At 39.2% G+C, this 117,467-nt stretch overlaps 3 protein-coding genes across 3 annotated transcripts; 2 read left to right on the plus strand and 1 right to left on the minus strand.

Annotated features, from left to right (window-relative positions):
- The first annotated feature begins 8,299 nt into the window (after nucleotides 1-8,299).
- Nucleotides 8,300-26,326, plus strand: LRRC72 (leucine rich repeat containing 72). Its single transcript, XM_030943191.1, has 9 exons — nucleotides 8,300-8,379; nucleotides 9,957-10,030; nucleotides 13,407-13,476; nucleotides 15,501-15,582; nucleotides 16,816-16,929; nucleotides 21,107-21,196; nucleotides 23,079-23,243; nucleotides 24,434-24,461; nucleotides 25,945-26,326. Exons 1-9 carry the CDS (start codon nucleotides 8,350-8,352, stop codon nucleotides 26,108-26,110), a joined length of 819 nt encoding a protein of 272 aa, XP_030799051.1. The 5' UTR covers nucleotides 8,300-8,349; the 3' UTR covers nucleotides 26,111-26,326.
- A 696-nt stretch (nucleotides 26,327-27,022) lies between these two features.
- On the minus strand, nucleotides 27,023-51,039 carry ANKMY2 (ankyrin repeat and MYND domain containing 2). Its single transcript, XM_030943939.1, is given in 11 exon segments — nucleotides 27,023-28,532; nucleotides 30,666-30,807; nucleotides 31,212-31,340; nucleotides 33,084-33,219; nucleotides 34,349-34,563; nucleotides 35,697-35,857; nucleotides 37,921-38,019; nucleotides 39,840-39,978; nucleotides 47,580-47,644; nucleotides 50,830-50,901; nucleotides 50,904-51,039. Coding segments are annotated over 11 exon segments (1,518 nt in total). The 3' UTR covers nucleotides 27,023-28,308.
- Nucleotides 51,040-51,219: 180 nt separating this feature from the next.
- BZW2 (basic leucine zipper and W2 domains 2) lies at nucleotides 51,220-107,638 on the plus strand. Its single transcript, XM_030943940.1, has 12 exons — nucleotides 51,220-51,368; nucleotides 71,410-71,474; nucleotides 77,587-77,763; nucleotides 78,856-78,959; nucleotides 82,043-82,108; nucleotides 87,994-88,129; nucleotides 92,118-92,227; nucleotides 94,004-94,174; nucleotides 94,571-94,717; nucleotides 98,873-99,011; nucleotides 105,430-105,552; nucleotides 107,181-107,638. Exons 2-12 carry the CDS (start codon nucleotides 71,417-71,419, stop codon nucleotides 107,207-107,209), a joined length of 1,260 nt encoding a protein of 419 aa, XP_030799800.1. The 5' UTR covers nucleotides 51,220-51,368; nucleotides 71,410-71,416; the 3' UTR covers nucleotides 107,210-107,638.
- Nucleotides 107,639-117,467: the final 9,829 nt, after the last annotated feature.

A 117,467-nucleotide genomic window follows, 5' to 3' on the forward strand; every position in this document is an offset into this window, starting at 1 on the left:
ATGAGGTGAGACTGCCTTGATGAGGGGGATGAGGATGCTTTGAGGTTACAGAACACTCATTTATTTTACCATGGCAAGTCTCAGGTGCCAGTTCCATAAATTAATTTGAATCACTTTTGAAATTCTGTGAGAATTATGTAGAATTGATTTCTACCTTTGTTGACACTGTTTCCAAAATATTAATTGGGACTTTGGTTCTTTTAGGCAGTATGGGAAAACATCACACAAAATTGTTCAGGACGTACTGTTTAATTTTAGCACACACATTGTATGCCAGAGTTGTTTATATATGTGGTTAGCATAGCAATAGAGAGGGGGGAAAAACCCAAAAACCCCAACAAAAACCCCAAACCAGAAAGTCAGTTGCAATGAATGGCAGTTCAGCTTGTTCTTATTTGTGGCGAATTTTTTTGCTGGTAATTATTTTGGAAAAAACCTAGTCTTCAACTACAATCCCATCTACTCTGGAATTAAATATTCAGCACTGCTTACTAGTGACCTAGCATTAGCACTAAAAAGCGTAAATATTACTGGCTGTTAAAAATGTTCTAATAGTATATGGTTTAGCCTGTTCTGAGAGCTAAGATGATATTGTGTAAAAAGCTTGCAGATTTATATCCAACTCACGCAAATTCCCAGCAACACACTGACAGACACTGGAAATCTTGTAGAAAACTATCAGAGTACAGACTAGGCAGAATTTTATTCTTGCCCTTGTTGAACAAAGTATTTTAAACATGTGAAATGCTTTTTTTTCAAAGGAGTGTTTTTGAAATCTGAAAGTTCTACTATTACAACTCTCCTTTTCATTCTGAAGTTACATGTTTCCTGGATCTCTAGGACTTTCTAAAAATGTTCAGTTTTCACAAAAAATATATTTGGGTAGCATTTTTTTAGGTAAAAATCATATCACCTTGAATGAGCTAAAATAACAAAAGTCAATGCTCTGTGTGTGTGTGTGTGTGACTAGAATTCTTTTTATTGCATGAGACATATATTTTTAATGGAAAAATATTTCAAATCCTCAATCCACACAAAATAAGGAGCTCCCTTGTATCAATAACCTTTAACTAACAGCAAATCTTCTATTCCCTCAGGGTAAACAATCAGGTAGCTCTGACACCTGCAGCTACTGTAAACAATCACCTAAGAAGGAATCAAACTAGTGGGAGCCTGGGGAAATATAAATACAGTAAATGCATCAAAAATACTTCAGCTGGTGCTTAGAGATTGTGCAATCATGAAGTACTACTTTTTTCCAATAAAACAAACCCCTATACCTCAGGGGTTTAAGAGTCAGCCTACTGTGGGGTTGGAGCAATTATCAGATACACTGAGGAGAGGAGGTGTAGTATGGATTGAAGCCATGTTCACACACCAGACTATTTGAAGGTAGAACAAATGTCTAGGATGACAATTCTTTTTAAGATCTGCTGGCATACTTACAGAACACATCTAGCACATTTTTTTTAAAAACATAGACTTTTCTGTAAAGGAGGAAATGAGATCTATTGATACGTGATTTTATAATTTGTGCTGGTCTTTTTAAAAAGAAATCACAAATTCATGCTGACAGACAAAAAGTAAAATTCTCAAACACACCAGTGTACCTAGAATTCCAATTGTCTAAATGTTCTTTATAATTGATGTTTTTTAAGAAATTCCTCTATGTTTGGCAGATTTCTAAAGGGTCCATATAGGATTCAAATTGTGTTCTGCTACACAGGCTATTACTTACTCAAGTAACAGAATTACTCTCAGTATTTTTTCTTCCCAGTGCAGTTTTGTGAACTTGAACATGTATCTTTGTTAGTCATGGGCTTAAATAATGCCAATACGTATCAATATACACACCATACCCCTACACATCATTGCACAAAATCACTGTGAAAAATGAGAATATGGGCAAAAGAAAATTTTAATCTGAATTTATTAAACTGTTCCTCCGTGACAGGGAAATCATCATGCCTACCATCTGTAGAAAAACCTCCAAAATCAGTAACAATTATATAGTTTGTGAAAATCTTGAAGTCCATGAAGCTGCTCTTCAAGCATCTCCTCCAGCTTTTCACCATTCAATGTTACCTGCTCCCTTCTTTTCCAACATGAATGCAAGAAAAAAGAAACAAAATCAGAAACATAATTATGGTACTTTCATACTGCTGCTAATTGACAAAAATATGACAAATTTATGAATGTAATTACATGAATCTAAGAGGAAAATAGTGGACTTGATCCTGAAGATCCGGTCCAAGTCTAGATCCTATTTTCTGCGCAGGACAGTGCTGCAATGATGGCTTTTTCCATGTACAAAAATTTAAGAGACAACGGAATATTGATCCATTACTTGCCTTTAATGCACTGCTATGGTGTCCATAAGTCACTTGACCCTAACTTTTTTCTTAGGTTTAGCCTAGGTACAGTACTGAGTATATGGCAAGAATTGTAGAACAGTAGTAGTAACATAGCGTGTAAGTAATTCATTCACACAGTTCAGGTCAGTAGAGCTTTGACAGACTAAACAACAGTAACAGGATAACAAAATCTCAAATCAGTGAGACAGATGAGCTTCTCCCAAGGCAGAATGCAGGAAGAACCAATTTCAGTGCCAGTAGCCAAGAGACAAAATGTATCCCACATTTAGATTAGGATGTATAATCAGTATTATATAAATATTTTTTTTTATAATTCAGATAATAATTTTAAGAGTCCTGGTACTAAGATTGCACTCCTTTTCCCTTGAATGAATGTATATGCAAGTTCTTACATGTATAAATTCAAACTCTTCTTCAGACTTTAGTTTTATTTTGTATTGCATATAATCATTTTTATCTATTTAATATTACAGTATGAATTCAGCACAGGACATGTATTATCTTCATGGCATTAAGTGACCAATTAAGTTATTACACTTGTTATTGGGAATGCTTATGGTCTCTGAGCACTTTCTCTAAACCCACCTGGCTCCACAGAGAGTGTTTAGGGGTCAGCAATGGATATGGACCCTCCAACACCCTAGGAAATTGATTCAAAACTGCTTTTGTCCATCTCTCTGTGTTCCAGTCTTGCACCATATAAGCACAGTCTCATTGTCAACATATTAAAAAGACAGAATAATGGAAGTTTACATCTGATAATTACATTGGCAGATATCACTATTAAATATTATTTGAAAATGAAAAGTTAAGGGCTTTTTTCAGTATCTGGAGGTTACAAAACAGTTCACTGACAGAGAATTCTCTGAATTAACAGAGACACTGGATCAGTCATCAGTAAGAACAGTATTGACTTCAACTTGTAGAGAGCTCTGCAGATATTCTTCTAGAAAACAGTTATTACTTAGAGGTTAAGGTAGTCAACTTCATTAGGAACCAATATGAAAAGTTTTAAACATGCATAAATGTGTTTTTATGAAAAATACCATCAATATTAGTATCTATATATTTATATTTTTATTTATATAAATATTAAAATTATAAAGTTATAAACCATAACCATTGTGGAAGTTCACATAAAACATTTTGAAAGATTAGGATGCAAATTTCTGAGACTAGAGTAACAGGATCATTTGCCACAAGGATGTTGTTTGCAGAATGTTGTTTACATACCCATAAAATAGCTGCAGCAGACAATAATTTCTTTTCTAGCTGTTGATCAGACTTGGAAGCCAAACTGCAGGAACACTCCAGCATGCAGAATGGCCAGGGAACAAAGGCAAGAGTTGGCTATATTGAAATGAAAGATATATCCAAATTGTGCTGACAGAACAATAAGAGAGTGTATTTATAAAGCTGTTGGACCTCCTCTCCAGAAGGCTTGTCCACATTAGTAGTGGTGGTCTTTATTCTCCAGGGTAGTATTCAGTTGTCAAGTCAGAGTGAAGCTGGATTCAAACAAGGTGGCTCATCCATATGATGTGGTCTACTGCGACAATTTTGTCATAGGTTGCATCTGGACTGTTTTATCTTCTTTCTGTACACCCACCATTGTGTATCATATATTAATTTATATCACACAAAATACTAGAAAAATTTAATAATGTTTCCAGGCAGCAGCCTAACCATTGCAGTTAACCATTACCTTCAAACTGAAAATAGTCTGAACTGTTTAGATATAGGATCAACTTGTATTACTTATTGGGAAAAAAAACACCTCCCAAAATTTTGCTCCTGAACCTGTTAAAGGGTCACTGGGATGCTATCAGTGCCATCAGCAAGATTAATAGCATGAGTGAGAGAAGTGATTCAAATTCCTGAATGCTTTAGACAGTGCTGAGTATTTGAAACATCTGCACAGGGCTTGCAGCTACTGGACCTACGGGGTTACTGCACTCTTCTGGAGCAATAGCTGGAATGCAGGTGGGATATCCTACTGATCTTTCCTCAGGTTTCTGGCTTTCACCTGATAAACACTGATAACATATTTCCGGTTACAAGAAGAAAAAAAAGAAAACACCATTTATCTGCAATATTTTGCATTTCACTTTCCAGGTGAAATGTATTTAATAACCTCAAAAACAAGTTAATCATACTAATTTCTGTGTATCATTAGTATAACACAGGCAATTTTAAATTCTCCCTGATAGTGTTTTTATTCTTTGATGGATGTTCTGTAAGTAGCAGAACTGCACAAACATGTGAGATGGAAAGTAATTCTCTAGTTGAATCTACTTTCTTTGGGAGGCTGGACTAGATGACCTCCAGAAATCCCTTCCAATGTAAATTGAGTCTATAACATGTAGATGCAGTTTTTTAAAACACCCTTGTGGAAAAGCCATACAGCACAGTACCTTTTCTAATATCATTGGCAAAGAATAACTGAATTCTGACAATTATGAACTTTGGTGATTAAAAATATCACATATTAGGCATTGGTTTTAGTATATTTCATCTTTCACAGCCATTGAACAACAGGTTAAATTACAAAGAGCTATTGTGCTATTGGTTTTTCAGTAAAGTACTGTCAAAATCATTGAGAAGTAAAAAATGGAAGAATGATTTAGCACATCAAATCATATGGTCCAAGCGTCAGTTGCTAGACAGTGATAAAATTCTTCCACAGAAGAGTTTACCTCAGAGATGGTGAAGCATGTGGGCCGAACATGACAGCATCTAACAGAGACATATTACATTTTAAATCAGGTTTAACCTGAATGTTATTGTCCCTGGCAAATCTGTGTTTCTGTAACGTGGTTTTTAAAGCAATACAATTACAATCTCCTATATCTGTGGTGTTTGGCCAAAGCATGGACATACCAGGAGGCCTCTGAAGTAGAGAACAAAGGGTGTCATTTCCCAAGGCACCTGTAGCCTGATGATTTACAAAACCAGTAACCTCCTGTTCTGCCCTATCCCCTCTGTCAGTAAAAGTAGATCTGTCTGTGCTTTCCCCTATTTCTATGTTCTGTTACTACATACTATAAAGTCATGTTGTCTTGTTGCAACTGCTTTTCCATGCATAAGCACCTAAAATATTTTTACTACATAAATATGAAAAAATATGTATAACAAATCAGCCATCATTCTGAGTAACCCAAAGGAAAAATGATTGTTCACTTTTGGACAGCAATTCAATTCAGGAATAGTAATAAATAGGCGATAGGCTACATATTTTGGGAAAAAAAACAAAAAACAAAAAAACCCAATACCAAGCCACTGTAAAATATGGGTCACAGTTCAATCTGAATTAAAAAAATATTTATTTTCTGCCCAGATTCCTTTAAACTCATTGGCAATTTTAAGAGTCGATTTGCAAATGCAGGAAGAAATAGATATTAACTTTACTGAATTTGAGACAGTCTCTTTGTAATCATCTAGATCAAGTCTGTAGCTACCAGTTGCTAAGAGAGACAAGCACCTCAAAACCCCAAAGCATTTAAGAAAAAAAAACCCCTCACCTCACGTACATCACACCTCTGTGGGGGAATACAACAAAACACCTTCCAGAGGTTCCCTCTCTCTCTCTTTTCCCATATTTAATTACTGAATTTTCTTGTCCAATCTTGTTAATTGGACTAATTGATAAGTCACTTTCATTATTAAACGTGACTTTAATAGCTACCTTGCCTTTCACAATTCTAAACTGGTAGCTCTATCTTGTTGATTGAAAACACTGAACTTCAATGTAGAATGAAAAAAATACAGAAGTCTTGTACCAGTTTCTTCTTCTCCATTACAGTCCCTCTCTTCATGATTTTAAATACCCTAGAGATATTTTAGAAACTAAAATAAGGGATTAAAGCAATTCCTCTTGTCAGTTTTATACCTTTAACATGTCTAGTTTTCTTATTTGAGGTTTCTATTTGTTTAAAGCTACCTAGTTAAAATGGAAGCCACCCACAGAATTTTTTCTATGAAAATTAGATATTTGCAATATAATACTTGTACTGTAGTTCCATTCCTCCATCATACACACTACATCTAGCTTCAGTGGTCTGAACAAGCAGAGGCATGCACATAATTAATTCCATGAGGGACAGCTTATTCATATATTTGCACACACAACTCTTGTTCTTTGTATATCAGTTACACATAATTTACAATGACTATTTCTGCTAACTTGAGAACTCAGCGTAAATTAAATTCTAAATAAAGCTCCAAGTTTTCAGACACATTTTTGTTGTAGCTTGATCAAACAATTTCTTTTGTCCTACTTGCACATGAGTGCGTGCACACACACACACTGGAAATGGCTTTTTCTATTCCTCAGCTTGTGCTATGCAGTAAAATAGTTATAAAAATAGCAACATGGCAACAGTTGCTTGCACATGTGGATGTCATAAACATTTTGTGTTCCTTTACAGCCAAACTCAATCCAAAGCACTGTCACAGCAGTGGGCCCACTCCAGGAACCGGCATGGGAGAGGGGCTCTCAGGCACCAAGGTGATTTGCAAGTTGCAAGGGAGTAATACATACGTTGTGAATTAGCTGTAAATTAAATGTACAAGTGTTCTCTTTATAAGAGACATGTATTCTGGAGGAATTTCTTCACAGAAAGGGTGATTAGACATTGGAATGGTCTGCCCAGGGAGGTGGTGGGGTCTCAGTCCCTGAAGGTTTTCAAAGAAACACAAGATGTGGCACTTTGTGTCATGGTCTAGTGGGCATCGTGGGTTTTGGTCATAGGTTGGACTCAATTATCTCAGAGATCTCTTCCAACCTAATTAATTCTGTGATTCTGTGATATACATACATAGACATAGGATCTGTGCTTAAAAATAAACCATAGGAAAATAGTTAAAAATAAATAAATAAAAGCAAGCAAATATGGGTTGTGAGCAAATATGATCCAGGAGACAGCCCAGAGGTATGAGAGGTCTCTCCCAGTTCCCCCTACCCACTGCCCACCGGGGTCTCTCGCTGGCCCACCCAGGACCCCTCCTTGAGTCCTGCCTCCCGCTGTGGGTACCCCTCGCTCGCCATTAAGCTCCTTCCCCAAATCCTGGCTCCCGCTATGGGTACCCATCACTCACTATTGAGCTCCTTCCCCAAATGCTGGCTCCCGCTGTGGGTACCCCTCACTCACTATTGAGCTCCTTCCCCATGTTCTGGCTCCCGCTGCGGGTACCCCTCGCTCACCATTGAGCTCCTTCCCTAAATCCTGGCTCCCGCTGCGGGTACCCCTCGCTCGCCATTGAGCTCCTTCCCCAGGTTCTGGCTCCTGGTGTGGGTACCCCTTGCTCGCCATCGAGCTCCTTCCCCAGCATGAAGCCCTGTCTTGAGTCACGCCCAGGCTGGGGCTCCCATTTCAGTGTTACACCATTGCTACTGGGACCAGTTCTGGGACTGTCAGCTCAGGAAGGACATTGAGGTGATGGAGCACATCCAGAGAAGGGCAAGTGAGATGGGGAGGAGTCTGGAGCGAAACTCTTGTGAGAAGTGGGTGAGGGAGCTGGGGTTGTTTAGCCTGGAGGAAAGGAGGCCCAGGGCAGACCTTATCACTCGCTACAATTCCCTGAAAGGAGGCTGTGGCCAGGTGGGGGTCAGTCTCTTCTCCCAAGCAAACACTGACGGGACCAGAGGATAGTGTCAAGCTGTGCCAGAGGAAGAAATAATTTCTTCACAAAAAGGGTGATTGGAATGAGCTGCCCGGGAAGGTGGTGGAGTCACCGCCCCCGGAGATGTTTTAAGGAAAGACTAGATGTGGCACTCAGTGGCACGATCTGGTTGAGGTGGTGGTGATCAGTCATAGGTTGGACTTGATGATCTCAGAGGTACTTTCGTAAACCGATTCCGTGATTCCAGGTGCGTGCTGGGGGTCCTGGCCCCGAAACCCCACTGCAGCCTGCGCCAGCCGCGATCCGATCGCGTCTCGCGAACCCGCCCGGCCGCCCACAGCGGGGCTCTAAGATGGCGGCGGCCGCCACGGCCGGCGGGCAGGTGAGCGGGCGCGGCCCCTCCTCTCCCCTCGGCCCGCCCTGGCCGCTCCTCTCCCCGCCTGGCCCCGCCCGGAACGGCGGCCGCCCGGGCTCGGCTCGGCCCGGCAGAGCCCGTCGCGTCGGACTCTCCCAGTTCCAGAGACCTGGGCCTCGGCCTTTCTCTCTGCTCGGCACCGCCACCGCACCCCGAGGCGAGGCGCGCTCCGTCCTCCCCCGCGGGGTGGCAGCGAGCGGCTGGGACCATTCGAGAGAGCCGGGGCAGCCCTCCCTGTCCTTCCCAGGCAGCCACTGAGTCCGCCTGAGCCCTGCGGGCCCCGCCGCGGCCGCGCGGTGCTGTGGCGCAGGGCCGGGGCTCCAGGGTGGGGAGAGGATGAGGTCTCGCAGAACGGAATATGCGAAATACGGATCTTTGAGCACAGCCTTCCTGACTGTGGAAAGCTACCCCCTGTTTGGTGCTCTCTGCCATAGGCGTGCCTTCCCCATTGTCACGTCGGCACTCCCTGTCGCTGTGTCCCGCAGTGCCGGGACTGACTTGGGGTGTCTCGCAGCTGCTTTTCTCCAGAGATCACTTGGTGTTCCATGGGCACATTGTGCACGTGTAGTAACAAAACTATGGCCATTTGTTCCAGGCCTTTGCCCTTCCCGACATCTGCAGTGGGGAGCTGGCCGTGCCCAGTTCTGGGCAAAAGGCGGGGTCCCATAGCCGTTGTGGGGAACAGGCGGCCTGCGTGCGCCTGGCCGCCTCTGGCCAGAGACTGCCACATGTCCCACACATATGCGACTTACTTTGTGTAGGTTTAGCACACCCAGAACACACTGGAGTGGTTGTGCAGCCAATACAGGTGATTCTTGACATGCGTGTCAGTGATTCCAAGCCATTTTGTGCTTGTGAAGTTGTATCACTTTTGTGATACAACAGTGGTCATAATGATGTTGGGCACAATAGCTCACGTATTAAACCCATTTTTTCTGATATGCATTTTAGTTTTTATCAACCACTAGTAAGAGAAATCCATAACTCTTACGTTAATGGGTTTTGTTGCTTTTGCAAGTTATGACATATCAGGAATATACTCTGAAAATAAAAATCATGTCTGCATTTTTCCATGTTAAATGTACAAGCAGAGTTTTCCAGATGCATAGTTTTAAAAGGTCATGTCCATAGTTTTAAAGTAAAGCTGCATAAAATAATGTTGCAACTATAATGCCAAGTAAGCAGTATCCTTGTTCATCACAAGTACTGGGTTAGCTGACCTAGAGAATGAGCGAGAAACTCATTCTCCAGTTAACATATGTTGATTTCTCACTTCATGTCTACCAACTATGATTCTCCACAGGAAAAGAAAATTAGCATAAGTGGAGTGTAATCAGCAGACTATTTTTGTCAATTTAAAATAGAGACTGGATATGTAATACCTCTTTATCTCCCTTAGACTATGTTACAGTTTGCTGTAATAAGGTGCTCTGATGCATGTATTAATTTTGGTTACTTTAAATGCTGAGTTCACATATGTTACAATGTAATGAATCCATAGTGATGCAGCATATTATACTGACAAATGTACTGTGTACTGTCAGGCAATAGAAAAACAGCTGAAGATTTGTGGCTATAAGAGCAATGTGGATGTCGTGGCACTGTATCTGGCTAGACAGTAAGTAAAATGTTTCTAGTTTTGACTTTTACTAAAAGTAGAGCACGCAGTAAGTGGAAATCTTTCACAGTGCTTTCTGTACCAGGAACTCTGAACATCATTTATATGTGAAATTCCAGTAAATCATATTCTTACATAGTCCGTACATGTTGTGAATGAAGAAATGGTAAAAGTACACGGACACACAGCAGCACTGTGCTCACAGCTAACAGCCTCATCCCTAGATACACAATCTGTCTCCAGCAGCTCAGAGTTGCTTGAGGGTCCATGAGTTCACAGAGTTGTACATGAGTTTCTGCCATGGGGAGCAGAGGAGTGAGAGCTGATGGGCTGATCTCTGCCTGTTCTAACAGGCAAATAAGGCTGGGTGGAAGGAGTATCAAGAAGGCAAATGAAAGAACATGGGACCTGCCCAGTCTAGGAACTGCCAAATTTCTGACCTCCCCGAAGAAATGTGTTACTGCAATGGCAAAACTCAGTGGTACCACCCTTGAAATTACCTGCATCTGTACTGCTAAGAACTGAAGGGAGGGCAGGGCAAGATAAAGTGAATACAAGCACAAGAACACTTGGGCAGGCAGTACTGATGAGAGAGCTGATCTCCTCTGAGAGCTTAATGAAACAGAGATGTAGGGCAGATGAGGAGAAGAAGACATGCTGAGTGAAGGAAGGCAAACTTTCATGAACCTGTGGGTGATCTAGGTTGATAGAGGTGTGTGCTGTAGTATGAACATGCTGAGAGGCTGCCATAGAGGGATGGATACATGACAGGACATACTTCAAAGTCTGGGGAAAGCGTGCTTGGAATTTCTGGCCAGGGCACAATTCCAAGTGTTGCATACCTGTCTGCAGCCTCACAACTGCATCCACTGCTCACATGGTTGATGGCATATAGAAAAACTAACATAGTTTAATAATTCAGGGACAAGGTTTTCAAGGTCTCTTGGTCCAATGAGTGAAAAAAAAAGTCTTAAGGGATTGAGGGATTTCAGTGTTGTCTAGTCTGTTTTTAGTGGAAATTATATGGTCTTGAAAATCTAAATGTTCTCACTAATATGTTTAAATTAATTATCACATTTTCTGATTTACATCAAGAAAGTATTTGATGCTTTGTGAGGTAAAACATATAGTTACTGTCAAATTTCTTAAAATGTGCCTTTTAGAAAGAAGAAAAAAGATAAAATTTAAGGGAGAAATTTCAATAATGAGAAGATTACAAGGGGCATATATACATACTTTCTAAACAATACAATTATTATACCACAGATGTAAAGAATTAAGACTGTTTATACAATCTTAATTGGCATATTTTCTGTTTTTAAATGCTTAAATGTGTGCCCTGACTGGCTTTCAAGTATTTTTTTGGTATAGAATAAAAAGAAATGCTTGCATGGCAGATACATAAGTGATCTGTCTTACCATTAAACCATTTTGGTAAAGATAATGCAAGATGGATTCTTTCATGATTGGATAGAAGTGAACTCCTATTATTCTATATCAGTTTATATAAACTTGAACCCTAGCCAAGCTCAGTATCAGATCATGCCTCCTTTAGTGTTGGTGTGACATATTTTTCTGCTATCTGAAATAAGAAAATGGAAAAAAATTAAAGTCAATCAAATAAGAGGGAATGAGTTTATATTTTTAAACCACTACTATTAAAGGAACATTAAACAATGTATTTTGGACACTGAAAGCTGTCATCCCAGGAAAACTGATTAACTTAGCAGTAGGTAGAAAAAGAGTGCTGCAGGCCAAAAAGGATCAGTTTATAGAAGACATGCAAAGTCTAGAAGGCATGTAGAAAAGGACAGGCTCTTTTAAAATGTTAGAGGAATTAAGCTCTACCTGGGGCAAATTAAATGCCTTAATACGTGGGGGAAAAAAAAAAAAGCAAAGTAGCAAACCAAAACCAAAAAACCAAGAGATTGAGGCTTGGAGATAGTCAAGATGAGGCTGTTACTAGACAGGGAGTAAAGCCAATTAAATGTAAAGCTGTAATCTAGTTATAGAGTGGCAGTGACCAAGAATATAAGAAATTTTGGCTTTGCTACCTGAAATGTAGTTCAGGGCTGCACAGGAGAATTTGATAGGAGCTCTGTAGGAGCTCTGTATGTCCTGTCATCAGCCATCTGCTTGTACCCATTGCAATAATGTCTTTTTCTGTTACTTGTGACAGTACACTCATTAAGTATGTATTTGCAGGGTTAGTTTCTATGGCTTATTTGAGGAAGCCAAAGAAACAGTTTAAAGTAGCAGCATGAGAGGATAATCTGATTTTCAGTAATACAAGGGACTAAAAGTATAGTCCCCAAAATAAACCTTTGTAGGGTTTGCTCTTGACAGACTTTTCATTTGCAAAAGCAAGATGAGAAAAGGCATCCACCCTCCCTTTGTCTGTACCTGGAGGGTGTGTTGGAAAAAAACCCAACAAATAAAAAGACAGCATGGAAAGATAGAGACCAGACTTCACAGCTGGAAAACAAACATGCCTTTAGCCTGATGATATGAGGTTAATTTTTATCAGTCCTGTTACCTTCTGAAACACTGGCCTTCATCTTGCACCACATTAAAATCCACAAGAAAATTTTTATTATGGCAATTAAAATTTGTCAGGTAAAAGTAATCTATAATTTTTCTAGTGGAAATTAAGAACATTTATTTATAGCAATGAAAATAAAGAAGAGCAGTTAGTTAAAATCACTTGGCAGCTCACTAATATTTTCTGGTCAGTAGGTAATTTTTTATTTATAGTACACTAGCAAGCTCGAAGTGCTAGATACACAATGGAACATAAAACCATACTAGCATATGGGAGATCATTTCAGCCTTAGTGGATGTACTAAGTTTCTATGAGAATAGGACAGGAATGGAAAAAAGGTGAAATTTCACAATATACACTAATATGAAGAATAATAAAAAATGCACATTGATGTGCTTGATGTCTGTCTTCTGTTGGCTTCTCTGGCACTGCGGCTGGACAATCGCCATTGCACCTTCAAAGCAGTTTTGCTTTTAGCTTCATGTCCCCAGGGTGCCAAACTTCTCCTCCTGTGTTCTGAGTAGGATTTCTACAAAGTGCAAAGTACATGTGACTCAGACTCATAACTCATGTTGTTATGGAAAAGCAATTAATGTATCACTTATTTTGTTCCTGTTTCTTTACCACCTGCTGCTTTGTTATGTTTGCAGGTGTGCAGAGTCCTTACACTGTCTCTGCCACCTTCTCTTTGTGTCTTTCTGTACTATAAATTCTATGAAAGTGTGCCTTTCTGGTTCTTGTCTAATACTATTTATGGAAAATATAATATTTATCAAATTAGTAAGTGCTATTAATGCTAAGAAATTTGTTCCTCTTTTTTTTTTCTCCCATCAGAGGACTAACAAGTATCCCAAGTCTATCACAGTTTCGCAGATTAAGGTATTTGTGGATTAACAACAATAAGGTAATTAGATATTCCTTTAAAGAGCAGAACAATGCATCTATACTCCCTGATTATTATTTTGTGGTCTTTTTTAGCATAAAGTATTATATCTACTGTTAAACAAATATATTCTTTTCAATTTCCAGGCTAATTTAACTGTCAAATATAACAGATTTGAAGAAAACTCTTATTTTACATTACAGAATATAAGCTAATATATTTTCCTTTAGATTCACATTAGATTTATAAATTTTATTTAAGGGCCTGAGGTTTTGTGCTAATTCCTGAGCTCCCAGTGTAATTAGAGCAGGCAGTTCTTGGAACAGACTGAAGGGTGATGCAGCTGTAGGACAGGAGTGGATCGCAGGAAATACATGGCTCTTCTTTTATATTCTGGCAGACATGCATAGTTTATTTCCTGGCAGGCTGGTGGTCAAGGTGAGGCTCCTTTTTGATGTCATGCACACGAGAGTGACATAAAACTGTGAAATGAGCTTCTCCCTGTGCACAGGAAGCAGCACTGCAGTTCTAGGGATGACAGGGTATGAATATGTTACTGTACAGTAGTTTACATGACTTCCACAGTGAGCCCAAATTCTTCCATCTCCAGAATTGCTTGGTCAGGTAAATAAGTAGATCTGTGAGCAGCAGAAAAAATAAATTTGCATTCCATGTCACTTCAGAGCACATGTATATCTGCTGCCCCAGGCTAGCATCAGTTATATGGCATCTTATGTCCAATTCATCAAAAGATCTCTACTAATTATTTTTGAAAAGAGTGAATGTATAGATTTATTAAAATGTTAAACTAAAATCACTGGTATAATAGGGCTTTTCCTTGTATAGTGAAAGGACATTAAAGGAAATGAAGAAATGGCCTGATGTGTAAGCTGAACTGATCTTGCTGATCAAAAAAATTGGATTTTTTCACAACTCTCACTTTCCTACTTAAGCAGTAACAAAGAACATTCTTTTGTTTTTCTTTGTTCCATATAACTTATGTGGAGAAGTCTTACTGAAATGGCTCAATAGGAGCACCATATTTTTTCTGCACTCAATAATTTTATCAGAAAAAAAGCAAACTTCAGATGATTCTGAAAACAATACTTGCCAAGAATAGGGAAAACCATTGTACAAGGGAGTGGAAAAACTTCTGTCTTGTGCTCTTCCTTCCAGCTTTTAGGTAATGTTAGTACACAGAGCAAAGCACATTTATTTTGGAGTCAGTGGCAAAATTCAAGGACTGAAATAATTCCTTTCCTGACAAATTACTTTTCATCACAGAATTCACAGCGTCAGGAATACAATTCTGTTTGTTGTTCTTCCATTTAAACTAGGATAAAAACTTCAGCACCATAAGTACTCTCATTTCTCAGTGATTATAAAGGTCTGCTTGCTGTCCCACTGCAGATACTTTACCTTGCACTGGAGTCAAAAGTGTATTGGAATTGAGCTTCTCCAAACAAAGTGTGATTCCATAGGAACTGAAGATAACTCTTTATTTGAAAATCATACTGATTTTTTTTTTCAATAATTGATTCTCTAAATATGATTAGATGACATTTCTCACGAATAACAACAAATTTGTGCTCTTTGAGCTTGCTGGTGAAAAAGCAATTTAAAACCAAGATGTTTGGTTTATTCAAATGGCATATTTCAGGAATATTCTTAAACCAAGAATTATTAAATATTCTTAAACATAGAATTATTATGCTCTACAAGGGTCTTTTAACAATAAAAATTATTTCAAATATGAATAGAAGGAAGAGAAAATGTGGAGACCAGTCATTCAAGGAAATCTCTTTCCAAATACAAACGTTAAATGTGTAGTTCAAAAAATTAGGTAAGGCTCTACTGCTTGTATTTGATTTGTAATTAGTACTTCTAATGAAGGTTCAGATGTCAAGAGAATCCTTAAACCAAGAGTCTTAAACAAAAATTTAAGAAACCACCTGTGGTTAAACAGTTTTCCAGAGGCCACTGTTATAATTCTCCAATACCACATTCAGAGTGACATATAACAGTTTGCCTAACTCTAATTTCAGATCCAAGATTTAACCTTCTTGATCAAAAACTATTACTTGACTGAACTCTATCTCAACAATAATGAGCTGACAGATATATCAGGTACCAGTCTTCCCTTTTTAAGTTGTTGAGCAGAGGCCTATACTTTCTTTTTTCTGTACTGGCATTCAAATTTATAAAACTGGATTACAGCAAGTAACTTATTGGTTGAAAGATCCTATGTATGTATAATTAATACATGTTAATTATTAGATGTTTAATTTTTCCAACATACTTGAGTGACAATAAGGTGATGTGTTTATTCTGGTTTAAGGGATGAAATGTCATTCACTTTATGTCAGGCAATTGTGAAATACTTTTGATCTTACATGATCATATTTAATATTGAGAATTTGTAACCAGAAGTATTTTGCAAGGTTACTGCCAAATTTGGTTTATTTTAAAAATGCATCTGTCATATACTTCTATTTTAATTTTGCTTGTCCTTGCAGATTAAAATGGCTTTACCAGACTTCTAAATTTGTGAATGAACAGGCCAAAGCATAATACATTTCTAAATATTTTAGGCATTTTAAATGTTAATATTTTATTTTTTTCTGCCCCTATAAAATGCTGGATGAGAAATTATGTTGATTTGTTTCTGTGAGATTTCAAGTAGACTTTATCTTTGAAAGACATAAACATGGTTACAAGTGACGATACAGATGATAACAAAATATGGATAAACAGAAGGCTATCATTAGTAGAGAAATAAAATACTGTATATGATTTGGAAAATGAGATATCTAATCTTGATGTGTGAGTATGTGAACACAGTCTGGGTCAAAACAATATTTTGTAATAGCTTTTTAATACATCAATAATTACTTGAAACAGAACTATTTTCTAAGGAATGCACTATTTACTACTTGTGAGACAAAGGTAGTAGGGATATACTAGGGATATACTAGGGATATTCTTTGTGAGGCAAAGGTAATATTAGGTCAAGGTAAAAGGAAGTGAATTAAGATTACAGGGATATAGGAAGAATGAAAGGAGATAGAAGAGAGGTTGCAATTGAGGCTAGTTTGTTGCTGCAAGGTGATTTGGACAAATGGAAAAAATTGGAATGAAAAAAAGATAGGCATGTGCTTAAAGGATGTGACTAGAAAGGTGAAAAGGATATTGAAATATCTTTAATTTATTGCTTAAATAGCATCTCATGCAATGTGTTACTAAAAGACAGGCATACGTAGATAACTAAAATACCAAATTCAGTGTACAGCATAGCAAAATAATGTTCTAATAAAGGTAGCTATGGTGAGAATGATTAATTATTTTTTCATTTTATTTCAGGTGCTCTGAAACACCTATGTTCCTTACAGATTCTGTTTCTTCACAACAACGAGTTAAAAAAACTTGGCAAAACAGTGAAGGAATTGAAAGGAATGATAAGCTTGCAGAGTCTAAGTAATACCTTATTTTTATTTTGCAGAACAGCAAGTAGTAGCTTTTTAGTTTCTTATCAGGATGTTTCTTGTCTATTTCTGCATCATTTGCCAATAGCTTTTGAAGCTAATTAGCAATTTCAGCCAAATTTGACAGAAGAAAGAGATCTCTAAGACATGAAAATTCCACAAAGAGTACCTCAACTGAGGAAAAACTGCTACGTGAGTTCAGAAGTTAACTTTTTGGCTGCTGGCTGCCAGTAGCTTGGATGAATAGCTTGGAGGGTGTCTAAGCAGTTTACAGCTGCCTCTCTGTAATGGAACACAGGAGCAGGGTGAGATTGTCATAGAGGTGAAAAGAATTGAAAAATGGGTGTTACTGCTGTTGAGACTGTGAGTGATAGCTTATAGAGCCCAAGTTCCTGCCTCATTAATTCTCTTGCTTACTGAACTTCCTTTCTGCATCTTTTTGGCAGACTAGATTTCTAGAGTCTAAGAGTAAATGTACTTTTGGTATTATTCATAACAATGTCTGTTAAGAAGCATACTTCCTGATACACTGGCTGAAAATGAAAATTGCACCATCTCTGAAATTTCAAATGAAGTTATACAAGACAGTGTTGGTGCCACTAAGTTACAATATAAGAAGGTAGGATTATATGCTATTAAGATACTGAAAATTAAAATATAAGCAGTCTTTTTCCATGATTCCTAAAGGAATGTCAACATAGGTCATGCCAAATGCTTAGTACTTGGAGAAGACAGTAAAAAAGTTTTGTGCCTTGGTGACATTGTTAAGGATGTGAATGTCAGAATGTCACCAGGCCATAACATCTCCTTAAGCATTCAGAAAACTGAATGTGTGATTGTGGGAAAGGAAAATATGAATGAAAAATTAAGCTTTTAATTGAACTTGACCCTGAACTGAAACTAATAAAAACAAATCAAGTGTTTAGGAAGACAACATGCCAGCCAAACTATTGAAATTCTTGTCATTATATGCAAGATAGAAAAATGAGTCCATTTAAGAATGCAGTTGTTTGAAGTGATTAGGCAGCGTCTGGAGAGACATCCTATGTATGAATGGTGCAGTCACTTGAATTTAATGTTAGCTCTCCAAATTAATAAGGAGCTTCAACAAGTACAGGAAGTTTGTTGTACTTGTTGCAACCATCTGTGGGAAATACAGAGCAGATAGTTAAAGTGCTGCTGAGTTATTATAAATGGCAGTTACAAAGGCACAGTGAAAATTGTATGCAAATTGGACCAGCCACCACCACAGAAAAGGAAGTGTTTGAAAGATCAAACAATATATATAATATACTGATCTCCCCTAATTTAAAAAAAATTGTTGTTTAGTTCAAATATTTCTACAAGAATAAACAGTAATAAGTGGAAGAAGCTTAACAACCTTAATAATCATAACTTTAAAGTCATTCCTTCATGACCTTTGCAGTCATGAAAAAAATTGTCAGCATGGTTGCTTCAAGGGGATTTTGTAATAATGAATTCTCAGATTAACAGGTCTCTATTGGGTTAATAAAATGCTCTGTCATTTTTGAAATAAATTGAATCAGTAAATGAACAAGATAAATTTTAAAAGTCATATCCTATATATTATATTACTATATAATTTATCTGCCTTCTTACAATATTAATAAATATTAAATGGGTGCAGAATTTGCACTGTGTAGCTTTGCAAAGGGCTGTGCCCATAACTCACTTTTATAAAACAAAACCAGTGAGACTTCTCACTGTTATGAGGTAGATCTTTTTTATTGCTAATCTGATTTAAAAAAAAAAATCACTTGCTAACCTTCAATAGAGCTCCTGGATGCTTAACAACATTTTATTATTTTATAGCTCCTGGGGACAATAGAACTATTAAAACACACTATTATTGTTTGATTCAGGAGTAGCACCCAGCTGCCAAAATGTTGCATTTCTCTTCCTGAAGGCTCTCTTGTGATTTTAGCCACTGCCCTGCACTGGATATGTAGCATAATGACCATCCTTCATCAGGTGTCAAGGGAAGACACTCAGCTTCAAAAGATTTACAGCACGTGCTGCCTACAACTGCAGCCTTTTGGGAGATTCAGAGTGCTGCTTTATGGGCTCACCCCGTGCTCACATCTCCCTTTTGGAATCCAAGATTTTTGTTACGTACTCTGTAAATTGCCTTAACTGATTTATTGTCCACAGCTGATAACATCCTGCTGCTAGACTTAAGAAAACTCTCTTGTTCACTATGTTTCTGCCCCATGTGGCAGAGGCACACTGTTTTCCTACACTCCAAATAGAGAAAACAGACAAAACTGTGGAGGAAGAAAGCATTATCCTAATTTGTACAACTAAAATTGCATGACCTTGACAAGAAAGTAGATAGCTCAGCCAGGAATTGATCCCAGATGTTTTGTAAAACAAAACCATCTTGATCTGTACAGGGCTTGAATTTATTGTAAAAATGAGTAGTGGAAAAGTGCACATTCTCTAAAACAAACCTACAAATCAGTGTTGTTGAGCAGGGACATAGTCCAAGCAGCATCCAGATTCACAAGTTTAATATTTTGTGTTTGGTGCCTTGGAAGAATCTCTCTTGAATCATTATGCTATTCCACTACCAAACATATCTGCTTTTAATGTTTCTTTCTAAAACATTTTCTCTTTGGAGTGCTTTAGTATATTTTCTTGACTCAAGAATAGACTTATCAGATACATACATCATATTCTTTCTGATTAACACTGTCTAGGAAAAAAAAAATAATTCAGTTAAAATAGAACTTTCTTTTGCTGCCACCTTGTGGGTGTTTTGCTAATTTTAAGTGCAGCAATTTAAAGAAAAATTGTTAAAAAATTAAAATAAAAAGTTCTTCTCTGAATGCATGAACAGGTGTTTTCTATGAAGAAGAAGACAAATGCTCATTCCAGCCTTGTTGCATCTTCAAAATACCTGCAAAATCCCATCAAGCATTGAGCCCTCTCAGCAGTCCTGAAAAACATGAAATTGCATCTTGTAGATTACAAATCTGTGTGGAATATTTTCCAACTTTTTTCTTCTACTATCTCTTACTTGCTTCTGTAATACCATCTTCTTCTCTCTAACTGCTAAATGACATAATTTTTTTACTGTAGAGCAAGTATTAGCCACAGCCTCTCCTCAGAAAGCGAAAAACAGATGACTGCACACTGTAGCAGTAGTTGTAAAAATGGTTAAGATTTTGTTCCCCTGCTCTCAAGGTGACAGCCTCCTGATTATTTTTACTGTCTTAGAAGATCAGCATTTGTATAAGGAGATAAAAAGCATTATTATAGTTTTTGTTTAGAAAAGAGATCCCACAACACTTGCTTGTTTATTACCTCATCTGTGAATGAGCCAGTTTCTATTTTAATCAGCCTCAGATATCACTGTCACTAAACAAACTAATTTGGCATGTGAGCTGGGCTCACGTTCCACACCCAGCCAAGCAGCAGCACAGGGCTGATACCTGTCTCTGTGTTGCAAAGATTTGGTTAGACAGGTAATGTGAACCTGAACATAAACATTTTAGCCAAGTTGCTAATGAGCTTTTGGAGCTTGGTATTTCCAGTGTTGAGGAAAGCAACTGGAACCCAGGTTCTTAGGAATTCAGGCCCTCTGAAACATTATTCTCTTACATTTCTTGAGTTTTTAAACTCATCATCTGTCAAAATATCAGAAGGCTGTGTATTTGCATTTTATATTGTATCTGTGGAATACAGCCTCTTACCAGCTCTGATAAAGTCTTAGGTGTCCTAAAGCTCATCTGATATTAAAAACTCCATCCACCTACAAATTTTGAGTCTTACATTTAAGCTGTCACACCTAAAAGACCATTGCTATTTAAAATAGGGATTACCTAACACTGTGTAAGAAAATCAAAGGCAAACACTTCAGTGTTTTTTGCTGTAAAGGTTTGGAGTGCATGATGACACCTTTACTCAGATCTTGCCTGTGGTATTTTGCATACTCTGCAGTAAGTCAGTTCCTGCAGTCGATGTTTAGATTAGTAATTTCACATGTGTAGAGTGTTTATGCAGCCTAAGAACAACTTGAATTTGATATTTTGTACAAAATCTTTGGCTCCTAGTGACCTTTAATTTTCCTGCCTTGCAAAGTTGTTGTTTTGATGGGTTTGGTTTTTTGTGACACTGGGGCGTTTTTTTCTGTGTATGTTTTGCAGACCTATTCCATAACCCTCTGGAATATGATCCAGACTACCGGCTTTATGTGATATACTTCCTTCCTTCAGTTCAGCTCCTTGACAGGAAGGGTAAGGACTGCTTTCCTCTCTCACAAAACATTGTCAGTTGCTTTTGGTTCTAACCACTTTGGAAACATAGGTGAAATTATCCTATCTGTTGTTTTACGTGCATTTGTCGATAGAGAAAGAGAACTAATGAACAAGATACCTCTCTTTTGTAAGATTTGTCAAGCAAAAAGAGTTTGCGTGGCATAAACACTTTGCCAAACATTTTATTTTTCTTTTTAAATTGTGTTGGTTTTTCTTGTATCTTGGTCTACTTGGGTAAAGATAAATACTTGTGCTTAGAACCATGTACCTACCTCTGTGCATTCAGACTGGTATATTCATATGGGTGAGTGTGCTTACTTAGGTTTGTACATGTTCCTGTACAGTTTAAGTACATATATGCACATTTCTTGATAAGGTAAATGCAGACCAAGCTTTCAAATACAATAAATATTCAGAAGCTATCAAGAGATCTTTCACAGCTTGTCTACTGTAAATTCTACAGAAATAAAAAATGTCTTAAGAATAGCCAGATTTTAAATCAGTGAATCCATAAACATGCCACAATGTACCCAGAAAATCACCTTTGGTGATTTTTGTCCCTGGTGTTTGGAGAACTGTGTGACTGACAGAACTGAAAATTACTGGAGAGCACTGAGAAAGTAGCTGATTCCTACCTCAGCTCTGTAAGAAAGCAGCAAGGAAAAATCAGCACATTCCTTAAAAGGGACTGAGCAAGGCAGGTGCAGGACATGTGCAGGTGCTGGGAAGCTGTGCAGCTGTTGTGTAGGAAAGGTGCTGGGTGGGCCCAGCAGGTGCCAGGGGCTGATGAGGCGTTGCTGGATCTGACCAGGTGCCTGTTTGCTCACACAGTCATTTTGCACAGGTACCTCCACTCTCCTGAGCACTTGCTCCTGTGTTACACTTGTGCTTAGCACATCTGCCAGGCTGTTGCTAAAATATCACTTTTTGACTGGGGAGTGATGACTGAAGTTTAATGTGCTGAAAAATACGTGTTGCGTTTACATGTCTAGAAACACTTCCATAAAATTTCCTGGACTTAATCTCCTAACTACAGTTCTACTGTAATCAGTCCTGGATTAAGACTTGAGGCAGTAATTTGTATCAAGCTGTATCCTGGACTTTCTATTTAGGGAAATATTTCTCTAAAACATTACAAAGCTTCTTTACCATCTGTAGAATATTACCAGCATAGTCCTGGCTGTCTCCTTCACACAAGACATGTGCTCATGTTCCACTACCTTCAGGCATGACTACTGCAGTTCCTTCCTAATTGGTCCCCTAGACACCATGACTCCAAAACTTCCCTGAACTGAAAATGCTTCTGCCAGTTACTTGTTCTAAAAGTTTAGCTGACTTCTGTTCCATAGCTAAAGTACTAGATTAGTATAAGGTTCATAAACTTAAACCACCATCCCCAATTTGATTTAACAGCCTCAAACTATTTGTTAAAAATTAAAGTTATTTCTCTTAAAGTGGAAAACAGGAAAAACATAAACTTTTCTTCTGATTGCACTCCTAGGGTTTTCGCTGTAATTGACCAATGGGAATTGAACTGGCCTTAAACCAAGACTTGTTTTTGCTATTCATAAAGACACTTCCAAAACTTTACTTAGTTCTGCAGGAGATCTCATTTAAGCAGCACGACAAATCTTGCTTTCTAGCATCTTCATTTAACTTCTGATCATACTGCACTCAGGAGAAAATACTTTACTGTATAGGGCTTCAGAAAGTATCACTCCATGTTTCCATATTGAATTGTCATGAAATTGTGTAATTAACATTGTTTAAAAAAACGGCACAGAAAATGTATGAATCACCTTTTGTATGTTGCCTTTTCAACGGATAGAAATAAAATAACTTTTTATTTCCCTTTTAACAGTAGTTACACAAAAAGAAAGGGAGTCAGCACTTAATCTCTATAACCCCAAAAGGGCTTGGGTGATGCAGTCAGTAGCTTTTGGGAAGAGAGCAGACACATCCCTCAGGACTACGGTGGGATCTGGCAGATGCACTCAACCAGCCAGAAGACCGATAATGCCCTCAGGTATTTATAACGCTCGAAGGAAGGCACACATTTTTAGGTCATTTGAATTAGAAATGTTTTTTTCATTCAAACATTATTGGTCTTAGTGATAAAATATAAATGCATCAAGAACTCAGCTGGTTTGCTTCATAAAGTGAGTAGTGGTAGCAGCAGCAGGCAACAAATGAGTTCTTCTACTGAGCGTATTGTGGCAGATAAATTCTAGTCATACCTTGTAATTACAGAATTGTCCTTAAAGATAACTGAAAAAAATTTTGTCAGTAGGAGTCTTGTGTTTAGTTTTACTTCTATTTAAAACATCTCAATAGACTTATGACTCCCAGTGCTCAGCATCATAGAGTTTTGATGCCCTCTAGTGCTTTTTCAAGATAATCTGAAGAAAATATTTTCTTGTAGTGTTCTAAATTTTATGTATCTGGTTTTGTAAGCAGACTCCTCTTTATGATTTCCAAGCTGGGAATATTTTAATGATGTGCTATAACAGCATATACAGCAATTTTTAGAGTTCTTAAAACATTCAGATCTGGAAGGCAGCATGATCCTGGCACAAGAAAGCAGGTGAATACCAGCTGGAACCATGAGACTTGTATCACAATCCAGAACCAACTTTGAAATCCCACACAACCTTGTCAGCTTTTGATGTTTTAAAGATAAAACCCCCACCATTGTGCATAGATAACTGAAATTGTAGCACTTTAAATAGTGTAGATGAAAGTTTAGAAAGTAATCAAATACCTGCAAGTTTTTTTTTAAATGTATGTATCACAATAGTAAAACTGAAAGCACTGTATTTAACAATGATTTTGAAGAGGTTGGGAAAAGGAGGATAGTTTAAGCATATTTAATCATTTGTTTTGCTGATGATTACCAAAGCAGGCAGGCAGCTGTCTTTATCTCTACCCTGCAATCATACATATCTACAGTGGCATCATTTTCTGTGAAAGAAAAAAAAGCCCGGGTGTGTATGGCTACAGGAAATAAAATACAAAAAACTTAAAACTACCTACACTTAAAACCCAGCAAATACTTGCTTCCATAGTAATTTAATAAAATACTATCTTAAACATTTCATATCATGTGCTATTTCAATTAATTTGAACAAGTAATTTAGGATCAGGATAGCAATCAATTCTCAGCTACTCAAATTGCTGTACAGCCATTAACATCATAATTTGAACTTTCTCTTATAGGTCATGAATTTGGAAATAACACTAATAAGTAAGTAATGTTTTCAGTGTCTTCTTCCTTTTGCATCTCTCAAGCATTTAAGATCCTCTTCCTATGCCTAAAAAATACCCTAACTAGAGAAAATGTCCAGTAAAAATGAGCATTTGAAACAGTTTCAGGTCTTTGTATTCAAAATAGCTGCAACTCTACACTAGGTTTGTTGTCTAAAATTTAGTATTGAAAGATATTCCACATTTGGAAATGGGTACATAAAAATGCCATTTATTTGTAAGATCAAACACTGATCACTAGAAAAAGCATGCTCAAAGTATTAGAGCATCAGAATAGTTGCTCTGTATTATGTCCCAGAAAATGTTCTCCTGACTGGCTGTTCAAAAACACACTTTCTGGAAAATATTATGACTTGTAGAACGAAATAGTTTTATTCTGTGTGTGATGTTAATTTTATTCTGTTCAGTTTCAAAATCATAGAAATAAATGTAAAATTTTTATCTCTGTGTCTGGATTGAGACAGGAGAAAGGTTGCATTTTATTGTGATGACATTTTAGATGCAAACTTTGTAAGAGCAGATTTACAAACTTTAGGTATCAGGCTTGGCTTTACTTTCTAGCTTTACACATGAGAAGATTTGAAAAAGGCATTGAAGGAAATAATAAGAGCCTACATATAATATCCTTTAACAACACTCTGAGCACAGCTCTTTAAATAAAGTTATTTCTGTTGAACAATTAAGTCTTACCTGCCTTCAGTGCAGTAGGCTATCGTCATTGCCAGAATGCATGTACAGCTGCCTGGAGTCATTTATGGCAATGCTGAAGCTTTGCAAGGTGTCTTTTCATGACAAAGTGCGTGACACTCAGTGGAGACAGTCCTGTGGCTTATATGAGGTGTGTTAGTACAAGGACATCTTTAATAAATAAGTTCTTGTAAGACAAAGTATTAATATTGTATGTGAGTTGGAAGGTTTTGGTTCCTTGTCAGTTGCTGCTCTGATGGTGTGAATCTGCTGCTTTTCTCTCCCAGACAGCAGCTATGGCAGGATACCTGAACACAAGCTCACAGTGATCTGGATTCAGAGCTTGGAAAATGGGTATTTGCCTGTGGGCTAGTTAAGAGATCCACAGTGAAATAAATGTGCATTTCCAGTAATGGGTACCAAATCACTTGAATGATGTCCATTGAATCAGAGCATTAAAAGTATACAATTACAACTTTTGGGGGGGGGAAAATTGAAAACAAAGAAACATATTTAAGCCTGCTATAAATGTTTTTAAAATATTTTATAGCATGATTTTTTCAAATAGAATCTCATGACTCTGACCTTTTTTCACATTTTGTTCTGCTTTCTTAAATTTGGTAGAAGAAAACCTTCTGGAAATTTAAAATTTTTAAATCCTCCCTTTTTAGTGTCACCATGACTGCTACTTTCATGTTCCAGAGTGTGTGTTGTGAATTAGTTCTGAAGTGGTTTGGAAATGTTCAGGTAATGGACTTGCTTTGTTCTTTTTGCAGAGTACCATTTGAGGACCCTGAAGATGCAGTGTTAGTGCGGGCAATGACAAGATCTCTAATGGAATTTTCCTCTGTGGACTGGAACAAAGTAGCCACCTGTCAAGAAAGGCGGCTTGAAAACAAAGCAGAAGAGCCCCTCGAGAAGCTGACAGTCCAGTTTAGATGAAAAAAACCCTACTTCTCTCTCTAATGTTAACCCCATAAGTAGGCTAACAGCTCAATAAAACAAGTACACCACAATACGCATCTAATTAGGTGAATTTCCAGAAAAAAAAAGTTAGTGTAACATTTCTTTTATCATATGTTGTATAGAGAGTGAAGAAATTAAGATAACAAATGATAAACCATGGCAATGTTATAATAAAAGTTGCTTGAAATAGAATGTTTACCATAATTTTGTTATCCATAAGTACTAAACTGCACTAATTTTTAGGAAACTAAAGATAAATACTTTTATAATACACTTCCTCACATATTTCTCCTTCCATTCTGTCAAGGCTTAAAGTCAATGATGTTTTCTAAACATTTCAAACCCCTTCTTTCAGGCTGTAACTTGACTGCTGAGTTCCTTCCTTCTCTCCTAAGTTAGCACAGAGCCGCAGGACAGTCTATGTTGGCAGGGATCTCTGGAGCTTATCTAGTCCAACCTTCCTGCTGGAAGCAGGGTGGAGATGAGGTTGTCTGGTGGCTTGATGGGGAATCAAAGATTTCCAGTGAGCAAGGCACCACCACTGGGAGAATGAAAGCAGGATTTGTGCTGGAGATTTAGCACACTTCCAAAACCCTGACTCTTTTGCCCTGAAGGGATGGATTTCAGAGAATCCTTGAAGAGCAACACACCGCTGTGAGCCCCAAACGCTGTGAGTGCAACAGGAGGCAGCAGCACTTCTGCATTCCCAGACCTCAGAGTGGAGGGTGACTACAGCATGACTACAGGTCTGAGTTCCAGGCAGGCATTTCTTACCTGCCAATTGTCATGAAGTTAAATTTGTATACTCAAGCTACAGGAGTCCCCTGCATGTCACAGGAGAATGTCACCATGTTACAGACACAGGAAACATAATTGCCACATAGCCCCTTTCTTTTAAAAAATTCTCTTTATTCTTCACAATCTACTAATCCTTGAAATTAAAACACAAGTACATTCCCTGCACAGGTGGATGTATGTATCCTCACTCTTACAGTTTTGAGAATATTAAACAAAAACTTTCAACATATTAAATAGTAAAAAAAATTAAGAGTGTTTTCTCTGTTTTGAAGATGGTCCTTACTCCTCTAATTAGAAGAATACTGCTATATTTAAAACACCACTGATTCAGCTGACAATAAGAGTCCAATTTTGCCATCCTTATGCAGCAAGTGATATTTTCAGTTGTGGCATTCCCATTGATTTCATGAGATGCAGAAATAAATCTGAGTGAAAAACAAAGTTGAGGGGAGCTATTTTCTAGATCTGGTATTTAGCTGAAAGCCAAAGTGAAATCACAGTTGTTTCAATGCACACATGAATCTTCTCATCCAATTCACTGCGACCAGTTCAGCATGAAAAATACTTAGCATTTTTTGTTTATGAAACAATTCACAAGCAACATCCCACTGTGCTCTAAGGCATCTTTACCTGAAAAATTTAGAATGCATTATTCTTGTCAGTCAAAATATTTTGAGTCATTCTGGTCTTCCCTTCAGTAAACTTTGGAATATTTCTGACCAAACCAATAGTGAAATACACATTTCACCATCAGCTTGAGACACCTGAAACAACAGTTTCATTTACTACAATTGCCACAAAATAGACATTATTTTTTGTGCTCTCACTAGTCAAAAATATTTACAGTAATGTCATGAAAAACTGAGAGTTCAGATGAGTATCTTCAGAAACTTAATTGTTACTGAATTCCTTCAGATAAAGCTTCATAAAGTGCTGAAAAAACACCAATTCAATAGTTGGCCTTCCAGTGCTTTTAACTACAGGCCTATGTATTTGCAGAAAAAAAATTTAAAATTACAATTAAAGTGAGTTTTAAGTTTGGAAAACATGAATAATCCAAATCAAATGCTGTTCATTTTTCACTATGTGGCTCGTTAACCACAGAAACTCAGTTTCACTAGGCTTATTGTTGGTATACTCACAGATGGATCTATGCCACTAATTTTTAGCAGATAATAAATACCTATCTTGACAATTTACAACAAAACCTGGAGTATTTATAGACAAAGTAGCCAGTATTCTATCTCTTGATGAACAGAGACATTCTGTCTTTTAAAAGAAGTCTTGCATAAGCCATGCTTCAAGAACTCAGACATGGTCAGCATAAAAAATTCTTTAGTACCCTTGAGAACTCTCAGTTCCTTCCTATCCTCTTCTTACTCCTCAGAATCTTGAATTTTTTGAAGATCAATGTCATCTAAGGCAGTTTCACTCTCCAGTGGACTTTCAGGTTGCAGGGCTAGTGCCTCCATCTCTTTGGTAAATTCAGGTTCTTCTGTTCCATCAGTAGGATGATTTGGATCCATGTTTTTTGTAGGATCTGGACAAGGATCTGACTGTTGTTCACTTGTAGAACTACCCTCCACTAGTTGCATTTCATCTGAACAAAAGAGAAATCACACAATTAATAAACACTGAACTCCTTTGCAACAAAACATTTTTATTGCTGAAAAGCAATAACACTAGGACACTTTGCATCAATTACAGAAGTGATTTACTTAGAAAATTTTCATTGAAAAAACCCAAACCACTAAAGCTTTGCTTAAGTTGGTATAAGGTTACTCTGGAACTAACCCTATACAAAGCTCTCATTAATTTATCTTCCATTTTTGCCAGACTACTTTTTTTTTTTTTTATAGAGAGGAGCAGAGTAGGATACTATAGTTATTTTAAGTTTCAATTCAAACATCCTTTATTGACACTGTACTTATCACCAGCTTTTCAAAGAATGGCTGCAAGGCAGTTAAACACCAAGTACAGGTGGGGTTTGTATTAAATCAAAAACACATGGACACGACTATATAGGAAGCATTTCTGCATAAAACAGACTGAAGAAATTATGTGCTTAAAAACAATGAACTTTGGTTGAAATGAGTCATCCTAAAATTCATAACTTGACTGCCTGGAATAGAATAAACTATTGCACCTTTACTCTTCAAGCAATGTTTTCTAAGAAAAAAGAAGTTGTTAAGTAACTTTTTTCATGTGATTCTACTAAGTAGGGCTTGTATGCTAGGACTTCTGAAAAGAAGGAGGGGAAAGCCTAACTGGGAGTAGTTATATCTTGGTATATTGTTCTCTGTTGTGATTGATAGGCAGCCAAGAACAGTCACAGCTAGCTAGCCACAGTCCTGCCAAAGCCCTGCCAAGGTCTTATGTGGCAGTGAGCTAAGAGCCTTCAGCACAGGCTGAAACGTGGACTTTCTTGACACTCACCTCTGTAGAGCAGAAACACAAACTCTTGGGTTTGCTTGTAGTTGCAGCTGTTGCATTTGGTTTTTTTTAATTATTACTTTCCTGATGTATAGGATTTGTAGGGGGTATTACTAACTTTCTGAAATAAAACTGCTGTTGATATGAAATGTTCTGCTACACCATTCACAAGGTGACCTGAAGTTCAGATGACTTCAGTGTCTTACTAACAGTGCATAATTGGATAACCTCTATAATGTGCTGGCTGTCTACTTGAATCAGTTAATGAAGATTAACATGTAGATAATGGAGGAGAAACATAACAAAAAATGTTAGCTTCCCTTTTTAGGCAGGAAGGGAGAAGAGCCATCCACCAAGATCCTGCCTCTCCCTCTGAAAAGGACAGCACGTGAGGCATCACTGCTCACAGCTCATTATGTTTGGTTGTACTGGTATGCAGTATATCCAGGGATTTCTAATATCCTTGCCTCCAACTTCCACAGTCATCCTGATCCCATGCAACAGCAGTTCTTGTAACAGGATCAACAGAGGAAACTGGTGAAAACTTTAATTATTACTGATTTATTACTGATTCATATCCTGCTATTTTAAATACAGCTGAAGTGAACAACATTACCATTGTAAGGCAACATGATTTGTGCAGTGCACTTCTACAATCCTTAAAACAAAGGAAGGGAAATCCAGTAAGTTGTAAAAGAGAAAAGGTGATTTCATCCCCTACTTTCCTATTATTTGACTTGGAGAACATGGGAAAGGGCAATACAGTGTTTATTATGTTATTATGTTTTAATTACTTGTTTCTTGAAGGGAGAAAACCACCATGAGCAGTTTAAAGCTTGCTTTCCTCACATTTGAAGCACACAACACAATTAACTTGATACTGTGATTATGAAGAGAAGTATTATGGGAGATTTAACATCTACATTAACCTTTGCAACTGGAAGGAGCAGGCTGCTTGCTTATTATCCAACTTGTCTTAACACCTCCAACAAAACATAGAGCAGCATTAAAGTTCTGCACTAGCTTGATTAAAGATCTGGATTTTGAAACAGTGCAGTGTAAATCAGAATGCTTCCATTGTGGAAGTCTGTGTAACTGCATCATTAAAAACCACATTTGGAAAGTATATAGCATTTCTAAATTTAAAGGCCAGAATCCCAGCAAACTCAGCTTTGCTGTTATGTTTTATCAAAGATTTTTCTCCCAACCTCAGCTGTTACAGTTTTAAGACCTGTTAAATTGCTCTTTGTGATGCAGTTAACACAGCATTAGTTTCAGCAAGGGAACAACAGATCCTAACCTTTCTTTTGCTTCTTTTCTTGTTTCCTTTTCTCTTTGGCAGCTTCTAGTTCTTGTTTCTCATGAATTTCCTTCAGGATCTTGCAGACTTTTTTGTGGGTAAACCAGTGTATTTTCTGGCAGTTTTGGTCACAGTACATCACCTGAAAGATACCAGAGTTACCAATTAATTTTCATGTACTGAAAGAATTTCTTTGCATTTCTTACTGCGGCAAGTTAAATGTCTATGTATAGCACTTAATGTTACTTTTAAGCAATTTTTAAGGTCATATGGAGTGGCTCTAACCTATATAAGAATCTATAAAAACCAGTTTTTTATTAACTCTAAACATAGAGAATTTTTGCTCTTTCTTCATTCTTAAGCATACACACTTGGAAATCCAGGTACTCCTTCCTACTTGTGAATTTCATGCATCTTTCCCAGAAGTAGATGGCTTGAATGTCTTCACTGCAGGCATGCATGCCATTCTTCCTAAGTCTATACAGTGAACAGAGAAGCATTCAAAATCCTCAGCACCTCAGTGCAACTATTTTTTTTTATTCTTACCATTTTACATACAGAGCATCTTTTGTCTGCTCCCTTTCCCCCACAAGTTGTACAGAATTCAGCATCCACAAAACCCACTTGGCCAGTAATCGCTTGTGTAAGCACAGAAAAAGCTGTGGGGTCAGAGCCCTGAAAGACAAGAGTGGTAATGAGATTAAAACCAGCAGTGGTGCAGAGAGGGACGTGCAAGGGAAGACCAGAAACGATGAACACGAGCATCGGTCTCACTGAAGTTGCTGCAGCAGTAAAAACACAAAACCAAATCACAGAACTTCAACTAACACGCACAATTTAAGATTTATCTTTAGATACACTTTTGTATATTAAGTTAAGCCCTGAGCTTCTGTAGTATTTCCCCTATAAGTCATTAATAAACTCCACATTCTTTACATCTGTAGATCCTATGCAGCAAATTTTTGCAGCTCAGTCTCTGTGCTGGCACACAAAAAAATGTTGCATTTGTCACTGTTGTGCTCAGTGCACACAGGTGCTACAGACGAAATGGTCAGAATTTGAAATATTCAATTATTTGCATATTACTATTTAGATGCTATTTGCAGCATCTTTCCCATGCAATGCAAGCAGTAAGGTTTAGGTAACCATACATTAGAACTATTCTTTTGGGCAATGATGTAAATATTTGAAGAAAAAGTGCCAAGTTGTTCTGACTCTAAGTAATTCTTTAAACTGTCAGACTACCATGGAATATGCACAGTCATAACTACTATGACAACACTGACATGCCCAGACTGAATCCAAATAATTGTGCAATGACAAAGGTCAAAGGCTTCCACATAAATAAAAATTATGGTATGTCCTCCTCTCCATCTCTGCATAATGGACAGAAATCCAATGGAATAAACCATCATTGCTTTAAAGGCATGAAAGACTGCAGGCTCTCCTAAGAAAAAGGCAACAGGAAGGAAAATGTTTACTCTAAAGCAAGTTGTAATGCATCACAATGGCTTATGTTTTCACACTGTGTTTATCTTCCTGGCTTAGGCAAACAGTAGAGATTGCACTAAGCCTCAGGACATTTTAGCAGACCTGGAGCCACTTAAGATGGAGGCTATTTTTAATTGGCTCTGAATAATCCAAACACGTCACAAGATTGTTCCAATTCCCCAGTGTTTGGGCGTACAACATCTTGCTCTCAGAGACCAGAGAGAACATGCTTAAAAAAGAACAGCCACTCTTGTGTAAAATTTATTATGAAGCAACAAATAGTCCTAAAATGAAGAGTGTGCTAGCAAAGACCTAAGAGGACAACTGAGGTTAGATGTTTAACTTGTAATTTTGATTTCCTAATTTAGATATAAATTTTGCTGCACAATGCATCATCTTGGCTCTCTCTCTCTGTGATAAAAGGAAGCCCACTGAATGTTTCTCCTTTTTCTACTGTCATATATTACCAACTTCTTGTGTACAATAGAACAAATGAATGCATTAGACCTAGGAAGTTATTCAATCTTAAACTGAATTTAGACATTGTGAAAACAGAGTGCAAATTAAGGTCCATTTTTATCTGAATTTATCATTTCAATAAGTGAACTGGCATAGAAAAACTGAACAGACATACCAGAGGAGGAAAAGAAAGCTCAGAGACAAGAAAAAATTGCATCAGTTTTCTTTAAAAGCTGAGGTGTTTAAGCATTTGTTATGGGCACATGAGAAGAATATTAGTTGAAGTACTTTAGAGCATTTTCCTGCAATATGTAAAATCCAGCTCCACAGAGTTTAGGGACATCAAACCCTTTGCTTAAGCATTGCAGGATTGTAATATGTTGCAGAAGCTGAGGACAGAAAGATGTCTCAAGCTGGATTTACTATGTAAGTTACTGAGAAAGGATTTTCTTGACAGGAAAAACTTACTATTTCAACAGGAGCAATACTTCTCACAAGCTGCTGGAGCAACGTGGCTTCACAGTAAGGAAACTTCCGGATACTTTCTCGAATTAGCTTCTCTTGATACACAGGGAAACCATCTTTATCTCTCCCTTTCAAGAGGCTAAATTGTTTTAAATGCATGTAAAATCAGAAATCACATAGTAAATATTCAAGAACAAACACATACAGCATGCTATACTCTGTCCCCTTTCAGATTATAGAGAAGAATTCATAATAAATTGGCAACTTCATATGTTAAGTTCATATGTTAAAATGCAAATGAAAGTGTTCTTATTCTAATTCACAATCATTATGAAATACACAATATATAAATGCTCTCTGAAACCAGGACTTACTAATTCAGCCACAGAGAAAAATAATAATCTATAGGTACACTACCTACTATCTACATCTGACTAAAATATCAAAATGCCTTGTGCTGTTTAAAAATGATCATTGTAATAATAAACACGGATAAATGAACAATACCTTAAAACACAAATTCCAGTTTATTATAATAACATGTTATAGTCCTTATGCCTCTTTGGCTACTGGTTTTTTATATGGATCACTGATGAACTATTCAATTTCAGTATGTGAAAGCTGACTTCATAATTTATTTTCAGTCCCACAGAGGATTTCAGTAAAAATCCACAGTGGTGTACAGGGAATGTGATCCTTCTAAAAGTCAGGTCACTTACTGTGATATGTAAGATCAGGCAGCTGGTTTGTAACTCAGTAGATTTTGAAGACCTAAGTTATTTAAGAGGATAAGTCTCATCCAGAGTCTGTGGGATTTGCAGTTCTCACTTGCTTAAGTGTTTTTGAAAAAAAAATCTGAACCTGCATGACTGCTGGAGAGCAAAATGGCACAAGAAGTGTTCCCAGATGAACCATACTGGACACTGAGAAATTCTTTTTTCAAGCCTATTACTCCCCTTTTTTTCAGTCACACATTGCTGTCTGCTGCTTCATGGTGCATATGTAAATGCCAAGTTCTAACCAGTTCCAGCAGAACTGAAATTCCAGGAATGTTTCCTTCCTATCCAGGAAAGGACAGCGTCACTTAAGACACAGAAAAAAGGCAGACAGTGCCACCCTGAAGTAAATGCAGCTGGGATTACTTAACAAGTTATTTGCCATAGCCTTTACCCAAATCAATCCAATCTATTCCTTCAGCTGTCTTTTCCCTGGTATCTGTAATGCCAGGGCATACATTTGGTTTCAGAACTCTCTGTAGAAATACTCACCTTTTGATAAACCCATCTAGTTTATCCTCTCGCTCTTTTAAAAATGTGATACATTTCTGGAAGATGCAACTGATATAGTGCATTTTCATAGCAAGAACTTCATTCATGTCTTTCTGCTTCATACATTTCTCACAAATGAGATCCAGAACCCTGTAACATTTCTGCAGTGCTTCTACTTCGGCCAACAGAGGGTTCTCTTTCACCAGCAACACAATCTAGAAGATTGAAGAAAATGTAATCCAGTTAACACTTGTGCATTGGTATTAAAGCTTATATAGCTCATAGTAGCTAAATTTCAGTGGAGTTTTTAATATTCTTCTACTTCTTTCTTATGCAGTCTTCCCTTTCTTTCCCCAGTCATTATTTACCATTCTTATTCAACATATTGTATTCATAGTTCCCATATAAGAAAATATTTACAACTAAGACTGGTATTAAAAATAGCAAGTTTGTTTTGTTTTGTTTTTTTTTTAAATAAGAACCTGAAGAATCAAAATTACTTCTAAAGAAAGTTATAGTAACTACATACACTATCCTAAAATCTCTTTCCTTTTGAACACTACAGTCTTGTATGGTTTAAGGACTTGTATGATGTAAGCAGTTTCACAGAACACATCAACCTCACATAATCATGGAATACTTCCTGTAGCCTAGTAAAGCACTGGATAAAATAGTCTAAGAGGAAACTGTGTGCTCTACTCACTCAATTAGCTGCCACTGGTGCACTACTGTCTCTGTGTACTGCAGATACCTGGCTGGAAACTGTTAACAAATTCTGGACTTTGATTAGCAAGCCCAAGGAATTTGTTTTTGAATTTAGGTGTATTCATTTCTCTGAACTACACTGGAGGAGCAAACCATGAAAGACATTATTGTCAGCAATATCCTGGGAAGTAAAATAAACATTCTCTTGCACATACTTTCAGAAACAGCAGCAGTGGTAGATGTTACAGCGGTGAATCGGTGATGAAGGTAAGAAGATACATGCTGAGAAAACCATTGAGAGAACAATGAGATTTTGTTAAGATAGAAAATTGTTGTATGTTTCCACTTCAAGTGGGGCTGAGAAATAAAGCCAAAAAAGACAGCTATTTATGGTTACTGATATAAGAAGTAAGAATCTCTCCAATCAAAGGTGTTAGTTCAAGATTCTGGTGTATACAAACACTGAAATGATTTTTTAATCACATCTAAACACCGAACCTGCTTCTTCCTCATTTTCAGAAGTAGTTGAATTAGCAGATAATGCTTTTGATCTGACTTGAACTTGCAGAAGACCAGAATGCTTTCTGACACAAAGAAAACACTCCCACACCACCAAACACATAGAATTTATGTATTACTCCACCTTAACAGGATGCATGTTGGTAGTAGTAATAATTTTATGCAGCGGCCCAGCTAATTTTACTGGCAGTTTTGGTTCTTTGTCTAAGCCTTGTGGTTTAGTATAGTAGTCCAGCCTTTCACGTGGAAAGAAGTTGTTGATGACAGTCACACAATCATGTTGACCTAAAGGCACACAAGAAAAAAAATCACCAGTGAAATAATAACAAGGAAAAAAAAACCCCAAAAACACTTAAACCCAAATGTAATATAAGCAATACAAGTGAGAATTACCCACATGCAAAGGAGCTCTGCATGATATATTTTGCACTGCAAAGAGGCAACTGTTGTCATTCTCTTGTGTGCAGCTCTAATCTTCAGTAAGTGTTATTAACATAGTGACTCCCAGCAGGGAATGTCCTCGTGAAAATGAATTCTGAATATCCTGTCCGCTTCCTGCATTCTCTCTCCCTGGTAAGCCATAACTAAGAGAATAGACATTTTCCCCCAGATTATACTATACTAATAGTCTCATACTGGTGCTATAATTTTTTCAGATAAGATTTTTCCACTTGGTACTTTTGAAATTAATGACCTTTGCATTGAGATTCATAAGTTTTCAGACCTGCAAGCAGGTATTACTGTATTAACCTAAGGTGGGAGCAGTTATAAGAACAGAACAGGTTTCAAGTTCACCAAAAATAAAAGAACTGTAATGAAAGTAATATAAGATAAGAAAAGTTACACCCTCTTCTTGTTTTCTACATCTGACAATACAATGGATTACTTGACTAAAGGGAAAGTAAAACTTATCTTTTCTAGTTCAGGACCACATTCTTTAAATTGATTGATTTGTCTTGGCACTAATCCTATAATCAGCAGAAGACACAGCCAATCAAATTCCAACATTTAAAATCTTCCACTGTTTTAGAAGAGACAGTTCTGAGCTAATAGAGCACAGTGTAAGACAAATGACAGGGGAAGAAGTATCCTCACTTCCCACACACAGGCAGATGAATTAATGTTGATTGGACAAAGAATAAAAAAGGAACCAGAATAGATTCCAATGTGCAGACTTTTACAGAGTAGTGTATCTCAGTATGCCTGAAAATATTCATGCTACCTTGGTGATGTGATGAGATTTTAAACAAGAATTCTCAAAAATTATGTTGGAGCTAATATTCCCCATTCACTCCATACAGCATCATATCGGAAAAGACTCTCCAAATCCAAAGGATAATTAATGGGAGTAAATTTCTCTGATATTTAAATAAATGGTTAAGGTTTTGCTGCTGAAACCTCAAGTGAGCAATGTCAGACTTTTTTTCTTTAAAACAGCAGAATGAGATAAAATGGAAACTAAAACTTAGCACTAAATCACTATTCAAGGAAGGAAATCTAAATGTCAAGGTAGCCTTGAATTCAGAACAACAAAAGGACTTGAAATGGAATTCTCAGGCATTCCTAAGAAGGTTGTGTTTGAATGAAAATACAGGTCCTCATTTTTGGGAAGCAATAGCTGTGCCATTGAAAATGACTCCACTTAACCTCATAATATTTTATCAATTCTCCCTGCTAGAGAAGAAGTGGGACATTAAGCCCACCTAGTATTGTCAAGGAAGGTAAAAAATTTAAAAAGGGTTTATAAAAACAAACAAAAAAAGACCAAAAAAAAAGAAAAAACAACAGCAAAAAAGCCTATTGCATGTTTTGCCAGGGATTATTGCACATGCTGGAATGATAAATCTTTCTCTTATTCTAGTGAAGTTCAGGTCAGTAATCAGCGACTGCCTCAGAAGAGGTTCCAAGACTTCTCCCTCTCCCAGAAGCCAGGGAGAAGGGCAGGGGGTGGCATGCTGCCAGCACACAGCTGCAAACTCAGCTGAGCTCCTAACTCCCGGCACTACAGTCGTCCTTTCCCACAAGAGAGGCTCCAATTAGCACTTGGTGCTGCACTTCGGACCCCTCCAATGCAACCAGCTTCCTCTATTTCCAAAGCAGTGACATTGCAAAAACTTATACACTTGTGCAGCATCTGTTCTCTCAGGTAACATCATCTGTGTTTTTAGGAAATCAAACATGGGAATAGCACACAAATTGACTCTTACATGATGAGATGTGGAAAACTAAGCTCAACAACATGTCAGTTCAGAACAAGCCATTAAATAATGTTGCTCCAAGAAAAAGCATCAGACTCTAATACTTCACTTCTTTAGGAGTTTAGAAAATGATAATAATTTTCATCTTACCCACAAAAGCAGCCATCTGAGCAGCTGTCCTTCCCACAGAGTTGACAACATCAGTTTCTGCTCCAGCCTCTAACATCATCCAGGTGATTTCTTTGTTTCCTGAATTTGCAGGAAAGATATGGGCAATGAGCAAGGACAAATCAGAACTTGTAATTCTCTATGCTTCAGAAAAGATGCACTGAATTTCTTAAAGACCGGGAACAACACTGAGGAAATGAATGCTCTTAATGTCATTATTTTCAGCATGAATTAAGAGAAAGGAATGTGCTTATTTAGAGTTCCAGCAGGTGTAACTCTGCTCTCTGTAATGCACATTCAGCTTCCTGTGGAGCTTATGGGAGTCCTACTCATGTAGCTACACTAGAGGTTGGTCCCTCTGGACAGCAGTATAGAAGGAAATTCTACTAATCTAGTTTAACAGTTCAACTACATTTGCTATTCTAAGAAGAAAAACACATTCAGGACTACGATGTAGCAGGAACACAGTGAACAGAACAGATTGTTCCTTTCTCCACAGTGGGAACTGGGTGTTCAGACTGGGCTAAATACCAAGTAAAATGGAGCTAAAATTTGATGGGAAGATTAGATGACTTAATTGGTGCCCTTCAGAGACTAAAAAAGGACACTTGTCACCACTCCTGCTGGTTCTGCTTTCAAAGGTATTCTTACTTCATCCATTTTTGTGCAGATGCTAAGCACAGGAAAGTGAATACAAAAAGGGGATGGTGGATGAAAATGAATGTTTAAAAACAAAGTCACTGCGTCAGTAGTGCTCATGTACCTTTTGTGCTCACAAATAACAGACTCTAAAGTCAACACTTAGAAGCTTTCACACCCAGGATGACAGGCTAAAAGCTCAGCTGTGAGAAAATGGTAAAAATACAGCATTTTCTATAAAATTGCAGTCATTTAACAGCCTCTAAGAGTTTGTCCTCATCTATCTCCTGCAGCTGTGATATTGCTCAATACCACAGAACACTGGAAATTCACAAATCGTTTTACCGAAGTTGCAGCTGAAAAACAATAAGATGATCTAGTTAAGGTTCATGTACACACATAAGCCTTTTTTTTTAATACTTATGATGAATGAAGGCAGTTTAAACTCTACCTGCTAAGAACGCTGACTCCCCTAGAATCTAATTTTTGGTAAGACATAAGTGGCCTAGTAAAGAAGGTACTTAAAATAACCTAATATTCCCAAATCAAATATTTTCGCCAAAAGGAACAATGTTTTAATGTAGTGTCTTTTTCTCACTCAAGGAAATGACTGTACCAGCCATCAGGGGAAAAGAATAGCAAGAAGAAAGCTGCAAACCACCACTTGAGACAGGAGAAGATATATACAGCATAAACATGCCCATGAAAAAAATAATAATGTAAGAGGAGAGTGAAAATTATTTTGGGAAAACATGGTTTTAAAACTTACTAAATACATTTTTAAAAGCCCACACAACAGTTGGAAAAATAAAGTAGGAGAAAGACAAAATTTGAAAAATACTGGACTGAGATGTCTTGTCTATTACCAAAAGCTACGAGTGCAGCATCATTTTCAGTGTAACACAGTCTAAGCAAACAAAATGTATCCCGCTGCACAAGAAAACTGTCCCAGAAAAGTGAATGTTGAGATCTCAAACAAAGAGGACAAAGTAGGTACAGGACAAATAGACTGTATGCCTCAAAATGCTGAACAAAATAAATTTTTATATGAGTCTGAACAGAGACTTTCTGAACAGAGAGGTTCTCCTGTCGCACTGTCCACAGGATTTTACAGATCATGATGTAGCTGCATAGTTCACATAAATAACAGCAAAACTGAATAATAAAAGCATGTTAACAGTTACTTTTAAATTATTAACTTATGGCAAATTGTACCAAATAATGTCATAAAAATCAGTGATCTGAGTCTAGTAAGAAGTTACCTGAAAGTCCAGCAAACATCAAGGCAGTGTATCCATGCTCATGTTCATTGCAGTTTACATCAGCTCCATGTCTCAACAGCAACCTGCACATGTCCACCTTCCCTTTGTAGGCTGCATGCATCAGAGGGGTCATGCCATGCTGGCAAAAGGAAGGAGAAGCAAGTAGCATACAAAAAAGAATGTTACATCTCTTGATCTTCATACCATTGATCATTTTTACTTGGCCATACATATCCAATACAACTACTAAAGCCTCACATAGTATTTTATTTACAAAAAACCTCACAAAATCTTAATGAAAAAATATGGTTACTAACATGAAGCAGATTTCCATGTCAGTTTTCTTATTATGCTGTGCTACAGATTTGATAACAGAGCATGGTTTAACAAATGAAAACCATTTACAGTCAATTTATCATTGTCCTTTTATGAAAGACATTAGTGTTGAAGACAGTTAATGTTCCTGATAGTTGGAGAAGCTTGGTTTAGAAAATCTGTTAGCTTCCTATGTTACTCTTTTCTCCCCTGCTCCGGCTTATATGATAAGCAGCAAGAAAATTAGAAATAGGCTCTTGTTGTTCTAAACATTACAAAGATTTTTAGCCTCTGAAACCCATCTTGCTCATTTTTAGTCATGATTACTAGTAGTTTTGCCATCCTGTCATTGTGTCCATGATCAGCCAGAGCTCTGACAGCCCTCATAAGGACACACAGCTCTTGTCAGACTGTAACAAACCTGGCTGGTTTGATCAACTGCCCCAGTACAAAAAGGATTCGCTTCAGCATGGGAGGACTGAGGTGGAATTATAAAGGTAAAGCTGGGGAAACCCCTGAGGAAATTTTCAGAACTGGGTGAACTGTTAGTGCAGGCTCTCTATCTCTCTTCAAGGGCAGGGAGAAGCATGCTGCTGGTTGATAAAGCTACATGACAGTCCATTTTCAGAATATAGTATGCTTTTTCCAATATGCTGTTTCTTTTCACTTAACATCAGGTCAGTATTCATGTTATCAGCCAAGACACTTTAACGGTCCAAGAACACCTTCCAACACTGCACACCAGGGAGAGTGCTTTAGTTTATCCCTCAAGAAAATCAAAATGGCATTCTGTTCCTTTATTTGCCAGTCAAGGCTGTGGGCTTGAGTACATACATGTACAACATTACTGCAGCTCTGTAAATGCCTGGTAATGTGATACTCTGAAATAATGTAATTGTCAGATTGAGCCTTAATGTATTTCTTGTTTCAATTTATGACTGAGTGAAACCCAACGAAGTTTAATTTACCAGTATAATTTTCAAAATATTTCTAAAGGTGAGGGAAATCTGAAAAGTTAGAAGTATAATAATTTTAAGGTATTACAGTTTCATTACTCTCCATCCTAACTGAAAATAACAGAAAGTGCTTACTTGATGCATTATATTTTAGTAACCCCCAAATTTTGGTAAACTGCAATATAAACTGACATTGAAGAACCAAAATACCTAAAGATATCCCTTCGTGAATATGAAACAGACTGCTTTTGCTAGATTTCATTTGGGGTGTCTCAAATGTTGAATAAAGACTTCCTGGCCTACTACATAATATATTTTATTATATTACATTTCATAATGTTACATCAAAAGCAACTTTACAGGCCAATCCCAGTCTGGAGTCACAGTAGGAATTCGTCTCTTTAGCAGCACAGAAAGGTACTGCAGTAAGGGAATATAAACACAGCACAGTTTTTGATGGGAGAAAGATTTTTTAAAAACAATGACTTTTAAGTTTGGTTATATCTTGAAAGCCAGTTGTTTCAATTAAGATCTAAAGATTATATGACAAAGTAAAGAACTGCATTTGTTTTACCCTTTCCTCCCAGAAAACTATTTTTTAAAATCCTTTGATTTAATTTTGGAAGTGTCAGGCTGTGGTGTGGATCAAAAAATGTATAAGGCAGAAAATATGTGGATGGTTGCTATAAAATTGGATTTGAAGTCGCATTAATATCAGTTTTTCCCATTCACAGCAAACAAAAGAGGGTCAGGCAAGACACAGATTTATCTGGAAATGCTAGGTATCCTGTATTATGTCCCTACACTGAAACTGGATTGACTGCAAATACTTTTCTCAGCCTGAATGTCAAAGACAGGTCCAGCAACAGTCTGTTTTCTCACAGATAACATTTGGATTGTCAATACAATGTACTTAAAAGACAAAACTTGCAGATGGTTTATTAAGCATACACATGAAACAAATTTTTTTTCCACTATGAAACATCAGATGAAGGATCCTTTTTCTAGCTGTTACCATGCAACATTCTTCTGACCAAAAAAATCGAACTTTTTAATCTTGCTCCCCAGGACAAAAGTAAATCTTTCCCAGCTTTCTTTTTTTTGTAGGTATGTTACATGGCAACTTCTCTTCTGCAGGGCTGCAAGTATTTCCTGTATATCTCACCATTCAAGATGAATAGAGTTTGCTGGAGAGGCATTTTTAGAGCCTCTAAAACACTCCCTGGCACTTCTCTTGACTGAGTTCTCCAGCTCACCAACCAACAAGGCCTCCCTGGCACAAGAGGGGTTAGCCAGCCTGGCCATTACAGACCATCCTTCCCAGTTCCTTATGTTGAAAACAGCCCAAAAGCAGATTGAGGAATGGGATTCTAAGAACTGCTGCCATGGTGAGGGAAGCCAATTGATGACTAAAACCCCAAACAATGAACTATGGGGTCAGTGGAGGGGCAGACAGATGAGTACCAGAACCAGGGACGGGTTGGACTCCACCACCAGCACAAAGGAAGAAGAAAGCAGATCAATCTCTCTTCAGCATCCAGCTGAGGTGTGCTTGAACAGGATAAATAAAATTATGAAGATAATAAAATGGAAAAGCAACCTTCTGCCTCCTAGGAAGTTTCCAACAAAACTCCTGCTCAACCTTCATCAACCAGAGGAATGGGGAAACACAGGACAGCTAGGGAACAGGAAGTGGGACAAACAAACAAAAAATACACAGTATCTCTCACTCCAGTGACATGTGCATATTTGGCACAAAACCTCTCAATTTTGTGAACATTTAAACACTCATGCTGTATAAGAAGAAACGTCATGAGTGTATTGTTTTGTGGCTAACACGATGACAATTCACCACTGAAGTAGCCACATAAACCTGTGTTACTCAAGCAAAAATCCAAGTGCTCCCAACATTCCCATGCTCACTTCACCCTTCTTCTCAACCATGGAACCTTGTCAAGATGTGGCATACAGGCTGGATGACACTGGAGCAGTCCCTCAGCAGCTACTGGGGTACACTAAGGCAATGCACATGCAAGTACCAGCAATTTAAATAGAGTGGGAAAAGTAAAAAAAAAAAAAAGGAAAGTGAAAGGGCTGTCAAAACCCTTGCTGAAAAACTGCTGTAGACACTTGTATGCCAGCAATATTAAAGCATCCACCTCTCCCTTCTCCAGGGAGAATTGGAATCATTCCTCCAATGAGGAATGCGGTCCCACATTAACACAGAAAGAACGTCTTATTTTACCCTTCATGTTCAGGCAGCAGTTCCAGTCAGAAAATTATAAAAAAACCACATAACTCTGGGTTTGGCTTTTACTTGAGACAGAATTTGGGACATGGCTAAAAATGATGTAAAAAGAACAGGTGCTACAAGGCAGAAATACTTGTTGATGTATTTCTTCAAAAATCAACTCTCTTGTACTGAATGCTGTTAGTCTAGAAATGCGACTTGACTCTTCACTGGATGAAAGCCTCTAGAAATTTCACCCTTCAAGCTTTTGAATAAGATTGCCTTTACACATCTTAAATTTCCTAAAAGCTGAATTTGGAAGGAGGTCACCAGCTACATGCACAAATAATTTTAGCTGTAGCTAAGTATGGACTAATTAGAATATGAAATACTGTTCAGTAAGTGTCGATCACAGCTATAGTTCTCCTTTACAGTCATCCTGCACAGCTGTTGGTATCACACATGTAACACATGAGATTCCTCTGATGATCTTTCAGTTCATCTGTAGTGATGAAAAGTTAAAGCCTACATCAATCAGCAACCTGAATTGAAACCAGATAATTCTTACTAGCAGTGGAATTTTCTTTGGTTTGTGTATTTTGAAGTATTATGTAAAAAACATCAAAAGACAAAACCCTTCCTCCTCAACAAATCCCAAGGATCTGGCATTTTCTGCTAGCATAGGATTTTCACACTAGAATAGCAAGATGGATTACCTGAGGAACCCTCCATTGAACACACTCACTAGGAGTCAAGCTACTCACATCTCAGCCATGAATAAGCAGGCTGCTGCTGTAATTCCCAGTTAGTGTTTGGTTCTGTAGCATAGAGAAGTGGACTGTTTCTAAATGATCCATTACCAAACTGAACAGCTGAATTACCAAACTAGAGGGAAAAGCTAATGCTGCTAATGCCAGATGATAGTTCTTCATGAAAGAAGATTATGAACAGCCTCAGTTATTTTACATAGAGAAAAATGAGGTACTTTTAAAGCCAAGTCTGTTGGCTTGATCTGTAGAAAACAGGGGACAAAGTACTACAGTACTCCTTTGCAACCTTAACTACCAACACGACCAGAGGAAAATTCTACACTTGGAAAGCCCATGTGCTTCCTTGAGCCTGCCTTTCTATAATGATCTGAAATATTTTAGCCACATGTTGCAGATGGAGTTCAAGTCAGCAAAGTGCTGACAAAAAGTCACAGTATTTACAAGCTCTGTACTCGCAGGGGAAAGAAAAGTGCTGAACACTTCACCCCATACTAAGTTTCCAAATTATCAACCACTCCATTAAAAATGACTAAGAAGTGTGCATTTAAGTTAAATATATTTGATTTTATTTTACATCCATTTCTACAGCCCATTTATTTGTTCCAATGTTTGAGGACACCTGAACTTAAATGGCCCTTAAGTTTTAAAGTCACCAAACTGTTAAAGACCAGTTTTGCAAAACAGCCATTGCACTTGTTTTCATAAGACAGTGATTAAGACACAACAAAACAATTGATTTGGTCAGAAAGGGTGCTGAGAAAAAACAGGACTGTATCTGCTGGATATCTCCAACCTTCTGGAAGATGGGCATCTGGGAAACTCATCTGAGTGAAGGGATCTTACTCTGTGCTGACGCTCCCAGCAGAGCTCGGAAGACAGCAGGAGGTGAAGGGTATGAGGGAGTCTTGGAACAAGGGCAGGAAAAGCAAGCAGACTTTAGAGAAGTAATTTTTTATTTTTAAATATATGTACCAACAGCAGAAGCAATGCTGAAATACTGCATCGAGCTCATATGTACATTTTTAAAGTAAGAAGCCAAAACAACTGGAAAGGATTTGAAAAAGAGCCACTATTATAGCTCACTTGCTGCAGAAACATAACTTTAGGCAAGATACTTAAAAGGTCACTGCATCTGGAAGATGTTAAAATGTGACTTGGTCCTTGTCTAAAGGTACATGGAGAAAAGACAACTGACTGTCAGTAGTTTTTAATCTACAAGAAAATGGATCCAAGAAGTTAGAATATACAGTCAAAACAAAAATGAAAGGAACAGATTATGTGTGGGTTCTTTTTAAATTAGGAAGTGCACCATATAACAACCTGCTTCTGATGCTGTGTGTTCTTCAGCCCAAAATTATCAAATTGTGATCGCATGCTCGCTGTACCACAGCTAGAAGACAGAATTACATTCAACCTGGGCTCATTCTATGGATTCTCTCATGTAAAAAAAGTCTTCAAGGATGGAAATGAGTTCCTAACTGAATTGAGCTCCCACTTTAATACCTAAGCGTTCCATCTTCAGGGCTTCCTTACTTCTTAACATTAACAAAATAAGTAACAGTAGTAATGTAAATGTGAATTTCAAGATACACAACTAAGGCAACAGAGAAAAAAAATAAGACCTGATGCACTGAGAGCAGTCTCCAGTTGTGGCAACAACATAACTGGAATTTCACACACTCTTACTTATGTATAGATATTAGAATAACACATTGGAGCAAAATTGGGTTATAAAAGAAAAATTGTAACACTCACATAGCTGATGGATTTAAGAAACCTGAACCCTCTCCTGTTCATGATTACACACCATTCTTGGGAGTAAAAATGAGTCTGCAAGAAGCCCATTGCATAAAGTTTTATGGGCCTTATTTGTATATAGTCAGATATGAGCCTTAGGTAAATACTGTTAATACTATTTCTTCTACAACAATAGCCTGAGGCGTAACTTGGACATGGTTTCTTTGAATAAACCACGTCCTCTCAACACTAATCCTGGATGTTGCACTAATACTGCAGCAATGCTGCCATCATTGAGCACAACCTGCAATTACACTTAAGGAAAACCTTTTGATGGCCATACAATAAAGCATGCTTACAAACAGACTTATATTGTGTCTTGGGTTCCTAAAGTTCACTGTAAAGCTTGACTAGTTTCACAGAAACTTGTTGCAATTCATACAATAGAAATTCAGGTTTAGTATTTAACTTATGAACAATCAGAAAATTGATCTGTTGGGAGAAAAAAAAGGCTGACAAAGATAGCTAGTAGAAGAAGTGGCAATTTTTCTCCATTCAGCATTTATGAGACCACATCTACAATATACCCTGTCCCATTTTGAGCCTTCCAGTGCAATAAAGACATGGATAAACTGCAACAAAACCAATGGAGTACCACCACTCCACGGTAGGAACCTGAGCACTTGTGCAGTGAGGAGAGCCTGCAGGAGCTGGGCTTGCACAGCCTGGAGAAGAAACGGCTTTTGTGGGACCCAACAGCAGCCTGCCAGAGCTGACAGGGAGAAGACAAACTCTTCACTTATGGTGGTAGGGGGGCAAGAGACACTGAGCCTGAGCTGAGGTTCAGACACAAATGAAACACTTTTTCACTGAAATCACAGTAGGAGAGTAGAACAAGTTGCCCAGAAATATTTTACAGTCTCCATCCTTATATATTTACAAGGTCAGACATGTGAAAACTCAGATCAATCTCATCTGGCCCTGGAGCTGAAGCTGCTTTGAGTCAGATGCCGAACTAAACACATTCCCAGAATTTCCCAGTGATACCTATGAAATTATAAAGATGTGAAAACAACGACAGATTAACATTTAAATTGATAAATTACACATAGATTTAACATGCATGATGGGGAATTAGTTTTGCTTTCATGCTTTAAAAAACATTGTAAAAAGAAAAATAAGAGGAAACATGAACATCACATAAGGTTCCTCTCTCCACAAACTTATGCCCACCTTCAGGTAGCACTTCAGGATTTAATCTTCTACATGGTTACCACACCCACTTGTATAAAAGGCTGTGGTTCCATTTCTGATCAAGCTAGTCACCCTCCAAGTATGCCCACGAGACCCAAGCATGGGATGGGGACAGGTGCTGTGCCTGCCACAGAGGGACTTCACTACTTGTGACGGTGACAAGAAGTCAGGGAGCACCCCCACGTGTTTTGCTGCAGCATTTATCTTACCTTACAGACAAAGTTCAGGCTGGAGCTTGAGACAAAATACAGTGTAGTGCTTTAAGTAACATTAATCTTTAACCTTTCTTAAAAAAAAAACCAGTAAGAACTCTTCAAAGGTTCATTACTCAGCTGCATGCTGGAAATATCTTGAGAGTAACTCTGATTTTCAGGGCTATAGCAACTGTTAGAGAAATGTTATTTAACAACAGGAAGGCCTTCACACCTAGCATTTTCCTTATTAAACTCAGCATAATGCTTGCACAGTTTTGCAGTACCTCATCCAGGCAATTGACACGGACATTCTTGCTCCCCAGTAGCCTTCCAGCCTCCTCAGTGTTTCCTTTAAATAAAAACACACAGAAAGAAAAGGGGGTGAGAAATAGAATAAACTGAGAATCTGGAGGAAAACGGTAATTTCCATTTCTCATTAGAATCAAAATCTTTGTATGTTACCTGCTTAGGATGCAGATTAACCACCAATAAATTAATTGCACTTAGTGAAGAAGCTTAGGAATGAACATGTTATGTTCTAGAAGCTAAAAGCCAAGAACTCACAACATCAAAGAGCAGTTGGAAAGCATGAACTACAAGTAAACATCCATTTTTTGTGAAGTAACTGAGCTACACACACAAAAATGGGACACTCACATAAACAGCACATGAACAGCTCCAAATGAGTATCATGATACTGAGCACTTTAACACATTTTGTGCTTTCATCTCTTCTGGAGCCTCTTTTGCCTAAAAGAGCAGTCTACATTTTCAAAAAAAGAAATTACCTCACTTTAAAGACTTTTTGGTTTGAATGAAACATGCCTTATCATTTACTCACATCATTTTTCCTGTTTCAATTTGAAATCTGCAATGTATCACACTCACAGAAGTGGAATGAATTGGCTTTTGCTAATAGAGAATATAGATAGAAAGGACAAGGACCCAGGTAGCTTGATCATTGACGTTTCTAAAAATTGCCAAACACATAAGTAGATTGAAATCTAAAAAAAAAAGTGTGCCAGGAAAAACAGGCTGCACCTGTTTTTCAATTCTACTGTCCTACTATTTTTCAATTCATTACCAAAATCCTTTTGGCTAAGCCACAGATCTAAGAACATGATTTAAAGTCCATTGGAGGACTCTTCATATACTACCAACACAGCTCCTCTAGGCACAAAGAAATAAAAGAACATTCCGAGAATCTGAGTTTGGAGAATATTATTGCAAATTAACAGAAACTTCTAATTACTGATTCAATCATCAGCAAAGCTCTTTCAGCAGTGATGTGTTTAATAAAAATAAGCACTGCAACACTTATTTTAATTATTTTCATGTTTATCTTCACTCTTTCATAAGTCATCCACCAATGTTTCAGCAAAACAGCTCTTGCAACTTCAGTTTTGGCTAAAAAATCCTATTGAAATGCTAGAAATAATTTATTTTCATAAGGCTTTTTGGTGTGGTTTAACTACACTACATGGGCTTTTACCATTTTTCTTTTAATTCATTAATTTCAGGAAAAAAAAAGACAATCACCTGAGTCATGTCACACACTTAATAAAGACTCCTGACTGACAGTAAGGGAACCATCAACTAACTTATTCCCCCAGACATACATATATCCTCAACATGTTAGAAGCTTCTTAAGAACTGGATCAGTTTTCAGAAGAATATCCCAGCCAAAGAACAAACATCAGTAAGAGAAAGTCTTCAAGGGGTGATCTTCAAGTAAATTTTAATACAAGCAAAGCAAAGTTGCATTTACAAAATCAGAGTTCTGTATGACAAAACATTGAATGATTTTCAAACAAGACACTAAACTGATGGAAGTCAGACTTCTAGAATTGGCCAGAGGCAAAAGCTGCAGCCAGGCTCCTCATAGTGGTGGCATGGTAGGAAGCTGAGAGACAACAGGCAGAAGCTGAAATGAAAGGAAGCTTCAGACTGGAGACAAGGAAAAACACTTTCACTATGAACCCAGTAAGGCAAAGAGATTGCCCACAGACACTGCGCAGCATTCCTCCTTGGAAGTTTTCAAGGCCTGATGGGATAAAGCCCTAAGTGATCACGCTTGACCTCACAGCTGATGTGTTTTGAGCAGGAGGTTGGCCTAGAGACCTCCTGAGGCCTCTTCCAACCTGAATTATCCCATGACCCTCATCAGAAGTGTCAGGTAAGTTAGACAGAGGTCTGAAACTCTTATTAAAGTGAGTCAATCAAACTGGTCCACAATAAATTCACTGCTGACTGTCCTACGCTTGTTGTGAACATTTTAGTACAACTGACAGTGAAGCACCAAAACTCCAGCAAAACATTCATGGGTTCAAATTGCCTTGAAACTACATATAGAAATGCACAGAACACAAAGTGTTTATAGTTTGCCTCCAACTAATGAATGTTGCTCATGATTGTCAAAATATCAGTTGGAGGGTAACTATTTAGTTGGGGTTACGAAATTCACGTTGCTGGACCAGGAAACCCAAATGACAGAAAGCTGCCCTGGCAACAAGCATGTTGGACAGTGCGATGAAACTGTGACACTCACACGGAATGCAAAACCACAGAATGGTCAGGTTAGAGGGGACCACACTAGCCTGGTATCTGGTCCAACCTCCCTGCTCAAGCAGGCTCAGAGCACATGGCACAGAATTGAATCCAGACAGTTCCTGAGTATCTCCAGTGAGGGAGACTCCACAACTTCCCTGGTTAATCTGCTCCAGTGTGTGGTCAACTACACAGTAAAGAAGTCCTTCCTCTTATTCAAGTGGAATTTTCTGTGCATCAGTTTCTGCCCACTGCCTCATGTCCTGTTGCTTGGCACTACCAGGAAGCACCAGGCTGTATCCTCTAGACACCCTTCCTTCAGAGAGATATTGATGCCCTCTCCTCTCTCTAAGAGGGCAATATAAGATAGTATAAGGAATAGTAAAATAGAACATTATAAGGGATAAGAGGTGCACAACACCCTAAACAAGCTCAAGTGCTGGCAATGTGAGAATAACGTGTCTGCAAAGACGCCCTGGTCTGGCAACAGCACATGGGAAAAACCTTACAGGACGCTAGAAGACTAGATTACCCTCAAGAAAACTTTTTTTTTTTTTCAGCAGTGGACATAAACACCAATAATGACTCAAATATCAACAGACATTGCCGATAGGATGCAAGCTTTCCTTGAGAGAGACAGACCCGCCCAGCGGAGCTTCCCCAGCCCCGCAGCGCGCTCCCCGCTGCACTGCCCGGGTGTCGCGGGCCTGCCCGGGCGGGGAGCGCCGCTCCGCCCGGGAACGGCCGCTCTCCCCGCCAGGGAGAAGGGTGACGGCCCGCAGGCGGAGCGGGAAGGCAGCGGCCCTCAGCGCCGTGACCCGAGGAGCGCGGCCGGGGGCGAGGGGAGCCCGCGGCGAGCGGCCGGTAACGGCGCCTCACCCGCCACCCCCAACGTGCGGGGACACGAAACCCCTCCCGGGGCACGGCCAGCGGGGCCCGTGGGAGCTGCGGCCCGGGGCCGCGAGCGGCGTGGGCCGGGAGGGCTCACCTGTGGCGATCACTGCTAGCAAGTCCTTCTCCTCCGCGCTCAGATCGCCTTTCCTGGGGGGAGCCATCGCGACCCCGCGCAGGGTAAGGCGGGATCAGCTCGGGACGGCGCCCGAAGCCCTCCCGCCCGCGGCACCGCCCCCGCCCCGCTCCTCACGGAGCCTTCCGCCCGCAGCCCCGCCCTGCCGGGGCCGACTGCGGGGCGAACCATTCCTGCCCAGGGATGGGGGGCACTGCGTGCCAGCCTCTCGCCCTCCACCAGCTTCCCACGCGGTGCTGCCGGAAAGAAGGAGCCTGACTGCTTTTATCCCTTGTTTTCAAGTTGAGAAATGTGTTACGCTATTCTTTTTTTTCTCCTTTTTTGTTTCTCCGTGACTCCTTCGTTTCTCCTCCCCGGGGAGGTGCCGGCAGTGGTGCGGGCGGGCGGAGGCGCCCGTGTGTCAATGTGTCCGTCCTTCACTCCTCCATTGTCTCCCGCCGCCGCTGCTGCCGTCGCGCTCGCTCGCCCTCCCCACCCCGGACCGCGCAACCACCCGACAGGTGCGGCGGGGATGGGGAGAGCGCCTGGTGGGAGCCGTGCTACAGCCCCGCCGGAGCCCCGCGGCCGCGCTGCCCGGGCGACGGCGGCTGCTGTGGGGCAGCTCCGGCCGGGCGGGCGCGGCGGCCATGGCGGGGCAGGGCAGGGCAGGGCAGGGCGGGCGGGCGGCGGCGGCGCAGCCCCGGTGTGGGTGCTGGAGCCCGGCTTCGGAAATGCCGCCGTTCGCGGGTTTGCGGAGCGCCGGCTCCGCTGCGGGAGGGCGGCGGTGCGGGCTCTTATGCACGCCGGCCCTTCCTGCCGTGCTCCTGCTTTCCTGCCTTTTTATGGCATGGGTTGGTTGGGTGGTTGGGCTTTTTGTTGTTCCATTTTTTCCAGGCAGGAAGAGCGTTTTGTTCGGCTAAAGCGGCCGAATGGAGCCGTGGTCGTGCCACGGCATCGTGTCTGCAGGAGGAAGCGGGCGCTGATGGATCGGGAGGGAAAGGAACGCGCTCAGGGGGTTCAGAGCGGTGCCTTTTGTTGGCGCCTTTCTAAAATTAAACTGTTGGTGGAAAAATAATCTTTGTTACAGATCCAACTTTCCACTATTCCAGTGGAAGCTTGGTAGGCACGGGGACCTGTCCTCTCCAAGGGACAGAGACTGAGGTTTAACATCTTTGATTTTTGCCTGTGTTTATACCAGAGAAAAGAGTAGGACCCTGGTACTTGATTCTGACTTTTACTCTCCTTTGTCCTACTCTTAAATGTGTATTTTTTGTATCCTTCCTTTTAAGGAACCCATTTTTTCCTGTAACTAATTTTTGAAGGCATGGCTTTATCAGCAAGCCGAATTTTTCCGTTCCTTAGTACTTGCAGGTCTCATACTGAAATATTTAAATGCGTTTTGAAATTTCTCTTTCTAATACTGATTTTGTTCTCTATTTTGATACCTGTTGATGACTTTTTGACTGACTTTCAGAAATGGTGAAGTCTCTCTCATAGAAGAGCGTACTCTCTGAATATAGTGTATCTTTGTAACTATTTGAGTAAAAAAAACCAAAATGTGGTACAATTTTATTTTAACTAAACAGCCAAATTGTGTAGGTTGCCATGATTTTAAAAATCATGGAAATACAGGGGGTGTACCACCATCTAGTTTTACTTGTATCAACAAGTGTAAATAAAAGAGATTGGTTTGGACTTCAGATTACAACAGATTTCTTTGACTTTTTTTGTGGGAAACCAAAAATGTCTTGAAGGAAATGCCGTTGAAGCACAAGTGCTTTTAATATTCTGATCCAGAAAACGATCCCCATGTAGTGCTAACAGAAGTATGTCACTGGCTCAACCATGAAGGCTGAAATTAGGATTTAAGTGGTCTTTTGTTGGTTCACTGCAGGGTGTGAATTTTACCTGCTGCGAACAAATTTTGTGATACTACAGTGCCCCAATAATCTCTGTGGCACTATTAAATAACAGCCTTCAAGCTTCCTTTTGCATTAAAAAAAAACCCACAAAAACTGCCATGGATTCAGCACAGAAAGGTATGCATATGACATTCCTTTTATTTAATATGAGAATGTCATTATTGCCATCCTGCCCTTGTTCACAGAGTGAACAGACAGTTTTTCCTTGGCAGCCTCACTGGATCTCACTTGGTGACTAAGGCTACAGGAGTCTTCCATCTGCAAGGGTAATAAAATACTTTCAGTGCTAGTTAAAACATGTTTCTCACTCTTAACCTGGCTTCTGTGTGACCTTCAATCCTGTAATATGCAGATATTTCACAATCTTCAGATTATCCTTGTGAGAGTGTGAGGAAGTGGCATTGCCTCCATTTTATGAGCATAATTTGAAGCATGGAGGCAACAAGTGATTTTTTTTAAGGCAGTGTAGGGAGTCATTGTCTCAGCAGGGCACTGGAACATGAAATGTAGGTTCTGTGTCTTTGTGTCTTTCCCTTTAATGTATTTTCTTTTATCTGCTGTATCTGTTTGTTTCACATATTTAAGACTTGTGCATTACTGCTTGGTAATTAATAATTTATATTTTGGGTGTTACAGAGGGAGAAGGAAATGTTAATCTCACTGATCCAGAATATTTTCTGGATTTTAAATTATATGTTTACATCTTAAAAATTCCCTATTTCCTCATCAGGTGATACATCTGGTACTTGTGATTTGTGAAGCAGGAACCGGTGGTGACATTTTTCCCCAGCAGTTTGCTGATTTTACTGCATGGAGGCGTGCTCATGGGGATTTGTGATAGCTGTTGTTACCAATGTGTAGCTGATCCTCAGTGCCTGTGTGCAATTGTCAGGGGTAAGATTCATGAAAGAAGATAACAAGGATTTCTTTAATAAAGTAACATCCATTTTGGGAGAATGTACAGAGCAATAACATTTTTCTCAGGACATTTTGAGGAGAAGAGACTGCCCTTTGCCTTGGAGAGTGCACCATGAAACTCTCCGTCTTTGGACAAGGAAGAGAGGGAGAGGAAATGCTGAACTGGTTTCACTGTTTTCTCTCAAATGACCTACCTTCACTTCTGTCTTGGAGGGTTGCCTGAATTCTGGGTGTGTACTCTGCAGAGGTCAAAGATCCCATAGTCACTTCCAGTGCCTGGGCCTGGCAGGGTCAGAAACCTGTCTGTCCCACTCCATTTTGTCTAGGGGAAAATAAAATAATAGGTCAAACAAGTATGCATAGTTCTGACTTATTTCCTAGCTCTCTTCTCACTGGTTCAGCTAGGGATTTCCTCAGCAAGAAGTTGTGTCTTTGGGTTTACCTTTATATTTGACAACCTAAAGCAGGCTGGTAGGCTTTTTAAATTTAGGTGAATTGCATGTATGCAGCATCCCATGATTATAACTTCCATGCCTGCTTGAAAGAGGACCGCTTCTTTCCTGTTTGTGAACCTGCTGCTTCATGGTTTTGTTCGATCCCCAGCCCCCAGTTCCTGTTTTGGGAGCTGATGAGGAATTGGTTCCTGTTCAGCCTTGACATACAATCAGCCGTTGACAGACCTGTGGTGCCCCCTGCCATTGTCTTTTTGCTGAGCTGAAGTGTTGGGTGTATGTAAAATCCATTACATATTGTTGCCAAGTGTATTTTTGTAAACTAGCTCTGTCTTCCTGCGTGCCCTGGGCAGTAGGAAATCTCCTTCAAGTGCAGTTGAGCCTTGCAGACAGACCCCCACTGGGTTTTGGTCCTGCTGTCTCCAATCCTTATAATTATATCCTGGCCAAAGTTAAGAGGATCTAATAGGATTATTCATTTAGATCAATTCAAGTTCATGCAAGTTCAAGGGGTTTTTATTGCTAGAAACATCCTCTGTTTTTTCCTCTCAGATCTCACAAATAGTAATCTGTGGATAAGTTACTTCCGTGGCCCCCCCAGCCCAGTTGATTGGCATTGTATAACACTCAGATTTCTTAAAGTGCTTTTATTATATTGTAAGGGATGTTTTTCAACTTTCATCTGTTTCTGGATCTCAGGGCAGCCACTCATCTTTGTTATGATCTGTCAACGTTGCTAAGGCCTGTTTTATACCAGAGGGTAGATTATAAAACCATGGAAAAATAACTGAAACTGGCAAGCACTGATACATGTTTTTGAGCACAACTGGTGTATCCACAATAGCTACACACAGGGTATTCCTGTGGATAAAATGCTAATCTGAGACCTCAGTAGGGATCTCCACCTGTTACTGATTCCTTGTGAGACCTTGCACAAAGTTAGGCTTTCTCTACACTTTGAACTTCAGAAGCAAATCTTAGGACTTGACTCTGGCTGTATCCAAAGTCTGGCAAGATGAGGTTTATGCTTCTTTCATCTTCTCTTCAATCCTGACTTAAAGGATTCTTACATATATGGGACAGAAGGACACCAAAGTATTTTCCAGAAGGTTGTCTGATGCAGACTATAGGATGAGCATGGTTGAGGTGAGCAGTGTTCTCTGGCAGGAAATACAGGTCAGAGCAGTGTGAAAATACCAATTTGGGACTTGAATGTCTGTATAATGGTAAGGCACTCCTGTCTGGGCTTAGTAGTCTAATTTAACTTAGGTATTGGTTTACTCCAAGACTTGACCTGATTGAGCAGAGCCAGTTTTGGTGGTTTTGCACCTAAAATATATCCAGAATAGCAGTCACCTGTAGAATTTTCTTCTCAGAAAACTGTTCAACTGTTCATTTCTATATGTTGCAAGGTGCATTTTTGACCATATGCTTTTATTTTTGTGTGTCTTTAACTGCTAATTGTGCCAGAGCAACCAGAATCTTCCCACAGGGAGTGAGGATTAACAGAGCAAAGAAGAAATTTCGAGGTGCTCAGGTATTGTGATGATCATCATGGGCAATATAAGTGCCTTAGATGAATGTGCATTTGTACTACCTGGTTAAAAGCTTCCTTTGAAAAAGTCAGCATTGTTTTCATAACAAAATCAGATATGTGTACTTCTTTCTTCTTTTATATGCCCAGCATAGGAAAAAAAAAATAAATTGCTCTTTTGCAGATTGAGATCACATTCTCTTAATTGTTTTTTCTAGGTGGTTCTAGTATGAGTGGCTTACTCAGACAATACATGCTTTGTGCTTTTCACGTGTAGCTCTAAGTCACTGTGGTTTTATTGAATTAAAAGAAATCTAAGCTTTAAACAAATTGTTTCATGCCTATGAATTCCACATAGTTAGGTACTTGCATTTTTTGGAACAGATGGCATGCAAGCAGCTTTTTGCTGTTAAAGACTGAGATGTGTTTAGTGACTGCAGAGCAGTATGTGTCAGAGTACACCTGAGCACATTTGCAAGACTAAATTCTTTCCCTCTTAAGCTTTGCAGGTGGTAGCAGTAACCCAGTAATGCATTAGCACAGTTTCTGTAAGAATTGGTTTGCAATTGCTTTTCAGATGGCTGTTCCTAAAATAAATTCAAAACTTCAGAGATATAAAGCAAATAAAATTGCATAAAGGTGCAAGGGAAATATACCTGTGTGTAGGAGGAGATTGAAAAATTACAGCACATACAGAATTTGTACTGGTTTTAGGGATTCATGAGTGCAGTACTGGGAAAAATAGTGTTAGCAACATTTAGTCAGTGACAACCAAACCTTTCTTTGGTGAAGAATGGTGGAGGCACTTGGGTTAAACATTTAATTAGATCTAATTAGTGAGTAATTTTTTTAACCTGCAGACAGGATTATTTAAACTCTGCTTACAGTCATGTGCAGATATATGTACCTCTTTGTAGGCTTAAGGTTATTGTTTAGGACAGAGGAATTAGATCATGCATTGAATGGATGGGTGCTGTTAAATTCAGGTTGCTTTAAGAGGCATCATCTTTTATTCCTCATTTTCTGTCCTCATTCCTCCTGTGCAAATTCAAGAATTCCCACATCTGTGTGGCTCATAAGGCAATAGGCTGTCACCCACATCTGTCTCTCTGCTTGAGCTTACAGGTGAAGTAATTCCATTTTTATATTTTATGAGCAATAAATCACCGGTGAACTGCAATGGTTGCCCATTAAATTTTAGATTTGATTTCTGAAATGGTTTCTTTTTCTGTGTGATTCAGTGTTGATTAAAAACTCTTCTCCTCAACTGCAACAGTACTTACATATTAAAGTACTAACTTTCTGTTGAAAGATAAATAAAATACTCAAGGATCACTCAGAGGTAATGCTGTTGTGTGAGAGGAAAATTGATAAATGGAAAAAATTATTTTTTTTCCCTAGAGAAAAGTCTGTGGAGTGCAATAATCCTCTAACATGCCTGAAAACCCTTTTGAACTTACTGTACATAGTTCTTAAATGTAGCTGTAGATCTTGTAAGAGACTACAAAAGTCAAAATAAAAAGCCAAGCAGAGTCCAGTACCCATGTGCAGTGGTGTGGTGGCCATTTTACTGCACTGAAGTGCTCTTTACCATTCTTGCATGCGGTACAGCTGAGAGCAGAATGAAACACTTGAGTTTCAGGGTTTAACAGCTTTGCTCTTCTGTAAAGTGTGGTTGTATAGTGCAAGCACAATACAGGGAACTCATATTTTATAACAATTTGCTGGTAAAACTTGCAACTTGGGTCACTGTTTGTGATAGGGATGGCTAAGTCCATGTGTGGCAGCCCATGTAGATAAGATTGCAGGACTGTTCTCACTCCATCTTTAGATTCATTTTTGTTGGCTAAGCTGGTTTTAATAAAGAAAAACGTCTTCCTCACATGTGCCATATAAAACAAATAATCACTGTTTTGGTTTTTAAATTACAGCAAGTCAGGAAAATACTTTCAGGAAGTAAATCATAGTAATAATACTTCAGGAAGTAATAATTCCTACTTTTTCTGTGAGTGCTTTTAGTTGCTATGTGCTTAAGAGTTTTTGAAATTAGAAATGAGGTTTTTTTCTACTACAGAAATTATAGAATGAATTTTAAAATTCACCGAGTCCTTCATACACCAGTATGTTTTATCATTCTGTATAAGGATTTGCTCTGCAAAATCTGAGCTATTCTTAGGCTGGATGGAGAAGTTCTGTATAGAGATCGCTTACAGTTTTTGCAGGCTCATAGTGGCAGACAAAGATTACTACTTTTATTCAACCTGTAAGACGATGGATTACCTCTAGTGAGAATTAGGACTGAGGACAGACAGATCAGGCAAAGGAAATGCTAGACATAGTCTGGGATAGAGGTTAGCCAGGGATATTGGAAAGGAAGCATCTTCTGTGATGTCTTGAATCTCAATGAGTTGCACCCTTCTGCAATTCCTTCAGATACTGCAGGCAGAACAATTAAATATGACTTTGGGGTTGTACTTGCTTGTAATAACTACTCTCTCATGTGTTTTCCTTAGATGTGTTTTCATGCAGAAAAGAAGTCTAAGCAGTTCAACAGTTTGTAATTTGCAAGCTAAAGTGATCCTTTCATTTTAGGTTTTGTTTCCATAAATAAAATCCTCTAGTTCTCTAGAAATGTTTTTAAGAGGGAGATACATTCAGTGCATTCAAGTTATACATTAGTCATTTTCTTCTGATAAGACATGGATGCAGTCTTGGGAAGATATTACTGAGCATTAGATATAGGGTTTGTAATTTATTTTCACTGCCATTTCATGCCTTGGGCAACAGGAAATTAGAAAAACAAAGTATGTTACTTCTTTTAAATGCTTGAGAAAAGTCAGCCCTTTAGAAGAGGGATTGGTGAGTTTCTTTTCAATTTACAATGTTCTGTGTATGCACCAATATTGATTTGGTTTGAGTCTGGTTGCTAGTTTTTTCTATGTCTCTGCACCTTTCTGAAGCCTGTGTTGAGTCTTTTTTTGTCTTAGGTCTGCTTTGGCTATTTTCTTAATGTATGGTTTCTTGTGACTGTGACCTGAGGATCCCAAAGTCATCAGCCAGTGCTATGAAAACCCAATGTTGTGCTGTTGAATACCATATTCTGCTAAGATGTTTGTGGGTTTCTTTCTCTACATTTTGTATAAAAAGAGGCCCCAGTCAGTGTGCCCCCTGGGCCATGTGGATCCTTGGCTCTGCCCCTTAAATTTATCATTCTGCCCATGGGTCTCAGCTGCCTTCAAAGCATGAGGAAACACCTACTTCTATGCTCAAGCGCATGCATGAGGTCTTTTGGCAGGTTTTGACTTTGGCTATCTTGTTTTGTGGGGCCTTGTTAAAAGGCGTCTTGAATTAGAAGAAGGAAAGGATGCACATTATTCTCTAGAAGAGCCAAGAAAAGGGCTTTACTTTGTCAGTTTATTCCTGTTAAATTGATTAATGGTGTATGCTGAAATGTGCCTTTTTCCCAATGTACTCTGCCATCAGTGTCACTTTGCATTGCTGTTGTGCCTCTGAGATTCTTCATGATGACAGTGGACTGGTTGGCTGCTGATTCACACTGCTACATTGTCAAAGCATCAGACTCTCAGGTCTCTCCTGTGAGGAAGGTGTGTGATTCTTGAACTTTTATCTGTGAGCAGTGGTTCTCAGCTCACTGAAGCCAAATGTGTCAAGCCAAAGCATTTCATGGGCAGCCTCTTGGATGCTAGGATTAGTTTAGTATCTTAGTGCCCTCCCTAACCTATATTTTGTTGGGATATAGGAAGGCCTCATTCTTTCCCCATTTTCCTTTGTCCTGTCAGTTTTAATAATTGTTAACCTTTTTAGTAGGTGTTGGTGCTGCAAAAGCAGTGTTATGGTATCAGGAGACAACATAAAGTCTTTTGAAGCTGAGGGAGAGCAAAGTCTTGGTGATAGGGACAAGAACTGTAGGCCATGTTCCCCATTTATTGTTTACAACATACTTGTTACTTTTTTTTTTTGTAATCCCAAGATAAATTACTTAATTTATGTTGAAAACTAGGCTACTAAATTACTGACTAAAGTACCTTAATTCATGTTCCTAACACTTTGTTAGTAAAGGTTCATAACGACAGATTTTTATCTGAAATATCAACTTTATTTTTGAAGCATTGTCAAGAATAGCAAAAAAAATCAGTTATTGCAAAGCTTCCAATTGAGAGTCACATTGAATATCTGCTCTCTTCTGTTTTAGAATTGAAAAAATAATTTAGGTTGTCACTTCTACCTTTGCATTTTTATCCTCCCTTAGCAGAGAACATATGCTAACTTTACTAGTTATTCAGCTTTACAGAGTGTATCAAACTATGGAGAGCAACGTTTGAGGTGAGATACAAATGCGTAGGTTTGCCTGGCCTTGAGCAGTCAGTTCCCTGACTTGGAGAGTTTGGCTGTATCCAGTGACTGAAGGGCTCTACATTCTAGGATTTACCTAGGTTAATTGCCATGTCTTTCTGAAGGCTCAGAGGGACCAGCCAAGCCTTTCATTGTGGTTTCTCAGTCCAGCAAAAAAATCCTCTAGCTGTCTCATTAGTAAACATTTTAAATTATTCATAGTTTGCATCTTCATAGGAAGTGAGTTGTAGAAATCTAATGTAGCTTTTACTGGTGTTTTTGCTCTCTTGTACAAATGTATATATGAATGCATACACTTACAGATACACATTCCATGGAGCCCTTATTAGGTTATCTGCAGAAGTAGGTGGCTGATATTGGTCTTTCCAGTGCATGAACAGTGTTGTTGTAAACAAGAAAATAGATTTCCCTATTAATAGTGTCAAATATCATTGTGCCAAGCTGACGTTCACATAGGCCAAACAACCACAGAGTGGATGCATGCTTTCTCTGAAGGAAGCAAGGCTGGCTGGCATAGTGATGCTTTATGCCCTTTAAAAAATATACTAAACATATTCTGGTTAGAAATCCATAACTCCTGCAGCAATGCTTGGCTTCAGAAACTGGGTTGGGAGTGGGTGGACAGCTGTGGTCTGATACTGAGGCTATGCTCTCAACTTACTTGTGGTATGCTGCATTTTGAAAATTCTCAGCCAACAATGAAAGTTCTGTGAATTATTTCAGAAAGATGAACAAGCAGGTCTACTGAATTAACTATAGAACTGAATAGGATAAAAATAGTAATTGCCTTATTGTTAATTTTAGGTGGGGAACTAAATTCCTATCTCTGCCTGAGATGTTTGGAGGTATCACTGAGCTATAGACTTTCACACAGATGGCCAATCTGCAGGTGTGAAGTTTGATCTGATTCAGATACTTAAAAAGTGCCTTAAATCTGAAGCTGTGAAGCTGTTCACCCATCTCACTCTAAGATGGGCAAGCAGAACATTTCAGATAAGCTTTTTTTCTGGAGGTGTTTGTGTTTTTTCTTATGGTGAAAATAGGCAAGAATTGCAGGGTCACACTAGGTGTCATAATTAATTTTTAAAGGCAAGTCAAATGCACCCCATATTTTGGTTCTGACAGTTGGCTGTTCAGTCAAGAAAAGTCACTAGGGGTTTTGGCTTATCTGACTGCCTTCTAGAGTGATTGATAGTGAAACAGGGAGTGGTGCTCACCACCAGTAGTTTCAATTAAATTGCTGGGTTTGGCATTGAACTGAGCTGACTGACAGCTCTCTGTGCTTCCATTACCAGTGCGTGGGCTCAAAGCACTGCAGTGTATTCAGCACTGTTTGCTGCCTCTCTAGTGGAGTGGGGCAAAATATTCTGTACCTGCTCTGATCTACATCTGGGTAGAACAGATGTCTCAGTAACTTCTACTAGCTCCTTGTAATGTGATTAAGCAGTTAGGACATGATGCTAATACTGGAAAACAGATACAAATTACTGACACAACTAGCTAGTTGCTCTATTTTTTTCTACTTCAAGTGATTTATATTGTTGCTTTATTTGACTTCCTTTTGTGGCAGTATTTCTTAGTTCTGTGATTTTGGCCACCTGTATATATAAATGTGGTTTGGAGAACTGAATTTTCATCTGATTGCAATTATGATCAAAATTACATATAATTACCATTTTTGAGAAGCAAAACTTAAGAAGCATTCATAATACCCATTGCTTGCAGCCCTGTGTTTATAGATAACTGTGAGTTCTTTGGGTTCAGTTTTATGTATTCCAAAGTCTCCTGAATATAGATTACCATCAAAGACATATTCTTGGTTTTATGCATTTATATTTTCAGATAAGTCTTGCATTTAATGTCATTTATGTTTAAATAGAGGATGGAAGAAGATCAAGAAAAGCGAAGTTAAACTGTCAAAATTGAGAGAGGATGCAGTGCTTTTGAGAATTTTCAGGACTGTGTCTGTGTATGATATTCCAAAATGAGGGAAACTTTGCCATATATGATTGCTTGGTATTTGAGCTTTGGGTTACCAAACCAAAATTCATCTCCCAATTCTGATATGTGAATAGTGTCAGAGTCCAATACTCTATGATCAGCATCTTTTAGATATTCCACATGTGGAGAGTATGGTGTTTAATATCTAATTTCCCCACCTGAGGATAGTTGAGATTATGTGGGGTTTCTGATTTAGCAGAGTAACACAAATTATACTGAGAATGTCATACAAATGTAAATGACACATAACAAAGTACAGCAGTTGCAATCACACAATTCAGTCACAATACCAATGTGATTCCCATTACCAGTCTTGACAATATTCTCTCTTGGCACCCCCGTTTTTGGGAAGAAGTATGTGGCTTGAATCACAATATGTCTCAAAGATTTTTGCTCTCTGAAGAAAACTGGTTTGAATGTATTCCCTCATCTTACAAAAAGCAGCTGAAGTCCTCCTGCAAAATTAGTAATACAACAAGTTGACCCAGGATAGTCCTCTTGGGATTTTTGTTTACTTCTTCTCCTAACCTGACCTTACTGAGGTGCCACCCAACTGTCAGTGCTGTTGTCCTAATACTCCCGAGTGGAATTTGGTGTCATGGGTGAGTAATGTGAGTAATGCCCTTATGTGTTTGTGGATCTAAGAGACAGCCTTCTCATACCAAAGCTTGGCTTACTGGGAGAAATTTGCCTTGGGTCTATAGTCTCATCTCTGGAAGTGGCCTGTAGTGTTGGTAGGTGAAAGACAAAGAGAACAAAACCAAACCAAAAAAAAAACCCCAACACACAAAACCAGTGTAGATAGAGTGAGTGCTACATTTCTCTTTCATGTCCTGTCAAACTCCTAGCAATTTCTCAAGTTTCCACACAGAGGTGAAGAAATGCTGTTCTGAAGTAAGGCTGAGAGTGCTGGTATGGGAGCTGCCGAGCAGTGGGTATGATAGCAAATGTCTGCTCAGTCTGTAATAGCTATTTTTCTGACTCACCTAGCGTAACAGTTAATTGTCTAGGCACCCCATGGGTGGCCTTTATTTCTTTTTTTCCACCAACACATGACTTGGATGTGAATTGGTATCTATTGCCATGGGATTGTCTTAGCTTGATCTCAGAGGAGTTGTACCCACCATTGCCTAGAAAGTAACTGCTTGCAGGTTGAAGCAGTCCAAGCATTGATTAATTCGATTCCTCACTCCAGGAATTTATTTACCAAAACTAGTGTGTTCTGTCAAAATGTTCGCTTGCTCTGAGGAGGAAGAAGCAGCCTCAGGGAATATGGGACTGCTTTTGGGATGCAGAGTGACACAAGTCAGTTACAGATTCCTTTTTTTTGTCCAAGTGAATACTGCTAACAGCATAACCAGTGTTAGCTGGTATGTTTGGAATACTAGATATGGGGAAAAGTGTTGCATGTTTTCACTGCTGGCCCTTTGTGCCAGAAAGATCAGAATTCAGATACCTGGCAGCTGATTCATTTTCCCTCAGGTAAAAAAAAAAACCCATGCATTATCTTGGTGAACTCTTTGCACACGCTTTGAAGAAATAATTAGGGAGTTCTGAATTGAAACTTGCTTTATTGCTTAAAGCAGTTGCTCTGTTAAAATCAAGGCCTTCACCAATTGCAGGTGTGTAGGAGGTGCTAGCTATTAATACATCCCTCCTCCCATTACTGTATTTAGTTCATGAAATAATGAGCTGCTAGCATCTGGGGAGCATTGCTTTCTGGAGAATGCACAGATTGTATTTATTTTTATTTTTAACCGTAGCCCCTTAGTTTATCAGTTTTCAAGTGTTGCAGTGCTGTGTCCTGGAGGCAGTAGTGATGTCCAGTGCTTTTGCTGCTTCTCAGAGCTTTGAGGTAGCAAGAAGAATGGAAGAGGCACATCTTCTGATTTTATTGTTGATACTGAAATTGTGTGAGTAGGGTCAACATTATAAAAACTTCCAGTGGGCTGATACATTAAAAAAACAGAAGGAGGATGGACTTGAACAGAGGAGTGGTACTCTATATGAGAAAGCTGATCTTCCTGCCTTCATTACAGAACTGTTACTGTGTTTTCTTGTGTCTTAACAAGCTTTGTTTCTGGGAATGAAGCCTCTCTGGTACTTTTTTGAACATGTTTTCTTCCAGATACCTGTGTTTATTGGTTTATTAGAGAGCTGGTTCAAGGGAACCCTATAAAGTAACTCCATTAATGATTTCTTGCAAATGTACTGTGAACAGTGGCTACTGTAGTTCTCCCCCAAACATTAATGAAGGATTGAACTAGATTGCTGCAGTACCTTTACAGTCATGCTTTTGCAGAATTTCAGCTACACCATTTTCCTGTTACAAAATCATCTCTATGGCACTTGCTAAGACAGTTGAATTTTTCAGGATGATCAGGACATGTAATGTTTCCAAATTTGAGAGCCCTGTTTTAGCATTTACACAATCCATTGAAGTGGTGTCTTGTGTGAGGAGAAAACTTTGTTAGCTTTGGAAGAGTTCTGTCTTTTTTCCACTTGTTTTATCAGTTCACCTGACCGTGATCTCTGCCTAATGCTGTTTATCCCCTTCTTTTTCTAAGAGGTTTTCCTGTTGGCAAGGTATGCAAGCTTGGAGTTGGCATTTTACCTTCAAATGAGTGTTAATTGGATATGAATTGATTTGTAGCAATACACCATCTCCATTATCACAGCCTATTCCAGTTAAGAGTATAGCACCTAAGAGAGCTCTCAACAGTGAGAAAAGCTCCTGCTAACACCTTGTTCTTAAAGAATTACATCTAATTCCTCCTCTTTAGTTCCTGGAAGAAATCTTGTTACTGAATGACAACATTTTTTGTGTGTCACCCTGAGTGTGTGATTTGATTTTCTTAACTTGTATTTCTACCTGCCAGTTATTAGGAATTTTTAACTTTTTTTTGTTTCTTTTCTTTCACTGACTGTGCCATGACTCATGCACTTTTTATATGATTCCTGATGACACGACAGAGAAGTCCATTGTCTCAGTGCTCAGTTTACAGTTCTCTTGACACCATGAAGTGCATTTAAAAGTGCTTCAGTAGTGTTACTCATCTGAGCCACTTCTGTACAAATTTCTGGTTAGTGACCTAAGAAATACCTGCTGTCCTGAAGTAAGTGCAGTGAGGTGGCTCTCTAATGCAGTGTGTGGTTGTACATTTATTGATGGCAGTGGGAACTGGGGGTTTTTTTTGACTGTTTTTCAAGAAACATCTTCCTGTGCATCCCAGTTTAGCTGTCAGATGATGTGGTTTATGGTGCAGACTTCAGTGAGTCTATCTTCTCATTTTTTCTGGGTTTATCATGTTCTTAAGTGCCATCTGCATGTCTGCCAAGTCCATCTACACGTGTTTTAAATAATTCCAGTGACAGTGACTCTACCACTTCCCTGGGCAGCCTATTCCAGTGCTTCACAATGCTTTCAGTGAAGAAAATCTTCCTACCACCCAATTTAAACCTCTGCTGATGTAAGGTGAGGCCATTTCCTTTTGTCTTGGTGCTCCGTACTTGGAAGGGACCGGCTCCATCTGGCTCTGGCCTCCTTTCAGGTGGCTGCAAAGAGCAGTAAGGTCTTCCCTTCTCCTTCCTTCTCCAGGATAACTCTTCACAAGCTGCATGTCCACTTTGTTCCTGGAAAACCTTGCATGAGCACAGGTTTTTATTTATTATTATTTAATGTGTGGTAAGTTTCATTCTCTTCAGGTATTCATTTTGCTGCAGAATTAAATCAATTCCTTCTGTTTCATCTCCTTGTTTTCTCTCTCCCACTAAGCATGCTAATAAGGGACAAATATTTTTATTGAAGCAGATACACTTTTTACTGTGGACCAATACTGTTCTGTGATTAAAAAATAAACATTTTTTAAATATTTAAGTGCCTTGAGAGCTTCTGGGAGGCTCTTTAGGGAAAGACAGGGCATGTGGTTCAGCAATATTCGTATTTCATGTAAACATTAAACCCCCATGTTGATTGTATTTACCCTGCTGATTCTTATGTTACTGTTTTGTCCCTGCATGTGTCTGCTGAGGCTATAAAACCAGGGAAGGGATTTTAATGTGGCAAGAGCCTGGCTCTGGCCTTATTGTTCCTAATGAACAGCACCTTTGGGTTAAAGGTTTCATAAACATGGCCGCTGTGCTGGTGCCTCTGTGGCAAGCCTGCAAGATAAACCTGGTTGCTGGTGCTGCACTTCCTGGTGATTTGTGCCATGGTTGAATTTATGGACCTCCAGCTTATTAGTCACTTCTTAAAAAAATCCCAGTGTTTTAGGAACAAAAGGCACAGTGTCCCGGTGGAAGGCAGGAAGCCTGATGAGGATTTGTTGAGAACCTGTGTCTGGCTTGCATCTGCTCTGTCTTCTTGTCCCCTTACATTGCTCTGTTCTCTCTACTGGTAATGATTTATAAGTTTTCCACCTACAGATTTTGTTAGCTTATGATCTAGCTGTCTGCTGCTTTTTAGAGAGCAGAGACAGCTGCTGGCTGCACGCTGACATGTTTCCTCTCTGGCAAAAGTGCAAGGGCAGCTTTTCCTCTATGCTGCTCAAGTTCAGTAATTTGCATTTAATGTAACTTCTTGGCTTGCTGCTGAAAGGGGTGGAAAACTCTCTTTACCCCAAGCCTGGAACTGTAACTGAGAGAATGAAAACACCCAATAACATTGCTGGATAAAAAAGACCCTTTTTAAAGCTTTTTAATGTCCTGGATATTCTTTGGTGGGAAAGAAAAGATTGCCTTTGAAATGTGGGTTGGGATGTTTCCTTCATAGCAACTCTACCCATCTATGCTTCTATTTTATTTGCCTTTGTGATGAGTGCCCCTGTCTTACATCATATCTGAGCAAGGGAAGGAGATGGAAATAGCTCCTGCCAAGCATCTGTTCCTGTGCAGGCTGGTGGTGCTGTGTTGGTGGTGTTCTGGCAGCTCTCTCCATCGCCCTGTCAGTCAAATGCCATCGGCGCCAGTCCCCACAGCAGCAGCATCCTGTGGAGCTGGGCTGCTTGCCCCCCTTGCCTCCCCAGTCCAGTGGGTCGCTGCCTGCCCTGGGGGCTGTATTTTGTGCCCTGCACACAAAGAGCCATTAAATCCTGGTAGTTTCTATTAAAATGTTGTTCTTTTTCTTGTGCTGTCTGGCATTGATTCCCTTCTCTCTGTAACTAGGGCAGTGAAGTTTCGCTGCTGTGAAGCAACTGTTCCCAGATTCATCCAAGTATGTTAATGTTTGAAGAATCTCAGATGATTCTGATATTTTGGTCAAAGAAAGTGCAAAATTATGCTTAGAAAAATAGTGTTGCTTTGAATAAAGGTTTTCAGTATTTTTATTTTTCAATTTGAGTAAAATGTTTCCAAGAACAAATGGTAGAAACTTCAGCCTTACCAAGGCTTTAAATAATTCAGGAGTTAATCATCATAAGAATTTCCCTGTGGTGTGGATAAAAGACTACGTTTTTCTAACTTATTAAGTAGTTCATATGTGCTGAAGTGGTGAAAAAACTTTTACTTTGTCTGTTGCAAGTTTTATAAATTAATTTTATTAATTAATGCTGGATTTATTAATTTAAGCTGTTACAATTTTTATTAGTTGTGTGAGAAGGATTTCTTGATTAGAGTAACTGCTATATAGTATGTGTCTGCATATCTATAGCTGTAAATGTCCCTCAGTTTTATTTTAACTGTTTAGGGTCTTTAGCATGAAAATGAGGAACAACTCTAGAGAAAGCTTAGCTCCTGGATTTCAAGCAGTCTCAGGAGAATGTGCCCACTCACTAATTTATGAATTTTTAAAGTATAAATCTATTTTATACAAACCTCTTAACAAGAGTGGGAGTGGAATTTGGTAAACTTTAAAGTCATGCATTTTTATTTTTTTTCCGATGAATTTTGTAGCTGCAAGTTAGTAATTAGCAGGCTTGGATATTTTGTTGTTTGTATGGAAAATGAACCCATTGTGGAGCATAGTGCCAGGTTCTGTACTGCTCTGACATCTGCTTGAGTACTGAGCAGTAAATTGAGAGTAAAGCTTCTATTGCTGAGCCTCTCCCATCTTCTGCTGAAGAGTAGAGTCTGTGAAAGGAGTGAGCTGTCATTTCCATATCTCTTGCTTGCTTTCCTGCTGACAATTCATGTAAATCCTGGAGGATGTTGGGCTGCAAGATACAAGTTTGCCTAGTGATTTGAGTTTTCTTTTGGAGGCAATTCCCTTCCTACCCACATCTATCCTTAAGATCCTTGCTCCACTGAAACCACTATGACTGCTTTAGCTGCCATTTCAAAACTGGCTATTGGCTTTAAGCCCAGATGCTGTACCTTTTGAAATGGAGAATATATGTAATAGTTCAAGGTCTTAAGTGATTTCAAGGTTTTACAGCTATCTGACACCTGGGAGTCAGGCTGCACTCTCTGGTGCAATCAAATGTACTGTGCAAGTTTATATGCTTCCACCCTGAATTTACAACCTTCAGCCACCACTTTTGTACTGTTGTTGGTTTCTTATTGATTAAAAAAAAAGTTTTTGCGTTGCATTCACTTTTGTAAATTTTAAGCTATTATCCAGGCATCTGTTGTGGTAGCAACAGCACTTTAAAATCTCATTTTCAGGGGTTGATGCCATTCTTGATTGTTGTATTGATTACTGGGTAGGTTTTGCTCAGTCTCAAGATGCTGTTTCTTAATGAAGGATCCTGGGCCATTGCTTGAGGCAGTGCCTTATAAAGCCAGACCCTCATTCGAGCAGATTAAGGCACAGTACATTTAAAGCTAAATATAGAAGAAGGCATATCCTGTGTTCCTAGTAATTAACTATTCAAGAGTCTCTTCTGTTGCACTGAACCTTTAGTCATTAAATCTTCCACAAGTTGGGAGTCCTGCTTTAACTGTTTTTTTTTTTAATCTTTTTCCCAGCTGTCTTAAAGGACATCTATTTTGTTCACAGGCAACAGTTAAAATCCATAGTCAAGCTTCAGGCGCGTGCAGGTTTTTTTGCAGTTTAAAAATACACTACATCCAAGGAAAAAAGTCTGGTGTTAGAAATTCAGTGTATGCATTTCTGTCTTTTATAGAAACTATGAAACTGTACTAGTATGCTGGGTTGAAGGCTTTTGGGTGTTGCTTAAGGAAGTGGGCACTGTGACCCCAGCCTGACAGCGTGTTTGTGCTCTGGAACAGCTGTGAAAAGTGGAGTTCTTACCTGCTGTGTGGCTTGCTTGACATTTTCTTTGCAAACCTCTTGGGGTCCTCTTGCCACCTCTTGAAATGAATGTTTTTAGAATAAGATGAAAGTCCAGGCAAAACATACAAACAAGTCAAAAATACCTAGGTGAATGTTATGGATCATTCTCTTTAGAAATAACCGAAGGAGAGAAAGACAGATAAGTATGTCAAATCTAGGCAGTCACTGGCTAGAGGCTGGGCTGTTCCTCATCCCTGTAGATTGCTAGATTATCTGCCTAATTAACTTATAGAGCACCTCCTGTTCCTCTAACACTGAGCTGTCTCATCAGGGGAAAGAGCCTTTTGAGCTCTGCTCTGAAGGCACTCCTGGATCCTACAGCACTTTGAAAGATCCAATGATATCCTGGTTGGCCATGTTTAACTCTTTGCAGATGAGCAGAACGTTTTTCCAGAGGGCTGTTAAGTGTTGCAGTTGTTTTGAAATGCTCCTTGGTCTGTTACAACTGCAGCTTTAAATCTCAGTGATGAGTGTGAATCTCAGTTGAACTGCTTGTTGTGTGTTTGTGGTTTTGTGACTTACAGTTAGCAAACCTTGACTCTAAACTGTATTGGCTATTTCTAGTTCATGTGCCTGCATGCAGAGCTTTTGACTGTGGATAAATGGTAAATCTAGACTAGAAGGAAGTGATTTGCCAAGTAAAACATTTGAAATGATGCAGAGGTGACCAGCTAGGGATGCTGCCACTAGAAGTCTGGTGAATGGGAATACATTGTATAGCTGTTAATAGCTATTATATATAACAATGCTATAGCTGGAGCATTGTTAAGAGAGTTAAATGAACTTTCAGGGGTAGAGAAAACACTGCTTGGATAGTAACATGTGACTGATGGCTTCTTTCTCAGCCATGGAGCTTGAGTTTCTTTTCATTTGTGGTAGGAAGAATGTTGGCAATTGTGTGTACTTCTAAAAAAGGCCTGCAGAGTCCACAATGAAGAAATACAAATAATACAGATTTCTGTAAAACTATAGTTATTAGAAGAACATGCTCAAAGTCTTGCATGAGAAGGCTTAATTCTGGACAAGCAACTCATATGTAACAGTGACCTAATGGCCTGCAGGGTGTGAAGTGGCCTCTATGTCTCAGGGCTGGCAGGTGCTGTGGGCAGGACAGGGTGATGACCTGTGGTGATTCCTAGTTCTGCAAAGCTTCCTTTTAATTGCTGCTGTTTGCATTCAGCTCTTGGTTTAGCTGCTCTTTGCATAAGCTGAGTTTTGTGCGATGAAACTGATTGTATGCAAAACTTAAAAATAGTTTTGTTTTCTTTAGATAAAATGACATTAATATATTATCACTTCCCGATTATTTTGACATTGTATGTTGAGATTTGTTGTAAAGGTCTGAAGTAATACATTAATATATTATCACTTCCCAATTTTTTTGACATTGTGTGTTAAGATTTGCTGTAAAAGTCTGAAGTAATACACACTGAGTATTTTTCCTGTTGTATGATGTAGGCCCTTAACTCTGTATTTATACTCAAAGTTGATGGGGTGAGGGATTTGTTTATCTTCTATTATTTTTACAACACCCACATGCTTTTCAGAACTGAAAGTTGCTAAGATACAGTGATGCTTGTAAGAAATGTTTGATTAGAATTTGATGGTTAAAGCACTGTCTTTATGGTTAGACCACAAAATCTTGTCTTGAGCTGGACAGTGCATAAGCCTGGGCATGCACTGCCTGGTGACCGTGCCAGAGGGTGGGACCTGTGCCATCCTGAGCCTCACCAGGATGGTTCCCAGTCCTCTGCCTTAGTGGCTTCTGTGCCCCCAGCATCTCCATGAGCTGCATGTGGGCAGTGGTTTGTACCCCTACCCCAGGAGTAAGGGCAGTGACTCCATCACCTTCCTGGTCAGTTTTGAATCCTCACAGTTTTTTACAGAGATACCAACAGCCAGGTTTTAAGAAAAACACATCTCATTGAAGTTATCCTTGGATTGTAGTGCTCTTCATCTTAAAGATAATGTGAATTACTCTTGGAAAACGTGTTAAATATTTTCTTTACCTGTCATATGTTGGGATTTTGCTACACTGAGTCTTTATTTTGCCTTTAGATTAAATTGTTGCTGTAAATGATAGAGTATAAATATTTTTTCCTTTCTTTCTTTCTTTCTTTCTTTCTCCAGAAATTTTATGAATAAGAATCAGAAGCCGGTGCTAACAGGCCAGCGGTTCAAAACTAGGAAGAGGGGTAGGTTGCATTACGTTTTTTGCTTTATTTTCTTTGTTAAAATGACTAAAAACAGAGCAGGTGGAATGGTTGAAAGTTCAGCTAAAGGATTTTTCTCCCCTTGTTTTCAGCCATGTTAAGATTGAAGATGTTACTTTTAACTAAGCTCTATGAATTATATTATTTTCACTATATACTCTAGGACTTGATATAAATTTGAGTTTATGAGCTATGAAGTATTGTAGAGGCTTCAGTTAAAGATTAGATACTAAATGAATTTATAATATATTTGCATATGATAAAGAAAACTTGTTACATGTTTGGTTTGGGTGTTTCTTAAAATGTCCTTTTCAACTAAGAAGGCAAAGTATGAGCTTTTATTTAAAGGTTGTGTAAAGAAAACTACCTGGGCTTTTTTGGTTTGATTTTCGTTTTTACTTCATTGACTCATATTAATGCCATGTCTGTAAGTGAACCTTTCTTATCTAAAAAGGAATTTTCTCACCTTCCTTCTCCCTGAGCTGTTCAGATCATCTCATTGGCCCTGCTTTCAGGTCAGAAGGAGGTCAGGAACTTCCTCTTTCACAAATATTTATTCCTCCTGTGTTAGTGTAGTCTTTTTTTTTTTATTGTTTAAATAAAACAATTGTGTGAGTCCCAATTTACTCATTGTGATACTGATTTTCTGTAAACATGACCAACACTTTGTTAAGTACAGTAGAGCATCCATTTTTAAAGAAAGCTGAGTGGTGCTGATTGTACCATCCAGGTATCTGGCACAGCAGGTGTCATCCTAACATGCTCACTTAGACCATACTCAGAATTCATTTGTTGCAGTTTAGGTGGCTGGGATGAATGCCCAAAAGTCTGAGGCAGAGTGACAAAATACATGTAGTTGATTATTTTATTCCCTTCCTGCTCCCCCACCAAAAAAACAAGTCTGGTTTGTGAAAAGAAGGATTAGATTTTTTGGTGTGTAATAGTAGATTATTACAGCAGACAGGTGGGATTCCTGTCTGTCATGAAACAGTCTTTTTCCATCTTGACTTTCCTGTTTCTGATCAAAAGCTAACATGTCTTAAAAGCTTATCTAAATGTCTTGTGACAGAAAATGTAAATATGAGCATTTTCTTAGTGTCGATGAGAGAAACAAGTAGAGTTGGTAACCTTTCTCAGAAAATTTCAAATTCTGTCACAACTCTGAAGAGCTGAATGATGAGTGTCTAGAGATCTAGGATGATCATGAAGCTTAGGTAGGAATTGCAAAATAGTTTAGTCATGTTAAAAAGCAGTGCCAGCTTTCTCTCGTCTTTCCTGCCTTGCGCCCAGCACTTCTTCAATTTGTTTCGCTAGCGCAGTCTCTTAAGTGCAAAATGTCTTCCCTATAGTGCATATGCAACACTTGTAAGGATAATTAATTAAAAAAGAAACTGGTATTGTTTGTAATTAAATATCATGGTGCTCCAGTAATTAGTGGGATTAACTTTCTATCAGTGTGGTTGAGAGCATTATGCAGTGGGAGCTATACACTGCAGTAACTCACAACCATATAGATGTAGCCAGAGGAGTGGAATTAGCAATCCCTAAAGAAATCTGTCTGTCAGATCAGCCAGTAGAAGCACTCAGACACACACACCGCTGGATTGATCCCATGTATTTTTCAGTCTAGGTCAGTCAGTTGTGGTAAATATGTTTTTTGATAAACTTGTCTTAGAAAATAATCTCTCTCTCATAGAGACTTTCACCTTATGTTTTCCACTGAATTTGGCATAATCTGTCATAGTACAGATTTGGTCTTTGACTCCTATTTAATGCCAGCAATAATTAGAATAAATAAAGATTCTTTTTTGCAATTCTGTGCCTATCCCTTGGATTTCTCTTTACAGTGATTGGAAGTAGCCCTAGATAACTCACTGATTACGTGGAAGAAAGAAATGACATGGGTGGTCTGAAAGATTGGTTGTGGTTTTTCTTTTGAGAGAGGTTACTTAAATGCGATTGTGGATATTAAGTGGCTTTAATATAGAAATTTTAACATGCAAACACTTTTTGTACTCAAAGCGTAAAATCTCTTAAAAAGTGATATCATCCTGGTTGCCTTAATATTTTAATAGCCTGCTTAGAAATGTGTAGATACTTGATTCTTTCTAGAGGCAGAGTGTTTGAGGAAAAGAAATGGCTTCCAAGTATGTTTATTCCCTTAGGTTTCCAAAGACTTTTGTATCACAGCAGTGCCACAGGTTGTTAGGTCTTTGGCTTAAGAGTAGACGATACTATTAGGCTTTCTTTGTGCTGAGTTTCAGTGTATCAGGGAGTCCCAAAATGTCACCCAGGTAGGACAGAGTGCAGTCGCTGTGGTTTGACCATGAGATTTTGGTTTTTGGAGACTGTACTGTGGTGTGTAACAGGTAGGCAGGTAGGGGGTATGAAACATGCACATGCTGGGGACAGTGAGCTGCTTGTTTTTACCCATTTGTGTCCCATGGTATTCCTTTTTCCCTTCTGCAGATCCCTGGGGCACTCCCATCTCAGCAAGGTGTGACACTGCAGTCAGGCATCTAATAAAACTTACTGCATAGTGAACTCTTACCACTGGTCAGCTAGCTGCAACTAATCTCAGGTTGTAAACAACTTCTGAGATTTCAGAGAGCAAAAAAGAATAATACAATGTTTTTCAATTGGAAGTTTGAAAGTATGCTTAGTTTGTAAAATATCTTTGACAGAGAACCACGGAGGAGGAGCTTGTAAATCTCTTTCTAGTTATATTGATTAACCAAATGAAAGAAGTAAGCCTTGCATGCAGCATTATATACTGGCAGACATTCAAATCACTTTAAAAAGATTTGAAGGAAGAAAAATTATGCTGTTAAGGGAAGAACCTTCCAAGGGAAGGAGGCATCTTACAGTTCCTATCAATCTAGGCAAATAAAATAGTTTGGTAAGTTCTTGGTGTAATCTCTGTACCTGTTGAATATTCCTTTTTCAGTGAGGGTCAGCAGTAGTTGGTGTCTGGCCAGTGTGTTTATGGAGCTATATTTATGGAGATAAGAAAATCATCAAATAGAAAGTCAATATTAGACCTTTATGTTACCTTGTTTGGCCCCTCTTCTTACTTCATGTTATCTTTTTTCTTCCACAGAGTTACAGTTGTGGGCCTTCTGTTGAAGTGATAAAATTAGTTAAGGACAGAGCTATGAATGTACTTCGTGATTTTTTTAGAAGCAAAAGATAGGAAATAAGGATCTAGGAACATGCTGAAAATGATGAGCTGTGTATAGCACTGCTGCAGTGGATATTGTGTGCATCACATCTGCAAGCTACACCTGCCTCTGCTAGCCCATGATTGGATCAGTGCTTGTTTAGTAATTGTGCAGTTGACAGCTCAACAGACTGTCACCACTTGTTGGTGATGGCTTCTTACTCACCCTCTTGTAATACATCAGCATATTCCTCTTCAGTACATTAGCTTGGTAGGAAAATGTTTCAATAAAATTATAAATAATTTTTCATGCAATGAATTCACCTCCTGTTCCTGTGTAAATTTTTAGATTGTGATAGACAAGAAAATAATAGGGTACTGCAGGTGAGAGGAAGACTTCTGGGGCAGGGGGAGAATCTATTTAAAATAGCTAAGAAATATTAATCACGGTATTTGTGTTTGTACTGAGCACTGTGTAGCCATGATACCAAACATATAATACCTTCTAGTTTAGATGAGATCTTGAATTTTTAGGTGAAATACATTTGAAAAAGTGAAACAGGATTTTTTTTTTCAGGTCTTGAAACAAAGGTCTGTCTTCTTGCTGGTTGATGTGTCATCAAGCATTTTAAAAATTTTTTTTACTCTTCAAATAATACATACTTATTTGGCAATCCAAAAGAGAATAATTGCACTCAGATGCTTGTTTATGGGTGGAACTGTGTTTCTTGTGCACAAGTAAAACTGCCTGAAGTACACATACTGAAGTACTTATTTCAGTAAAAAACTGGTTCGTTTCTTGGTTGGTTGGCTGCTTTGTTCTTTGGTTTGGGTTGGGTTTTGTACTTCAAGTTGGAGGAGAGCTGCCGCTGAGTGTTTGGTAACAGGTCTGGTGGCTTGGAAGGGGTTCCAGTAGCATGCTTCTCTGTGGGCAGTTTTTCCTTGGAGCAAAGGCACATACTTCAATTCTCCTCTCACCCTCCTGGTTTGTCCCTGATGGCTGTGCCCTGCAGATAGGAGAGGGGGTTCCTCAAAACACAGACTCCAGGGTTTCATCACAGCCAAAGTCAAGATAACATGGGTGAGGGCCTGAACATCTCCAAAGTCTGGTGTGAAGTAAAAGCCTGGGAAGAAGTCATTTGCAGTCCAGAGAAGGGGCATTATTGAGTAGTGAGTGTATTGGGTGCTGAGAGCGTGGTGGTGGCGAATCTAGGTTGGGCCTATGTTTGTGTGCATTGCTTCAGGGGGAGCCAGAGTTGGGAGCAGATGGTTGCTTGAGCATATGTATGGGTGTCCATGGAGTTGTCTCAGTTTTGGTCTGAGGAGGTCAGATTTGGGGGATGGAGAAGCAATCCATGCAGAGATGGTTAGTAGGCTCAGTCATGAAAAGCTCAGCATATCCGGGGATTTCTGGAAAAAGGGATTCTACTCCAGTGCTTAGTGCTTGAGAGATAGCCCTTGAACTGCAGCTGGCCCCTTGAAAGGACAAGTGGACTAATCCCCTGAGCTTCCCAGTGGCCTGGGACACTGCGTGGAAATGGACTGCTTTCTCCCTTCCAGGTACAATTGCTGTGGAAGAAGGGGATGCTTTGAAAGTGGAAGAGAATGTGCAAGTGAGGTACTGAAGGTGCTAGAATGAGTGCTCCCCAGGTACATGCAGCAGAGGAGAGAGAACTTTCCTGTATGAGAAATAGAAAAGCTATCAAAAGCAGGAATTGTCTCTGAAATAGTTATTCAATTGCCATGAAAGTACCGTGGCAGGAAGGAAGAGATTAGGGAAGAGAGGCTGTTAAAAAGCAAGGTCTCTTGTTCAAGGCCTGGGATGAAAAGCTGCACTATGAGTAGCAGGAAACAGAAGCTTGCAGCCAGAGGATACATAAAGGCCAGAACCTCTCACAAAAAGTCTGCAAGAGTTGCAGCTGGCATATTTCAGACTGCATTAGCATATGTTTAGACAGAAGTTTAACCAATCCTCAGTCATTTTAGTAAGTAAAAATCTGTGGATTGATCCTCTGGATATTTTCCAGTTTTTCAAGAACTTGTATCCGTGTTTGTGTCAGCAGGTGATAACAACCCTGGGTATGAGTGCTCAGAACAGCTTGCAATTTTGTTTCTGAAGTTCAAGTTATTTTAACAGTAACAGGCATTTCATTTGTGCCCTTTTATAAAGGCAGGGCAGGTTTTCTTAGGAAGCTTCAAGCGGCCGCAGTGAGCTGTTAACTGCGTGGGCAAAAAGGCAGCAGGAGGTATGGGTAAATCTACATAAGGGTTATCTGGAGGTTGCAGTTGTTTCTGTTGTGACTAATGACCTTGACACAGGGACTTTGGGGGTCAGGCTGTGCCTTAATGGCATTCAACAAGGGACAGCTGTGGAAAAAGCAATGTGAGTGCTGTGTTCATAGTGCTACTTAGGTCTATGAATATAAAAGATAAATTCTTGGTTGCATTGTGTTGCCTTAAATGTTTATTCAAAAACTAGTTTTATTAATAACTCAGTCTCCTGTTTTTCCTAAAGACTCTTTTTGAAAACATTTTAGTTATGTGACCATAGTTATTAGAAGAAAAATAGCAAGAGATGAAAAGTGAAGTGTGCATACACTGAGATTATGTACTCATACCTTGGCATTCCCATTATTCTGCTCTCAGAACAAGAGAAGAGTGTGAAGTTTGAAAACAATAGTTGCTTTTCCTTTATTTATGTTCTTATATGTTTGTGTCCGTTTTGGTGTTGGGAGATGATGAGGAGAGGGGAAGCAAGGGTAGACATTGCAGAATTTCCAGAAATTATACAAGCCAAAGAAACTTCTGGTGTGTTGACCAGAATGAGAAGAGTATTTTAGGTGCCATGGTCCTTTCAGTTGCTGACTGATACAGGTTTTTAACAAGTTTTAAAACTGACACTCTATCTCTTCTCCTTCTTTCTTTCTGTTTCAGATGAAAAGGAGAAATTTGAACCCACAGTCTTCAGGGATACAATTGTCCAAGGCCTCAATGAAGCTGGGAATGACCTGGAGGCTATAGCCAAGTTTCTGGATGCAGCAGGCTCCCGACTTGATTATCGCCGCTATGCTGACACACTCTTCGATATTTTGGTTGCTGGCAGCATGTTAGGTAACCTGCAGAATATCTGACAGAGGATTTTGAGGATGAGCCTTGCTTGCTTCTTTTGAGATGCTGTCTTCCTCTACAGTGGAAATTATAGCCTCTATTACAATTTCGCTGCTTGCATCTCATATCACAGCACTGTTTGTTGTTTGTTGTGCAGTAATACCTCGGCACTTTCTGGATACTGCTCTGAAAAGCCTTCAGTCTGAGCTAAACCAGCTTATAATTGCAACAGCAAAGAGAAGAGAGATGCTAACTAGGGGAAACAGAAGGATTTATTAGCATAAAAAGGTGCACTCCAGGTTAGGAGCTGCTGCAAATCTTGCTTTGTAGATGGTGCAACAAAAGGTAGCTCAGAGAAGTGAAGGATAATGAGGTGTGCTTTGTGGATGTTCATGGGACTTTTCTACTAGGTATCAGTGGCAGCTTCTGGCAAAAACATACTTTTCACTTTCCTCTTTATTTTGAGTAAGTTATCTCCTTTTACTGGTCACATTGCTTTGAGTCCTGCTTCCTGCTCTTTGGTATGTAAGAAGAAAAGATGTTTTTGTAAGATTTGCCGTAATGCAGGAAATAGCAGCTATATACCTAGGAAATACCTAGGAAAAACTCTTGACAAAATAAGCCAGTGTTTTGAATGTTTACATGAGCTTGGTAAGCATTAGAGGGACTTAGCAGGATATTCCAAGTACTCAGATTGCTAACACAGTGCTAATACTTTTCTCTTTGGGAAGGATTTACATTATTGTGGTGTTTAAAGAATTAAATTAATGTGTAAGGGTTGTGCTCCAACCATAGTTTTTTGATCACTCTGTGTTCTCAAGACCAGCTGAGATTGCTTAGGGTGAGCTGAATCTCTCAGTCCTGTGAGGACTGTGTGATCTACAGTGCAGCATATCAGCCAGGTGTTCCTTCTGTCAGGTGCCACCATATCTCAGCAAAGTTTGGTCTGTCTCTGTTTCTCCCTCTCCCCTGCTAACTTTTACTGTGGTCTTTTGCCTCTGTGATATTAACATAAGACTTACCAGACTTATTAAATCTTACATTCTTTAAAGTAAGAAATAATTCCTGGCCTTTTTTTTTTCTCCTTTCTCACAGCTCCTGGAGGAACACGCATAGACGACAATGACAAGACCAAGATGACCAACCACTGTGTATTTTTTGCAGATGAAGATCATGATGCCATCCGAAATTATGCTCAGGTCAGTAAAGGCAGAGCTGATTACTGTTTTCCATTTATGTGTCAAAAGGGATTAGAGTGGAACATCTGCAGACTGTCTCGGCTGCACTAGGCTAGCTACAGACCAATTGAAAATCCTGTTAATCATTAATCTGCCCTAACATAGACATTTTAGGTAAGAAAATAGGATGTTTGAGATAAGCTGATCGCAGTTGGCAATGCTTTCTTTACAAAAAGCAGTCTTGCTTATCACAGTCTACCATTGGTTGAGTCTATTTCTAGATACCACCCTTGCTAATTTTGTTGAACTTTTCTGTGTGCAGACTGAAATGTTTATATGACCATATTTAAAGAAACACACGCACTGTATCAGAAATTCAGCTTTTATAAGCAATGATGTGGCCAGCAGGATCAGGGCAGTGTACATCTCCCTGTACTCAGCACTGGTGAGGCTACGCCTCAAATCCTGTGTTTGGTTTTGGGGCCCTCACTACAAGAAAGACATTGAGATGCTGGAGTGTGTCCAGAGAAGGGCAGTGGAGCTGGAGAAGGTCTGGACCACAAGCCCTATGAAGAGCAGCTGAGGGAGCTGGGGGTGTTTAGCCTGGAGGAAAGGAGGCTCAGGGGAAACCTTATCACTCTCTACAATTCTCTCAAAGGAGGCTGTGACCAGGTGGGGATCGGTCTCTTCTCCCACGTAACAAGTGACAGGATGAGGGGAAAGGGCCTCAAGTTATGCCAGGTGAGGTTTAGATGGATATTAGGAAAAATTTATTCACTGAAAGAGTTGTCAAACATTGTATTAGACTGCCTAGGGAAATGAAGTCACCAGTTTCAGAGATATTTAAGGGGTCTGTAGACATGGTAGCCTAGGGCCATGGTTTAGTGGCACTTGGCACTGCTGGGATAACAGTTGGACTCTGTGGCCTTAAAGGTTTTTTCCAACCTAAACAATTCTATGAAGTGCATGAATGACAAAAAATATAAAGCTCACGCCTCCAACCTTTAGTCTCATAACTTGTTAGAAGTTGGGTATATATTCCAAGAGCTTTCATTTCTCCTGCATATGTGATGTATGATTTCTTCCTGCAGGAATAAGGCTTGCATAAATAGGCCTATGTGAAATTAATGCAAAAAGCCAGTGAACCCTAAAAGATTCTTGAATAGAAACTAACTTTGCATAACTCCTTAATGGAAGGTAGTAGTTATATGAGAAATTACAGTAAGAATTTTATGGAAAGTTCAAAGCCACCATGCAATTCTGGATTCCAGTAGGATTGCATAAAAATGCAATACCCTTGCAACTCCCCTATGTCAAAACTCTTACTGTTAATTAAGTATGTGTTTATCTTTTTAAATCACTGGGTATTATTGGAATGCTGGAGACAGTGATTAAAAGAATAAAAGCTGATGTCCCTGCTAAGGTGAAAGGTGCATAGTTGATTTAAAGAGTGCTGGGATCAAAATCTGCATTGGTAAAAAATGTTTGCTTAATAGCAGAAATCTCCTTTAAAAAACATCTTTAATAATCTAAATTAGTGAAATATACTTATTTTTGGAAAGGGTGTCAGTATTTCTTACGTGTCAGCTTTATCATCTCTTGAAAAAAGGGTGTTCTGCTTCAGGAAAATCTCTGTTATCAGTAAATCCATTGGTTCTGTCTTCTTAAATTTTAAGATTTTAACGATCTTTTGAACAAAATTGGCAGTGCCAGTCCTCCAAGGAGAATTTCAAAGTGAAAGATTGCATATTGAAAAATGGAAAAGAAGGATTCACCTCAGGATTTGAAGAAGTGGAATCTTCAATGGATTCTCTGCAATTCAAACCAAAAGCCACCAAAATAAATCAACATTTTGTAATTAATGCCTGAAGAGTTGTGTCCTTTTATTGACCTTGCCATTTTTTCGTGCATAATGAAAAATAGAGCTCTTACTGTATTATGGAAATGTGGAATTAGTCTAAAATAGTATTTAGATTTTTTTTTAATCTAGAAGATACCTAGAAGGTAATTTCTTACTCTGTCTCCCAAATAATATGGCTGTTTTTTTATGGATTTAGTAATGGAAATAATTAAAAGTGAAAAGTCTACAACTCAACAGACTGAAGTTGGTATTGATATTTTAGCTGATTATTTGCATATGAAGTCATGCTTCTGTCATTTACAGAGACTTAAAAAAACATGCAGAATTTTGTTTGGAAATACTAACAAGAATCTTACTTTTTCATCTTTATCTTATTTTATTAGGATTCTGTGTGTGTCTACTTCTCAGCATGGCCACACTTGATTTTCCGCTTTTTCTGAGCCAAAATACTACCAGTTAGGATGTTTGGATGTATTTTATATTATGAAAAGTGAATTGAAGCCTTCTAAACCTAATTTTCCTTCCTCCCCATCCAGTGTGGCAATAATGTCATTTGTTCCCCACATAAACCTTTTTACCTGTGACAATGAGTCATATGCTTTGTGCCTTCGTGCAGCAGCGGAAGTGATTATTTGTTTATTTAATTTCTTGTCTCTTCCTTCTTCACCTTGAATGAGCTCTGCACCTGTACTGCTTCTGGTTTCATAATCTGCGGTCGCATGATGGGAAACAAATGGTCAAAACTGGAGAACAAGTGGTTCCAATAACATAATTGTTGTAGAAGCTTTGGCAAATGTTCTTCCTCTTTCTCTGACAGTAGTGTGTTTTGTTGTAAACATTTCTGTTAGTTGATTTGTCAAGATATTGCATCATTTGAAGATGCCCAGCACCCTTACTCCATCAGCTGAGTGCTTCCCCAGGGCTGCATTATTGGAGGAAGGGTGCAGTTACCCTCCTCCTCCTCCTCCCCCTTGCTTTTATCTATGGATAGGGTGAAAAGCAGAGAAGGGAAAAAAATTTTGAAAAATATGAAAAGATTCAAACTGCAATAAATTCTCCCATTCAAACATTGCTCTATGAAGCAAGAATCACAGAATTGAGAGAAGGATGTTTCATGCTCTCCATGTGGCAGACAACACTAGAGAAATCATTCTGCAAGCTGCTTATTTCCCTTCACTTTTTTTTGTAAAGAAAGATGGCTGTAATTTTTACACTTTTTAAGTTAATCTGTGTTTATCTCTAGGTCTTCAATAAACTTATCAGGAGATACAAATATCTGGAGAAAGCATTTGAAGATGAAATCAAAAAGGTAATGTTGATTGCAGTCTTTACTGTAATGATAATATTTTTAATATATTTCTAATGTAATTGTATATGTACAAATGTGATGCTGCTAGGTGTTTTATTTAGCTGTACTGGAAAAGAGGTTGGAATCTACAGGAGGCAGCTTTGCTCTGCAAATTCCGCTCTGTGGGAATACTGCAGGAAGCACTTGATGTAGCATATTTCTGAATTAATGAGTCCTTTGGTTGCTGTGACCAAACTCACTTTCTTATTCCAGACTTTTTTGTGCAAAAGTTTGATACACTTTGGGGATATACCTCTTAATGAGAAGTGGTATTATGAACATGTGAAGTGGCAAATAGAACATCTGTCTGGTTTTTTCCAAAAAATAAATGCCAATCTGCTTTGCAGAATGTCTCTTGGTGTATGACTATTAAACCACTCCTGCACTGTGAAATGAATCCTAACCACAAGTTTTTTGTATTCGAGACCACAGATATGTGTAAGAGAAAGTCCTCACCAGTGGCAGAGTGCTCAGGATTTGTCTGTTAGACTGTAGTGGCTATTTGTGGATACTGTTTTGTTTTGTGATGCTGAATTCTAAGGAGACAGGAAAAGCCAGGCTAAAAATGTTAGACAAAATAAATCTGTATGTTGTTTTTCAATTTTGAGTTCCTAGTAACTGATGTAAATATCTTTTTCTAATGGCCTGAATAAGTAATAAACACTGTACTGTTCTGTAACTTAACAGGCATGCTGGTAGTGGCAAAACTTGTCCCATGACTAAAGTATCATGTTTGTTAAACATAAAAATGTGTTTCCATATTATTTAAACATTAGAAAGGTTGCTGCAAGGGTCAAATGAGGGCACATTTGGAGCTTGGTACCTCACCAGCACTTCTTGTGCCTGAATTAATTTGGCTTTGATTTATACATTCTTGCTCATACAGGAAATTATTTTTACACTTGTGGCCAGCATGCCTATCAACTGATGCTGATTACTCAGTACATCATTCTAAAGACCTAAATTTACCTCTATCCCCACACAAATCTAATGTTCCTGCTGTTAATTACTGTAATCACTGACATGAGAAGCGCTGACTCACAGCATTCAAGTTTCAGAGAGTGCTCAGCATATTAAGTAAATGCCATGTCAATTCAAGCCGCCTCCACTCATTTCTGTAACTTGCTTGGCTTTGCATCCTTTTAAGCTTCCAAAAATTCACTTTGCACTCTTAATGACAAGATGAGACTATGGCACCTCCACTGCCATTGCCCTTAAAACCCTTGAGGACTACTTGTAGGTGCCTTCTGCTTACCTTCTCCCTCCTCCTGCTTGTGTGAATCCACAAAGTGGCTGTTTTCTCATTTAGGAGGCTGTAGGGTTTTTAACCACTTAATCCTTTAATCCCTGCGTGGTGAAATTTGTACAGGACTAGCTGCCCATGGAGGTCCAGAAAATAGATACATTTGCATTTCCAGAAGGTGATTCTGCTAGCCCAAGGATGGCTGCAGTTAGTCAGTGGTTTGAAATGTAAGAGAGTGACTCGTTGACATTTTTTTTCTGGGTCATTGTCCCAGCAGTGAAAGTGATGTTTCTGGCAGACTCATTAGGCAGATAGAGCACGTAGGGGAAAATTAGCTCTTCTCATAGAAAAAGGCATACCAAAAAAAACAAGGCAATACCAGCAGTTTCACGCTAAAGAAGCAGATGGTATCAATGGGACTTTTCTTTCAAGAGAGATTATTTTCCATAGCAGTATTTGCACAAGTATTTGCTTTATGTCTTCTAGATCACAACTTTCTCATTAGGACATTATTTTCTGCCATCTTTTCCCTTTTTGTCTGCTTCTAGCTTTCAGTTGTTTTGTTTCTTAACTCTGTCTCCCCAAAATTGCCAGTTACTCATTTTTCTAATAGCATCAGCAAACCATATATCTGAGTTTTACATCGAAATGATTTTGTGCAAGCAATTTCAACAGATGTTGTTTAGATGCATTGCTCACTTGCTGTGTTTTGATGTAGGCACCTTAAATTTATATGAGCATGGCCCAGTGTACTGGTATAGGCCCATGACATTTTGCAATAATTTCAGTAAAATTCTAAGTTCAAACTTGTGTTCTTCTTTCTCTACGTGCATATTTCCTTGGATGAAGAATGCAGTTATTATCTGTCTATTTAGTGTGCTTGCATGTTTAGGCAATTTTCCATATAAACTTTTTAATATTAGAATTGGGATAAAGTACAGATAATTTTTTTTTTGTCTTAACAGTGGTAAATATTACTGAGTCATAAGAGGATGTCTGAAGTGCTGGGAGATGCGACATTCCCTATTTGTGTTCCTAGTTTCCCAAGGAAAGAACTGTAAACTAAGCTAGGAATTAGGAAATAAGAGGAGACCAACATTCTGAGATTGGATAGGGAGTGAGCAGAAATGCTTTAAGTCAGCCAAATGAAAGACAAGACTCAGTCAGCAAGTATCTGTTGCTATATTAGCTGCCGTCTCCATTGCTAACAATTCAGTGCTGGCTGCAGATGTGACAAACTGTCAGCAGCAGACCAGTTCAGATAATGAAGACATAAAAAAACACCATGCTCCCTGTGTGGTAGAGTTCCTTAATTTTCACCATTTAAGATTTCTGGATCACAAGAGGTGATCAGAAGCACTTGTTTTTCTTGTGTGGTTTTTAGTGTTGCATGAATGTGTTTACTTGTGCGGATCTTCTATGCCCAGAAATTATGCTTAAGAGACTTTTTGTTTAATGACGAAAACAACATGGAACATCACATGATGCCTGGTCTTGTGCTTATTAGGTATTCTGAATTTCTGTTTATATCATTGGGAGTTCTTACAGATATCACAGAAATACAAAATAATGAGCCAGAGCTGCCCTTTTTATGCCTGGAATGAGTTTGTATCTAAGGAAAGCAGTAATGTCTGTGCTTGGCTAGCAGCAGGGAAGCATTAGCTTGGAGAATGTTCTGTGGGTGGTTGGGAACTATTCTGAAGTGTCTTGGACATTTTGTGACTTCCCTGCTGAGGTTTGTAATTGTGATGCTAAAAGAAGAGTGTTTAAATTAATCAGCAATAAAAATCTGAAGTAGCAACTTTGAACTGAAATTTAGGTTCTGTTTCATGGTTCTTAAAATGGGTTTATGAAAGATTTGGGTTTTCCTATTGCCCAGTCTTCCCCTAAACTATGTTTCACAACTGCTGGAAAGTATAGAATAGTATCCTTAAGCAGCAGAAAAGGACAAGTCTAGGTTTGAGCAGCTTTTGAAAAATATTAGTAAAACAAAAATTAGGCAAGTAGCACCAACAATACTTCAAGTAGCGCCTGATGTGTAGAAGATAAAGGTTCTGTTTAAAACAGAATTTTACATGAATGGGTATAACTGTTCATGATCTACACGCTACTGATAAAAGGATGGAGGTTGGAGCTCAGAAGTATATCAAACTGGTCTGTTACATTAAAGGGGTCAGTGTGACCACTTTCTAATCAAATTCCTCCTCTATTTGTTATTTAGAAGCAAAAGAAAAAAGATTTAAATGGGGTACACAGAAATCTGAAGCTGTTTCCTCTTTATTAACAGTCTCAGTACTTCCAGGAAAGAGGTCTAATTCTGATCTTTTTTCTTGTGCAGATCTCATTTTAGTACAGTATTATTGATAAAGAAAGCTTTAAATCCACAGGCTTCCAGTTTACACTAGGATTATATTGAAATTCTGTAAGAATGTTCTGTTTTCCATTAAATGGGCCCCTGGAGTTCCTTTGCCTACACCATTATACACACCAGTTAGTTGCTGCATTTGGAAATACAGCTCACCACTTGTTTCTCAGGCATATATTTAGAAACAGTAACTCCATTCTTCTGCGTCCCAAATTTTCATGCATTTTGTGGTTGAGCCACAGTTTGCTGAAATAAAATTACACCTTGAGATTTGGTAGTTTCATAATTGTTTTTTTTAAGCTAAAAGTGTGTGTTGCAGTCATTTGGCTGAAGCCCACTGAAAAAAATAAAAATTCTGAGTGATTTGTCTGTGGCTGAGTCATTCAGTCCTGTGTAAGCTGTAATTTAAAGCTGATGTTATTATGTAAGTGCTGTATGAATGAGGGGTTTTTTTCAGTTCTGTTCACTGATGCAAGCAGACCTATTCATAAAACACTGCATGAGATTTAACAACTTTGTTAGTTACCTGGGTTTTTAAAACATCACTGCATTCAGAAAGTTTTACATTTGTTGATAAACTGCTTGGATATCTCAGAGAAGATCTCTCACTGTCCATGGTAACAAACAAGTTCAGGGACATGTGTCATATGCTGTCCCTTTATAAGGATAGAATCTGATAATTAAGAAATACCCTAATGTGGAAACTTGGTGAGAGTTTTCTATCAAAACAAACTGGTTTGCTTTAATTGCATTTGTTGCTCATGTAGAAAAGAAAAAAGGGTGTCCTGACAGCAGAAGGTCAGGACATCCTTTTGGAGGGGTGCCATTTGTTCTTCCTTGTGAAGAAAAAAATGAGTATTCTTTTCAACTGCAGAAAATGGTTATCTGCAGTACTTTTTTTTCCCCTTCTTCTGTGGTAATGGTAAATTTGTAAGCTAGCGTCTGATGGAATCAGCAGCTTTTTGCATTGAATGAAGCTGTCCTTTATTGTTTCAGCTCTTTTTTCCCATCACCCATATTGTGGGTAACTAACAACACATTAAGAAAACATTATTGTTAACAGTAATGCCATTGACAAAATCTGATTCGGCATGGCTTTTTTTCTGCTATAAAGGAAAAAGGGCATAATGTACTTTATCAATGTACTCTCAAGTCAGTAATTTTAACATACAAAATTAAGATTTTAAAAATAGACTTAATTGCCAGTTTTAGAGTTAAAAGGTGTATATATAGCTCAGATCTTCCAAGATGAGGAGATTTGTAATTTTTTCTCAAGCTATTTGTTTTCTCTTGTAATTAGTACCGGGAATGGCAAGGTCTTAAATCAGCCTATGTTCCTGTCTGCCCTTTGTCAGCTTTATCAATAGTGTCTGAACTTGAAATATATTTCCTATTTTAGCCAGTAAAAAAACCTGTTGTAATTGTGCTGTGTTCCCTAAAAGAAAACCAGGAAATTTTCCCATCCTTTCATTGTTTCCATGAGCAATGGTTTTCGAAAGCTAGAAAACAAATTGTAACTCTGCATGGCTTGGCTGGAAGTCTGAAGATGGGAATAGGCAGGCTCCTGTCTGTGATCCTGTAATTTCTGTGTGTCTCAAGCCTGTGGCAAGTAGTTTTCTCTTTACACATGCATACATATATTTGGAGAAGACAGGTGTTGTATACCTGACTAAGGCCTTATTCTTCACAGAATCATAGAATGGTTTAGGCTGGACCTTAAGGAATCACGGAATGGCTTTGGACCTTAAAGACCATCTAGCTCCAAACTAGATGGGCCAAACTGCTATGGGCAGGGACATGTTTTACTAGACCAGGTTGCTCAGAGCTCTGTCCAACCTGGCCTTGAACACTGCCAGGGATGGGGCATCTACAACTTCTCTGGCAACCTATCTCAAAGCCTTGCCACCCTCACAGTAAAGATTTCTTTCTAATATCTAATCTAAACCAGCTTTCTTTCAGTTTGAAGCCATCCCCCCTTCTCCTGTGAGTACCTGCTCTTGTAAATAGTCTCTCTGCATCTTTTTTGTAGGCTCCCTTCAGGTACTGTCTTGTGTTCTTAGAGAAAGTGAAATAACAAGGGATCAGTGAAATGACACTGTCATGGTTCTGGGTAGATTTTGATGTGATTGCTGTGATTTGTATTGAGACTTCTCAAGAAATAAGAAATAAAGCTGTTAATTACTGCCTGTTGTCTACCTGTGCCTCAAATAAATACTTTTTTTCTTGTCTGGCCCCCAGCTCCTGTTGTTTCTTAAAGCCTTTACTGAGACGGAGCAGACAAAACTGGCAATGCTTTCTGGCATCCTGTTAGCCAATGGGACTCTTCCTGCTACAATTTTAACAAGCCTCTTCACTGACAATATTGTCAAAGAAGGTAATGTTTCATATCTTTTCTTATCTTAGCTTTTTTATAGGAGATGTATTTTATTGCAATGTATTATATATGTTGCAATAAAATGGAAGTTGGAAACTTGTGAATGTACAACAGAATCAGAATTTTAAAGCAGAAGAATATACAGACAGCAGTGCCCAACATACTTTTTGAAATCTTGTAAGAGGCCAGTCACACAGAAAAAAGCCACAAAACAAAAACCCCAGAGGATTTATGGTTTTTTGGAAGTCATACTTGGGTATGCAAAGTTGTAGAATTTATGTATTATTGTGGTACTGTAAAGTTGTGAAGTATAATATGTGTTCCTGAGATAGATCTGGCATTTCTTCAAGTGTCGCTATTATCTTGTGAGTGAGAAGTGAGACAGATCCTGTGCAGGCCAATGGGTTATTGCAGAAGAAAAATCAATCCCTCATTTTGCCTTCATACTAGTAGTGATTAGTGACTGATAAACTTTCTCATGCATTTGTGTTTATCATATGATGAGTAAATGAGTTCTCTCAGTCTTAGGGTACAAGGCCTTTTTGAGATTACTTTATTTAAGGATTTTGTTATATATTTATGGCATGTACCTTGGGAGTCCTGATTTTACAACTGCTTGCTCAACAATTTCTTTCTCTGACAGTTCTGACTATCTGGCCCGTTTGCAAATGTACTGTGTTGAACAGTTTTCATGACCTTTTTTTTTTGTTTTGTTAAAGAGTTATGTATTAGCTAAAATGTATTCTAATTTTCATTAAAAAAAAATTATTCTAACTTCATGTTCTCATTTGCAGCATGCTAACCATTACATTTGTTTTCTAAATGCTGCAGAAAGAAAAGCCACAGCTGCAGCTTTGCTTTGTCATCACTCATGGCTTTTGAAATCAGAATTAAACTAGGAAAAATCTCAAACAAAAGCACTAATCCATGTTTTTAGGATGATTGTCTGCAATGCATTTAAATGAAAGTCTTCCTAGTTATGGGAAGACAAGAAGCATTGGAAAACGCAAATGTTTAGAAATCATGGAAATTGTTAAATTTAGCATTTTAAGAATACAGTTCTTATTTGCATTAGGAACTTATGTTTCTAGGAGCCCTAAACTTTTGTCAGAGCTTACATATACTTTTAGTTCTTGGTTTATATATACTAAAAATGCATCCGTGACATCATTTGAGGAAAGATTGTTCAGTCAGTATCCTGGGGTAGATATTTTATGCAAGAATAATTGAAGATCCAAAGATAGTTTTAAAATGGGGATCAAAGCAAGGCAAAACAAGTAGATCATACATGAATAAACTCAAAGATTTCTTTGATTTACAAAAAAACAATGCTGCAGGCAGGTGAGGTTAAAATACACAAAGAAACAGGTGAGCTGAGGGACTTGTTGATCAGCCTGGGACTTGTAACATGGGCCAAGAAATGGCTGAAAGTGAGATAAGGGTAGATTGTGTGGACAGGAGGTCTGTCCAGTTTGAGTGCAAATAGCTAATTTATTTTTAGATTACCTTATTTCAGTGTTGTCGCTACTTTTATTGTTATGTATAGATGGAAAACAAAATATTCTTTCATGGATTGCTGAATATTCTTTCATGGATTGCAAAATATTCTTTCATGGATTGCATACTTGGAGTAGAGACAGAGGAAGGTCTAGGTAGTGGTGGAATCTTGCCAAGGTTAAGTGTACCCTTCCTGTCCCCTGTGCTGGCAAAGTAATGCAAATGCAAAGAGCTGCTAATGGGGTTGGTCAATAAAATAAATGACTGAAATTACTTTCTGCAAATAAGGGGAAAAAGAACGAAGCAAACAAAAAGAGAAGAGCTATTTTAAAGGAAAAGAGTGGCAGCACGTGCACAGAGTATAGGAACAGGCCAGTGATAAATTTGGGCTGTAAATGAGAAGTAAGTTGAAAATATGTGGGTAGTGAAGCCCTAGAACAGCCTCTCCCTGTTTTGGTGTAATCCCAGCCAGCAGTCAAGCCCCACACAGCTGCTCACTCACTCCCACGCCAGCAGGATCAAGGAGAGAATGGGAGGGGTAAAATCTAGAAAACTCATGGGTTAAAATAAAGTTTAATGGGGAAAGCAAAAGTTGCACACACAGGGAAAGCAAAACATGGAATTAGTTCACTGCCTCCAATGGACAGGTGTTCAACCACCTCCGGGAGAGCAGGGTGCCATCACACATAACAGGTACTTAGGAAGACACCTAAAATGTTCCTCCCTTCTTGCTTCTTCTCCCCACTTCATATACTGAGTATGATGTCATATGGTCTGGAATATCCCTGTGGTCAGTTGGGGTCATCTGTCCCAGCTGTGTCTCCTCCCAGCTTCCTTGCCAGCGTGGCAGTTGGAAAAGCAGAAAAGGTCTTGGCTCTTTGTAAGCCCTGCTCAGCAATAACAAAAACATATCTGTATTATTAACCCAGTGTTCAGCATAAATCCAAAATAAAGCCCCATACAGCCACTGTGAAAAAAATTAACTCTACCCCAGCTGAAAACAGCACACCCTCTAATAGTGACACTGGCATAAAACTTGCTTTGTTTTAAGCTAAAACCAGCAAAAATGTGTAGGATGTGAGTTGGATTGGGACAATGCTTGGTGACAGAGACCATTCCCTTCAATTTTGGTATTGAGCACATGAGCTCATGGATAGGCTGAAGTGTCTTTGGAACGGAAGTTATGCCAAAGTCACCTGCTGGTTGACCAGGCTTTGTTAGTCTTGGTTAGTCAGCTTGCAGCACTTAGGATTGCTGCATCATGTCCAACATGTAAAACAAGCCCAAGGAAGTATTTTGAGGCCTCTCTTGGTCTGGCATGGTGTATCCCTGGTTCTGTCCAATATTTCTCTAAGGATCATGTCTCACCATTAAGCTCCTGAAATAAGCTTGCCAAAACTGCCATAACAGTCAAGATGTGTAGACTGTCAGTGAACTTTACAGTGGTCTGGGAATAGTCTCTTCTGTTCTTGTTTGGTGACTCATTTAGTCAAAGTATCCTAGAAATAAAATAATGAATATCTATCTATAAAGTGGCTAAGAGTGATAAAGCTCCTTCTCACCAGTAGGTCCCATGTAGCTCTGAGAGCTTCTGGACTATCTGGAGGTGAGACAGAAAACTAAAGCGGCCAGCTGTAGCCTAGGCTAGTGGTACTTGTTATGCATTACCCTTATGACTGCCTTCAGTAGCCCTGATGTGGGTATGAGTGTAGTAGGGAGAATCATAACTGACCTACAGGCAGCATTCCTCAAGGATGAGCTCCATCTCCCAGACCTTTCAGCTTCCTTCAGCTCCCTGCACTTGCAGTGGAGAACCTGGAGCAGTTGTGGTGGTGGTGCTACTCTAGGAAATGGGAGATGTGGGCCTAATGGTTTATTAACTCCCTTGGGAAATCCACAGCTAGTGGAGGTAGAGTTGGTTTGATTTAATACACAAAATACTAAGTTTTGCCTCGAGGAAGGAATTTTTTCACTTAAACTAGTGTTTGTGCCTGGTAAAATTGGCTACTAAATGCCTCCTAGGAGAACATAGTACAATCAGTTACCTTGAAGTTGCAAAGTTATTTAACCCTATTCCAGGATTTGCTAAGACATTTGAATATATGTTTTTTTAGTTCTTGTTCTTGATTATTCTTTATTGCTTTGTGCCTTTGTTTTCTATCCATTTAATGCATAATTTTTCCTCTTGCATTGTACTTAGTCTGTGAATTAGGAATGTAGGAAAAGTAATTGCAAAGAAAATCTTTGAACAACTAAATGGAGATGGGCAATATCAAATGAAAAGATTTTCAAACAATCTAGCATAATTCCGAAAACTAATTTTGCATTAAAGAAGAAAATAGGCATTTCAGCTCTGTGTGTTTGTTTCTGCTGTCCTAGATGCATTTTCATTCCACAGTCTTGTAACTTTTTTGTAAGTTTGAACTTCTTATAGTCAACTCTCATTTATGTTGAAAATTGCTGAAACAGGTTTTGTGCTTTTCTCTGATAGGGATTGCAGCCTCTTTCGCTGTAAAGCTTTTTAAAGCATGGATGGCAGAGAAAGATGCCAATTCTGTTACCTCTGCTTTAAGAAAAGCCAACCTCGATAAGAGATTGCTAGTAAGTACAATATATTTTCAATAATCTTTATCTCTCCCAGGGAGAAAGAAGGAAATGAAATGCAGATGGTAGTTTGCTGTAAGCCTGTTAACTCCCCCTCAGACTCGCTAGCATTTCTAAAATGTTTTGAAACACAGCAATATTGTTATGGCTGTAGCACTGATACAGGTTCAGGAATATTAAGTATCACATGGTTTTACATTCTGTCTCTATTTTTCCTGTAGTCAGATGCCTTCTGAGAGACTGTATACATGGGGCTTGGGAATTAAATAAATGGTATTTTTTTCCTAACCACTGCTAACAAAACATACCAGCATATGGGCATAAGAAGCTATTTCTTTAAATACATTTTCCTTCTGCAAATGGTATATAAAGTATAAGGAGTTAGGTTTGAATGGAGCTTTCTGAAGCAGCAGTGTTAAAATAGTATAGTAAATGAATAGTAAGCTAATTTTCTGCAGCAGTAGCCATCTAGGTAGCATAAATGGTCCTGCAGTGGTGGAAGCAGACCTAGTAGGTACAGTGCAGAAGGCTTTCAGCCTTAGGACTCAAAACCTGTGTTCTGGGTTTGTAGCAAGGTATTCAGAGAATAGATGAATATGTAGCAATTTCATGTGCCTTTTTCTCCCAGTGTCTTTCTGAAGATCATTTGGGGTGTTTTAATCCTTCAGAAAGATTGCTGCTGTGATAATGCAGTCAGATATACATCCTGCGTAGCAGTGCCTGGAGACTCAGCAGTATTTCCTGTTTCTACCTCAATAATACGTAATTAAGCAAGTATCCCAAGTAAGGAGCCTCCCATGCCCCTCTGTCTCTTCAATTTGTACTTGATTTTAAGTGTCAAGTCTTAAATAATTTGCCATTAACTGGGAAAGGGGCTAATTACATTGGTTTTGTGTGGGGAGGCAGGGAAGAAAACTGCATCTTTCTATTTCAAGCTTGACTGACTTAAACTTTCAGCTGTTGGCTCTCATTACTCTGCTCTTTTAAACAACTGTAAAGTATCAGATAAAGTTGCCTAGCATAGATGCCTTCATGAAAATTTCTTAATTTCATTGGTCAGTAAGTAAATAGATGGAAAGTCTCCTGCTTCTTTGTTAAGAAAAGGGTTATTCATCCCACAGATCATGGTTAAGACACCAAGAATGGATGGTAAGCAAATGCCATTGAATGTTTTCCAAGATGGGGCATTTGCTATAGTGATTTTTAAGAATAATTTTAACTTTTCTAAGTAGCTGGACTTTCATAAATTGACAGTGCTTTTTAATTAGAAATGCCTACAGGAGTTAATGTTAACAGTACATAGTGGATTTTGTGATTTTTGTTAAATGTGGTATGTCAGGGTGCCTGGGCCACTTATGTATTGTTCAATGTATTTTTCTTAAGAGATAAATGTGTGGATGCACTGGGAGAGCATGACAAATGTGCTTTGCCATCTATTCCTTTGTACTTTCCCTGCTCTTGGAATCTGGAAAAAGTATGGTTCCTCTTATGGTTCCTCTTTGAGCAACACATTTGGCTCATGGCTGTTCATAAGTACATCCATTTCACATGGAGTGGGTGTTAGCTTATTTGTGTAACTGGACATCATTTTTTCCCTCTACTACAGTGAAGCACTGCAATATGAATGAAGTGTTGACTTTTCAAGTGTGGATACAAGCAGTGTTTTAAGTCAAGTAACAGGTTATTCCCACTGTTCATTCTTAAAAAATGTTCTTTCCATTCTGTCAAGAGTCATAGATGGTCATTTAACAGAGAGCATTCCTGTCTTTTTAGGAACTATTTCCAGCCAACCGGCAAAATGTGGACCACTTTGCCAAGTATTTTACTGAAGCAGGTCTAAAAGAGCTCTCAGATTTCCTTAGAGTTCAGCAGTCACTGGGGACTCGTAAAGAACTTCAAAAAGAACTGCAAGAACGTCTCTCTCAGGAATGCCCAATTAAGGAGGTAAAAGTGGTTTTTTACAACTTTCTGTTTATATAATAATAATCAAGGACTTAAATCAACATTAGGTAGAGAGGAACAGATTTCCTCTGTTTTTCTTCAAACTATTTTAACTTATTCATCTGTTCACTCTGTGCTCTTTTAAGACTAAAGCGACAAAATATCCTCTGTATTTCCAAACATAGTTGTCTGTGGGATGGGAGTGGCTTTCCTTCATTTATCCTTGAGCATGTATTTCCTTTAACTGCATTAACTGTTAGGTTGGAGGGGACAGTCAAAATCTTGTTCTAATTTTGTCTCTTATTGCTTCTACACCATGATGTTGTAAATGACTACAAGTGTTTGGAAAGTCAGCATCATTTCTGGTTCGTTGGAAATGTCCCTTATTTCCTTCTCCAGGTAGTGCTTTATGTAAAAGAGGAAATGAAAAGAAATGAGCTGCCAGAGCCAGCAGTGATTGGTCTCCTTTGGACCTGTGTCATGAATGCTGTGGAATGGAACAAGAAAGAAGAGCTGGTTGCAGAGCAGGCCCTCAAACATCTAAAGGTGTGTGCATGGGTGAAGAGGAGAAGAGTGCTGTGAATTTACAGAATACATTCTTTGGCTGTCAAAGTTTTTTACCTGTTTAAATCTGGGAGATTTAGATTTTTGAAGGCTGATGCTGAGCATACCAAGCATTGTGTATAGTGTGACTTCTGTCAAATGCATGCTGAGGGCTGAGGTAGTTCAGATCATTGATTGCCCTGAGTTCCACAGTGCCAGGGCAAGCCAAGGTGGTCACAGCCTGAACCTCTCTTCCCTTGTGCTTTCCCAGGGTGCCAGGGCCCTGAGAGCCTCCTTGCACTGGGGCAGGGCTAAGTGACTGCTGGGACTCATCCTGCTCAGACCTGACTAGTAAACCTGCAGGAACTGCCTTTGCAATGTCTTTGCCAGGAGCAAAGACATTTTGGGAGCATGGTGTGGCAGCACCTGTGCTGGCTGTGCAGAGGGCTGCATAGATCCAGGCAGGAATGCCAAGGCCAAAATCTGTGAATTGGTTGTTGCCAATGTTGGCTGTGGTAGCTGGATACTTAGTGACTTGTCCAAGTGATAAGCCAGGAGCTGGCTTGGACTGTGTGTACATACAGTGTGGTTACTCTCTGATCCAGCTACTGTCCTTAAGGATGAGGGAACTGAATATATAGAAAGACAGGCTGCAGTATTGCAGTACTACCACTGCATGTTGGTACAAAAACTCTAAAGACCTTGGGATAGAAAAGAAACACCAAAGCAATGCAGAAGCATCAATCACTGCCACCGTTGGTATTCCTCATCTAAGTCTGAAGTAATTGTACAGTGCAAGACACTGGATGTGAGAGCAGAAGCTTCTTCATTCCACAGAAGAAGACTTAGCCTTTGAAGCAGGTAATCTGTGACCAGAATAATACTCCCTCATAGCCAGGGCTTCAAAGGTTTACCTTGAAACAGAAGCAATCTGGGATTTATTCTTTATGGTAAAATAGATCTTCCTTCATATTGGATGTCTCTCCATACTTGGGTGTTCCCATGTTGGTTTAGCTCCTACTGCTGCTGTCCTTTTGTCTAAATTTGGTTTCCCAATCAGTAATCCTAGAAATGCTGTCTCTTGGGATATTGTGTAGTCTTTGATGGTAAGACTGAATGCCTTTAAGGTTTCTCAAGTGGCTCAAATAGAAGGAGAAAGACAAGATGGTTTCCAGAAGGAGGAGAGACATTGTTTTTCTTATTCTTTTGATGTAAAATTTGATTATCTCTCTTTGAGTTGTAACAAAGTATCCATTGAGATTTATTGTCTAGTACTGCAGGGCAAATTAACAAACACTTTGTGGAATATTTGAACTCTGGGAAAAGAGAAACATAGCTGGCTTTGTGCAAATCCTGTTGACTGGATGTTTAGTCCTATGCATCACCCCAATTAATTAGGTGAGGCATCTTGCCTGCATAAGATAGGCATCTTTCTAGGTACATCCACTTTTTAAAAACAGAGGAAAATTTGTTTGGGGTATATACTATTTGCACTCAGGACTAAGATTTTAATAGAAGCAATAGAAATAGAAATTTAGACTTTGATAGTTGCTTCTTTACAGTTCAGTCTTTGAAAATGAAACCGCATTTTTCACATCCTTCCTCTTAGGATAGAGACAGATCTTGGATCCTTCTCTTAGGGCTCTGAGCTACCTCAGTGTTTGAGCCAGCTCCAGAAAGGGGATTAGCAGTGTTAGGATGGTACAGAGCTCAGTTCTGTGCCCTGCTGTGTGTCAATGTCCCAGGAAACAGTCAGGGAGTGGCTTTGACCTGGTGCTGTGATCAGGCTGTGTGTGAATACATACCTGATGTGTGACATGTCAGATGGTGGGATTTATTCTTGTGTGGCTCTCTTCTTGTATGACAGGTAACTTTCACAAACCACATTGCCAGAGCTTTCACATCTGTTTCTAACCAATCTCTAACTTCCCAGATTCTTTCAGTAAGTTGTACACAAGGCACCCCTGGTGAAAAGATGAAATGGGTCAGAACACATAGTATCGACCTAGTTCACAGATCTTACAAAGCCTTGCTGGATGTGTGGCTACCTAAGCAGGGTTGAGGTGGGCAGCCATGAGCCAGCATACTTGGCCAGTGCAGTAAAAGGCATGTGTGCCATCCGTATGGCAGGACCAGCAGGAGCTGACCTCAGGAGAAGACAGGGCAAACTGTTCAGCCCTGGATCTCACAGAATAAGCTCCTCATTGTCCCAGTAACCTCACTGTGACACTGGAGGGGCTTAGTGCCTCGGCCTCCTCCAGTGCAGAGAAGAGATGTTCTCCATGGGTGAGGAAAATCTTCCAGACAATCCTCACTGCAGGCAAGGTTCTGGTGACCTTCACAGCAGTGTGGGTGCTGACCCCCTGCTCCCTAACATGACACAAATGGAAAATAATGCCACTTGCTCAGCCAGCAATATGAAGGTTCCTTAGTCATTTAGACATCTATAAAACTCATAACTGTGAGCCTGTACCAGTTGAGAAGTGAGGGAGGAATGTGGAGGGGCTGAAGTTAGATGTGGCAAAATGAAGACAGTTTACTTCCAAACTGAAAACCTTGGATTTTTATTAGAAGTTATTAATGTTTGTAGACAGCAGCACTTCACAAACATGCAGATGGGGGTGAGATCTGCTGAGGGTATTAAATAGACCAACTGCACTGTATATTGCCCTGCCTTCCTACAATCTGCCTAAATTGTAGGATTAGCTCAATGCTACAAGGGCTAAAAGGGGAAAAAGAGCTACTCACAGCCTGCACAAGTTTTTCAGTGCCCTTACCAAAGCACTGACATTGTTTCTAAAGATGTGGCTATACCTGCCAGAAGTGGAAAAACTTGGCTTCTGATGTTAGCTAAATCTAGCCATTTTAAGGGAGTTCCTTCCAAAAGTACTAAATACCATCAACCTGCTGAGCTGCTTGTGGCTGTTGTGATTTCATGCTCTCTTAAACAGCTGATAATTATTGCAAAACCCATTTTGGAACAACCTTTCAAATTTCAGTTGATTTTCATGTGTTTTACTAATTATTTCCATGGACCATATTGGATAAAACCCTCAGGATTAGCCCTTTGTGGAGAAGTGCTGAAGTGTACCATTTTTAAACATGCCCATCAGTGCTGTGGGTGATGGGTGGTTTGTCACCTGACTAAGACCAGCAGTAGCCCTGGTCACTCAGATCACAACTCCATGATCTCAGGCCATTGCAAGTCCAGCTGGAAAATGCCAAACTGGGGGTTACTGAAAACTTGGAAGAAAGGCTGATGAGTGCAAGAGCAGATGAAATAGTAGTATGCAATGTATATTTGGCTAAGGTCTCTGATGATCAAAGGTAATTAAACTTCATCTCTGAAGAATGCTCTTAATATTATCTTAATTTTAAGATTGTGGTCTTAGCTGAACTCATCAGAGGCTAAGATGGCAGGAAATTGGAGAGATATGGATATAAACACTAGCTTTTAAGGAAAGATAGGGTCCTTCAGTGTAATTTTTAGTTTTAAGATCTGAAATAAGAGGGGGAAATTGCATAACAAGTAAGTTTTTGCTTTATTTTTATGAGAGTAACAAACACCAAAAAAAGACTGTGAAATGTACCACTACTGTCTTGTCAGAGTAACATGAGCAGTTAATACTGTGCTTGGAAAATGTTGCTGTTTACCAAAGGCTGTCATGATATTCTTGATTGTGGTAATGAGGAAAAAATAAGGACAGTTGATCACAGTTAACTTGGAATAATTTACTTTATTTCAGTTCCTTGGGACTTCTAAAACCCCTGTGAAACTAGAGACTTTTTTTCATGTATTTCATCATGGGATGTCATATGTTATGAACATCTGTAAAGCATCACTCCTGAATGAACAGAATGGTGCATTGTGAAATGTATGACAGAAGAAATGCCAGATTGTGGGCTTTATAAATTGATTTTAAGAATTCAGTAACTAAGTGGTACTGAATTTTAACTTTAAGCATGCAGAACATGCTACAGAAAACCGTGGATATTTGTGTGTATGCATTGTATGTGTTTTAGAAAATGTAGTGTGCAAGTAAATCTAAGGGTTCAGTGAAACATTTTCAGGAATGAAATTCATTATGTTTATACTTAAAAATAAACTTTTTTAGAATACTGACATGCATTTTATTTTTTACCCTCTCTTCCTTTCAGCAATATGCCCCCCTACTTGCTGTGTTCAGCACTCAAGGCCAGTCAGAGTTGATCCTACTCCAAAAGGTGCAGGAGTACTGTTATGACAACATCCACTTCATGAAAGCCTTTCAGAAGATAGTGGTACTCTTTTATAAAGGTAAAAGTGTAGAATCCACTGTTGTATTCTGTGCTTGAATTCTCAGTGTCAACCACTCTCTTATGATGTTTAACCAAGTAGTGCATATGAGAAGGCTGTGCTGGTGTTGAACTCTGGAATACTTTGTGCTTTGAGAGTTCTAAGGAGTGTGTGGCAGCAGGAAAAGCCAAAACAAGCCCTTGTCTCCCTCTGTTGCTTTCATCCCATTCAAGAGATGTGAGCAGGATCAAGCACTGTCCAGTCATTTCATGTGCAGTTTAGTCCTTGTATAAAATCAATTCTAGGAGGACATTTCTATAAATTTCTGGCAGATTTCAGCAGATCAGAGCTTGGTTTTAAGAAACCTTGAGCACGCAAACCCTCCTAGCAGGAAGATTTTTCAGGGCTTTGGAGTTGGAGGGTTTTTTTACTCACTTCCTACTAGAAGGAGCTTTTCTTATTCTTCTCTTCCTGCCAATTTTTTGCAGGTGCTATAGTTTTGATGGATTTTATTTTTATTGTGAAATTGACTTCTTCACAAGTTTATTCTGATCAGGTTGTCATAGAGACTAATGGTCTTGCACCGCGTGTGATGGGTGGGTGCCAAACAGTTTGTTCTTGCTATAAATAGTTGGAGAAGAAAAATCAGCAGGAGTAGAAACCTAACGTTGATCTTTGTTCACTCTGTTGAGTCCAGGTACATGTTCAAGGCAAATGAGTTCCAGTTGTTACAATAATTTCATGGTTTCAGAAGGCAAAAGGAAGTGAGTCATGTGGATTTATTTCTATCCTTCTTTCAATATAGTGTGGCCTCCATGATAAATGAAAAAGCAATGCACCTTGTCCTTCTGCCCTCAAATTCTACAATTTGTAAATACTATTAATGACCGTAGAACAACTTGAACCTGCAAGCTGCAGCAGTCACTTGATTCAGTTTTCTTTGGAAAAGAACATTTGCTTCGGACATGGTGAATGAGAGGCGTAATTGCTGTGCACTCAGAGCATAACTGATGGTCAAGCCAGAAATAGTCTTGTGTAGGATTGCTTTCAGAATTTTTGTAGATTCATTACAGTGTTAGCCTGCAAGAGCAGTCCTGAAATTCCAAAGCATTCTAAAATCAAAAAGAAAATAAATCACTGAATTGTATATTAAACTTAATATGTTTGAAGAACCTAGTTCCCATCTACTCTGCTCACCCCATGTGCTCTTATTCTGACTCAGGAGATTACTTGGGCAGGCTTGTTTGTAGGGCTGAGAAGACTTCAGCCTCAGCACTACAGGTGCCTCAATCCTGTTTGGTATTCACATGATGTCTAGAGGAGTATTTGGAGCTACCGTATGGTCTGTCCAATATGTGCTGTGCCTGTATTCCTGCCTGGAATCTCTGGGGCAGGCGTGCTGTAGCACCTGCCTCTGCCATCTGATGCAGTCATGTGGCAGCACAGCTGCCAGCCCTTCCTGGCCCTGTTTAGGCTGAAGCTGGATCCGCCCTGTTTGACAAACCTGCTGCCTGCTGGCAACTGTTTGCCTGACCTTACAGCCACTGCCATAGGGCCCGTGTGGGTGCTGGATGCAGGAAGCGTCAGCTCCCTCTGGTTTTGGCAGCTTTGGAGTTAAAGTGTCCATCAGGTGAGGACATGCTACTTTGTCAACCAGGGAAGATGCTGGGAGCACTAGGCCTTCAATTCCTATTTCTTCTACGGGACTCTGTTGAGCTTTAGTGGCTCATGGTGTGGTTTGTGCAGTGCTGTGCTGCCTGCCTCTTCTTTGTTTCAGTGCTGGTAGATTTCACCCTCTCCTTCTGCCCAGTTCGTATCTATCCGCTAAAAACAAGCCATCGAGTCTTTTTGGAGACATGTGCTTTATTTAGATAAATAAAGCAATGACAATGACAAATTCCCAATGACAATGTATCTTCTGTTTCCTAATAGCTGAGGAAAAAAAGCCTTCTAAAGTTGTTACTGGCTGTGTCAGTGGTGAGGGAGCTGCAGACACCCCTTGTCCCCTTTCTGTTGTTCTTAAGTGTAATATGCACAAGATCTGGAGAGGTTTCAGGGTCCCTAATGAACTTCATCTAGTGACAAATAAAGGTATCTGAATATCTGAATGGGCAGATAAAAATGCAGCTTTGTACCAGCACGAATCCCCATTCAGTTTGTTGCTTGTTACTCATTATGAGGGGGAGTGCTTCCTGGGCATAAAAATAGTCAGCACTGATGATAGGCACCTAATGCCAGTCACGCTTTGACTAATTTAGTGCTGTGACTACTCTCATCAGGCTGTCCAGCATCTTGCATCTCAATGCTTTCCATATTTCCATCCTGAAATAGCCCTTGGATTACTTTCCTGTGAATTGCCTGATAATACCTAAACATGTTGACAGCTGGGGCTCATTAGCACCTAGAAGATCTTGAAAGTCTGTGGTGTTGATTTTTAAAAATTTATTATTCTGTCTCTAAACAAGACAGAGCATCCATTTTTTCCCCAATGTAAACCCAAGTCCTATTTTCCTTTAAGTAGCAGCAGCTTCTTACTGGCTTGTAGATATAGTTTGCAAAAACAGTTCTGTAGTTGGTTAAAGCTTCTTAACATTATTATTACTCTACCCTTGTGTTCCTGAGACAGTATAGAGAAAAATAACCTGTGCAGTTCTATACTGATTCCCAGCTATAATGTTGCTTCTCTGGTTTTCACTTTAAGCCAGTACAATTGTTTATCAAACAGCTGCATTTTGACCAAGATCTAAAAGCCAGTTGCAGAATAAGAATTGCTGAATTCTGAGTGGCGCTCAGGAAGTTTGCTGGCTTCTTTGCTTGCATTGTAAGACGTATGTTGTTTGCCAGTTCCTTCTGTGCTGCAGTGTGTCTCTTCACTGTTGGTAAAATAAGCACTGTTGTTATTGGAATACATGCTATATATCATATTCACCTGTTGATCCCTTTCTTTTAGTTTGTGTATATCCTTGAAATTTCAAACATGAAATCTTAACACTGTTGAAATTAATGATCGTTCCTTTCATGAGGATCAGAATTTCACCCTTTGAGTAGCAAACACAAAGCCTCTGTGTACTTTTTCATGAGAATTCAAGACAACATTTACAAAATGCAAGAAATAACTGATTGCAAGTGCATATGAAGTAGGACTCTGGTTTGAAGCATAATTAGACCTCAGAGATATTCTTTTGCAGTACAGAGATACAGCAACCAAATGATGCAGACTGACAGAGATTCTCAAATTCTGCAGGGAACACTTAGAAGAAAGGAATCTTCAAGTTTCACTTCACACAGGGGTTTTGTTTTTTGATGGACTACAATTATCTTCAAATATCTTAATTATTCAAGTACTTTTTGTGGTACTTGATGCAAAATTTTCCTGGGAAAAACCCAAAACAAACCAGAAGGGCCTTAACTGTACTGTGGGTGACATTCCTTGCATTGAAAGAAGCCTTGTCTGAAGGCTGTGTTCTCCCAGCTGAGTTAGCTGCAATAGAGTTGAATTTTGCAGATTGATTGACTGTGTTGGCAGTTGCCAGGGTGTGCTTTTCCCTTTACTGCCCGTGGCTATGTGGTTTGAGTTAAAAGCAGGAATTCATTTGCACCGGGTGATTGAGTGCAAAGCTGAGACCCGAACTTCAAGTAACTTTCCAGTTAACCCTGAAGAAAAGAGACTGGGCTGTTCAGTCTCTCTGCTCTGCAGCTTCTCCCTTTCATGAGGGACATCCCTGGAGGCTCTGCTCGTGGGTGGTTTGAGTGGCAGTTGGCTGCACCTGCAGGAAAAGCAGCTCTCTGGGGCTGACATCACCTGGGACTGCAGTGAGAATGATGTGCACACGCCCACAAACTGCAGTGCTCAGCTTCAGCCATTAAAATATATCTATAATCAACTTTAATGAGGAATAACTATATATATACAAAATTAGTCATTCCCTTCATCCTCCTTCCATTTTCCCTTCCTCCTCCTTCCATTTTCCCTTCCCACTGCTTCAAAGCAACTTAGAGGTATGATTAACTATACCCTGCCCTGCATGATTGTTGAATTGAGCATCTTTGTGCAGGTGGGAGAATGCCATCCCTTATGAGCACTGGAGGCATGAATGTATTACACATAACATTTCTTAGAAATTAAAGGAGCATTGCAGTTGTCCTTTTTGTAGTTTAGGGCATTTTGTTCTTCTCTGTTAGGGTAGGAGGTTTATTGCCATGGAGTTAAATACAGGCAAATTTTTCATCTTCCAGACTTGAGAACATTTTAATCTTTGAGGCACACAGTGAGATTGCATGCTGCTTTTATCAGATTGGGGTTTTGGGAAGGGAGGGAGAAATTGCACTTTCCCCTTTGGCCACAAAACCATTGAGCTTACGGGCTTCAAATCAAAAAAAAAAAAACAAAACAAAAACAGACTTGAGTCCTATTACTTTTGAACTAAGCTATGTGCCTACCTGAAGGTGTTTCCTGGTACAGTATCATAATGTCACCTGTCATGAAGCAACGGGCTTCAGCACTTCTATACAACAGCTTCATACTTGTGAATGTGCACAGTGCCCCAGAGCTTGAGCTCAGGACAGGGTTGCTCTACTTTAGTTTTTTTGGTTGTTGGGTTTTTTCTGAAATCTCTCCTGATTTTCTTTGCCTGTCCTGTGTGTCATATCCTGAGTAATTTTGCAGATGTAGTTGTGCAAACCTCAGGACTCTGAGGTAAATGTAATCTTTTCACATGCACCTTTTCATTAAACTGCAGATTCAGGAGTCCATGTGAAATATTTTCAGGTTTGCTAAATTAAAATCCAGATTCATGAAATACTGTAATGCCTTTGAGCTGCTACTGAGGACTACCAGCAAGTAGTTAATGCAACATGTTCAAAGCCTCTTTCTTCTCTCCAGCGTTTCTGTAACATTGGAGAAAAAGTTCATTGTGGCAGGTTGTGATTTCAGGGAGATGGTGGAATTTTTTGGTCCCTCCTGTAGGTTCACCAAGCACAATTTATATGTATGGAAAAAAGCCTAGAGCTAGTTCAGTCCCCTTTTCCCTGCATTTTCTCAGCATTACTGTCAGCTGCAGTAAACTGCAGAAGAGGTTTTATTTTGGAAAGGTTCCTGAGAGACAAGGTAATTTCCAGTCACACAATCTTACTAAATTCCTAATTTTCAAGGAGATTTCACTTTCAGTTACGGTTGAATGTCTTGGAGTAGTTTTGATTAAGTTCAAATGTATCCCTGGTTGCTTCCATCTGTTTATTATTCAACAGCATATGTGAAATGTGTCTCTTCTGTCTCATTTGATCAGATGCTTTGGGGTTTTAGTGTCATTTATTTCAGTTTGTCTTCTTCCCTTCCCTGCCACATCTGCTCTAACTTTAGGCTGAAGCAGAAGGTGATGGTCAGGGTTGGTGCCTTGGCAAGCAAATACCCAGTGGGTGGGACAGCACCAAGAAGCTCAGGGAAGCAGTGAAGTACATAAATGTGTTGATTTTGGGCAGGGAGGGTAGTTTGTTCAAAGACAAAAAGAATGGAAATTTTAATGAGGTGTAGAAAGCTGTCTTTAGTCTTTTTATAGAACAAATACAGTTTGATTTTTTTGTTCTTCTTGATGTTGTTGTTTGTTCTTGCCTCTTGTATTACATAACTGCCAAAATGCCATTGTGGATCCCAGATTTTGCCTTTACAGCCATCAATTACTGAGATACTTGACTTGGCTGGATCACAGGAGCTTTGTCCTGGGGCTAGAGTTCTGTTGCTAGACCTAAATTTGCATATGTTGGTAACAATAAGTGTCCTTGCTATTTATTAGTATTTCTTTATTCTGAATTGTACTCAGCCTCACATCTCCTCACTGACAGCTATTTTGTTCCTGATTCTTGACATAAAAATGTCAGCTGTGCTGTCCCTCCAAGCCAGTCCCTTAAAATGGGTGGTCAGAATAGTGACCTTAAAAACTTACAAGCTAAAAACAATATAAGACCTTTAGGGGAAAATGATTGCAAAAACTCCCTGCTGGCTGTCTCTTAAGTGTTCAGTCGGGAGGTATCTGTCACTTCAGACTTCTAGAACCATGCACAATTCTGTGATACAACAGCAAGAAAAAGCATGGTAATTCTTATTGTGGTAGCTTCCAAGATGTGCAGGCTGATTATTATATTTCTTTTATCCAGCAATCTTATGTGGTACATTTAAAACAGATGAAGAAAGAGCTCTTCTTGACAGAAGCACAATATTTGATACTTTATTTTAAGCCTAATACATTACACATTTTATTGCATCTGGAACCCATTATATGCATCAAATATTCTGTATTTGAAGCCTAATATAGATCATGCAAAGCTTGTTCCACTGCAATCATATTAGCTGTATGCTGCCTTTAAAAAAATCTTTGTCCTCTCATGTTCAAATGCTAATCTCTAAAGAATATATTTTTTTTACAAACACTGATCTGTATTTCAGCTGATGTTCTGAGTGAAGAAGCTATCCTCAAGTGGTACAAAGAAGCACATGTTGCTAAAGGCAAAAGTGTTTTTCTTGACCAGATGAAGAAATTTGTGGAGTGGCTGCAAAATGCTGAAGAAGGTATGGGTTCGTTTCAAGAACTATGGTAGTCTCTTCGCAAAACTATTTTTTTTTTCATATTTCAGTTGCGCCAGGATATGAAGTATTCAGGACTCAAAATACAAAGCAGCAGGCATGACCATCTCAATTGTTTCCAGGCATGCCTAAGCCTAACAACACTTGCTGCTTTTTCAGTGATTAAGGTGTCCCTGTGAAGTCCTTTATTCATTGGGTACCACTTGTCAATAGATAAACTCTTTCAACTTCTGCAGGGAGGAACTCTGCACTGGTGACAGCATTGAGTACCTTGGTGCTAACACCTGCAGCCAGGCAGTTTTCTGTCCCAGTGCCTTTTTTGCTGTTGTCAAGTTTAATGACACAGAGCATGAGCTTGCCTTCACCCTGACTCTTGAAACTGGCTTTAGCTGAATGGCCAGGTTAACGTTATGTGGTCTCTATTTGCTGCTTTAAAATGGTTATTTAGAAGAGGAACTAGTTTCTTTAGTCCCTAACTTGGTTGTCCTCATGTTCTTGATAGGAGAATACTTCTACTGAATAAGTTATGGTTTTTTGGCATGGAAAAAGAATTTCCCATCAGTTGGGAAGATAAATCCATGTGTAATAGATATGGATAGAATTATTCAGGTTCATTTTCATCCATTTAATGTAATTAATTTTATAAACTTGAAGGGAATATGTACTAGGAACAAATAAAACTTAGCAGCAATTCAGATGTTCAGGTAGCAGTATAAAAATGGCAACTGCTTTCACACTTAGATTTTGGATGGGCAAGCTTGGTCTAATTAAGCTTTTCTAAAATATTTTCTGCTTGTATGCCTCGGCTGCTCTTTATTTTTATCCTTTCCTGCATGTCCCCTCTGCCAGATGTCCTTAATTACAAAGTCCAGTACAAACGGAGACAAAATGTTTCTGTAAAAACACGCCGCCCACGTTTGCCCTCAGAAATCTGATCTGTGGTGTAATGTTTGTTGGCAGTGAGCCCTTTCCTGTCAGGTGAGCACAGAAATACAATATGATGCAAAGTAGCTTTAGGTTACAAAACAAGCATATGTACTCCTGCTTCTAGGTTACTTCTACTTCTTCTGCTTCTATTACTTAATGAACTTTATCTTATGCTATAAAAATAATTTAAAAAATTGATTTGTACATGTTTCTCATACCTCCTGTAGGGTAACCTTTCTAGATAAGCTAGATGGTGATGCTGATTGATATTTGAAAAGCAAATAGTTTCAAGGGTGCTTCCTGGATGAGAGTAGAACAGTCTACTCATAGAGATTAGAAGAGTGAGCAAATAATGCTGATCCTTTATTAAACTCAGCTCCAGTACACATTGTGGCTCTGTCGATGAGGACCTGAATCATTCATAGCAACATGGATAAAATTTCAGTGGCAGATCCGTAAATGAAGAGCTGCACCATGGAGGGCAGCAGAGTAAACCTTCATCTCCTGAAGCTGTGTGTTTCTTTCTTGTTTTCTCTGTTTGATTTGCCAGCCTTTCCTAGGAAGTACTCGGTGTGGTGAAAATTTTCATTTTCGTCTTTGAAGGATATCTTGTTATTTTTATATAATTACTCAAATCAATGTCCTTGTGCAACCTACATGAAGTGTTTCACTCTCTTCTCTTCCAGAGTCGGAGTCTGAAGGGGAGGAGAACTGAGGTGGTTCCACACAGCACAGTCTCAATCTAGGTTAATGCCAAATGCGCTTGGGAATGCCATACTGTTCAAGCAAAGAGGCTTTTCTTCAGTGTCATACAGAAAACTATAGACTAGACTTTCCTTTTGTTTAGAAGAATAAAGGTTTTTAATGGAGCCCTGAGGCATTAGATGCTTTACTTGGGACTCTACCTCTGGCTCAGTGTACACTAACTTAGGCAAAGACATTCAGCAAGGAGCCATATAGAAAAAGTGAAAAAAAAATACTTATGGACTCCTTTTTATTAACGGTCTTTTTCAGGTACTATGGTATATGAGCACTCCAATTTCTGTTTATAGAACTGTTTGGTCTGTGTTTGTAGCTCAATATTGGCTTGTGTATGTGATTTGACACCACCACATTTTTTTGAATAAATGGCTTTTATATCTTAGTTTTGTGGTATTAGTGTGTATGTAAAGTTCTGGCTTGCCAAAGTATTCATGATTCTTCAAGTAAAAATTACACAAGAATGCCAGCAGACCATTTTCATACCAATTCTTCAAAAAATCAGCAGCTGTAGTTAACTGGTGTAGGGATCACTGCCAAATCTTTATTCCCATCCTTACATACAACTTTGGACAGATTAACCATATTCCATAACAAATATTGATTCATTCTGTTCCTTAATTCAAAGAAGATATACAGGAACAAATCTGTGGAGTCCCAATTTTGCAGGTACAGTTTATACAAATGATACATAGAATAATATATTCTGCTCAGTTCGAACTACACTCAGTTATTGGTGACTGCTGAATGTAGAAACAGAAGTTGTCTCATTTTAGAAGAATTAACTTCAAAACATGCATGACTAGAAGTCATTACGTGTGAAATCTGAAATTTATTTACATCACGTTTAGAAAAGCCAGGCTTGTATTCTTACAGGAGAAAAGCATGACAGGGCATAATCAATTAATGGAGTGTTGTATTTTGTCATTAGAAACCAGTAAACTAGCAGACAGTACAGATCTTTCTGAGGGAAAGCCAACACTTCATATAAACCACAGATGATTCTCAGTATGTATCTAGCTTTACTGTAAACAGCAGTTAGCAAGTGGAAATCAAGTGCTGTTGAGTGCCAGTTTCCATCCACTACAATTTATTTTCCCAACCGGTATTGATCTTTGGAAGGGGAAATATGTCATGGTGATGTTTCCAGTAAGTTTGAGAAGACCAGAGCCAGTCACATTAAAAAGCAGAACTGATGCCTTAGCTGCATACTTTCCATTTTAGTCCTTGTAATTACAGAAAATAAATTTGCTGGGCATGAAAACACATGCACAAAACTCTGCAGCTGTGACGTGGTAGTACTGAGTCACTGATACGCAGCCACTATTGCTAAAAACATCTTAAATTCAAATTTGCTGTTTCCTGAGGCACTAATGAATATTTGGTTTGGTGTACGTAAAATCACTTTTCTGTATAATCTTAAACTTGGGCTGATTTTGAAGGTGCCAGTCTCGAGTAGAGTGCAGAGATCACAATGCCATTTCCCTGCTCTGAGACTGCCAGGGAGAGCCAGGCAGGGCCATCTGCTGGAGACAGAAATCATCAGCTGCAGGAGGCTCTGCGACGCCAAGGGCAGCAGATCCGGGGTGCCTGCTGCCACTGTGCCTCCAGCACCCTGCTGCTGCAGGCAGAGCTGGGTGGATTCACTGCACTGAAGTTCACGTGCCTCCAAGCCAGGCACCCAATGATGGTTTCAGGTCCCTGCCAAGTTGAGATACTCTGTGACTACTGACACAGTTGTCCTAGCTCCACTTATAGACATTGTGTTGGAGAGAAATGGGTGTTTTTAGCACAGGGCTGCTGGCCAAGTTGAGACTTGTGATTTGAAGCATGGTGAGGAGTTTCACTCTTGGCTGACAGGAGTTGTTCACTTTTCAGTCACACGATGCCCAAAACCCTACATCTTCTGTGTTCATATCAGGCCTAATGTGTGGCTCCTGGGAGCCCCTCTCAGCTTGCCCTCCCGCAGGAAAATTATTAGGCACCAACAGTTTCTCAGTCTAGTTTTCAGGAATTTTTCCCCACTTAATCTCTGAGATCAGATGGGAACTTACATGTGTATTTTGTCATCCAGCATTTCACATATATGCTGGTAACTGAGCTAGGTAGGGGCACTAATACAAATAGATCCGGTTTGCATCAGACTGAATATCAGTACAAAAGTGTGTAATGATAAGGTTTTTCAGGAAACCTGTAGATTAGAAGCTGGGCAGAGCTTTTGGTGTGACTCCCTTCAGGCAAAGTGCCCATTCCCTTGAAGCCTTCAGAGAGGCTACATTTCAGTTAAAAATATTCCCAACCCAAGGCATTTCTTCAACACAGCTCTTGAATTAGCGTTTCTCTGATAGAGAAATCAAAGCTACAGTCAGCACCAAATACATGTTTTTAATATGGACTCAGTTGTCTTGTAAAATTAAAAAGATACTTCATAGAAAATGTGCTGCACATAACATTGCATTCAATTTTGAAACTGCAATTTTAAGGTCAGAACTGTACAATCTTTTACTTTACAATAAATTGCAATAGAGTGCACTTTAAAATGGGTATTGCTGAATTTGAAGGTGATTCTTCTGTTCTGGCCTGTCCCTGAGGTTTTAACTAAGAAAGCCAAGTACATTTCTTTAAAACATTCCTCTGGTGTACAAATGCTCTCCAGGAGAGAGACCACATCATCCTTGGGATGATGCAACAGTGGTTAAAGCACTGGTTATGAATCTGACAAAGTTCCTATTTCTTGCTACTCCAGCTACCTTATTGCATTGCAGGCTTGTCTAACTATGTCAAGCCCACTGCAGTCAGTAATCCCACAGATCACAAACCATCATTGAGCTGATGCTCCCTGCATTGTTTTCAACAGCAATCCTACTTCACCCTTACCATGGTTTGGCTGATAGAGATTTACCCCCAAGAAAGTGATGACCTGCTGTGCCAGCATCCCCCTTTTCTGCTTGGCCAGCACATCCCAAACTCAGCAGCCAGACCTGTGCCAAAAGGAGTGATGGAAAACTCCCCAAACTCATCCCTATGGGAGCTGCAAGCTGGCTGAGCAAGGAAGGCATGTAACGCCCAGGGAAACCAGCATCTGCCAGGTGAGAACCCCTACAGGATGCCAGGGTCCACTCCATGACCACACTCAGGAGAGGGAGGCATATGTAGGTGGTCTTGTGTGTGTACACAGTTAAGGTTTTTCCACAAAGGTGGCTCTTCAAGCAACATAGAGCCATTTTCTCAAGTCTTTAAAAGCCTTCTCCCTCCCCAGTCCATTTCGTGACAAGGTAGCATTAAACAATGCCTCATAAATGGGTGTGGGAGTCGTGTTTTCCTTCAGTGCTGCCATAATCCACAGTTTAAGAGGCAGAGCTCTGATAGAACGAGCACCCAAGCACTGAGTGAGCAGCACTGAGGGGCTGATGGACCAGGGAGTGTTGGAGGCCCTTTCTGCCCACTCCAGCTAACACAGGCTGAGGGTGGCTGGAGCAGCTCTTTGTGGGGCTCCCTCTCTCAGCACAGCTCCCCAGAGGCGCTGCCTGGGTCAGGGCACTGACAAGCAGCTTTGGTGTTTCATTAGCAGCAAGAAACAAACTGCTTTGTGTTTGTATTTGAGCAGCACAGCTTTATTTCAGGGCAGCTTGTGCATTTCAGCAGCAACAGGCCAGCACTTCAAGGCAAGCAAAGGGCAAGAAAAGGTAGCCCAATCCTTTATGTTTACTAATGTAAGGGTTTAGGGTTGCTGAACTCGGATTTCTACTTTGAACCCCTTGCTCAAAATGTGACTGACCAGAACCAGTGGGTTCAGCCTAGAGTGGCTGCAGATGGGGGACGTGTGGTGAATCAGTCGTGCCAGGTTTGTCTGAACAGCATTTGGAGAATAAAACCTCCCAAGCATGCCCTTAACTGAGGCACTGGTAAACTGAGGCTTTTAAGCTCAGGTAAGCCTCAAGCTTTTAAGCTCCTGTCATGTTCATGGACGAAAATAACTACCTTTAAAATCACATTTGCACTTAAAAATGGTGATTATCTAAAATAAGTCTTGTGGGCTGGGACAAACCAGTCCTTTCTCAAAAAGAGCCACAAATAACATTACATGGGTTAATTGCAGCAACCATTCAGCTCTCACTGAGCTATGCTGGTTATTAAGAACCAAAATTAGGACAAATTACATAAGTATATATTTTCCAAAAAAAGCCATATCTTTTGATTTTGGAGGGGGAAAAAATGTAAGAGTTGACTTCTTCCACTTTACCACCAGGCTTTTGGTTTTGTTTTTACTAATATATTTTAAGTTAAAGTTATCTCTTGCTCCTTACCAGCCCCATGGGCCTTTATAGCTTCATGTAAATGAAAACAAATCCCAGGAGGGGAAGTTCTGCCAACACCTGCAGAAGACACGATTCAGGCAGGCGAGCACTCCTGGGCTGTGCATGTAATCTATATTTGGTACATGTCACAGAGCCACTGCACTGCTGTCCTGGATGACTAAAATAGCTCATTTGCTATTTTTTTCTTGGCAGGAATCTGATTAACACCACGGTGACAGCCTCACTTTCCTCCCACAGAGGCCTGGTAGCTCACATCACACCACACACTAGCAGGGGGTTCAGATGCTCCTTTCCAGTTTCCCAATGTGATTCCCTGATGAGAAAGAAGTCCTGAGCTTACAAAACCTCAGTAGGAGCCATGCAGGTTCAGCCTCACCTCAGCACTGCTGCCTGCTGCCCTGGGGCCCCAGGGGCCATGCTGGGAGAGCAGTGTCCTCAGTGCTCATGGCAGGAGATCCGGATTAGGGAGTGAAGGGGATGTGCTTGTTTTCCTGCTGCCTGTCCCACACGGGGGCAGGACAGAATTGCACTTGTCACTCTCAGCCATCAGCAAGCAGCACCCACTTGTAGCTCTCTTTTCAGACATACAGGATGTGTCCCCACTCATGGACAGGCTTTGCTGGACAGTATAGAGGGAAGAGGCAAGTGCTGGAGCTGCTAATATAACCCAGCTGCAGACTGACAGGTAACATTTGGGTACCTGGATCTGTCCCTCCCATGGCTGCCAGAAACTCAATAGCCTCAGATAAGAGTTCAATGTTAACAACTGCTTGCTGTGCCCTACACTCACCACAGCTCTTCTACTGATGGTGTTACAAGATTCGAGTGCTGTTCAGCACCCTTCACCCCACAGGACTGCAGGGAAAGTGCAAACTGCTCTGGAACATCACCAGCAAGGAGAAACACACCCTGAACACCAAATTTCGCTGATTTAGGAACACACATGAATTAAAAAAAATAGATTCAATCCAGTGAACAAAAGACTGTATCATGGCAACTTCATAACAAGAAGATACATTTGTTTTGCAGTGCATCTCAAAGTGCATCAATTACCTGAGATTTTTCTGTTTATTTTTCCCTGATGAAATGGGCTAACATAGCACTCTCCATATCATTACTACTTATTGCTGGGATATTTGCATAGCACTGACAGCCACAAATTATGCTAGAAGAAATAACAAAACAGTATTGTTGATGTATCCCAGGATATGATCAAAATAAGGTTTTTAGCCAGACCTATGTTATTAAACCCACTAGTCTAGCTGGGAAAAATCAATAAGCTTTCAACTATACTTCCTTGCCTGGGTCCAAAATAGAAGCAGCAGCTTTGGAAAAAATAAAAACTGACTGTGAAAAACTGATCTAAAATTTAGTTAGATTTGTACCAGTAAGACCACCCAAGAGAAAATAGATGGTATCTGTGACACTGAAGGATATTCTAAAGAGAAATGAGAAGGCAGATAATTTACAATTTGTGGAGTAAGTAGGACAGTCAGTGAAAGAAAAGGTAAAAAATTGTCACAGAATCCCTCTCTTTTACTGATGACATAGATAGAGAAGGTGAATTTATCATGAGGCGTGCTGCCCATCCCTACATCAACTCTGTTCCTTTCAGTCCCTACAATCCAGGCCCTTGGGATAACAGCAATGCAAAGACATCTACTGAAAGAGCCTGGTGACACTCTACTCCACAAACAGAAATTTTTCTGGTATCAAGAAATGGAAGCATTGGAAGATCTAGAAGATTATACTTCTCCCACCTTTTAAAATAAACCCCAGTTTTCCATGATTTTATCAAGACAATGGTATTCTGGGATTGATAGAAACAACCTTTTTTCCTTCTTGTTATCACAAACTTTGTATCTTCTGCATTTTGTTTGATTCATTGAACCTGTAAAGCTGTTCCAGAAGAACCCATTAATGCTGATTTCTAATCAAATGCTATCTCATCCTGTTTCCAGCTAAGAAAGTCCTGATTTCTCTCTCCCATCACAAACCACACATAATTCAATAAATCCAACATGGAAATGTCTTCTGCTCCCAGACAGATCACTTCTCACTTACTGTGGTTTCTTACCTTCCCTCAACCTCACAGGTTGGCCTAGATTTCCAGAAAGAGTGGGAAAGCATTTTGTCACATTCAGCTGAACTTCTGGACCTGCAACCAGCGCTGTCTGCTCTAAGCCTGTGTCCTGAGCCCCTCACCTGGAGGAAGGGGATCCCCCCTTTCCCAGGGGCTGAGGCAGGCACCAAAGCCATGGCTTCAGCCCCCTCTGGGTGTCCCTCCAGCTGGCACACAGCCTCCCTGCCGGGCCCAGGGGAAGCACATAGACCACATCTGGCACAGCTCTGCTGCTCTGCAGGGAAATGTGCAACGGCACTAAAATAATCACAGCAGCCAGAGTTGTAGGGATGCAGCCCCTAGAGATCCCAAATAGGCCAGCAGCTTGTCAGGAGAAATGCCAGCAAGCACTCCAAAGACAGAGACAGAGAGAGCGGTAGCAATCCCAATAGAAGTATAGGACGCAAAAAACAGGACAGAAAGATAATTCAGGATACCTGCATCATTCAAGGTCATATGTTGTCTCTTCTTGCACTAAACAGCACTTATGTAACACTCCCATGTGTTGCCCCTCTTACAGTCACACCAGATCCCCGTTACTGATGAAGAGAATGCTTTATTTCTACTTTTTTTTTCTATTTCAGCTTTTAACAGCATTTTATGCATAATCACATCCACAGTTCTCCTTACGTCTTTTTTTTGTGGGAGTGAGTTTTAGTATTTTTATAATAATTGGCTATAATTTTGTGATTTTTGTAGCATTTTTGTCATGTTTATGCCATAATTTAGTCACTGTAACAGCAACTAATTTCTTTTTTCAGAAACTTTCTTGAAACAGCAGCTCATGGTAATCCTTTAAACTGAAGGATTCTTCAGGCAAAATGCAGCTCAGATGATACAGCCACACATCTGGATGATTTATTTAAACTGAATAAAACTATCCTCCCTTCAAGTACTAAAAACCCAAATGTTTGTTTATGCTCTGCCTGCGTGCAACTTCACCTTACTTAACTTGCATTACTAAACTTGACCAGGATGGATAAAATGCAAGAATCAGATGTAGGCAAGAAGAATCAGCATGGATAAATCAAAGACAAGGATATATTTACTAAAGAAGTCCTAAAGCAACTGGTTCTCATGACCCCAAACTCCAAATGGCTTCACCAGGGTGTGGGAAGAGGTCTGAAAGCTGTATGGGCAACTGACTAAAGAGAAACACATGGTGGTGCTGATGCTGCAAAGCAACCCTGGAGTTTTAACATGAAAAAAGCACAGAGGAAAAGTGTGGTCTTCTGGGGAACACGAATCCTCAGAGAGGAAGCAAAAGGACAGCATCTTCCCATATCAAAGGAAGAATCCACTAGGGACAATTTTAATAGTATAGATAGGAACCTAAATGTAAACTAGAGGAAAACCACAAAAGCATGGCCTTCTACAAGCATAACACACAGCAGAGCAACAATCTGCCAGTCCTGCAACAGTGGGAGGTCTGAACATGCTGTAGATGACCTTTAAGCTGGAAATTTGTTTCCATACTGAAATTCATGTTAACTTTTCTCACCAGAAGTCACTTAAAATATCAGGAACTCAGAGATATTCTGAATTCCTCAGGGGTTTTAGTTCAGCCCTTAAAATGGAAGAATCCAGATAATCCCCAAGATGAACATGATTCTCTCATCACAGCCAGAGACACCTTCCTGTTTCGAGACAGATCATTATATTACTCAGCCACTTCTCACCAATCACTTTTTACTGCTGTGCTAGTCTGTAATGGATAGAAATAAATTCTTCAGAGGCAAAAAATCCCAAGAAATCATCCAGCTCAGGAAAATAATATTAAACAGATAAAGTGATAAAGCACTGGGGAAAAAAATTACTGCTAAATAAAAAATATCAAGCGTACTCTACCCTAAATGTGGAAGTGCTTTGGTTAGTGCAGCATTTGGTTAGTGAAGGGCACATGCCTTTGACACAAGAGTGTCAAATAAAATAATGAAATGAGGAATTGTCTTAGTAGTTAAGGATTTACCCAGCATTTGTATTAAATCCTTTAAGGGATCTTTGTTCCGTCAGACCTGTGACCTTACTGTCCTTTGACTCAGAAATGGAGATGACACTTTAGGAAGACATTGAGATGGCTGTAAATGCTGGATGAGTTCTGGCAGCAGAGACTTAGCAGGGTGAAGTGGTTCTGTCTCAGCCCCAACACAGGTACACCGATGAGAAACAGGCAAGAGACCTGAGCTCCATTCCTTTCTTTCTCAAAGAAAAGCTTCTTTGCACCCATAGCCAGAATTGAGACTAGAAACAAACCCTGGCCTGCTGCTGTTGACAAGAGGACCATAAAGTCTGTTCCACTTTTGTCAGCATGTTTCTATCACCACTTGTATTACCTAATAGCAATCTTTTATCCCTCATCCCAGCAATCTCACTGAACAGGTGCAAGGCAGCACCACAGTGCACCCAGAGGTGCCTGTGCTCCAGATCTCTCCACCCCTAACATGACTGACTGCTTGCTCTCCCTAAATCACTGGAAAAAATATTTCCTGGGGAAAAGCAGCCTTCAAGAGCACTTTATTCAGAGTATGTATTAATTTAAGGCTGAGTCCTCTAAAAAGACTGGTTCATATTTAAAATGGTTTCCTACAGCTGAAGCAGCCTTGTTTTCCATCAGCACCCCAGTTATTGCTTTGTCAGTGGCTGTGTCTGTCTCAGTGGCATCAACAAGGAAGCAGCACCAAGTGCACTGCCAGCTGCCAGGACTTGGGCTGCTCCAGAGAAACTGTGCCATCAAGTCTCAATATTACACCTCTAGGAGAAAAGCCACCCCTGTGGCAACAGGCTGGCAGCTCCCCGAGCTGCCATCTCTCACTCATATATGGAAGGTGTAAATAAAACACAGGATGGTGTCAAAAACACTTTCCAGCTGATACTAGGATACTACCTTTAGATTTGCTTAGATTTCAGTGTACATTCTGTAAAGCACAGTAACTGCAAATACTCTATTTTAGAATTCTTCACTTACTTAAAAAAATAAAGTAGAACAGTATAAAAACAGTAATAACAGTATAATAACAGTATAAAACCCACTTTATTCTTCCTTCATTCCTAACTGTTTGTTTCTCCTACCCTCTTGTAGAAGGGTTCTTGACCTATGTGAAATACACAATTAAATGTGTATTTAGGAACTGTATTGCCACATCAACAGAACAATTCTCTTTGTGTGTATAAACTGTATAGTAAAAACAAATGCATATTAAAAAAATACCAAACCAAACCTGGCCAATTAATATAAAAGCCATTTCCAGCTGATGGCTGTCTTGATCAGCACTGACAGAAACCTACAGCTTCAAAAGGGCAAACCTTAAACTGGGAAGGCAGATGGTAAAAATAGACAAATCTTGTGACACCAAGAAGAAACTTTGATGAAAGATAAGCCATGACCTATCAGCTTTATTTTAGGGAAATTGTACCAAGACAATTCGACTGACAGAAAATTCCTGTGTGCTTAAGGGATTAATTACTTATTGCAGATACCAGTATCTGACTGTCAGCTTGTGTAATGTCCCTAATGCACATGTTTGGGCACTGATAGCAAAAAGCACTGGCAGTAGATTCTATAAGCAGCTAACTTGTAGGATAAAATAGGAAGCTAAGTTTAAATGTGTAAGCCTATATACTGCTTAGCTTACATAAAGCCAGAAACACACCCCACACCAATACAAATGGGCTGATTTTCACAGTGATATGTCTGCCACTGTACTGGAGCTGGATTTATCTAGCTCAAGAGCAAAGCAGAGAATTCAGAATAAGCATGAGAATCCAGGGTTTCA

Source organism: Camarhynchus parvulus, chromosome 2 (assembly GCF_901933205.1).
Source record: "Camarhynchus parvulus chromosome 2, STF_HiC, whole genome shotgun sequence".
NCBI lineage: Eukaryota > Metazoa > Chordata > Aves > Passeriformes > Thraupidae > Camarhynchus > Camarhynchus parvulus.

Coding starts and splice junctions, on each gene's coding strand:
- LRRC72 (XM_030943191.1), top strand. CDS start 8,350: ATGGCGGCGGCCGCCACGGCCGGCGGGCAG. Junction 10,031..13,406: donor GCACTGTATCTGGCTAGACA/GTAAGTAAAATG, acceptor TTCTCCCATCAG/AGGACTAACAAGTATCCCAA. Junction 24,462..25,944: donor TTTGGAAATAACACTAATAA/GTAAGTAATGTT, acceptor TTCTTTTTGCAG/AGTACCATTTGAGGACCCTG.
- BZW2 (XM_030943940.1), top strand. CDS start 71,417: ATGAATAAGAATCAGAAGCCGGTGCTAACAGGCCAGCGGTTCAAAACT. Junction 82,109..87,993: donor TTGAAGATGAAATCAAAAAG/GTAATGTTGATT, acceptor TCTGGCCCCCAG/CTCCTGTTGTTTCTTAAAGC. Junction 92,228..94,003: donor ACCTCGATAAGAGATTGCTA/GTAAGTACAATA, acceptor CTGTCTTTTTAG/GAACTATTTCCAGCCAACCG.